General features: G+C 30.6%; 13 protein-coding genes across 14 annotated transcripts; 9 read left to right on the top strand and 4 right to left on the bottom strand.

Annotated features, from left to right (window-relative positions):
* Positions 1-1977: 1977 nt before the first annotated feature.
* Positions 1978-5892, bottom strand: LOC107629370 (cytochrome P450 71A1-like). Of its 2 annotated transcripts, none has more exons than XM_016332150.3 (3): positions 5343-5892; positions 3883-4338; positions 1978-2776 (listed from the first exon to the last, which is right to left on the bottom strand). In XM_016332150.3, the coding sequence occupies exons 1-3, from the start codon at positions 5847-5849 to the stop codon at positions 2162-2164; spliced, it is 1578 nt and encodes a 525-aa protein (XP_016187636.1). In that variant the 5' UTR covers positions 5850-5892; the 3' UTR covers positions 1978-2161. The 2 variants fall into 2 exon arrangements, with proteins under 2 accessions (XP_016187636.1, XP_088365901.1); XM_088509775.1 differs by having other exon boundaries at positions 5388-5863.
* Positions 5893-8138: 2246 nt separating this feature from the next.
* LOC110269872 (uncharacterized) lies at positions 8139-10171 on the top strand. The gene is made up of 5 exons (XM_088509502.1): positions 8139-9120; positions 9272-9373; positions 9463-9604; positions 9758-9924; positions 10014-10171. The coding sequence occupies exons 1-5, from the start codon at positions 8139-8141 to the stop codon at positions 10169-10171; spliced, it is 1551 nt and encodes a 516-aa protein (XP_088365628.1).
* A 13704-nt stretch (positions 10172-23875) lies between these two features.
* Positions 23876-28274, top strand: LOC107629371 (phenylacetaldehyde oxime monooxygenase CYP71AN24). Its single transcript, XM_088509935.1, has 3 exons — positions 23876-24390; positions 25646-26116; positions 27397-28274. The coding sequence occupies exons 1-3, from the start codon at positions 23929-23931 to the stop codon at positions 28009-28011; spliced, it is 1548 nt and encodes a 515-aa protein (XP_088366061.1). The 5' UTR covers positions 23876-23928; the 3' UTR covers positions 28012-28274.
* Positions 28275-33158: 4884 nt separating this feature from the next.
* Positions 33159-37719, top strand: LOC107629375 (cytochrome P450 71A1). The gene is made up of 3 exons (XM_016332156.3): positions 33159-33726; positions 35305-35781; positions 36921-37719. Exons 1-3 carry the CDS (start codon positions 33265-33267, stop codon positions 37572-37574), a joined length of 1593 nt encoding a protein of 530 aa, XP_016187642.1. The 5' UTR covers positions 33159-33264; the 3' UTR covers positions 37575-37719.
* Positions 37720-40981: 3262 nt separating this feature from the next.
* Positions 40982-43971, top strand: LOC148569648 (phenylacetaldehyde oxime monooxygenase CYP71AN24-like). The gene is made up of 3 exons (XM_088510016.1): positions 40982-41528; positions 42124-42558; positions 43162-43971. The coding sequence occupies exons 1-3, from the start codon at positions 41019-41021 to the stop codon at positions 43783-43785; spliced, it is 1569 nt and encodes a 522-aa protein (XP_088366142.1). The 5' UTR covers positions 40982-41018; the 3' UTR covers positions 43786-43971.
* A 5706-nt stretch (positions 43972-49677) lies between these two features.
* Positions 49678-53352, top strand: LOC107629377 (phenylacetaldehyde oxime monooxygenase CYP71AN24). Its single transcript, XM_088510015.1, has 3 exons — positions 49678-50237; positions 51164-51598; positions 52483-53352. The coding sequence occupies exons 1-3, from the start codon at positions 49698-49700 to the stop codon at positions 53125-53127; spliced, it is 1620 nt and encodes a 539-aa protein (XP_088366141.1). The 5' UTR covers positions 49678-49697; the 3' UTR covers positions 53128-53352.
* Positions 53353-63929: 10577 nt separating this feature from the next.
* On the top strand, positions 63930-67249 carry LOC107629376 (phenylacetaldehyde oxime monooxygenase CYP71AN24-like). Its single transcript, XM_016332157.3, has 2 exons — positions 63930-64898; positions 66524-67249. Exons 1-2 carry the CDS (start codon positions 63936-63938, stop codon positions 67142-67144), a joined length of 1584 nt encoding a protein of 527 aa, XP_016187643.1. The 5' UTR covers positions 63930-63935; the 3' UTR covers positions 67145-67249.
* Positions 67250-76211: 8962 nt separating this feature from the next.
* On the bottom strand, positions 76212-77932 carry LOC107629379 (spermidine hydroxycinnamoyl transferase). The gene has a single exon (XM_016332159.3). The coding sequence runs from the start codon at positions 77823-77825 to the stop codon at positions 76419-76421; it is 1407 nt and encodes a 468-aa protein (XP_016187645.1). The 5' UTR covers positions 77826-77932; the 3' UTR covers positions 76212-76418.
* A 4123-nt stretch (positions 77933-82055) lies between these two features.
* On the top strand, positions 82056-85918 carry LOC107634138 (cytochrome P450 71A1-like). Its single transcript, XM_016337715.3, has 3 exons — positions 82056-82605; positions 83190-83645; positions 85121-85918. The coding sequence occupies exons 1-3, from the start codon at positions 82099-82101 to the stop codon at positions 85733-85735; spliced, it is 1578 nt and encodes a 525-aa protein (XP_016193201.1). The 5' UTR covers positions 82056-82098; the 3' UTR covers positions 85736-85918.
* An 8186-nt stretch (positions 85919-94104) lies between these two features.
* LOC107629380 (phenylacetaldehyde oxime monooxygenase CYP71AN24) lies at positions 94105-97724 on the top strand. The gene is made up of 2 exons (XM_016332160.3): positions 94105-95116; positions 96951-97724. Exons 1-2 carry the CDS (start codon positions 94139-94141, stop codon positions 97572-97574), a joined length of 1602 nt encoding a protein of 533 aa, XP_016187646.2. The 5' UTR covers positions 94105-94138; the 3' UTR covers positions 97575-97724.
* LOC107629381 (protein POLLEN DEFECTIVE IN GUIDANCE 1) lies at positions 97689-104590 on the bottom strand. The gene is made up of 11 exons (XM_088508370.1): positions 103666-104590; positions 102896-103047; positions 102537-102640; positions 101933-102021; positions 101743-101816; positions 100995-101145; positions 100639-100806; positions 99717-99814; positions 99486-99608; positions 98696-98764; positions 97689-98598 (listed from the first exon to the last, which is right to left on the bottom strand). Exons 1-11 carry the CDS (start codon positions 104300-104302, stop codon positions 98398-98400), a joined length of 1866 nt encoding a protein of 621 aa, XP_088364496.1. The 5' UTR covers positions 104303-104590; the 3' UTR covers positions 97689-98397.
* Positions 104591-105675: 1085 nt separating this feature from the next.
* On the top strand, positions 105676-107470 carry LOC107629382 (manganese-dependent ADP-ribose/CDP-alcohol diphosphatase). Its single transcript, XM_016332162.3, is given in 3 exon segments — positions 105676-105852; positions 106152-107126; positions 107128-107470. Coding segments are annotated over 2 exon segments (978 nt in total). The 5' UTR covers positions 105676-105852; positions 106152-106172; the 3' UTR covers positions 107152-107470.
* Positions 107471-107731: 261 nt separating this feature from the next.
* Positions 107732-108960, bottom strand: LOC107629384 (high-affinity nitrate transporter 3.1). Its single transcript, XM_016332164.3, has 2 exons — positions 108827-108960; positions 107732-108246 (listed from the first exon to the last, which is right to left on the bottom strand). Exons 1-2 carry the CDS (start codon positions 108954-108956, stop codon positions 107747-107749), a joined length of 630 nt encoding a protein of 209 aa, XP_016187650.1. The 5' UTR covers positions 108957-108960; the 3' UTR covers positions 107732-107746.
* Positions 108961-121483: the final 12523 nt, after the last annotated feature.

Here is a 121483-nt window from a genome sequence, read left to right as displayed (position 1 = left end):
TGCAGTGTCTGGTACTGATGAAGGCATGATGAGGAGTGTTTAAGGATTGAAAGAGGTAGGTTGTGATGTGTTTGGAAATTGTTGTTGCTGCTGAGAGGTTCTTGGATTTGAGTCATTGTGAAATGCAAGAGAAGATGGTTGAGCTGTGTTTAGAGGTTGAAGGTGAGGATTCATGAAGTCTTGATCAAAGCGATGGTAGCATTGAACAACCGTGTGGCCAATCTTGTCACAGAATTGGCATTGTGGTCTACTGCCTTACCATCATGAGGATCGTCCGCCTCCACCCCTGAACTGTTCTCTGCCTCTGGAGCCTCGAGAGCTGCCTCTGCTATTGTAATTGTTGTAGCCTCTTCTTTGAGATCCATCTTGAATTTTATCACTCTGAGCAATATTCACCTGCATTGATCCTAGCTCACTCAACTCTCCTTGAGTCAAGAGTTGTGTTTTAAACTCGCTTTCATGGTGTGATCTATCCTTGCTATTGCGACAGTGACAAATGTATTGTATTCTTCACCAAGACTTGCCAGTGCTGCTTCAATGTATTATTCTTTTGAGAGAGGTGCTCCCAGTGCTTTTAACGAATCTGCTACTTAATTGATTTTTGACATATACTATGTTACTGTTGATCCATGCTTCTTGAGTGTTCTTAGTTGAATCTTTAACCGTGTTTGATTTTTGATATATACTCACATTTGATTACTCGATTCACAAAATTTGGCTCCATAGACGCAATTAGCCAGACAATAAGACATTGATCTTGAACCTCTCATTCTAAATACTCTTGGTTTTCAATTTTATTTCTGCAATCTGATTCTGAATACTCTTAATATTATATAATTTATACCTACTATATTATATGTTATTTTTGTTTTTAATTCTCTTTTTTATCTAAATGACTCAACCAAAACGTATGTATTTTAATATTTTATTTCTTTTATATTTGTGAATATTATTAAATGACATGAATTATGATTTATATTTGATTTGAAAACTTTAATTTTAGTTAAAATCCAAATAGTATATATAGTCCAATAATTGTAATGTTATGAATGAAATTGGAAAATGACATTTAACAAGCAAGGTGCATGCTAATTGCTATAGTGGAATGCATGTGATGAGGTTTAATCGGTGTCCCTTGTTTGTTTCTCGTGAAAATATCAAAAGGAATAAGACGTTGGAGAATGAAATATCTACCAAGTATATGAAAAGAATGAAAATATTATTTATACACTATTTAATTTCACATTCATCTCTTTATCATGTAATAAAAATAATTACAAATAACATATCCGTTATTACATACACTACAAAAGAAATTAGGTTGTGACAAATTTTTAACAATAGTAATAACATAATAATAATATATATATGGTCACTGTTTCTTTTAATTAATTTATTATTTTGTGGTATTCATATATTTGATTTTATTATTATATGTTATTATAATAACAAATTATAAGACAAACAATATTTTTAACAATAAAAAATAAGGCAAACAATATATAGTTCTCAATAAATAATATATTAACGACTATTTTTATTGTCGCTAAAAGTAATAGATATTGTCACTAAAAATATTTTTTTTAAGTATCCACTCTTATTAGAATAAAATATTATTTTTGTCCTAACATTTGGAGTTGGTCCTATTTGTGTCCCTAACATTTAAATCGTCCTATTTGTATTCCTAACATTTATAAAAGTGATTCAATGTTATCCTGCCGTCAATTATACTAATAGAGATCAGATTATATTTTTTAATTATTCTCACTTGGATGTATTCATTCTCAATTAGGTCTCACTTGAATGTGTTCGATTTTAATATTGTATCCAAAATTTGTGTTCAAGTTCAATTATGTTCTTAAAAAAGTGAATTATATATATATATTGCAGGGATTAGTTTTAACTTTTAATGAGTTATTATCCGAAGTGGATCATCGGTTTTGACCCACACATTTGTATTCTAACTTCAAAAAGAGATTTTTAGAACTCCAACTAAAGCTCATGATGTGTAATTGACAGCAGAATAACACTGAATCACTTTTACAAACATTAGGGATACAAATAGAACAATTTAAACATTAGGAACACAAATAGAACTTATCCCAAACGTTAGAAAACAAAAACGATATTTTACTCCTCTTATTGTTACAACACATTAAGCCTAAGAACTAAGAGAGTATGGTATGGGTTGAAGATGGAGTGAGACTTTCTTACTAACAGTGAGTCCACACATTTCATCCATGTCTATGTCACCTTCATCTTCACCATGCAGCTTCCAATCAAACCAATATAGAAGATTAGCAAGAACATATCCGGTAGAAACAAGCCCAAAAGAAATTCCAGGACAACCTCTTCTCCCAACACCAAATGGTATTAATTGAAAATCCAACCCTTTTATATCAACTTGGTTGTTTTCAAATCTCTCAGGAATGAACTCTTCAGCCTCCTCCCACAATTTTGGGTCTCTTTGAATCGCCCAAGCATTTATAAACACTCTAGTTTTTGGAGGAATATTGAAACTTTGTACTTTCACACTTGAAGTTGTTTGCCTAGGAATTAAGAGAGGAAGTGGAGGATGCAATCTTAGAGTTTCTTTGATCACACAATTCAAATAGTTCATTTGATTCACATCATTTTCTTCCACCTTTGATTTTCTCCCCACAACTCTCCTTACCTCTTCTTGAGCTTTCTTCATGGCTTTTGGGTTCTTGAGGAGCTCAGCAAAAGTCCATTCTAGAGTTGTTGAGAAAGTATCACTTCCTCCAACAAACATGTCCTGAAATTATTAGAAAAACTTTTAATTTGTATAATCATCAATAAAATAATTAATTTTTAATTAGTTAATATTAATTAAATTTTTATTATAATAATAAAATAACTTTTTAACTCTTATCTTTTAGAAAGCTTAGAGTTAGAAATTAGAATTTAGAATAAAAATTAAATTTAAAAAAATTACTGATATTAATAAAAAAAATTCTGTCACATGTTATTATTATGGTAGGTCACTATCGGACTATTAAAAATTGATTGAACATAAATTTGAATTATACACAGCTAGCATAAGAATGGTGCAATACCAAGAGTTATTATAGCAAATAAAATGAAAAATAAATTCTTGAGAATTTTTATTTTGGATAGATTAGTCTTTAAAAAAATATTAATAAAATTTTTTAAGATAATAAATATAGACAAGTTAGTTTAAATTACGAGTTTTTATTAATAATTATAGGAGATAATTTAAGGATATTATGCCTACATTTATTATTTTAAAGGACTTTATTGATACTTATTTTTTGAGTAAAGTATATTTTTTGTCCCTGAAGTTTGATAAAAGTTTCAAAAATATTCCTAAATTTTATTTTATTTTAATTTTGTCCCAAAAGTTTTCGATTTACATCAAATATACTCCTGACGGTTAATTTTTCAAAAAATTTAAGACCAATTCAACAACAATTTCATAAGAATAACCCTTAACACAAGCAAATCAAGCATAATTTTCATGCATTATTGTTAGATTGGTGTTAATTTTTTTAAAAAATTTAGCCGTTGAGGGTATATTTGATGCAAATAAAAAACTTTTGGAACAAAATTGAAACAAAATAAAATTTAAAGGTATTTTTGAAACTTTTGTCAAACTTCAAAGACAATAAATATACTTTAACCTCATTTTTTATACAGACTAATCTATTCGAAATATAAATTTTTAAAGATTTATTTATTACTTTACTCTATTATTCTTTTTTCTAATAAATATATTCTTTTAGAAATTGAAGTTTGTTGTACATATTAGTTTTAGAATTACTACGGTGAAACTCATATAGTAGTAAAGCTCATGTAATAATAAAATTATAAAAATAAATGGGGAGAGAGAGAAAGAGATACCACTAAGATTGCTTTGAAGTTATCTTGAGAGTCCTCAAACTCAAGCATATTATTCTCTTGAAGTTCAACAAGTATATCAACAAAATCTTTCTTCTCAAAATGATCATCACCTTTCTTCTTCTCTTTATTCCTTCTCCTGATGATGTGTTCTTCAATTACATCTTCTAAGAAAGAATCAAATGCTATAGAAGTAGCATTCATATCTGATATCAAACCTCTAACAGAATCAATCCAACCAAATGAAGGGAAGAAATCTTTCACACTGAAAGACGAAAATTGTCTCATCAATTTTCTTCCAAGCTCTCCGAAATTTTTGTCGTTACAATCTTTTGGAGTATTATACTTTTGTCCAAGAATACATCTTGATACGATGTTGTTTGATGTTGAAACTAGCAACTCACTTAGATTCACACAAGATCCTTTGTTTCTTACACATGATTCACGTATTCCACCCACCTAATATGTTGTATCCAAACATGTAAATGTATTAAATTAAATACGGTAAAATACTACACATAAAAATGTTGGATACAAGCTAACTATGGTAATATATACATATATATATATATAAACAATATTACAAGATTAATATAATTTATTATTTTTGATCAGTAATTAACTAAAAATATTTAAAAGTATTGGCTTAAAGTATAGTATTAGGTTATCGGATTAAAAGTATTGAACTATTGGCAAAAAATATTGATTAATATAAATTAAAATTGTTAGTCCTCAATTTTTTTTCTAAAAATAAATATATACATATAAAATTTAATTTTTATTTTAATTATTCAAACAACAAAAATTCACTAAAAACAACCTTTTAGAGGTATATAAATATATAAATATAATCACTGGTGACAGAAATATGTTAATTATATTATAGTTAAATTTATTAATAGTTTAATTACTCTGTTAGTTCCTATAGTTTCGCAAAATTTTTAATTAGGTTCCTATACTTTTTTTTTTAATTGAGTCATTGCACCAAATTTTTTTTTAATTGAGTTCCTACACTTTTTTTCCTTTTATTTGAGTCTCTGCACCAATATTTTTTTTAGTTGGATCCCTATACAATTAAGCCAATTACTACTAAGAGGGAGCTAATTGAAAAAAAAAATTGTTGTACGGACCCAATTAAAAGGAAAAAAAGTATAGGAACCTAATTGAAAATTTTGCGAAACTATAGGAACCAATAGAATAATTAAATATTTATTAATTTGCAAAATAAAAAATTCTACTAATGATGACCAACATGAATATGAGTATAAAATCATAAAATAATAAGCATTTATATAATTTATTTATGATATGGTGTTAAAATTTTTATAATTAAAAAAAATGATCTTTATTAATCTAAACATAAAACAAACTAAAAAGATATTTATGCAAAAATTACCTTTCATGCTAAAAAAATAATTTTACACGAGAAAATATGTTAAAAATATAATTATTTGTCTACTAACCAATTCGGCAACCTCTTGTTCGCGAACAAAGCAGAAAGAACGAACCCTTTTGACGCTTAAAAGTTCAAGAACACAAATTCTTCTTTTTTGTCTCCACTCTTCACCATATGGTACAAAACCCACGTCCTTACATCCATAAGTAAAAATATTTGCAGCCGTAGTTTGGGGCCTATCGGAAAAAATAACATCATAGTTCTTGATGATTTCTCTGGCCACGTCTGCGGACGAAACCACCAGAGTTGGGACTTGTCCCAACTCCAACAACATTAGAGGGCCATGCTTCTTTGAGAGTTCATGGAAGGAACGGTGTGGAAGTGTTCCTAGTTGATGAAGATTTCCAATGAAGGGTAGCTTTGGTGGGCACGGAGGAAGGTTTTGATTGTTTTTTGTTCTTGTGAAATTAAGAAACAAGAACATGGTGATGATAATGAGGCCAAATAATATTGACACGTAAAGAGTTGAGTTTTCCTCATTTGACAATTGCTTTAGAACTGAGACAAGTCCCATTATTTCTCAACTTCGTGTGGCAATTATTATGGTGCAACGAGGTAATATATATACATAATAAAAATACTATTTATATTCCAAAATTAGTCACATTATGTATTTATATATAAATATTTATATTATATTCCAAAATTTTTAGTGACTGATTTTAATATATGTATACATAAACATGTGTAACTTCTAGATGTCTTTGTATGATTACGACGTTTATGGTGTTTATGAATAATTTTATCTACACTTAAAAAATATACCTAAATTATAATAAATAATTTTATGAATTTATTGATAAAAAATTATAATTTTAACCAATATCAATTTTAATGATAAAATTCTTTTAAAATCAATACAAAATAATTTTGCATAAATTTTATTTAATAAATTCAAAATCCTAAGGTATTTTCTCAAAGCACTTTAGAAAATTATCATCAAGTAGTAATTTCTCACATTTTGATTATGCAGTCGGGCCACAACTAAATAATTATAGTTGGTTTTCTTGAAAAGGTATAAAAATTGATTTTAAATTTGGAATGTATCATAAAAATTTTAATAATGTATACTAAGCATAGTTATCAAACCCGGTTTGATCCGGTCGGTTCGACCAGAACTCGGTCATCCGATTACCTGATCGGGCCGAGCCACACGTTGAACCGACCATACAATGGACCCGGTAGAACTCGGTTCAATCCGACGAGTTTTGACTAAAACTGGTGACCCGGACGGGTTATTTGACCCAGTCCGGGTAGTGCATTTTTTTTTTAATATCCTAAACCTAAACGGCGTCATTCTACTATCCCCTCCCCCTTTTCGTTGAAACTGAAAGCCTAGGCTATCCCCATTTCCCCCATTGCCTCACCCTCACATCTCTGATCTCCCTAATGGCATATGAGACAAATCTCTTGAGAGTTGAGTGAGTGTCTGAGACTGAGTTCATCAATCGGCCTCATTAGTCACCGCCGAAGTCACCAGTCACCGCCGATACCCCCTCAGCCAACCTCGTCTCTCCGTCTCTCCGTCACCCTCGTCGTCACTCTCTGTGGTGTCGTTACTTCTCCCGGCCGTCACTGCTTCTCCCCTCACCTCGTCGTGTTCGTTGTTATATTGGTCGTTTGTGGGTTGTGCTTCTTCTGCCTCTACTTCACCGCTTTTGCTTCTGTCCTTTGTCGGTGCCTCACCTGGTCGTCAGAAAGCTCAGAGTCTCTGTTCCCTGAGGTCAATGCCTCTGCTATTGACCTATTAACTATTGTTATGGAATTGGAATTTGTTGAACTTGATATATTAGTTAAAATTGTTCTTGAATTGCATTGTTGCTGGTTGGTATATTAGTTAAAATCTATTCTTGAATTGGTATATTAGTTAAAATCTGGTTGATATATTAGTTAATTTGTTCTTGAATTTTAGTTAAAATTGCTGTATTTTCCCTGTTGCTGTTGCTGGTTGCTGTGTTGGTAATTTGGTATATAGTTTTTTAGTTGCTGGTTGCTGCTAATTGCTATTGTATTTTACTGGGTTTTTTAGAGCTGTTGTTGTCTATTGCTGGTTTGTTTAGACTTTAGAGTTGCTGTTAGTTGAATCAGGAAACTTTGGTGAAATGGTGGTGGTTGATGTGTTGCTTAAAAACTGATTTAAGCAAATCCTTTGTTGCTGAAAATATATATTTTTAGTTTCTTTGCTAGAATTTTAAAAATTGCTTCATCTCAAACACCATCAGAAACGCCACCATCTCAAGAACAAGCATCATCAGCAACTCCTACCCATGATCTTACCACTAAAAGAGTTTATAATAATAAAGGAAAGACTGATCCAGCTTGGGGTCATTGTAAATAAATTGTGGAAAAAACAGGAAAAATTACTATGATGTGCATATATTGTGACAAACTTGTTAGAGGAGGTGAGATTAATCAATTTAAGTATCACTTGGCTGGAAAAGAAGGAGATGTTGAGAAGTGCAAAAAGGTTCCACCTGCTGTTGCTCATCAATTTGGGCAAAATATTGAAGAATTTATGAATAAGAAAAGGAAAACTCAAGAAAATTATGCAAAAAGTTATGGAGCATGTGATGATGTTGAAAGAGAATTTGATAGAATGGAAGAGCTTGAAGCACGGTAGCAACAACTCCAACATTCAAGGACAAGGTTGCCACCACCTGCATCTAGGAAAGGAAAAAAAAAACTACTGGAATAGAAACTTTTTTTTCCATCTTCAACAACACTTGGAGCCCAACCAACGATAAAAAGTGTATTGCAAAGTAAAGAAATTGTGGAAAAATGTGACATTGCCATTGCAAAGTGGATGGTTGATGCTTCTGTGCCATTTAATGCAGTTAATTCAGCATATTACCAACCAATGATTGATGCTATTGCAAACATGGGTGCAGGATATAAAGATCCAAACTTTGGTAGAGTTCGTGGGTATTTGTTGAGTAAGTTGGTGGAGGATGTGAAAAAGATGATTGAACAGTATCGTGAAATTTGGAAGCAAACTGGATGTACTATCATGGCTGATGGATGGACTGATCCTTGTAGGCGCACTTTAATTAACTTCTTGGTTTATTGTCCTAAAGGAACTATCTTCCTAAAGTCTGTTGATGCTTCTCATGCCTCAAAGACTGCTAAATTATTGTTTAAGCTTTTTAAGGATGTTGTCAACTTTGTCGGTCCTAAAAATGTTGTTCACATAGTGACGGACAATGCTGCAAATTATGTTGCTTCTGGAAGGTTGTTGGAAGCTGAATTCCCTAAGTTGTATTGGTCTCCTTGTGCTGCGCATTATATTAATTTGATGTTGCAAGATATTAGAAAGTTGAATGAAGTCAGTGAGACATTTTCACATGCTTCAAAGATTACTAAATACATATATAATCATTGTCATCCACTGTATCTTATGAGGAAGTTTACCGGTGGACGAGAAATACTTCGTCTAGCTCCAACTCGCTTTGCTACCAATTTCATAGCTTTGCAAAGTATTCTGGCTCAAAAAGATGCATTAAGAGCTATGGTAACTGCTAAAGAATGGACAATCTCAGCCTACTCCAAAGAAGCTAAAGCTAAAACATTTGTGGATCAAGTTTTAGACTCTAAATTTTGGAATCAATGTACAGATGTTGTCAAGCTTACTGAGCCACTTGTTCGCGTGCTTTGTATTGTGGATAGTGAAGATAAAGCTGCAATGGGTTTTCTTTATCAAGCTTTTAATATGGCTAGAGAAGAGATGGTGAAGAGGTTTCGACGAAGAAAGAAGATTGTGGAGCCTTACTTGAAGATTTTGGATACTCGTTGGGATTCACAACTTAAAAAAAAATCTTCATGCTGCTGGCTATTGGTTAAATCCTGCTTTTCGATTCAATGCTGCTGAATTTGAAAAACATAAGCAAACCACTTCTGGCCTACTAGATGTAATTGAGAAATATTCATATGATGATCCAGAATTGAATACTAAGTTGACAAGTGGGAAGAGAATATATTCTAATGCTGAAGATGATTTTGGAAGACAATATGCACTGCGTGAACGAAGCACAGTGATGCCAGGTAAATATATTTATTTAGTTTTATCTTTCTTTATTTGTTTATTTATTTAAAAAGGCTAATTGTAATGCATTGCCTCTTTTGATTTTAAGACCAATGGTGGAAATCTTATGGAACTGGAGCACCAAATTTACAAAAGTTAGCCGTTCGTGTTTTAAGTCAAACTTGTAGTTCTTCTGGTTGTGAGCGAAATTGGAGTATTTTTGAACACATCCACACAAAGAAGAGGAATCGGTTAGAACATTAAAAGCTTAATGATCTTGTTTTCGTTCATTATAACTTGAGGCTACAACAAAGGTATCTTCTATAATTATTTATCTAATTTTAAAATGTATTGTTCATTAAAATTAATCTTTAGTTTAATAATTACATAACTTGATAACATAGGAATCTAATGAGAAAGCAAAGCTATGATCCAATTTGTCTTGATACATTTGATGACCATTCGGATTGGATATTGGAAGATTCACCGCCGTTTTTAACTCTGGAAGAGGTTGATGCTCTACGAAATGATTTGGCAAATATGTCCATTCAACCAACTTTGGATGATCTTGGTAAATTCTTCAATTGCTTGAATATTTTAATTGCAGTTGCTATTACGAATTATTCTTGATATTGATTTGTCAAAAATACAAAAATGTAGATCAATTAAATTTGGAAGATGACCAAGATAACGATGGACCAAGTAACAATGCTATGGAAGATATGGATACAAATCAAAATGAGGGAAATGTTGATCAATCTCCTAATTTGCCCTATGAAGATGTTGATGCTAACTTTAAGCTCACCCCTTGGACTTGATTTAATGATTATGTTATCTTTAACTTGCTCTTGTTGATTTAAATTGAGAACATATTTTATACTAGAAACTAGTTTATTAACTCTTCTTTTAGATTATTAGTTATGTTTAAGACTTGATATTTGATTATTAATGTTTTTAAGACTCACATTTTAAGTTTTAAGACATTATTTCAATTTTATTAATATAATTTTATATTTTTTTTTAGTTATGACCGGATTAACCGAATGAATTAGTGACCCACCGGTTGAACCAGTAACCCAGTGACCCGGTCATATGATCGGGTTGATAATCGATTCGGTTCTAATAACTATGATACTAAGTATGATAACCGCGATACTTTAGTCTTCATAAGTTATTTTTGCACTACGAGTCTAAAATGGCAGCTGTATATGACTGGACTCCAATAATAAATATTTTTCGATTTTATGTATATACTAAAATGAATCAGTTACTAATATAAAATATATATTAAAATATAAATATATATTAAAAATAAATTAAATTATATATATATATATTTATATATAAATGTATTAATAATTAATTTTAATATATAAATAATATTTTTTATATTAGTTTGACTACTTGTCTGTTGGAATTATTATTGATAAAGGCCTGCTTGCTTCAGAGATTCAGAAAGCCAAACTTGCTTTTACATCCCTTGAAAGGAGGAGATATATAGTGCTTTAATCAAAATCTCTAGTATGTTGTGTGGTCGAAAGGGACAGTGCTTTAATCAAAATATCTGTAGTTTATATATATATATATATATATATATATATATATATATATATATATATATATATATATATATATCTTGTTGGATTATGTATTTTCTTGTTTTGTAATCAATTTTGATGACAATGCCGAAAAAATTGTTTAATAAAACAAAAAAAAGTGAAATTACTCTTCTCCTCCTACTAAGACATAAAATTTTGTGTCTAATCATTATAATTCACACTTAATCACAACTTTAAGTAATGTCATCTGTCGTCTGTCTATTCATCGGTCAAAATTTTAACTAATTTTAGTCACCTAAAATAAAATATAATTATCAGAGATGTAACCTTATAATAATGCACAAAGAATTCAAGCATGCTTATCCGGATTAAACTATTTAAATAAATATTTTAAATTCAGATAATACTATATTTTTGTCCAAACACAATTTTCATTATGTTCTATTAGATCCAAGTTTATCCGTAATATTGCCACCTTAATTTCAATAATTGCCTTTTCATTCTAAACGAGTTAAACGCTAAAATAGTCTTTAAAATTCACAAAATATACCAATTTGGTCCTTAACTTTTCAATTACATTATTTATGTCCTCGACATTAAAAAAAATGCACTTAGTTGATCTTTTCTCCTTTTTTCATCCAAACTCCTTCCTGGTGGCAGTGATGTGGCAAATTTTTGCCATGCTGGACTATGAAAAACGGCGTCGTATTAGGTTTTGGCGCTAAAATAAGAAAACAACGCCGTTTCAAGTATCTATTTCGGTAAAAGCTATGAGAGCATGAGAGAGCAAAATCAAGAGTTTGTGAGGTGGGAAAACACAAGGGGGGATATCTACTCAGAGCAAAAATGGTAAAGATCCTAGGGTTTGGAACAAAGAAGAGTATCAACGCTTGGAGCTTGATTCTTTCTCCATTTTCGTCGACAACTTGCCGGAAGATATATCAAAAAGAGAACTTTTTCATATGTTCAAATGGACAGGCAGAATCATCGACATATACATGTCGCGGAAGAATAAAAATGGTCACGTATACTTGTTTGCTTTTGTACTGTATACGACAAAGAGAGGAGCTTTGAAGGCTGTTAAAGATATGAACAGTATGGTACTGAGAGGCAAAAGGTTATTTGTCGGAGATGCGAAGTATAGGAGGGGAACTGGGGTGCAACATACAAAGGGCCAGGAAACAAAGGTGATAACCAGTCACGATGCTAGAAGCAGCATTCCACAGACAAAGAAGGCGGGTGTAGTTGAAGCGAACGTGGGGCGGCAGACGTCAGATGTACCTGTTAGGGATCCAAAGGATAATGGATGGACAAAGAAACTAGAAGTGCCGATAGCAAATGAGAATGTCGTCTGGCTGCAGAGAAGTATTGTCGGAGGTACGAAGACGGCAATTGATTTTAATTCATTAAAGCAAAAGATCTCTAGGGAATGGCCATGCGTGACATAGGTAAGGGAGTTGGGGCATATAAAGCAATGATAACGTTTGACACTGTGCTTAGTGCTGAAGAAGCTTACACTTTTCGAATGAACGAGTTATTGAAATTGTTTTATATGGTGTGGAGATGGGACGAGGCTGAGAAAAGCGAGTCTAGAAGAGTTTGGTTGGAGTGTTCTGGAGTTCCTATACATGCATGGTCAAGGAACACCTTTCACAAAATAGGAGAGCAATAGGGTGAAGTGGTGGAATGTGATAAACTAACGGAATCATGTAATTCATTCAGTGTGGGTAGAGTCCTAATTGATACATGTGCATTTGATATGATTAACGAGTGGATTCGTGTTATAATAGGCGCAAGCAGGTTTGATGTCCTTGTCAGAGAAGTGGGCGGAGAGGTATATCGGGAGGAATACTTCCAAAAGAGGGAGGAGGAGGCACGTGACAGGCACATGATCAACGGAGAAGAGACGCAGCATGAACGAAGGGTGGTTGGTTGGGATCAAGCGGCTGTGATGATGATGGTGGACCACAGAAACGATGACCAAGGAAGGGACAGGTTGGTAAATTCATGCCTAGATTTGAATGAATGGAATTACAAAAATTCAAAATATTCTCGGGAGAATGGTTATCATGCGGCATTCAAGGATACGGAGGACTCACAGGGATTATACGAAATTAATGGGGAGATCGACTCGGAGGATACGGTTTCAAATGTTTATGAACAAGGCTATACAAGCCAAACAGAAGGTTATACAAGGAAGGCTAGTGGGTTGGGAGCTATTAGGCCCAAAAGGTTTAACATGAGACAATTCGGTGGGCTGAGGGAGAGAGACCAACGGACTAGGCTTGCTGTTGCAACTCCTGAGCGGGTTAGGTCTGACCCGGAACCAATGCTAACCCAGAAGGCACCTCCTAACCTGGATCATGTTGGTGAGAGCACGGCGCCTGCAACCTGCGGTATGACAGCTACTGGGAAGTGCCGCGGGGGGGAGGAGGCCAGTCAACTCCACGCGTCGGTGCCTCGGGAGACATGTGCAAGACCCATGAGGCAAGGGCAAAAATCATCGGTTGCGCATCACGAGCCTGGGCGCGCGGGTGATGCGAAGGGGACCGTGGAGCTGCGACACGGTAGGGAGGGGGCATTGGACCGCGATGCGAGATGGAGGCCGGAACACGGCAGGCGGTGGTTGCGGGGTCTGATGAAGGGACGAGCAGGGTTGTGGAAGCCACCGGTGAGGTGAGTGACCGAAGGTAGAACAGGGAGAGGACGGGCTTGCAAATTGAAACTAAACACACTCAATGGATTAAGGAATAGGTAACTGTTGCTGGTGTTCACCAAAACTGCAGTGCACCAGAGGCCGAACCACAGACTAGCCGTGAGCCAAGATTAGGAATGGAGGAGGGGAAATCTTGATGGACGAATTGGCTCAGGCTATTGGTAATGGACTAGATAAGGAGCGCGGGACTGGTGTAGAATCAGATGCAGGGATGGAGAATGACTTGGAGAGTGGTAGCAATCCAGACACGGAGGAACAAAGGCTGACTTGGGAGGAGGAGATGGCTAAGAACAAAGAGACTTGGAAACTAGAAGTAGAATCAGGTGCTCAGTACAGTGATGAAGATGATATTATGGCGATTTTGCAGGAGCAGAACGAAGCTATTGCTATGAAACGACGTCAGGCTAAGCATAAAGAAAAGGTTCGCAGAAGCCGGCCAAAAAACTGGAAACAGGTGTGTAATATTTTGGTTAAATGATTTTCAGTGCTTGGAACATAAGGGGGTTGGGAGGAGCTGCAAAAGTTAGTATGATAAAGAATTTTAAAAATAATTTTAAGTTGGATATGTTGGGTTTGGTAGAAACAAAGAATGAGGTACTGACAAAATTTGATGTTACTCGTATATGGGGTAGTGACAGAGCGTGTTGGGAGTTTGTAAGTTCCATCGGGTCTTCTGGAGACTTGTTGCTAATATGGAACGAAACGGCCTTTAAGATGTATAATTGCTATAAAGGGGATAGATGGTTGTGTTTAGAAGGGATCGTGACAAAAGATAACTTTCATTGTGCTATTTGTCTTGTGTATGGGCCGCATGAGAGAGCCGAGAAAATCTCCATATGGGAAGAATTGAGTTTTATTACAGGTCTGTGTCAGGTGTCGTTCTGTTTTTCAGGGGATTTTAATGAAATATTGCATTTGGAGGAAAGGAAAGGAGCGACTAATTCATCAGCATCTGCAATAGAGTTTAGAACATGGATAAATGAGATGGGGTTGATCGATCTGGCACTTAACGATCGAAGGTATACATGGTTTAGGGGACAGTCGTGCAGTCGTATTGACAGGTGCTTGGTTTCTCTAGGGTGGCTTGATGCGTACCCGGAGACACGTCTAAAGAGTGGTCCAAGAGGTTTATCGGATCACTGCCCTTTGATATGGAAGACATCAGAAGATTTGATGGCCCAAGACCTTTCCGTAGCTTGGACTCATGGTTTACACATGAAGGATTATTGAGTATGGTGAAGGAAAAATGGAGGGAATTAGGAGATACGCAATTCTTATCGAAGCTGAAAGCATTGTCAGAACCTCTACGTAATTGGCATAAGCAGCATTTTGGGGATATGGCTGGGAGGATAAAGAGGTTTGAGGAAGAAATAAGGAAGGTGGATGATATGGTGAGTAGTGGACGGTATGATGTTACAATTGAGGCAAGGAGAAGGGCATTAGTGAGGTGCTGCGAAAAGTGGTATATAAGATAGGATATGCACTGGAAGCAAATGTCAAGATCAAGGCAGGCCAATGACATGGATAGGAACACAAGGTACTTCCATAATATTGCTTCTGCAAGGAGAAGAAATAACAGAATTGAGGCTTTGGTGATCAACGGGAGGTTAGTGAGAAATCAAGCAAGAATAAAGGTAGCGGTCAGGGACTATTATAAACGTTTATACCACCAGGAGGCATCCCCAAGGGTGAGTTTTAGGGATGGTTTAGTTAATCGTTTACAAAGAGAGGAAGCGGAAAGCTTAGAGGTGCTACCATCAGTGGAGGAAGTGAAAGAGGCAGTTTGGGACTGCAAATCTTCCAAAGTGCCTGGGAGTGATGGATACAACATGAACTTTATAAAAAAGTGTTGGAATGAGATTGGACAGGAGTTCACTGCAGCTGTGATGAAGTTTTTTGAGACAGCAAGATTACCAGCAGATGCTAATGTCACTTGGGTAGCGCTGGCTCCGAAATTTGTTGGGGCGAAGGAAATGAAAGATCTTCGACCCATTAGTATGGTTGGTTGTGTCTATAAAGTTATCTCTAAATTGTTGACACGAAGAATGAAGAGTATAATGCCATGCTTAGTTGGGGAATCACAAAGTACCTTTGTGAAGGGGCAGAAGATACATGATGGAGCTTTAATTGCTTGTGAAACTGTGCAATGGTTGAGACTAAGGAAGAAGGCTTCAGCGATTATTAAACTGGACTTCCAAAAAGGTTATGATAGAGTTAAATGGTGCTTTGTTGATATTGTGCTTGAGAAGATGGGCTTCGGAAGAACTTGGAGGGCGTGGGTTAGGGAATGTGTTACATCGGCATCTATTTCTGTTCTGATAAATGGGTCACCATCGAAACCATTCAAAATGGAGAGGGGAATACGTCAAGGTGATCCCTTATTGCCGTTTATGTTCGTCTTGGTGGTGGATGTGCTGAATAGAATGATCAGTGAGGCGGTTAGAAATGGTCGAATATCTCCTCTATTAGTTGGTAGGGATAATATAGAGCTATCACACCTACAATTTGCTAATGACACTATATTATTCTGTCCACCGGAGGAGGAGACAGTGAGAAACTATAAGAGACTTCTAAGGTGCTTCGAAATGATGTCTGGGTTGAGCATCAACTTTGAGAAGTCTAACTTGATACCTGTAAACTGCAGTCAGGAGTGGGTTAACCAGATGTGTCAGTTACTCGGGTGTCAGGAGGCAGCTCTACCGGTAAGGTATCTTGGCATTAGTCTAGGAGCGAATCCGCGGTTGGTGAAAACTTGAAAGCCAATTATTGATAAGGTGGAAGAGAAACTCAGACTGTAGAAAGCAAAGGTTCTTAGCAAGGCTAACAAGGTGGTTCTCATCAAGTCAGTAATTAACAGCCTTCCGATTTACTACTTGAGTTTATACAAAATGCCAAATGCGGTTGTAAGGAAAATTATCTCTTTGCAGAGGAAGTTCTTTTGGAGAAAGAACGATGGTCGACCTGGTATGACCCTAGTGAAGTAGAAAATGGTCCAGACACCAAAGAAACTAGAAAGATTGGGGGTGGATGATATTGTTGTCTGAAATATTATTGTTTATGTATCTTATGATACAAGATATGATACACAATATAAAAAATAGGATTAAAATTTTTTAAAATAAAAAATTGATAAAATAATAGATTAATCACTCATAAATTAAAATAATAAAATATATATTTTTGGATATTATAAATTTAATATTAATTAAATTTTTATTTTATTATTTTATTATCATTTTTTTTAATTTATTTTTTTAAAATATATAACATTCACGACAAAGATATTCAGTCTCTATCAAATTATAATAAAAAATTTTAAAATAACTCATGAATGGATATGTGAGTCAGCATCCACCACCTACCATTGAGGTTTATTGTGGTTTTGACACCACGTAATATAAGAAACATTTTAAATAGAAAAATGCTATACTGTTAGTAAATATTATTAATTTTTATTAATATTTGATTAGTAATAATTTATATTTGTATTTATAAATATTTTACATACAAAAATATATAATTTATATTTATATTTATTAAAATTTTATATACATAAATTAATACAGTTTATATTTATATTTTTTTAAATTTATATATATAAATTAATAAAATTTATTTATTAAAAATAATTTAATATTTATATTAATTAAATAATTACTAAAAATACAAAAAATTGATAGTCACAAAATTTTCTTTTAGATATTCTAGTGTTTCAGATGTTGCGGTGATTTTAGCTATGTTGTTTTATGATGGAGATTAATAACAAAAATTACTGCGGAGGAGCATTGAAGTTTTGCTGTTACACATGGTATAATTTTATTTTAGAGTAAAGGACAAATTCGTCCCTAATCTTTTTTTTCGTGATATTTTCATTCTCAAGGATTTGAAAATACTTTAATATCCATGATTCCCTAAAAAAGTGGACATATTTATTCCTTTGTTAGAGTCGTTCTGTTTGACCTGACGAAAAATGGTGACGTGGTTCCCATGGCGTTGACCTGGCCGTTACGGGCTACCACGTGGGATAGACTTTTGAAAAGATGACGTATTAGTCTCCAGAAATCAAAACGTCGTCGTTTCTCCCCCACCCCAATCTATAAAATCCTTGAGCCCTAAACCATCAAACCCCATCATAGGCAAGGTTTAGGTCGAGGAAAACGATGCTATATATTGATTGTGACGGATGTTGCAGCTCGTGGCATTGATATTCCGTTGCTTGATAATGTTATCAATTGGGACTTCCCTCCAAAGCCTAAGATATTCGTTCATTGTGTTGGAAGGGCTGAAAGGGCTGGCTGTACTGGCACTGCTTATTCCTTAGCGACATCGGAGGATATGGCTTACCTATTGGATCTTCATTTGTTTTTGTCGAAGCCAATAAAAGCTGCTCCCACCGAAGAAGAGGTCTTGCAGAATATGACTGGAGTAATGTCGAAAATTGAACAGGCAATGGCAAATGGAGAAACTGTTTATGGCCGATTCCCTCAAACAGTCCTTGACCTTGTTTTAGATAGAGTTAGGAAAATTATTGATACTAATGTAGAATTGGAGTCATTGCAGAGAACATGTAACAATGCATTCCGTTTATATATGAATAAAAAACCCTTACCATCCAAGGAGTCTATTCGAAGAGCAAAGGATTTGCCACGTGAGGTTCTGCATCCGATGTTCAAGAATGTATTGGAAACTGGGGAGTTAATGGCCCTAGCATTTTCAGAGCATTTGAAAAAGTTTAGGTGAGTATAAGATTATATACAAATTGTCTAATGGCTTGATCATTTTATCATAAGTTAACTAGATCGTGTAATTTTCAGGCCAAAGCAGACTATCTTGGAAGCTGCAGGGGGAAGCAGCTAAATCAAAGCATGTACAGGTAGTTTGTGTTTCCATTGACTTAATTTTTGGTGTGTTGTTTCATGGTTGTTAGTGTCATCTCACACATATTGATATCCATGTTAATGATCATTCATATTCCATGATATATCATCATGTATGAGTTTACAATGCCTGCCCCTATAGCTAGCAAGCCACTAGGAATAATATCTTTGTGATTTTCTGGCTTTCATCATTAGCTAGTTGTCTTACCATATTACCTTGACATCGTAAATGACGCATAATTGCAGGGTCCTTCCGGTCAATGGGTTGATGTGATGAAAAGGAAGAGAGCCATTCATGAGAATATTATAAATTTGGTTCATGAACAGATGACATCGTAAATGATGCATACTTTGTTGAAGGAGGGCTCAAGGATTTCATAGATTGGGGGTGGGAGAGAAACAGCGACGTTTTGGTTCCTGAGAACTAATACTTCCTCTTTTCAAAAGTCCATCCCACGTGGTATCTCGTAACGGTCAGATCAGGAGCCACGTTACTATTTTTCGTCAGGCCAAATGGAGCGACTCTAACGGAAGGATAAATATGTCCACTTTTCTGGGGGGGGGTCATGGACATTAAAGTATTTCTCAATTCTCGCGGACGAAAATATCTGCAAAAAAAAAGGTCAGGGACGGATCTGTCCTTTACTCTTTATTTTATTTTGTTGTTTTGTGATCCAAAAATTCATAGACGACCATGGAGATAGATTTGAAAGGTTCACTCGTCCAAAAGAGATAAGAGAGCTTGAATCACAAACCATCCGTCGTCAGCCATGGATTCGTATGATGAAATCAGTTTGCCATCAAGTATCACACATTTTTTTTTGTTTTATTAAACTAAACATTTTTGTTTTATCATAATAGATTCTTCTCGATTTTTAAAACATCAACTATGTTAGTATAGACTAAAATCAGTTACTAGAATCAGTCACTAATATAAAATACACATAAAAATATGAAATATATACTAAAAGTTACGCATGTGTTTATATACAAATATATAATAACTAATTTTAATAATTAATTTTAGTTTATGCATAACATGATGCATATAAAATTATTCATGAACACTCAAATTGCATATTAAGGCAGTTTTGTTAGAAACAGGCCTAGGAACTTTGAGATTGTCAAAGGTATATATTCTGTTCTTACAGTATTCCCTCTACATACATATACTAACACTTAATCCTATTAATAGATAAAGATTCCAAAGATTAATTACACCTAACACTATGACTAAGTCACTGCAGTTACCTTAGCCTTAATAGATTTCATGACTTACATGAAAAAAAATACAATGAAAGTTATTTATTGTTTAAAATAACTTTCAAATATTTATGTTAAGACTGAAAAAGTGCTTAAATGCTTAATTGTTATTATTATTGTTAAGATAATCTACAATAAATTGATTATGCATCTTCCTTAATTGTAGGATCTGTTAGTTGCAGGAAGTGACAGTATTTCAACAACTATTGAATGGGCCTTTGCAGAACTTGCTAACAATCCAAAGGTCATGAAGAAAGTACAAGAAGAGGTAAGAAGAATTGTGGGTGGAAAATCCAAGATAGAGGAAAATGATATAAATCAAATGAAGTACATGAAGTGTGTAATCAAAGAAACTCTTAGATTACATCCACCAGGTCCATTTTTAATTCCAAGAGAGACAGCAAATAGTGTGGAAATAAAAGGGTACCACATTCCCAAATATATTAATTTAGTGTCTTAAAACACAATATTTTTATTTGTAAATATTTTTTAAAAAATTTAAACTGAGAATAAAAAATATATAAATTTATATCTCTTTTTTTTGGTTGTCCACGGTATCTCCCAGTCCGACAGGTTTAGGACTGATCCGTCGTGGATCGAAACTCCATTTAAGGATCTACCGCTAGCCAATGGGTTGCTACATGCACAAGGCAGAATTCGAACCCCCGACAAGTTTAAGCGGACGAGTGAGCTGACCACTCGACCAATCTAAGTTGGTTATATAAATTTATATCTCTAACAATGACATATATGTATGTTAAGTTTAAAGAACTAACAAAAAAATTAATTGATGATAACTAAACATTATTAGTGGATTAATAACCCGATTAAGTGTAATTTAATTTACTTAATGGTGCAGAAAATTAATACAAAGCATTAAGTCCAATTGGATTCAAACTTCAAAGTCCATTTCACTCCTTCAAAGGAATAATAGCTCATCTCCAAAGAAGAAGGAAAGAAAGAATCTTGGCTGGCCCAATAATAAACTAATAAAGTCCAAATGATAAAAAAAATTTGGATGATTAGTATGAAAAAATAAATTTGGATCAAATAAAAGCAAAGGATTTAACTGGTGATCCAAGTCCATTCACTCAACTTGGTTTTTAAGATTGACAACTCCATTTATATTTGAACTAAAAATAAGCCATCCAAACTAAATTCTCTCTTCTCTCTCTTCCTTCTTTTCTATCATCCACATGAAGTTCAGAAAGAAAACAAGAAAAAAAATCTGATTAGAGCTCAAATTAAAAGTGGATTACCATTTTTAAGTAAAAAAAATTATGACTTTAAACAAAGATCACATATTAAGACTATAACAAAAAAGAAAATTTTATTTGTGTTTCATCGGAAAAAAATTAAAGAAATCCTTCTTTTTGCATACAGCGAATGAGAAATAATCACTAAAAATAAAAGAAATTACTGAAATCATTTTAAAAACAACAATTGAATACATTAAATTTTTATTGCGACAAAAATTAGTTTTTTGTGATGATAATGAATCATACCGTTCAAATAATAAAAAAAATTTCAGAATTTCTTGACTTTTTATTTAATATTAAATAATTTAATATATTTAATTATATTATAATTTAGCAATTCTCAAACTATCAATAATATCAACTTTTGTAATCACCGTTCTTTATTAGAGATATGAGATAAGTTACTTTCTTGGCTTTTTGTTCCTTATATTATTTATTGGCTTTTGCAATCTAGTGACTTACAGGTGTATTTTTCTAACATTTTACTGTTATTACTTTATTACTAGATCATATGTTATGTTTGATAGAATTTTGTTCTCACTATGCTCCTTTCTTTTATATATATATATATACCTACTTTACTATGTTATTTTGTCTTTATTTTTATTTTTTTTTTATCTAAATGGCTCACCCAAAACTTATATGTATTTTAATCATTTTATTTCTTTTATATTTGTGAATATTATTAAATGACATGAATTATGATTTATATTTGATTTGAATATATTTAGTAAAAGTTTAATTTTATCTATTATTATTGTTTATGTGTATCTTATGATATACGATATATAAAATACAATATACGATATAAAAAATAGGATCAAGATCTTTTAAAATAAAAAAATAAAAAAATTAATAAATTAATTATTCATAAATTAAGATAATAAAATACATATTTTTAGATATTAAAAATTTAATATTAATTAAACTCTTAGACAAAGTTAGATATTCGGTCTCAATCAAATTATAATAAAAAAATTAAAATAACTCATAAATGGATATGTGATTCATCATCCACCACCCACCATTATTGAGGTTTATTGTGGTTTTGACACCATGTAATATAAGAAACATTTTAAATATAGAAATGTTAGATTGTTAATAAATATTATTATTTTTTATTAGTATTTAGTTAATAATAATTTATATTATATTTATAAATATTTTACACATAAAAAATATATAATTTGTATTTATATTTATTAAAATTTTACATATATAAATTAATATAAATTTTATTTATATTTTTTAAAATTTATATAAATAAATTAATAAAATTTATTTATTAAAAATAATTTAATATTTATATTAATTAAATAATTACTAAAAATACTAAAAATTAATGGTCTCCACAATTTCTCTTTTAGATATTCTAGTGTTTCAGATGTGGCACTTATTTTAATCAGTGACTTCAGCTATGTATATGTTTTATGATGGAGATTAAAAATAAAAATTACTCAAGAGGAGCATTGAAGTTCGCTGTAACACATGGTACAATTTTATTTTATTTTGTTGTTTTGCGATCCAAAAATTCATAGACGACCATGGAGATAGACTTGCAAGGTTCACTCGTCGAGAAGAGATAGAGAGCTTGAATAATCACAAACCATCCGTCAACCATGGATTCGTATGATGAAATCAGTTTGCCATCAAGTATCACATATTTTTTTTTTATTAAACTAAATATTTAATTTTTTATTAACGAACTATATCTCAAACGACATAGTTTTTTCATATTCACCTAAAAATCGCAAGTTCGAGCTATTTTTAACTTTGGAAAAAACAAAAAAATTAAACATTTTTGTTTTCATCATAATGGGCTCTTCTTAATTTTTAAACATCAACTATATTAAGTATATATATCAAAATCAGTTACTAAAATTAATTATTAATATAAAATATACATAAAAATATAAAATACATACTAAAAGTGAATTAAATTACTAATATATATTTATATACAAATACTTAATAACTGATTTTAGTGACTAATTTTAATATATAAATAATATTTTGTTAAAACATTAGGCATAATATAGTTTTAAATTGGTATTGTAAAAAAAAAAACACAATCAGTCAACAAAAAATTAGTTCGTTTGAAAATTCATGAGCTACATATTTAAAATTCAAAATTTACGTATCTAAAATTTGTCTTAGTTTGTTATTAATTAAGTTTTTAATTATTTACATGTATGCTAATATATATATATATAACATCTTTAAAAAGAATTAAATAATAAATTAAATTACTAACAGTCCTATTATCAAATATATGTCGAACACATGATTTCCATTTCTTTTATTTACTAGCCCACTAAAATTTTTAAAATAGTGATAATTGATCAAATCTATAGTCACCAAAAAAAAAAATTGATCAAATCTATGCTGTGTTTATTACATGTTATCAAATCGGTTATTATAGTCACCAAAAAAAAAAAATCGGTTATTATAAACAATGAAAACAAGTTATCAAATTGGTTATTATATATTTGTGTATATTTATATATTTTAATTTATATATTTTTTAATTAAATAATTTTTTACTAAAATATTTAACTTTCTCATAATAGATTATTTATTTAAATCAACAATATTTATTTAATTTATGCATAACAGGTTGTATATAAAATTATTCATAATATTTTTATCTAAAAATTTTAATAATTTAAAAAAATATTTTATAATATAATATCAAAATTTTTATATATAACACAATTCATATAATTACTCATCAGTTTAAGTTTTTAGAAAAAAAAAATCTAAGATTATTCCACACGTTTATTTCAACACCTTGAGCATTATATACTAATTAAGAGCTCTCAATCTTTTCAAAACTACACCTGATCTTCATTAATTACTATTTGCTAGGCATACACAAAAAAAAAAAAAAAAAAAATTACAATGGAACTTGTTCTATCATCAATTCTAGAGAAATTGCAACATCAACCAAATTCAACCATCTCTACCATATGTTTCATAATCATAAGCATCTTGTGTGTTCTTAGGTTCACAAGAAGAAACAACAAGTTCAATAACCTTCCACCATATCCACCAAAGCTACCATTAATTGGAAACCTTCACCAACTAGGAACACTTCCACACCAATCCTTAAAGGCACTTTCTGACAAATATGGCCCTCTTTTGTTGCTTCAGTTAGGGCAAACTCAAGCCCTAGTTGTCTCTTCATCAGATATTGTTGAAGAAATAGTGAAAACACATGATGTTGCTTTCTCCAATAGAGCAAACACTAAAGCTGCCAAGGTATTCTTCTATCAATGCAAGGAGATTGGTTTTGCACCCTATGGAGAGGAATGGAGAAACAAACGGAAGCTCTGTGTTCTTGAGCTTCTAAGCACAAACAGGGTAAGAATGATGATGCATAAAAACTTTATTCTTATTCAAAACAAAAATTCATAATTATTTCATTTTATTTGTTACAAATAAGAGAAATAAAATATTTTAGTAATAACAAGGTAAAATTATTCTTTTATAGATAGAAGAGCAAACCTCTATGAGTACGAGTAATATTTAATATCATTTTGATTATCTTGCTTAAAAACTTGCATGAATCGTAATTCTTTGATTAAAGAGTATGTAAAATGTGAAGGCTCACATCGGAGAAGAGAATACCAAACATGTCTTATACACTAATAAGTGGATTAGAGGATTGGTTGATGCTTTCATAAAGACACAGAAAACGTTTTTTTAAAGATATTTTTTGATAATTAAAATTTAATATATATAATCATTTAAATTATGTTATTTTTAAATTAATTTGATCGAAAAATAGTGAATCAAATTTTAAATTTGTCTAAATTAATATTATTTTTTATAAAAAATTACTACAATACTCTTATTATATAAAATAATTAAAATACTTTTATTATATATATTAATTTTGAGAATTCTAAATTCTAGTCCTTTTCTTCACTATTGTTATAGGGTTAGAATTTAATATATATATATATATAATAGGAATATTTTAGTTGTGTTTTATAATAGAGATATTATAGTAATTTTTTATGAAAAATATTAATTTATACTAATTCAAAATTTAATTTATTAATTTTTTTTATTAAACTGATTTGTCCAGTCTAATTTTGATAAAAATAATATAATTTAATTGATTATATATGTTAAATTTTAATTTTTAAAAAATATCTTTAAAAAAAAAGACGTTTTTGACATCTTTATCTAAGTGGCTCCTTTAGAAGATTAGACTATATTTAGAAGAGAGATTATTGAAAGACAAAAATAAAAAATTAGAAGATAGATACTAAATTAAATTTATATATTATATTTAATATAAAGTGTATATGACTGAATTATATTTTAATATTTTATTTAATTTAAGATAAATATAGAGATAAATAAAATTATTTAAATATTTTTATTAATTAAAAAATAAAAAAATAAAGAGAAAGACAGAAAAGCTGGAAAAGAAAGAAAGAAAAGAGAGGGTATAGTAGTGATAAGCTATTAGATAACAATTAATTATAAGTATTTTTTGCATACTGTATATTGTATTTTTCATATACATATCTTGATTAATTAAATATTAATTGTTATGATGATCAAAATTTATATTCGTGTTTATATTTGTATTTTTCAAACATAGGTAAAGTCCTTTCAACCCATTAGAGAAAATGAAGTATCAATAATGATTAATTCCATACATGAAGCTTGTGCAAAAGGGTCGTTAGTGAATCTATCTAAGATGATTGTTGCAACATCAATGAACATATCTAGTAGGTGCATTTTCGGGCTAAGGTTCGAAACAAGTGATGATGGTAGAAAAAGCATTGTGGAGGCTGTGAGGAAGATGATGACACAATTATCAAAACTTGGGGTTGGAGATTTGTTCCCTTCATTAGATTGGATTGATGTTCTTACAGGTTTCACGTCAAGATTAAAGGTTACTCATGCTGAATTAGATGCATTCTTAGAAGAGATTATTGAAGAACATAAGAGAAAGAAGAAAAATTGTGATGATAATAATAAAGATTTTGTTGATGTACTTCTTCAACTTCAAGAGAGGGACATGCTTGAGTTTGAGCTCAATGGAGATACCATGAAAGCACTCCTTTTGGTTTGATTTCAATTCTCTTCCTTTAATAATAATAATAATAATAATAATAATAATAATAATAATAATAATAATAAAATACAATGAAGCTCTTTTAGGCAAAGTAATAGAATTCTTACCATCTAACAATAAATAAAAAAAAATTGATTATTCATTGATATATTTTAAAAAAATATTTAATTTTTTATTACTTATTTCATTGACAATATCAACTAGATAAGATTGTAGTACCATTTGAATCGATTTAGCAAATAAAACTGGCATAATTTATAACGTTTTAGATCAAATTAATTTAATTTTTACTTTCATTTTAATTCAATTTTGTCTAAACTATTATCATTTGTATTATGTCGATCTAAATTTAGTTTAATTTTTACTTTCATTTTGATTTCAATTCTCTTCCTTAGACACAACAATAATAATAATAATGAACCTCTTTTAGCCAAAGTAATAGAATCCTTACCCTCTAATAATAAATAAAATAAATTGATTATTCATTGATATATATTTTTTTAAAAAGTATTTAAATTTTTTTTATTACTTATTTCGTTTACAATACCAACAAGATAAAATTGCAGTATCATTTAGATCGATTTAGGCATTTAACAAATAAAACTGATATATTTTATTACGATTCAAATAAAATTTATTTAATTTTTACTTTTAATTTAATTTTATTTTATTTTATTCAAATGATTGTCGTTTATATTGTATCGATTTAAATTTATTTTTTAATTCAATCCGTTTCAAATATTTATGTTAAGAGTGACAAAATAGCTTAAATGCTCAATGATATAGTTCTGTATGATTAAATTATTATTATTATTATTATTATTATTATTATTATTATTATTATTATTTACAATAACAACAATGCTAGGGAAGAGGGTACCAGCTAAAAACCAGTCAAATGCCTATGGGTGAATCTAAAACCTCTACGTAGATGGTGCTTATACTAGGCATTAGGATGTTTCTTCTACTAAGTATCAGAATGTTTCTTTTTCATACTAAATAAATGTTCTTTTATATATTTTATAAATTTTTTTATATACTAAGAATCGGGATTATTAGAAGTTCCGTGATCCCCACCCCTATTTCTCCAACGTATCATTTAGAATTTTAATTTGAGATGAGAAACAATTAATATCAAATATTATAAATTAAAAACAAATAAAATTAATTAAATATAATTATAAATTAGTTAAATTATTTATTTTTGGCTGATTACCTCTTATTTCTATATACTTTTCCTTACAATAATTATACATCTTCCATAATTGTAGGATATGTTTGTTGCGGGAAGTGACACTGTTTCATCAACTATTGAATGGGTCTTTGCAGAACTTGCTAATAATCCAAAGACCATGAAAAAAGTACAAGAAGAGGTAAGAAGAATTGTGGGTGGAAAATCCATGATAGAGGAAAATGATATAAATCAAATGAAGTACATGAAGTGTGTAATCAAAGAAACTCTTAGATTACATCCACCAGGTCCATTTTTAATTCCAAGAGAGACAGCAAATAGTGTGGAAATAAAAGGGTACCACATTCCCAAAAAAGTAGCCATATATATAAATTCATATGCAATTCATAGAGACCCTAAATTATGGGACAATGCTGAAGAGTTTATTCCTGAAAGATTTGAAGGTACCCAACAAGTTGATTATAAGGGAATAGGTTTTCAATTGATCCCATTTGGAATTGGGAGAAGGGCTTGTCCCGGAGTTTCATTTGCAGTTGCTTCTCTTGAGTATGTGATGGCTAACCTTCTCTATTTGTTTGATTGGAAGGTTCCTAATAATAATGGTGCATTGATAGATATGAGTGAGTTGAGTGGGTTAAGCATTAGCAAAAAACATCCACTTTATTTAGAGCCAATGCCTTACTTAATTTGTTGAGATTATTGCCATTTTACTTTGTTATTAGTTCCTTGTGTACTTGTTTTATTTTTCAATAATAACTATTTATGAAGTGATCAAATAAGATCTACATATAAACGGTCTTTCTGTAGACATGATATATGATAGAGTTTAATGACATCGTTTGATTCATATAGTCCATCCCACCTAATAGGACGATGCTTTTTTATTGTTGTTGTAACTATCCACTTATATAAAATGGTGTATGAAATGTGGGCATAAGTTATTGTTGTGTATGTATATATATATAGTGTGCTTAAACTCAAAGAAACATACTTTGAGCATCTTTTTATGATTGTAGTCTAAATTTTATTTGAAGTATATTTTATAAAATGAATATTTTTTTTAAGATAATTTGCAAATATAGTTGGTAAGATTTGAGAGTGAAAAGAAAATAAAAAAAAAAATTAAAAGACACATTTTACCGAGTTGGATAGAACATAAAAGTCCAATAATCCCACTACATTAGCATTCTCTTTATAGATATTATTTGACGCCAGTATTTTATTAACAATTAATACACGTTTTCTTTTTTCTTAATTAAAAAATATTTTTAATGCATAATTAATTAATAACAATTGTATTTTATATCCTTATAAAAATTATTTGAGAAAAGGACAAATAGGTCCCTGACCTTTTGTCCCGCGGATATTTTCGTTAATGACCATTGAAAAATATTTTTAAATCCATGACCTTCACAAAACTTGGACGGATCAGTCCTTCCGTCCAAGACCCAACGGAAAAGTCTGACATGGCTCCCGTAAAGCTTGTCACGCATACGCGTCGCCTGACAGACTTCCCTCTCACGCGACGCGTACCCGTGACCCACGCGTACGCGTGGCAAGCATTATGGGAACCACGTCAGACTTTTCCGTTGGGTCTGACGGAGGCATTTGGACGAAGGGACTGATCCGTCCAAGTTTTGTGAAAGTCAAGGATTTAAAAGTATTTTTCAATGGTTAGAAACGAAAATATCCACGAAACAAAAGGTCAGAGACCTATTTGTTCTTTTTTCAAATTATTTAGTCTAAAAATAGTGTTATTGAAAGTATAGTATTTTCCATACTCAAATTATGCCTTTCAAAAGGGCTCAATTCCTTCAGGCAAAAAAAAAAAAAAGTCATTACATGGAGTATGAAAAATAGCGACGATTTTTTAAAAATTTAATCGCCACAAAATGGATCAACGATGTTTTAGTAACCGTCGTCATTTAAAATGTCGAAAAACGTATTTGCGATAGTTTTTAACAACCGCTATTATATCAGAATAGTTCATCAATTTATTTTTGTAGTATATAATCTAGAATTCGTCACTTTATTGCGACGACCGCTATCTGCAAAATATAAAATATTTTATTCTTTATTTTATTTGTGGCAGCTTGTAACTGTCATTAAATTTGCCTTTGAAACTACACCACAAAACCGTTGTTATTTTGCAGCACTAGTTAGTTGTGAAAGTCTCTAATTAGTAATTACCACTAATTTTTATTTGTTATCATTTTAAAAAATATTATTATTGTCATTTTTTGTTACATTTTAAGATATATTTTTTAATTTTTAAAAAATTTGTAATTTTTTCTTCTAGTCATTTAAATTGATAGCAAAACTCATAAACATATAAATGCGAAATAAATAAATATTTCTACATATTTAAATACTAATAAGTATATATAATTAAATAAGTACATAAAAATAATTAAACATGAATAATTTTTTTTATATCTTTGTTCATAAAAATTGCTCATGAAAATTTTTTTGATTAATCAAAGGTATTGTTATATCTTTGTTTTTTTTTTTATATGAATAATTTTTCAGTTGTATTTTATAATTGTCTCTTATTATAAAAGATGCGGAGAGTAATGAGATTAGGATACAAATGATCTTCGAAATCTTGACCACAAATAATAAATAAGACTTGTTATAGCCAAGTTTTGTGATTAGTTTCATCTATCCAAGTTCAATTTATCTCCAATAGGATTAAAAAGTTACTGATGAAAAAGTTAAGTTGGTATGACCATCATTGATGGAATGGAATTAGTGACATTATTATTAGTAGAATTATTAATATAGATGTATCTTTAAAAATAGATGAGAAAGTAAATAAATACTGTTAAATATGAAAGAGTTACGGTGTTTAGCGTTAAAAAATTGACATCTAAACTTCGAAACTCTTTCATGCTTGACAAATAAATTGGAAAATTAATAATATAATATAAGAAGAAAGAGAGTGAAATCTTCAAGGGTAAAACCTTTCTAAATAAACACCATTCCCTATTTGCTTTTGAATTTTGACGGTCTCTCTCCTTTTCAAAATATGGATTAGGTGATGACATCATGCGGTTGTCTATAATGATTTTTATATTATTTTTAGCTCCCAATTATTATTCTAAAAAATAAACATTTATTGAAACATGATCTTCATTTTCTTATATTACTTTAGAAATCCTCATGTATCGCGAGTCTGTCAACCTTTTCTAATAATTTTATTAACAAAAATATTATTAAAATCTCATCTGAACCGAATTTAACTATTTTAATGCTGTTTTAATTTATCAGTCATACTGTTAATTTTGACTATTGTGTAACTATTAAAAATATAATTATTTATATATTTTTATTTATTAATTTAAACTTTAGAATAATGAATGATTTCATGATAATATTTATTTATTTTATTGGTAGTATTACTTGATGAGTAAATATTACTATCTATTTCTATAAAAAAAAAATCTTCACTCCGATCCGCATATATATATATATACTTATTATTAACTATTAATTTGAAGGGTATAAAGCTGTTTTAATTAGTAGCCATTATCTTGATCTTATTGTTTATCTTGAATAAGGAATGCCAATTTATATTGGCAATTGTTAATACACAGCAAAAAAATTGGTTATGTTAGAAAAATAATAACAATGTGTTAATAATCAATAAAATAAAAATTTGACACATCTAAAAATTAAAAATTATATATTCAAATTATAAAATTTTACATAAAAAATTATATTAGTTGATTATTGATTAATTTTTATTATTTCTCCTTATTATACCATTATTTAATATTATACCAACTGTTCAAGAGTATTAATTTTAATTTTAATTTACATACTGTAATGATGTATTATAGAATAAAAAAGCAATTATTAAGAAGCAATAATAATAATAATAATAATAATAATAATAATAATAATAATAATAATAATAATAATAAATTGTAAACAACAATGAATTAAAACTACTATAAAAAAAAAAAAAGCTATAGTGTATGTAGTGTTTAATATAATAGACCGACACTTTTGTATAGAAAGCGACATAATACACCTAATTTAGAATATCATATTTTTTTAATGAAAGTTTTATTTTTCATATATTAATGAAAAAAATTCGATATAATGTAGCGAAACTTTTGTCGTGCAAAAGTAGTAGTGTAGTTAAATGGGATTAGTTAATGTCTTAATAAATAAAACGCAGTAGGTAGCAAATAAAGCAAAGGAAGCTATAGCACTCCAGATAGCTAACTAGGAAAAAGGATAAATACATATTTACCCAATTTTTTAAGACACATAGATTGGCTAATTAAAATTAAAATTAAAAATGAAACACACAAGTAATTAATTTTGTTGAGACATAAGTTCTTCTTCTGGTAGTCAAAAGAAGAGGATTTATAAATATTTAATTTTAGTTAATAATTTATTTGTCTTTATAAAAAAATAGTTATTTGTTCTTTATTCCAGTTTAAAAAAATTAGAGAATTGAATTAACTAAGGTGCAAGCTAACTCTAACCAACTACAATGTGGATCGCAACAAAATATTCGAATAATACAAAAAAACACCCCTAAACCTATAGCTAATTCTAAAATTAAAAAAAAAAAAATAACTGCACACTCCATTCTTTTTTTTTCTTCCAGCACTCTCACTCACGTCGTTTCCCTTGATGTAAGTCTTCCTCTCCCACCACAGCGTCTTTCATCGCGATTCACAGCGCTGCCAATTACCGTAGTGTCCTCCTTCACGATTCGTCGCACCTAGCCACCGCAGCGCCCTCCCTCGCCACAGGGTCCTCCCTCACACTTCACAGTGCCACCGATCGCCGTAGCACCCTCCCCCTCGCGATTCGTCGCATCCAAGACTATTGCAGTGCCCTTCCTCGCGATTCGCAGCACTGCCGACTTGTACCGCCGCCGCAGCGCCCTCCCCCTCGTGATTCGCCGCGTCTAGGACCACCTCATCGCCCTCCTCTTTGTGATTCACACCGCCGCCGACCACCGTAGCATTCTCTTGCAGTGTTTTTTTGTTTTTGTTTTTTTGAATTTTTCTTTAATTATTTTTTCGGATGTTTCGTTTCGAGTAAATAGATGTTTCTTTTACAAAATTTTCGAATATTTCTTTTCATGATTTTTTTATGTGGGTTACTGGATATTATTTTCTTAAGTTTTGAAATATTTCATTTCAAGAGGTGTATTTTTTTTTTTTGAATTTTTTTTAGCTATTTTTTCAAAGGTTTTTTTTATTAAATAGATGTTTCTTTTTATATAAATGAATGATTTTTTTATATAAATTACTAGATATTTTTTTTTTAGGTTTTAGGATGTTTCTTTTCAAAAGAGAGCGCGACAGCATACATTTTTTAAAATTTAAAAAAACTGGCTCAAGTTAGCTAATACATTAGTTGGTTACTTAACAAAATTGTTATTATTTTTATAACCATTGCTTGATAATATTCATGACCTATTATTTTTTTTTTTGAGCAAGATATAAATAGGTTAATCTATCAGAAACGTTTCTGATTAATTTTTATGAAATTATTATATAAATATTCACTCAAAATGAATTATTTACTCAAATTCATTGTACATCGAAGAAATGAGAAATCTTTACATTTTTAGAAAAAAAAAAAAAAACTATAAGTTTTGGATTTTCTCAGTCAATAATTTTTGTCAGAGTGCATCAGAGAACCATGTGTTTCACGAAACATAATAATAATAAAAAAAAAACTTATTTTCTTCCTTTTATTTTATTTTTTTAATTCAGCAATAATAATTGATCTTTATAACTTACAAGTTACAAGTTCCCAACACGGCAACACCGCAAGTTGATCCAATCTTAGCTTGACTCTTGAGCCTTATATATTAATTCAAGAAATCCCAAGATTTTCAAGTACAACTTGCATTTCTATATTTATATATACACACACAAAAGCAAAAAAAGAAAAAAAAAAGAAAAAAAAAGAAATGTCTCTTGTTCGATCAATTCAGGAGAAATTAAAACATCAACCACATTCAATAACCCTATCTACCTTATGTTTCATAATCATAACCATTTTGTGTATTGTTAAGTTCACAAGAAGAAACAACAAGTTCAATAACCTTCCACCATCTCCACCAAAGTTACCAATAATTGGAAACCTTCATCAACTAGGAACACTTCCACACCAATCCTTAAAGGCACTTGCTAACAAATATGGCCCTCTTTTGTTGCTTCAATTAGGGCAAACTCAAGCCCTAGTTGTCTCTTCAGCGGAACTTGTTGAAGAAATAGCAAAATCACATGACATTGCTTTCTCCAATAGAGCAAACACTAAAGCTGCAAAGATTTTCTTCTATCAATGCAAGGAGGTTGGTTTTGCACCCTATGGAGAAGAGTGGAGAATGAAAAGGAAGCTATGTGTTCTTGAGCTTCTAAGCACAAATAGGGTAAGAGCTATAATGCACAAATTCTTTATTTTTAGGATAAAGTATATTTTTTGTTGCTGAAGTTTGATAAAAGTTTCAAAAATACTTCTAAGTTTTATTTTGTTTTAATTTTGTCCCAAAAATTTTCGATTTGCATCAAACATACCCCTGACGCCTAATTTTTCAAAAAATTTAAGACCAATTCAACAACAATTTCATAAGAAAAATCCTCAACACAAACAAATCAAGCATAATTTTCATGCATTATTGTTAAATTGGTCTTAAATTTTTTGAAAATTTAGCCGTCGAAGGTATATTTGATACAAATAAAAAATTTTTGGAACAAAATTGAAATAAAATAAAATTTAAGGATATTTTTAAAACTTTTGTCAAACTCGAAAAACAAAAGGTATACTTTATCTTTATTTTTACTTAAGTTTTCAAAAATATAATAATTTGTGTATGTGTGTGTGTTTTTTTTTTTTGTCGGTTTAAGTCTTTTGAGATAAATAATTATATGACATAATATCAGAATTTTTAAAATTAAAATGTCTATAATTTTAAAGTAAGATGAATAAAAAAAATATTTATATAAAATAATAATTTATATATATCTTTTTATTAGTTTAAATTTTTAGAATAAGTACTTTTATGATATAATATCAAAATTTTTAAAATAAAAAAATTTAGAATGTACAGTAATCTTTCCTTTAATTCTAAAAGAACAATTTTTTAGCATGTAGACAAATAAAAAAAATTATACAAAATTTGTTATAAACACTAACTTAAAAAAATTCTTACGTAAAGAAGTATATTAAAAATATAATTATTATTTGTATAGTTTATTTTATTCATTTAAATTCTTAAAAAAAACTTTTTGATATACATATGTGTATTTTTTTTTTATATAAAATATTTAAAGTAAAAAAAGTAAACTTGATTTTATCCGTTTAAATTTTTGAGAAAAATAATTTTTTGATATAATACGTATGTGTATCATCATTATAAAATATTTAAAAATGAAAGAAGTAAACAACATAAGAATAAAAATACGTGGTTGTAAGTATTAATTTCTTAACCTCTCATTAAATATGTCCTTCGAATATATAAGTATGGAAAAGTATAGGGTATCAATATATTATCTGCCAACTTATTATCAACAATAATTAATTATGAGAAAGTCTAGGGAGCCAGCACTTTTGTTAAAATTTGGTCAGCACTTAATCATCAAAAGGAAAATGATTAATCCTACACTATTAAATGTCATCTCACACCGTTAAAAATATTGATGATAGCTAATTGATGGCTAAACATCACAAATTCTGCTGGCCTTTTAGCACTCCTCATTAATTATTATATTTTAAACACATGTATAAGGATACACATCTAAGAAATACATCTATGAAGACACTTCCATTAAACTTAGTTATAAAAAAGACATTTTTATTAGACACATTCGCAAAGACACTTCCATTAAATATAGTCATAAATAAGAGTTGGCAGAAATTGACAGAAATACTGTTGGTAACGTAGCGGGATTGTATAAGTATTCTTGGATATACTATATTCAATCTTAGTATTTGTATTTTTTCAATATAGGTAAGGTCATTTCAGCCAATTAGAAAAGATGAAGTATCAATGATGATTAACACCATATGTGAAGCTTGTGCAAAAGGATCTATTGTGAATCTATCTAAGATGATTATTACAACTGCAAACAACATATCTTCAAGGTGCATTTTTGGAAGAAGTTTTGATGGTAGAAAAGGCATTGGAGAAGTAGTGAGAAAGATGATGTCACAATTAACAACACTTGGGATTGGAGATTTGTTTCCTTCATTGGATTGGGTTGATGTTCTTACCGGTTTCAACTCAAGATTGAAGGTTACTTTTGATGAATTAGATGCGTTTTTGGAAGAGGTTATTGAAGAGCATAAGAGAAAGAAAAAGGACAAGAATATTATTAATGATCGTTCTTATGATAATAAAGACTTTATTGATATATTTCTTCAACTTCAAGAAAAAAACATGCTTGAATTTGAGCTCACCGGAGATACCATCAGAGGAATCCTTATGGTATGATTTTCAACTCTCTCTTTATCATATCTTACTTAAAGTTTAAAGTATATTTTTTGTGTAAATAATATTTAAGTTTTCTACAAGAATTTAATTTATAAAATTATATACATATATATTAGTAAAAATAATTAATTTTTGTATAAATCATCGAAATATATGAATTTAATTGAGTAATTGTATAAAATATTTTATAGGGTAAAGTATATTTTTTGTGCCTGAAGTTTGACAAAAGTTTCAAAAATACCCTTAAGTTTTATTTTGTTTCAATTTTGTCCCAAAAATTTTTAATTTGCATCAAATGTACACCTGACGACTAATTTTTTAAAAAATTTAAGACCAATAATTCAACAACAATTTCATAAGAACAACCCTCAACACAAGCAAATCAAGCATAATTTTTATGCATTATTGTTAGATTGGTCTTAAATTCTATGAAAATTTAGCCGTCGAGAGTATATTTGATACAAATAAAAAACTTTTGGGACAAAATTGAAACAAAATAAAACTTAAGGGTATTTTTAAAACTTTTGCCAAACTTCAGGGACAAAAAATATACTTTACCCTATTTTATATTATCAATATATTAAAATTAAATTTTTATTTACACATAAAAATTTTCAAAATATCTTTTTAATTAATTTCTCTCACCTAAACCCCACTCATTGGTTCATTAGAATATTATGTTTTATGTCTTTTTCTCTTTATCATGTGCTTACATGATTGCATTTCTTTTCCACCCAAATAATAAAATTATTCATCATTCTAAACTTATTTCTTGATTTTTCCAAATTAAATTATATTAAAATTTTTGAGCATTTATAATATATACTAAGAATAAATAACCATTTGTACCCATAAAAGATGAAAACGCTGACATATATACCCACACTAAATCAAAACTAAACTTGTATGCACGCAAGATGCCTTCCGTGTGATAAAAGTACCCTGTCTTTGGAAGGTTGGAGTGCCACGTAGAGTACTTTTGTCACACGGCAGGCATCTTGCGTGGATACAAGTTTAGTTTCGATTTAGTGTGAGTATATATGTCAGTATTTTTATCTTTTATGGATACAAATGGTCATTTATTCTATATGCTAATTATTATGATGCATATAAAAGAAAATCTAAAATTGTAGGACATGTTTGTGGGAGGGAGTGACACAGTTTCAACAACTCTTGAATGGGCTTTTGCCGAACTTGCCAAGAACCCAAAATGCATGAAGAAAGCCCAAGAAGAGGTGAGAAGAATAATTGTGGATGGAAAATCCAAGATAGAAGAAAATCATCTAAACCAAATGAATTACATGAAATGTGTAATCAAAGAAACCCTAAGATTACATCCACCAGTTCCACTTTTAGTCCCTAGAGAAACATCAACAAGTGTGAAACTCAAAGGCTACAACATTCCCAACAAAACAACCGTGTATGTGAATTCATATGCAATTCATAGGGACCCTAAGTTATGGGAAAATGCTGAAGAGTTTATTCCTGAAAGATTTGAAGGTAATAATCATGATCAACAAGTTGATTATAAGGTAATAGATTTTCAATTAATCCCATTTGGTATTGGAAGAAGGGGTTGTCCTGGAGTTTCATTTGGGATTGCATCAGCTGAATATTTGATGGCTAATCTTTTATATTGGTTTGATTGGAAGGTTCCTAATAATAATAGTAATGGTGATGATGATGATTTAGAAATGGACATGAGTGAGTTGAGTGGAATGACAGTCACCAAGAAAGAACCACTTTATCTTGAGCCAATACTTCACTCATTTCATTCTAAATCTTGATATGGAGAGTGAACTAGTTAGTATTAATTCAAGAAAAAGATAAATAAGTTCTTGATTTTTTAACGGTAAAAACTCATGTGCAGTCGACTTCATGTGAGGTTGATAGTTGAGAACCGTTAGATAAAAATTTAGTCAAATCAGTCAAATCATCTAACGGTTCTCAACTATCAACTTCACGTGAAGTCGGCTGCACCTGAGTTTCCACCTTTTTTAATTTGAAGACACGTAAGTTTTTTACTAATTGAAAATACAAAAATATTCTCCACGTTTTAAAATACGAGATATTTAAGTCCAAAATATATAAGGACAAATAGGTCCTCTGACGGACTTAGATGTTTCGCTTTTTAAAAAGTGAATAACGTTTTTGTATTTTCAATTAGCCAAAAACTTATTTGACTTCGAGATAAAAGGTCAACGACTTATTTATCGTTTTTTTCTTAATTCAAATATAAGGTAAAACAAAAAGAAAATGTTAGTCACCTAATATTTTTTTCTTGATATATTGTATGGTGTTACTGTTTTTTTTTTTTCTCATATTGTCTTTGTTGTATTTTTTTATTTTAAATAATTATTTTCTTAAATAAATGTTATAATTATAAAATATTAATGTATTTAGGCTCGATCCTAGTTTGATCTTGTGATACGTACCTTGATGAACCTCTAGGAAACATAGTTTAAGTATCATTTTTGTAATTGCAACTTGAACTTTGAAGTCCATTTTCTGCCATGAATATTGATCTTAATGAATTTCAAGATAATTTGGAAGCAAATTAAAGTGCATATTGCAAATGCAAAAATGTTATTTAATAATAGTACAATAATTATAAAAGGCAATTATGTTGTTTATTATTTATACTAAATAAATTTTTTTAAATATAAAAAAAGATTTATTTATTTATTTATTTTACTAACCTAAAATTACTTTGTTTTAATAATAAAATTTTAAAATTTTATATTTTAAAAAATTAAATAAACTGATTCCATTCCATCCAAACCATTTGGATTGGATTAAATTTAAAAATAAAATTAATCTGTTCTAAGCAATAAATTATATATTTTAAATTGGATTAATATTTTTTTAAAATTGATCTAAACCCGCCGCAAATATATTGTTTATTATACACGTTTATTAAATGTAAGGATAAATTAATTAATAAACATGTATCGTTACCAAATAATGACCTCTGATCAAACAAATCTTCCCAAGATTCTCTTGCCCAATTATATTAGTAATTGTTAGTGTTGCAAGTGTGAAAAGTGTATAAAGTTAGTCCCACGTTAAAGAAAGTAAAAAAGAGTGAGGAGTTTATAAGATGAGAGACCCATTAACTTGACACCTTAAGGTTTTGAATTGGATATAGTATTTTTTCATCTTATGTTATCTCACTTGATTCCTCCCGAAATCTCTCTGATGGTCGAGAGCTTCTCACGGTTGGTCTAACAAAGTGGTATCAGAGTCGATGGTTTAATCGGTATGATTTTAAGGGGTATTTAAGGTGAAGTATCAAAAGTCTTTTCGATAAAAGTGGTCCGAATGGCGTAAAAAATTCATTAACTTAACACCTTAAAATTTTGAGTTGGATGTGGGATGGTCGAGAGCTCCCTACAGTAATAACTAGGGGTGGCAATATGTACCCGCGACCCCACCCGGTCGGGTAGGGTTGCCAACCCGATCCGCAGCGGGTAGGGTAGGGTGCGAGTAAGGTTTTTGTGCGGGTCGGGTAGGGTGCGGGTTGAGCCTCAGTCCTACCCGACAACCCGCACCCTATATATGTATATGTTATATACTTATATAAAAATATATTTTAAGTAGATGTTGAACTAAAGACTTCTCACTAAATACAAAAGATCCTTAGTCATTAAAAGAAGATCATTAATTGATAATTTAATAAACTTTTTTTACATAAAAGTCAGTTCTATTTTAAATTATCATCAAGTTATATAATAATATTGCATTTTTTTTTTTTGCAATCCGCGAGTAGAATCGGGTACCCGCGAATTAAGAGCGGATAGAGTTAGGGTTGAGATATTCTCAACCCGTGGATAGGATAGGGTTGAGTTTATATAAAAATCTCAACCCGCAGATAGGGTTAGAGTTGACTCCAAATCCTACCCTACCCTACTCTACTCATTGCCACCCCTAGTAATAACAAGTGAGGCCCGGTTATGTTCAGTGTATGACCATGCGCAACCATTACAAAAATTCATTCCCATTGTTAATATTCAATATAATAATGTGGTCTTCTCTACAATTAATAAATCTATATTGTCTCTTTCGAATATTTTATTTCATTTCTTTTAAGAGAAATTGTATTATATCCAACATAATTTAATGGTAAATTATTAAGATTTCTTTCGTGCGGGTTATTACAAACTTATTAAGAATTGACTTGTTCAGTTGAAAAATCACAACAAATATAAGAATAAAGAATTAAAAATATAATTATTTACTTGTTTCTCTTATCAATTTAAATTTTTAAAATAAATAATTTTATAACATAAAATCAGAATTTATATATTTTAATAGCCTAAAATTCAAATTTTTTTAACCTAAAAAAAGAATTTAAACATAAAAGAAACAGAAGAGCAAAACAAATAAACCTACATAAAATTTACCAAAAAAAAAAAGAGACATCCTCAGCTTAACTAAATTTTTACGATAAATAATTTCTATGCTGAACCTCATGTAACAAATTTAAAATATACCATTCTTTTTTTTATATAATATTTCTCGTAAAAATATTCATATTTTTCTGCTCTCAAAAGCAGCAAGAATTGAAATTTCTGTCCACTATTATGTTTTGATCTCCATCTCTATTCTCTCTTTTTTCTGTCCCTTTCTCGACTTTTTTTTTTTTTTATTTTTTCTTTTTTTATTAATCTTTGATTTTTTTTAATATTATTAAATTTGTTGTTGATATTATTATAATTTTTTGTTATCTGGATTATTACATTTTGGTTATGAATAGTGGTAGAAGAGAAAAGTAGGTAGTGGTAGATGAAAAGTTTGCATAATAATAAGGGTAGATGATCAGGGCATTATAGATTTTTTAGAAACTTATGTACTTTATATATTTGTTTTGTCTCATACTATACACCAATCAAACAAAAAATTATTAAAAAAATTATAAAAAATATAAAATTTAAGTTTTAATATATTTATTATATATTTATTAAAATAAAAAAATAAAAATTTATACTAATAATAATTTTATCATGTAATTTTAAGATATATATTAGCTAAATTCAATACTTATTATTACATATATATTAAAATAAAGAGGTGTTATTAAAGTTTTTTCGTTGACTTTTTTTTGCTACTGTTCTCGTTGACTTGCTTCAAGTGTTCAAGCAATATGGGTGTCTATCTATAAATAAATCCCAATAATTAATTAATTAATATATATATATATGAGAACACCAAGAAACCCAAACTAAACAGCAATGAATTTTCTACTAAAACAATCGGCTTATTATTATGAGCCAAATCCAACTCTTTACTTAACAATTTTAGGGTTCATAAGCATCTTTCTATTGCTTAAGCTCACAAGAAGAAATTACAAGCCAAATAATAATAAAAATCTTCCACCATCACCACCAAAGCTACCTTTCATTGGAAACCTTCATCAATTTGGAACACTGCCACACCGATCCTTCCATGAACTCTCAAAGAAGCATGGCCCTCTCATGTTCCTTCAATTGGGACAAACACCAGCCATTGTGGTTTCTTCGGTCGAGGTGGCCGAAGAAATCATCAAGAAACATGATGTTGCTTTCTCCAACAAGCCCCAAACAACATCTGGAAAAATCATTCTCTATGGATGCTCTGACGTTGTTTTCGCACCCTATGGTGAAGAGTGGAGACAGAAAAGAAAGATTTGTGTTCTCGAACTTTTAAGCCTCAAAAGAGTGAAGTCTTTCAAATACATTCGTGAAGAAGAGGTTATGGAATTGGTTGGTACCTATGATTTACAAATACTTTTAATATATGTTAATCATGCTTTGGATTTGCATTTATATCTTTTTTTTTAGTTATTATTTTTTTATAAGATTTTTTTAATTATATATAACTCAGTCTAGAAATTTAATTTTTCCCGAGTATCTTGTATGCTAGGACGACTAATTATATTTAAAAAATTTAAGATGAAAAACTAGAATTTAATTTTGTCCATAATAGTTAATATTCTCTACTTATTCAATAACTTTTTATATATTTATATTTATGTTTGAGATATAATAATTTATACATATTTTAATATCAATTTAAATTTTGTAAAAGTAGTTTTATAATATAGTATTAAAATTGGTGGAAACTCAGGTGGAGTGAATTTTACGTGAAGTTGATATTTGAGAGCCGTTAGATTATTTGACTGATTTGACTAAATTTTCATCTAACGATTCTCAGATATCAACTTCACGTGAAGTCGACTTTACATGAATTTTCACCATTAAAATTTCTATTACAAAAAGATTTAAAATTCGATCTTAATACCTTTGAAAGAAAATTTTTTTAGCATAAAACATATTGTATCTAATACTTGTTATATAGGTTGATATCATACGTGCAAGGAAAGGATTTTCTATAAATATTAGTGAGTTGATAATTGCAACATCAAACAACATAGTGTCAAGATGTGTTCTTGGACAAAAGTATGATAATCCAGATGGTAATAGCAGCTTTGGAGAGCTTGGAAGGAAGATGATGAGAGAATTGGCTGCTTTTAGTGTGGGAGATTTCTTCCCTTTATTGGGTTGGCTTGATTTTCTCACTGGCCAAATACAAGAATTCAAGGCCACTTTTCATGCATTAGATGCTTTCTTTGATAAGGTGATTGAAGAACATAAGAGGAAAATGATGAAGAAAGAGGATGTTAAAAAGGGTCAATTAGACAAGATGGATTTTGTTGATATACTACTCCAAGTTCAAAAAGATGGTGTGCATGACTTTCAACTCACCAATGATAATCTCAAAGCAATCTTAGTGGTTAGTTTCTCTCAATTTTTTCTTATTTATTTTTTATTTTATATATATACTACCATTTCTACTATATATATACTATAATACATAAATATTAAAATAAATTATATTTCATATATTTAAATTTTGAATATTATTATAATTTATATATTTATTTAATTATTTTTGAGCTAATGATCATACCAATGACCCATCATTAAACCAATGGTTCAATAACTCAATAATTTAATCAGGTCGCTAAGATTTAGAATTGTCATGAAATTATTTTTCTTAAAAATTTAAGCTGATAAGAGAAGATATATAAATAGTTATGTTTCTAATATACTCATTTACATAAGTGCCTCTTTTATGTTTGTGTAAATTTTTACATAATTTTTTTTTCTTTTTAATAATTTATCTTATGCTAAATTCTTTTTCTTTGGGTTCAACAAAAATTGAACTTTATACCTTTGGGTCATAAAAATTCTGATACAATATCATAAAATTACTTATCTCAATAACTAAATAAATAAATAAAAATACGTAAATAATTATATCTCTCCTAAAAATTATAAACACTAACTATCAAAACATTAATCAATTATTTTGTGTTTTTGTAATTTCATGAAGGACATGTTTGCTGGAGCGAGTGACACTACTTCAACACTTTTGGAATGGACATTAGCAGAACTGATTAAGAATCCAAACACCATGAAGAAAGTTCAAGAAGAAGTAAGAAAAGTTGTTGGGTGCAAATCAAAAATAGATGAAATTGATGTTAATCAAATGGAGTACCTAAAATGTGTAATAAAAGAGACTTTAAGGTTGCATCCACCAGCTCCTTTCATAACACCTAGAGAAACCCTAAGTGATGTGAGGCTAAAAGGGTTTGATATTCCATCAAAAACAAGAGTATTTATAAATGCATGGGCAATTCAAAGGGACCCAAAAATTTGGAAGAACCCTGAAGAGTTCATTCCTGAAAGATTTGAGGAAAACCAAGTTGATTTTCTAAGACAAGATTTTCATTATATCCCCTTTGGTTTTGGAAGAAGAGGATGTGCTGGAATTTCATTTGGACTTGCTTCTACTGAATTCATTCTTGCTAATCTCCTATATTGGTTTAATTGGAAACTACCTAATAATAGTGTAGGTGTGAATATGCAAGATATTGACATGGGTGAGACTTATGGGCTCACTGTAACTAAGAAAGTGCCACTATATCTTGAACCTACATTATATATTATACATTAAGAGATAGGGTTATGCTAGGTAACCAATTAATGTGATATGAATGTTATTTACAAATTAATGATTGAAATTAAAGATTGATGAAATATGAAGTGTGTTAGTTGGGTGTGCTAGGTTTGGTTTTCTTCTTGTACAAGCATATATATATATATATATATATATATATAATTCATGAGATCATTTTGAGTATTATTTGTGAATTTATTTTGTAGAAATAACATTTAAAAAAAAGTAAATCATATATATATTTCTTAAATTTGTCAAAAATTTTAAAAATATTTTTAAGTTTTATTTTGTCCCTGAAGTTTTCAATTCATTTTGTATTAAATATATCCTTAACAGCTAAATTTTCAAAAAGTTTAGTACCAATTCAATAATAATGTATAACAACTATGTCTAATTTAATTTGTTTATATTGAAGATTGTTCTTGTAAAATTATTATTAAATTGATTTTTTTTAATTAACCGTCAAGAGTATATTGATGCAATTCGAAAACTTTTAGAATAAAATTGTCTTTACATTTGATTTATGTTCAATTTATTTTTAATTTATCATTGTAAATGTGAAGTTGCTGATTTTAGGGAATTCAGCTTCCAATATGGGAATATGGAGATTTTTGGTGGTGCTAATTCTCATTGTTATTCATCTTCTGTTCTCCAAGTTTAGTAGTATGTTGAACTGAGCAACTAAAAATGTGTGATTCAGTAAGACTCCATGAAAAATGCTACTTATTTGAGCCTTCTAATATCGTGTAAAAGAAAAACTCAATTGTAGAAGATAAATTTTAAAATGAAATGGTGATGAGAAAATAAAAGAAAATCCATTCTAGTATACGAATTATGTTCTGTTTATAGAAAAATTTTTGTAGTTAAGTTGAAGGAGTCAACCTTAGTCCTGTAGCCCTGTTCTAGTGTTCTCATTGAATATGTAATTATGAATTGAATTGTTTGTGATTTGCTGTTGTAAAATAATTTCGTGACGATGAAGTAACCTTGCTCTTAGGAATTGGACAACATGTTAATTAAATCTCTTCAATCATAGAAGAGAGAAGCTTGATCCTCCATATCATGGAAAAAATATTCCTTGCATGAACAAAGTGAGACTTCTCCATTGAACTAAGTTCATTAGCAATGTTAACCAATGAAACCATCCATTGTGGCTGTTACAATATGATCAAGACTTTCTGTTCATTCTTATAGTGAATTAAATTGACTTTCTGTTTTGAATTGAATTTCTCTTAAATAATAATGCCACTTAAACCGTTGTGAAATCGTTATGCATTCAAAATTGGTTCAACAAGAGATAATAATACTACTACTTATTTATTGTTGAATACAAATCATATGTTTCTTTTTTCATTCTTTATTTTTTTTCAGAAGATATAAGGGAGAGAGTTGGAATAGCACCCATTGTGAAAAAGATGGTTGAATTGCGTCTCAGGTGGTTTGGACATGTGAGAAAAAGATCGATAGAACATCCAGTCAGGAGGGTGGATGAGATGGAAGATGGTCAAGGAGAAAAAGGTAGAGAAAGACCTAAGAAGACCATCCATGAAGTGGTCAAATGAGATCTACATATAAACGGTCTCTCTGTAGACATGATACATGACAGAGCACAATAGCGTCGTTTGATTTATGTAGCTGACCCCACTTAGTGGGACAAGGCTTTGTTGTTATTATTGTTTGTATTTTTTTTTTTCAATAGATGAAATCCTTAACTGATTAGAAACTCCTTTGTATTTTTGTTGTTTGTATTCTTTCAAGTGCTAACTTCAATGAAATGTTTTGATTTTGCATGCTGTTGTATGAAAATGTAAGGTTATGACAAAGTGATTATGCGATGAATCACTTCACAAAAGAGCAAATGAAGCATTATCTAGAATGAATGAATGAATGAATGATGAATATGTTGTATCTTTCAAATAACTCCACAGATCAATTTTTCATGATATATAGTCTAAGGAGTTCTAGTGTTCTATCTTTTGTTGTTATGCTATGTAGCCTTTATCAGGAAAACTATTTGATCAGAAAGATTCAACTACTTCTCATCATTGAGAATGAAGTAATTTGTTTCATTCTAAAATAATGTGTTTTTATTTTGTGTCTCAGATGTACAGAGGTCAGCTGAAGAATGGTTCGTTCATCGTCATAAGATGATGACCGTACGTTTAAAGAGTGATTATCTTATTGTAGTTGTGATATTAGTTAGTTAATAAACTTTAAATGATATAATTAATAATTTGAGAGTGTTGTTTATTTATTATTATTGTTGTCTATAATATTGAATTGATGAATTATTTTGGTTATTGTTTAAGTGTGTTATGTTATTTGAGATATATTTGTTATAGGTTGGCTGTTATGTGTTAAGGTGTAAATTTTGTGTTAATATTTTTTCAATATTTGATAGCCTAGATGCAAAAATTTAGTAAAGAATTAGGATCAGCCATAGAAATGGTCACTAAAATGCTTGGTTGCTAATTAGCAACCAATTTAGCGACTGAAATATCGGTTACTAAAATACAGATCTCCACTTAGTGACTGAATTAGAGACTGAAATGCTAGTCGTAAATTAGCGACTGATTTAGCGACCGAAATATTGGTTGCAAATTAAAGGCCGAAATACTGGTTGCAAATTAACGACCGATTTAGCGACTGAATATACTCCTAACAGCTAAATTTTTAAAAATTTTAGGACCAATCCAACAATAATACATGACAATTATGTCTGATATACTTGTGTTGAAAGTTGTTCTTGTAAAATTATTGTTGAATTGGTCATCAATTTTTTGAAAGATTAGTCGGCAAGAGAATATTTAATACAAATAGAAAATCTTTGAGACAAAATTAAAATAAAAAAAATTGGGATTATTTTTGAAACTTTTAACAAATTTTGCGCAATAGACAAAAAATATACTTTACCCTATTTAAATCAGGTCATAAAATCATTTCTCTCAAAAATATAAATTGATAAATTAAAAGGACGTGTATAAATAATTAATTATATTTCTAACACTCCTTTCATACAAATTTTTTTTTTTGTTTAGATTTGTATGAATTTTTGAGTAAGTTATCTTGTTCTCATTTTATCTTCTTTATCCTGAATTTTTTCTAGTAACAAATATTGAATTTTAAATCTTTAAATTAAAAAAATTTTAATATTACATTATGAAATTATTATTTTTTAAAAATTTAACTAATTAAAAAAAGAGTAAAGTATATTTTTCTTCTTAAAATATGACAAACATTTTAAAATTACTCTTAAATTTTATTTTATTTTAATTTTGTCTTAGAAATTTTTTTATTTGCATCAAATATATCATTGATAGCTAATTTAGGACCAATTCGACAATAATTTTACAAGAACAACCTTTAAAATAAATAAATCAAATATAATTTTCATACATTATTATTAAATTGATCTTAATTTTTAAAAAATTTAATTATCAAAAATATATTTAATACAAATAAAAAAATTTTTAAAATAAAATAAAATTTAAAAATATTTTTAAAACATTTGTTAAATTTAAAAAATATAAAATATAAAATTATATAAATAATTATATCTCTGACAAATTCACTATCCTGAAATACATCAGCTTAATGCATTAATGCAATGTTAAATTGAAATTCACGGCCTCATTTTCCACCTGCCTATACTTAATTAGTAGCTTGATTAATTTATGTGTCATTGCTTTATGGATAAGGATTTTCTCATATGATGACAGACATTCACCTCATCAAGTCTAGATATATATTTTTTCATTAGTAATAATTTTCACGTTTTTTAAAAAAAACTTTCATGTTTCTAGCTAAAGTAAATAATTTATTATCAATGGTGATATATATGCATGGGCACACCACGTCCGTCCGAAAAAAAGATAAAAAATATAGACATGACGAGGTCATTTCCATTTTAAAATTCGAAAGCATGGCCTAGACGCAACTCTTATTTTTTCTTTCTTAGCTTTCGTATGCACTTTCACCTTTCTCAGTTCAACACTAAGTAACTAATAATAATTATGATATTTTATATGAGAAAGGATGTTTGTATTATTTTTTATATAAATATTTTTTATTTTCTTAGCATATAAAAAGTAAATATTTTATTATTTTTATTAATTATTTTTAATAAAAAACAAAGAATATATATATATATATATATATATATATATGTTAGAAAGGAGAGAAGAACAATAGAGAAAATGTTTGTGAGTATTCAAGTTGTGTAGAATGATACAATATAAAAGAGGATTTATAGGTGCTAAGAGAATCGAAATTATAAAGACGCAATATCCTATAATAAATATTCAGATATGTTAAATAATGTTAATTAATCTAATTGATCCTAATTATACTCTAACATCCCTCCTCAAACTCAAGTGACAACTTGAGTTTAAAACTTATTTAAAACAACTAAATAAAAAAATGCATAAACTAATAGAACGGTTGTAAACGGAACTGCCTGAAGAAAGCGCAGACAGAACTATCGGAAGGAAGCGCAGACGAAACTGCCGGAAGGAAGCGCAAACAAAACTGCCGAAAGGAAGCACAGACGAAACTGCCGAAAGGAAGCGCAGACGGAACTGCCATAAAGAAACTCAGACAGAACTGGCATAAGGAAACGCAGACAGAACTGTCGGAAGGAAGTGCAGACGAAACTACCCGAAGAGAACGCAAACGGAACTGCTGCAAGAGTGGCCAACTACAAAAAAACTGCTGAAAAGATGGCGAACTGCCAGAAAACTGTTAAAAGGTGACAAAGTGCGAAGAGATAACAAACTATCGGAAGGTGACGAAAAACATATGGTTTTTCCATGAGAATAGATAAGTAATGGATGAGCTAATTGGTGAAAAGTATGAAAAGTATGGTGATTTCACCAGAAGAAAATCAACTTATCCTCCTTGAGGAGGATACCTTGGCTTTGATACTAAGTTAGAAAAGGAAGAGAGAGCAATAAAAAAAATGTTTGTGAGTATTCAAGTTGTGTAGAATGATACAATATAAAAAGAGATTTATAGGTGCTAAGAGAATCGAAATAATAAAAACGCAATATTCTATAATAAATATTCAGATATGTTAAATAATACTAATTAATATAATTGATTCTAATTATACTCTAACACGTATAACATTTTTCTATTTTTTTTTCCACAAAGGAAAATATTTTATTTCATTTCAACGGAATCAAAACGGAAAAAGTGCTTCTTAATATAGGACACGCAAGGATTAAAAATGGTAAAAACCAAAGATTAGACAAAACAACATATATAATAAGAAAGAAGAAAAATCTAAGTTGAACTAGTGTTGGTGATGAAGTTTCCATTATTCATACATTTATATATACAGTCAATTACTTTAATACAGATATATATAATTATTTATATATTTTTTATCAATTTAAATTTTTATAAAAGGTAATTTTATAATTTAATATCAATACTTCTATTACCTATATATCTAGAACTTAATTCTTATTATTGATGTACAAAAAATGAATATAAAACAAATAAAAAAAAGTCTATATACAAAAAAATACATAAATTCTAAAAAAAACTCTTGTATAAATAAATATATTAAAAATATAATTATTTATGTATTTTTTTATTAACTTAAATTTTTGGAAGAAGTGATTTAGTAAAATATTTAAAATACTTCTATACTCTTCGCCTCTTGTTTTACCATATGTGTCACTATTTGTACCCTAATTAAAAAAGTTATAACTAAAGTGTCATTGCAAAAACGTTTATTACATTTTTTTTATATCTTTAGCAAATAATATATATAAAAGTAAATAAATATTTTATTATTTGTTAAGAATGTGCATGATGGTGTCTATAAATACTACATTTAGATATTCTCTCCATTCATTAAATTTTACACATATTACCAAACAACCACAAAAAAACAAAGAAGAATGGCTTTTCTACAACTTCAATCAATACTAAAACAATATTCCTCTTATTATTATTATTATGAGCAAGATTACTACTCAACCCTTTACTACTTAGCCATTTTTGGCTTCATAAGCATCTTTCTTGTGCTTAATTTCACAATAACAAAAAAAGGACGAAAATCCAATAATCTTCCACCATCACCACCAAAGCTACCATTCATTGGAAACCTTCATCAACTAGGAACATTGCCACACCGTTCCTTCCATGAACTCTCAAAGAAGCATGGCCCTCTCATGTCTCTTCAACTTGGACAAACACCAGCCATTGTTGTTTCTTCGGTTGATGTGGCCAAAGAAATCATCAAAAACCATGATGTTGTTTTCTCCAACAGGCCCCAAACAACATCCGAGAGAATCATTATGTATGGATGTAAGGATGTTGCTTTTGCACCCTATGGTGATGAGTGGAGACAGAAAAGAAAGATTTGTGTTCTTGAGCTTCTAAGCCTTAAAAGGGTGCGATCCTTTCAATCCATTCGTGAAGAGGAGGTTGCCGAATTGGTTAGTAGCTATGATGAGATTGCATAACAAAATACTTTAAAATTATCTACTACTCAAGTTTTTGCATTTATATTTTTCGAATGAATATATACTATATTTATAGCTTTCGTATTTCAAGAATTTAAGATAAAATAGAAAAAAATATCTATATACCATTTTTTTTAAATATTATATTATCATTTTTTGTCACACATGGCTAATTGTCTTATCTTAAGCGGCCACATATGATTAGGTGGCCTGTCTTAATTGACCATCAAATGATATGTGACCGTTCAGAACATAATATATTTTAAGGGAGCTACTTAGATAAAGACGTTGAAAACGTCTTTTTATAAAGATATTTTTTAATAATTAAATTTTAACACATACAATCGACTAAATCGTGTTATTTTTTTTAAAATTAGGCTAGACAAATTGATTTGACCGAAAAATGGTGAATTAAATCTTGAACTGGTCTAAATTAATATTATTTTTTATAGAAAATGACTACAATACCCTATTATAGAAAATGATTAAAATATTTCTATTATATATATTAATTTTGAGAATCCTAAATTTTAATCCTTTATTTTTTTATTGTAGGGTTAGAATTTAAAATTTTTAAAATTAATATATATATAAGAGTATTTTAACTATTCTCTATAATAAGAGTATTGTAGTCATTTTTTATAAAAAAAAATAATATTAATTTAGACCAGTTCAAGATTTGATTTACCATTTTTTTCGGTTAAATCAATTTGTCTAGCCTAATTTTGACAAAAATAACATGATTTAATTAATTATATATATTAAATTTTAATTACCAAAAAATATTTTTAAAAAAGACGTTTTAGGTGTTTTTATCTGAGTCATTCCCATATTTTAAAGATTATTTTTTTTATAATTTAATAACGGTATGCATATCAATGTAACATATATATACATAGGTTGATAGCATACGTGAAACATGTGGAAGCAACAAAGAGTCATGTGTGAACCTTAGTGAGTTGATAATTGCAACATCAAACAACATAGTGTCAAGATGTGTTCTTGGACAAAAGTATGATAATCCAGATGGTAATAGCAGCTTTGGAGAGCTTGGAAGGAAGATGATGAGAGAATTGGCTGCTTTTAGTGTGGGAGATTTCTTCCCTTTCTTGGGTTGGCTTGATTTTCTCACTGGCCAAATACAAGAATTCAAGGCCACTTTTCATGCATTAGATTGTTTCTATGATAAGGTACTTGAAGAACATAGGAGAATGATTAAGAAAGGAAATGATGATGATAAGAAAGACTTTGTTGATTTACTGCTTCAAGTTCAAGAGGATGGTGTTCATCATGACTTTCACCTCTCCAATGATAATCTCAAAGCAATCCTAATGGTATGATTTTTAAAATTAATTATTCTTACCTACTTAAAAAGTATAAAGTAACAATAATATATTTATCTATTATATATAATTAAAATTGGATTAATTTTATGAACGTAAATTTTCAAATATCTTAGCCACATGATTTCTACTCATTAGGACAATAGATAGCTTGTGTAGCAAGTCAAAGAGAAAGAGATTTAATAATGAAATGAAGAGAAAAGAGATTTTATTAAATATATATATAAAAATAGAAAGGTAAAATGTATTTTTTGTTCTTGAAATTTATCAAAAATTTAAAAATATCTCTTTTGTTTTAATTTTGTCTTTAAAGTTTTTTATCTGCATCAAATATATCATTTGACAATTAAATTTTTAAAAAAATCAACAATAATGTTATAACAACTATGTTTGATTTATTTGTATTGAAAGTTATTCTTGTTAATTGTCGTTAATTTGTGTTAAATTTTTTGAAAAATTAGTCGTCCTAGATATATTTAGTGTAATTTAAAAATTTTTAAGATAAAATTAAAATAACATAAAATTCAAGAATATTTTTAAAATTTTTAAATTTGAAAGACAAAAAAATATTTTATCTAAATTTATAAATATTATATATATATTCTGCTAGTATACAACATAATTCTTTAAATTAAATATTAGTATTTATTCTCAAATTTTTATAATTTTATACTATTATAAAATTATTTACTCTCACAAATTAAACTGTTAAATAAAGTTATATTAAGTGAAGGTAAATAAATAATTATAGGTAATGCTAGGGAGACAAAAAACAGACAGAACTTATCTTATTTAGTATTCATTAATTATGGCTGTTTTTGACTGATTTTCTTTGCTTACGAAACATTTTCGATAATTATATATCTAATACACAGGACGTATTTGCGGGAGGTGGTGACACTACTTCAACACTTTTGGAGTGGACATTTGCAGAACTGATTAAGAATCCAAAGATCATGAAGAAAGTTCAAGAAGAAGTAAGAAATGTTGTTGGGTATAAACAAAAAATAGATGAAAATGATGTGAATAAAATGGAATACATGAAATGTGTCATGAAAGAAATTCTAAGATTGCATCCACCTGCTCCTTTATTAATACCCCGTGAAACCCTAAGTGATGTGAAGCTAAAAGGTTATGATATTCCATCAAAGACAAAGGTATATTTGAATGCATGGACAATTCAAAGGGACCCCGAAATTTGGAACAACCCTGAAGAGTTCATTCCTGAGAGATTTGAGAAAAGTCAAATTGATTTTATGGGTCAACATTTGGAACTTATACCCTTTGGTTTCGGAAGAAGGGGTTGTGCTGGAATTTCATTTGCAATTGCTTCCACTGAACATATTCTTGCTAATCTTCTATATTGGTTTGATTGGAAGCTGCCCAATAATAATGATGATGATGATGTTGGTGTCACTAAAATGCAACACATTGATATGTGTGAGATTTATGGGCTCACTGTTTGCAAGAAAGTACCATTGCATCTTCAGCCTAAACTATACAATCATATGGGGAAGTAATTATCTTATCTTAATTTTGACTATTATGTATGGTCAAAATTAAAAATAAAATAATATTATTCAGTTGTATTATTCTGGCGCATGTGTGCCTAATAAAGTCTAGGAAATAAACATAGACTAAGCATTACTTATTACGCGTGATTATTGCAGTTTATTTAATTTGAAACTTGATGTATGTTTTCTGTCATGAATATTGTCGTCGAGATAATTTGAAAATAAAGTGCATGTTTTAATTTGGGCTATATATATATATATATTTGAATTATTTATTCCATACTTTTTTAATTACTATTATAACTATAATTGATAGGGATATATATATAACCAAAATTATTATACCCACTTAATATAGATGATAACTAACTTGGGTTGATCGAGTGGTCAGCTCATTCTTTCAGGTCCAAATCAGAACCCGAAACCCACCCACTTCTATTCTCATTGTGCAAGAGGTGCTGCATATATAAATAAATGTAGCCTATTTTTATTGTTTAAGAAAAATAAGGCCCAAGTGGCCAAGTCCCCTTTTACTATATCACCCAACACGTGTGATTTGCCTAAAAGGTGAAGGAACCTAGCAAGGGCCCAAGAAATGTTTTGGGTCCACATCAGATCTGAACTGGTTATCAAAATCATCTACACTAATTAATCTTTCGGTTTGCAGAACCGCCTTATCTCTCTCATGGAGAACTTTTCTCTCTTCTGGAGAGTTTTCCTGAAATAAGGTTTTGTACTTACCTGCGTACTATCCTTACTTTTGTGCAAACTTTTATTTCTAGCTTCTTTCTCTTATTATCACAATACTACATATGGCCTACAAAGAGGAACAATCTGTTGAAGGCAAAGTTATTTCCATTGACCCAGAAGAAGATGTCAGCTTTGCTCCAGAGAACCTGAACATGGTGGGGAAGATTCTTTCGGACAAAGAAGTTAGCTTCAGCACCTGCAAAGCTGCTATTATGGGGATTTGGGGTCATCCGCAAGGTGTAGCTATCTCCGATGTCGGTAGGAATAAAGTGCTGATCAGCTTTAAAGATGCGCGGAAAGGGATCCACATACGTAACGGAGGCCCCTGGAGTATTCGAGGGAATCTTCTTAACCTGCAGACATGGAATGGACGTGAGTCAATCTATGAGGTGGATCATAGGTATATGGAATTATGGATACAAATACATGGACTTCCACTTAATTATATAACAAGAAAAACAGCAGAGATTATTGGCAAGAAAATAGGTGCTGTAATGGAAACAGAAAATCCTAGATTAAACGATACACTACAGAGAACGTTCTTGAGGGTGAGGGTCACAATGAATATCACTAAACCTCTGCCAACTGGCTTCTGGTTAGCAACACAAAATCATCAAACTGTTTGGGTCGACTTCAAGTATGAGAGGATCCAAGACAGTTACTGTTTGAATTGTGGAATTCTGGGTCATACTAAGAAGGAATGTAAGAATCCAATGGCAATGGCTAGCTGGGACCACACGAAACCAAGGTATGGGCTGGGTTTGGGGGTTAGTCGAGCTAGGGCCATCTTAGCCAAGGAAACGGAGCAGGATGACAAAGCAATGAACAGGGAATGGTCTGAGGCTAAGCAGGATTGTGAGGGGGAACGTGTAAGGATGCAGTGTATGAAGGATCAGTCGGAAGCAGAGAGTGGTACGGGCAGGGGATTAGAAGCAGAGCTTCAGAGGGACCTCAAAGCAAATTCTGAGCAACAGGCGGGGTTAGATAGGGAGAGCCAGGGATCTAGACAGCATGTTGAAGATGTCTTACAAAATGTACTAATCAAACTTATGTCTTCACATGGGAAAGCGTTGAGAAGGGGTGACAAATCTCCAAATATTAAAGCTGACATTACAAAAGGTAAAGATAAGCTCCAAGAGGTTGGTGAAGTAAACTCTGCTTTTATGCCCAATGCCACACTTTCTAGGGAGCAGCAGGGTTCTAGACCTTGTAAGTTTCAATCTTTTAAAGAGGGGTGTCAGGAGCATCTTCAAGTCGGGGAGAACATGAAGCACCAACCTTTTGGTACCGAAACAAGGCTGAATGAGGGGCATTTCAATGAGCTGAAGCAGATGGAGGTTTCGTTTGAGTGCCAACAAGTGCAGCAAGGTGCTTCGGAGTATCCCAAAAAGTTAACAATCAGGGAAGAATTGGAGATGCTTTTTGGCAAGAAAGAACCCCAAATTTATCAATATGGCGTTATGGATTTTAATAAGCAATCAGAGAAGGAGACACGAATTATAAAGCATGGCGGAGGTCAGTTGTGGAGCTATAGGGAAAAACTTAAAATGAAGAGGACCATTACTGCAGCTGGTAGAACCATGATTCAACGAATGGAAAATGGGGAGGAGTATTATGTTGAACTAGCTGAGGAAAAGCAAGATATGAAAGAGCAGCTTGCTGCTGTGTCGGAGCAGAGGAACGAAAATCAACATGTGTTGGAGCTGGCTTTTGACATGGGGTTGAATCTGAACGCTAAAAGGAGAAGGGATACAAGCAGCCTACCAGTCTATGTAGACAAGATGGAAGATGACGAACAACTAATAATGGAAAAATCAGGTAAGAAGTTCAAAGACGAAACTGGAACAGTTGTGGCTGAGGAGGCGGGCCTTATCATGCCCCACCAGCAGCCATGATTGTTGTCAGTTGGAACTGTCGTGGGATGGCGGCCCCTTCGACGGTGTCTGAACTAAGAAATATTTGTAAATCTCTCAGGCCGTCCATTTTGTTTCTTATGGAGACTAAAGCTAGCAATCTTAGTTGTGTTAGGATTAGGAGAATGTTGGGCTTTGTTAATATGTTTTGTGTGGAATCCCGGGGGTTGTCCGGGGGGCTGTGTCTTTTTTGGAAAAGTAATATAAATATTAATGTCTATGCTTGGTGTGATAACTTTATTAAAGCTCAGATCAGCACTACTAATGATAAAGATTGGGATGGAATTTTTGTTTATGGCCATCCTGATTACAAGAGAAGAAAGGAGTTATGGAGAGAGTTAACTTATGCAAATAATAATTTGGATGTTCCAATGGCTTTTATTGGAGACTTTAATGATGTAATTGCACAGCATGAGAAAGTAGGATTGCATCCAAAACCAAGTAGTCAGATCGATGCTTTTAGGCGCTTTGTAGATAGCAATGCTCTCATAGACTTGGAGTTGCAAGGGACTAGATACACATGGTTTAGTAACCCAAGGAATGAATTTGTTACTAAAGAGAGGATAGATAGAGTTCTTGCTAATTGGGAATGGAGAAGAGCTTTCCAACATGCCACTCTTTCAGCTTTACCAGCTATTAGCTCTGATCATACGCCTTTAGTTCTCAATGTTAAACCCAGAGGAGTAAGGTGCAGATGCTTTAAATTTGAGGCTTTTTGGGCTGACCATGCTGATTGTAGCAATGTCATAAGGAGAGGATGGAACAGTGTTTGTAATAGTACGGTTGATCATTGGACTAATTTAACTCGAAGGATGAATAATTGTAAGCAGGATTTGATCAAATGGAGTAAGGTTAACTTTAAGAGGGCAGATGTCGAAATACAGAAACTAATGCATAATCTTAAACAAGCAGAGGAAGCAGAATATTCCGAGAATCAGCAACAGGAAATTAATACAATGAAAGTGCAGATTAATAGATTATGGAAACAAGAGGAAAAGTATTGGGGTCAAAGATCTAGAGTGAAATGGCTGAAATTTGGTGACAAGAATACTGCTTTTTTCCATGCCTCTACCATTCAACGAAGGGACAGGAATAGGATTGAGAGATTGAAGGATACTAGTGGAGAATGGGTGTGTGGGGAGAATGATATTCTTAAGCTGGCAGTTCTTCATTTTCAGAATCTTTTTAAAGCTTCAGGTAACCTTGCTATGTCTGAATGCATTAACAAAATTCCTATTAGAGTGACTGATGATATGAATCGAGAGCTTATGGAAGAGGTCTCTGATCAGGAAATCAAAGAAGCTACTTTTAGCCTTGGAAGTCTTAAGGCGCCAGGTCCAGATGGTTTAAACGGTCTGTTTTTTCAAAAGCATTGGGCGATTGTTGAGAAGGAGGTTTGTGAAGTTGTCAAGACTTTTTTTCGGGAAGGGATCCTACCTAAGAGCATCGGAGATACTATTATAGTCTTGGTTCCTAAGACCAATTACCCAGAAACTCTCAATCAGCTTCGACCGATTAGTTGTTGTAATTTTATATATAAGATCATTTCTAAGCTGTTAGTTATTAGGCTTAGAAGATTAATAGATACGATTATATCTCCTATCCAGAGTGCTTTTGTGGGGGGACGCCTCATTCAGGATAACATGGTAATAGTGCAGGAAATGTTTCACGCTTTAAATCAAAAAGGGCAGCATGCTTCTAGGAACTTAGCCATTAAGATTGATATGAACAAAGCCTATGACAGGGTTGAATGGCCATTCCTAGAGGCTGCTCTGAAAGCTTTTGGGTTTAGTTCGCATTGGGTTAAAATGATTATGAGTTGTGTCTCACAGGTCTCTTATAGAATTAAGATCAATAGTATTTTGTCAAGTAGTTTTGTGCCTCAGAGGGGACTAAGGCAGGGAGACCCCCTATCGCCATACCTGTTTATCATAGCAGCTGAAGTTTTTACCATCCTTATGAATAAGGCTCAAGAAGAAGGTAGAATCTCTGGTGTCAGAATTGCCCCTACTGCTCCACCCATTTCTCATCTCCTTTTTGCGGATGATTGTATTATTTTCTCGAAGGATAGTGAGGAGGAGATTTATCAACTCATTACTATTTTAAATATGTATACGGAAGCCTCGGGGCAGCGAATAAATGTTGACAAGTCTGGGATTACGTTCGGCAACCAGATACCGATCAGAAATAGAGTAGAAATAGAGGAGATCTTAGGGTTGCCTGCCTGGGATAAACCAGGTAAGTATCTTGGTCTTCCGGCTCAGTGGGGCAGATCTAAGAATAAAGCTCTGAGCTGGATTGAAGAGCGAGTGTTTGATAAGCTTCGAGGTTGGAAAGAAAAACTCCTTAGTCAGTCTGGGCAGGAGGTTCTCATCAAATCGGTTATTCAAGCGATACCTGCCTATGCTATGAACGTTGTTCTCTTTCCTAAAGGTTTTTGTCGTCGTCTTAGTCAGAAAGTGGCTAAGTTTTGGTGGTCCTCCACTGGTAAGGATAGGGGTATCTATTGGAAGAGTTGGGATAAAATCTGTGCTAGCAAAAGGGATGGAGGAATTGGTTTTAAGGATTTCTATAGTCAAAATATAGCACACTTGGCAAAACAGGCATGGAGAATTTTTGAATGCCCTAATGCGGTGTGGGTTCAGGTGCTTAAGGCTGTGTATTTTCCGAATGAGGGTTTTAAGGGAACCAAGGCAAGAAGGGGGGCTTCTTGGATCTGGAAAAGTATTGTATATGGTAAGGATTTCCTTTTGAGGAATGGGAGATGGTCGATTGGGAATGGAGAGAAAGTGAGAATCCTGGAGGATAACTGGATTTTGAACATTCAGAGGAGTCCTCAGGTTACGAATCATGACGTCACTTTTGTAAAGGAGCTAATTACTCAGGGACAGGGGTGGAATATGAACGAGTTGAGAAAACGTTTTGATGGAGATACCATAGGGAAGATCATTAGAACCCCGGTAAGTATTATTGGTAGAGAAGACAAGTTTTGTTGGCCTTTTAAAACAGATGGGAAATATACTATAAAGACGGGATACTATGTTGCCAGGAAAGAGATGAGTATTGATAATAACAATAGCCCTTCAACTAGTGATGACTTCAGGGACTTGTGGACGGATATTTGGAAATTAAAAGTGCCTCAAAAGATAAGATCGTTTCTATGGCGGGCCTCACATAACACATTACCGGTCTTTCAAAATCTTTATAATAAAAAAATTTCTAACACTCCTATCTGTGCTATTTGTTCGCAGGAACCCGAGTCCACTGAGCATGCGTTGCTGCTTTGCCCTTGGACAAGGGCTGCGTGGTTTGGAGCTCAAATTCAGTGCTGTCCTACGCCTCATACAGTCTCATCTTTTGGAAAATGGATAATGGAGCTTTTTAAAAATATGAAGGAGTGTACAGGAACTGATTATGAACTGTGTATCAGCAGAGTTGGTTTTTTGGCTTGGGAGGTGTGGAAAGAAAGAAATCAAGCAGTACATCAGAGGTCTAAACCTAGTCCTTCATTGGTAATCTACAGGGCTAAACAGATGGAAACAGATTTTGCAGAAATGGCAGAAGAACCAGCTATTTGTTCCGTTATTGATAGAAAGACAGTTAGAAAGGTTACCTGGAGACCGCCTCCGCCAGGATGGGTTAAGTGTAATGTTGATGCAGCGTTCTTTGAAGTGCTTCATGGAGGTGCAACAGCAGCTGTTTTCAGAGACCACGTTGGTAACCTTCTCACAGCCTCTAACTCTAAAATAGCGGCTACCTCGCCTTTAGCTGCGGAAGCATTAGCAGTTAGGGAAGGTCTAATAATAGCAAAGAACTTTCAACTGGAAAGAGTTATCTTTGAATCTGACAGTTTAATTCTCATCCAAGCTCTAAAATCAAAGGCAACAATTGCAGAGTTTCAAGTTATTTTGGATGATATTTTGGATTTAGCACGAAATATTTCAAATTGTGGGTTTACCTGGGCTCCTAGAGAAGGGAATGCCTTAGCGCATGAAGTAGCCAAGCTTACAGCCAACGGTTCTCTGCATCAGAATTGGCTCAGGTGCAAGCCACAAATCATCACGTCCATTTTGCAAAAAGAGAAGTACACGTCACTGCAATTGACAAACAGATCATGAGCATGTAATTTGTTTTGAACTGGTTATGAATTAATTAATTCAGGAGAAAACTTACTTCCTTTATAGGTTGAGAGTTCGAGGGTAATTTAGAAATGGATTTTGGCACCTCCACTATGGGGAGATTGTGGAATAGCAACTTTATTGTTCTAATGCTTTCCTTGTTTGGATCTGGGTTATTTTGGTGTCCCTAGGGGAGGAGGGGCGGCACTTAAAAGAGTGTGGGAAGGCATGTTGGATCTGCAGTTGTTTAAAGAAAGGAAGGGTGAATTTCTTGTTGGGCAATAGATTGGAGTTTCTCAATGATGACTTTGAAGCCTGCTGTAGGTTTCAGGTTGGGTTGTCCAGATCTTCTAGAGGAGGCTCTTTTCAGCCCAAAGTCTGTCTGTCCTAAGGCAATGAGTCTGCATGCATCCTGAGGGTGGTTGCATTGTGTGCTGCTCAACGTTGCGGAGTGTTGATGAAGACGTCCTTCTTGCTGGCTAGCTCAAGATCTTTGATGACAAGCACAGCATCTCTCCTCGGATTGGTGCAGTTAGGAGGAAGCTCTCCTCTTGACTAACATTTGGAGCAGTTGCAAGGTTGTTTCTGCAAGGACTGCACCGTCGGAGAGGATGATAGCAACAACAACAACAATTCCTAATGCTACAGGCCTTGCTTCAACAATAGCAGATGTACCGCCCTAGCATGCTTGCCGCTGCAATGTTGTTTCAGCAGGGAGCTAATAAGAAAAGAAAAGCCCTCTTTTGCTTTTTTGGACTATCATGACCAAGCATGTGCAATGCACTTGTGATAATGACATTGCTTGGAAGGCAACTATATGACCAAGCTCTCAATGTGATTTGGCCATATTGTCTTGCAGTGATACCTCACCAATGTGAGATTGTTGACCTATGCTCTCCATGGTAGCAGCAGAGTGGGTTTGGGCGTCATTGGCAATCTTAGCAGGATCGGCGCATAAGGGAGCTGATGGATTTGTTTCCGGATCGGGTGGGTCTGGGATGGTCCACCTGGTTTTTTGTTTTTTTGGCCCTTTGTAGGCCTGACACTGTCCAAAAAAAAAAAAAAATCATCTACACTAATATATTAAAAAATATTAAGTTAGTATATTTTATATTTATTTTAATAAAAAAATATAGAAATATTAACAAAAAATATATAATTTATTTTTTTATTATTTTTATTAATTTTTTATAATTATATTTCATTTTTTTTAATTTTTAGATAAAAAAATAAAAATAAATTAAATTTTTATAATTTATTTTAATTTATTAAAAAATAAAATATAAAAATATTAATTTTATATTTTTATTTTTGTATCTTATTCTTAATGTTTTGTCTTGTCATATTCTCAAAATCAATCGCAACATAATTATAATTGTTTCTGTACGGTTATATGACTATATAATTTGTCCATAATTTAAACATTGGTACAAAATTTTGCTTTAATTTATATCTTTAAAACATAATGAACCTAAAATTTGTATTTATATATAAATTAAGGGGAAGTTTTTCCGCCATATAGTTGTTCTCAGTCTTCAATAATTTTATGGTGATGTTAGTTTTTTAAAAAAGTTTAAACTGATAAAAAAATATAATATAAATAATTATATTTTTAATATTTTGTTTAAATAATCTTTTTTTGAGTTTATTTAATTTTTATATAGATTTTTTTATTATTATTTATCTTATGTTATTTTTTTATTTTTAGTGTTCACTAGAGATTAAATTCTCAACTTTTTGGTTATAAAGTTCTTAGTGCCAATATACGTTGTCATGATAACCAAATATGATCCAAATATAAAACACATACCAAGTGTCACGAGGGAATATAAAACATAATTCTGATTCCCACCCTAATTGCTCTTGCGTTTAGGGGTGTACGCGGATCGGATCGGATGATATGGCCAAAAATTTGATTCGATTCGCACAATTTTTATCGAATCAGATCGGATATGATATCTGCATTTTTTAGTGTCGGATTCGATCCAATCCGATCCGATCCGCACATTTGCGGATCGGATCGGATATCAGATATATCTGCATAATTAAACCTTCTCTTTTTAATCATATTTTTATGTAAAAGAATTTGATAAAAATATTTCTTTCATACTTTTAAACTTATTTATTCCTAAAATATTTTTAATCAAACTCTATCTAAATAACAAAAATAAAATAATACAATATATGAATAATAATTACTAACTAAAACATACAAACAAGTAAATATAATACCAAACATATATATATTTATTTAGTTTTTAATTATTATAGTGCAGATCTGCAGATTCGTGGATCGGATACGTGGATGTAGAGCAGATATCCGCGATCCGATCCGATCAATTTGCGGATCGGATCGTATTTGTAATTTTCAGATCGGATGCGGATATTTACCGCGGATACGATCCGATCCATGGACACCCCTATTGCCTTTAGTTAGTTTATTTCATGTTGTTTTAATTTAAAGGTTTTTTTAGTATAAACTTTTAAATAGAGGTGTTCATGGATCGGATCTAATCCGCATATCCGCGGTATTTATTCGAATTCGATCTGAAAATTATGGATATGGATCCGATCCACAAGGTTATCGGATCGGATCAGATCAGATCTGTAAACTAATCGGATTAAATTATGGATTTTGTGTAGATATTCGCATATCTGATCCGCATATCTGCGTATCCGCAAAAATAAAGAAATAAATAAATTAATATTTTTTTATATTTTATTTCAACTAATAATTATCATATATGTTGTATTATTTTAATTTATTATTTAAGAAATGTATGTTTAATATTATTTTAAGAGTAAACATATTTAAAAGAATAGAAAAAATAAATTTTATTGATATTTTTTAATAAAAATAAGCTTTTAAAAATATTTTTGTATTTTACGGATATATCCGATATCCGATCCGATCCGATCCGTAAATGTGCGGATCGGATTGGATCGAATCAGATCCAAACTTAAAATTTGCGGATATTGGATCCGATGATTTTAGTGCAAATCGGATTAAAATTTTGGCCATATCTAATCCAATCCGATCCGATCCGCATTCACCTCTACTTTTAAAGACAATCCGCACTCACCTTCAATTATTCTAACTTAATTTTTATAATTTAATTATTATATTAGTCTCTATAATTTCACTAAATTTATAATTATGTCACTATATTTTTTTTTAAATTAGGTTCTTACACTTCTTTTTTAATTTTATAACTAGATCTTCGCCTGTATAAAAAAAATATTAGAATTAAAAAAAATATTTTTTCTCAAATTAAAAGTATCTATAATTAAAAATTTAATTAGATCTTTAATCATATATTTTTTGAAAAGAATATTTTATTAATTTTATTTTTTTTTATACGAAAAGGACCTAATTACAAAATTAAAAGTAGTGTAGAGATCTAATTAAAAAGAAAAAAAAATAAAAATCTAATAAAAAAATTAGTAAAATTATAGAGACAAACAAAATAATTAATTTTTTTTATTTCACATATCCGATCCAAGTAATAATTTAACTAGGAGAAATGTTAGGGGACTATCTGGATTTATTATTTTTGGCCATCACTTAACCATCAACTCATTAATTTTTTTAGTCTAATTCTTTTAGTTTAATAATTCAAGAAGATACTTTATCTCATATTTTTAAAATTAATCTCGCTACATTACCAACAGTATATTTGCCAACTTCTACCAACTATTGTTTATAATTGTATTTAATAGAAGTGTCTTTGTAGATGTGTCTAATAAAAATATCTTTTTTATAATTGTGTCTAATAAAAATGTCTTTATATATATTTCTTAGATGTATCTTCTTATACATATATTTAAAATATAATAATTAATTATTGTTAGTAATAAGTTGATAGGTATTATATTAATACCCTATATTTTTCCTTTTAAAATTGATGCTAACCAATAACTAAAAAAAAATAAATTCTAATAACCCTTTAACATTATTCTTTAACTAGTGACAAATTGGTTATTTCAATACATAGATATCCTAAAAAATTTTGGAAGAAGTAGTGAAGGAAGAATGGCACCAATTGCATATGTTCTAAAGCAATTGCCATGTGAGCTTAACTCAACCCTTTACCTTTCAATTCTAGTTGGCACCATTAGCATCCTTCTTGTGCTTAATCTCATCATCACAAGAAAAAGAAACAAATCCATTAATCTTCCACCATCACCACCAAAGCTACCTTTCATTGGAAACCTTCACCAATTAGGAACCTTGACACACCGTTCTTTCAAAGAACTCTCCAACAAGCATGGCCCTCTCATGTTCCTTCAGCTAGGGCAAATCCCAACACTAGTGGTTTCGTCGGCGAAAATAGCCAAAGAAATCGTCAAAAACCAAGATATTATTTTTTCAAACCGTCCCCAAACTACGGCCGCAAACATCTTTCTTTATGGTTGTAAAGATCTAGGGTTTATGCCCTACGGCGAAGAATGGAGACAGAAAAGAAAAGTTTGTGTTCTCGAACTTCTAAGTCTCAAAAGGGTTAAATCCTTTCTCCCAATAAGAGATCAAGAAGTTGTAGAACTGGTTGATACTATTAGTAAAGCGTGTTCAAGAGACGACGAATCGCCGTCATCTTTTGTGATTAATCTTAGTGAGTTGATGATTGCTACATCAAACAACATTGTTTCAAGATGTGTTCTTGGACAAAAGTATGATATCCCAGATGGGAGTGGACATGGAAGCTTTGGAGAGCTTGGGAGGAAGGTGATGGGGCAACTCACTGAATTTTGTGTTGGTGATTTCTTTCCTACATTGGGTTGGATTGATGTTGTTAGAGGCTTGATTTCTGAATTTAATGCTACCTTTGTAGAATTAGATTCTTTCTTGAATGGGGTAATTGAAGAGCATAAGAACAATAAAAAGAATGATGGTGAGGATGATAATAAAGACTTTGTGGATATACTTCTTCATCTTCAAGACAAGGGTTTGCTTGAATTTGAACTCACTCTAGAAGATCTCAAAGCAATGCTAATGGTTTGTTCTTCTCTTCCCTTCTCGTGAATAATTATTAATTTTTTTTAAAGATTTTCTTATGAAAAATGAAAATAAAAAACGAAAATAAATCAAGAAAAATTAGAAGGTCAGTAGATTTTGTGATTTGTAATTATTAATTAGCTATTATAAGTATTTTTAATGGTGTGAGATTATATCTAATGGTATGAGATTATTCACTTTTTCTTACAGATTAAGGGTTGGCTAATTTTTAATAAAAGTATCGACCTCTAAACTTTTTTATAAAACAATTCATAATTAGTGCAGTTTCTATCGCTTTTAAGACTTTAATTAATGCCTTAATAATACTAGTAAGCAAACGTATTAAATCATTGCATATGTATAAAAAAAACATAGTTTTGTGGTAGCTAAGTTACCCTTATTTTTTAAAGTTTTTTGGTTGAATTTTAAATAAATTTAGGTTGATCTAATAATTAGTTATTAATTTATTTAAATAAATATTAAAAATTTAAATTTTATTTTGTGTATGTAACAATTTGTTGATACAACAAACTCTTAGTTAAATAAAGTTTAGTTTTATGATAAATTAATTTTTAATTTGTCAAATTAAAAAATACATCATTGCACATGTATGTGTACACTCCTAGATGTGTAAGTACACCTAGAAATTGGAGGAAGTAACATGCAATACACTTATGTAATTATGACATATTTTATAAAAACCTATTGTCTAAATGATTTGTTGAAGCTAAATAAAAGAAAAACTCCATATTAGATTTGCTGTTAATCTATTATTTACGCGTTGGTCATGATAACTGATATTTTTTTAACAGCCAATACATTTTTTTATTTTATTAATTAAAAATAATTTAAATACATAATTAATTAATAACAATTATTTTTTTATCAGTAGTGTCAAAATCAAATATTTGGTGTATGATCAGTATATATTATTATAACACTTTTTATATTTTGTTCCATTTTTCACTTTATTCTTTATTATTAAAAATCTATTTTTATTACCTTCAATAATTTAAATTATGTGTGGTGTTTAACTAACAACTACTTTAAATGTCAAATAACATCATTTTCTTTAATGAAAATATTTGGTAATAAAAATAAATTAACCAAAAATAATAAAATTTTATTTTATTTAATATTTATTAATTCTAACAATATTTTAGGGTAAAGTATACTTTTTGTCCCTAAAGTTTAATAAAAGTTTCAAAATTATCCCTAAGTTTTATTTTGTTTCAATTTTGTCCCAAAAGTTTTCGATTTGTATCAAATATGCCCTCGATGGCTAAATTTTCAAAAAATTTAAGACCAATCTAACAATAATGCATGAAAATTATGCTTGATTTGCTTGTATTGAGGGTTGTTCTTATGAAATTGTTGTTGAATTGATCTTAAATTTTTTAAAAAAATAACCGTTAGGGGTATATTTCATGCAAATCGAAAACTTTTGGGACAAAATTAAAACAAAATAAAACTTAGGGATATTTTTGAAACTTTTATAAAATTTCAGGGACAAAAAATATACTTTACCCTAATAAATATTAAACAAGACAAATTCTGTCTGTTGTTTTTTTTTTTTCTAATATTATGGTTTCTATAATTAATTTATTTCATTTTATTAATTGTAGGACATGTTTGTTGGAGGGAGTGATACTACTTCAACAAATTTGGAATGGATTTTTACTGAGCTCCTTAGGAACCCAAATACCATGAAGAAATTTCAAGAAGAGATAAGGAGAATTGTTGGTAACAAATCAAAGGTAGATGAAAATGATATAAATGAAATGAAGTATTTGAAATGTGTGATCAAAGAAGGTCTTAGGTTACATCCACCTGTTCCTATCTTGGTTCCTAGACAAACAACATCAAATGCAAAAGTAAAAGGTTATGATATTCCTTCAAAAACAACTGTATATTATAATGTTTGGGCAATTCATAGGGACCCTGAATTATGGGAGAATCCTGAAGAGTTCATTCCTGAAAGATTTGAAAATATACAAATTGATTATAAAGGACAAGATTTCCAATTATTGCCATTTGGTACCGGAAGAAGGGGTTGTCCTGGAATTTCATTTGGAATTGCTTCCACTGAAATTATTCTTGCTAATCTTTTATATTGGTTTGATTGGAAGCTACCTACTAATGAAAATGGTGAACTAGTGCAAGACATAGACATGACTGAAATGTCTGGGATCACTGTTAGCAAGAAAGTGCCACTTCATCTTCATCCCATACCATTTTCTCTTTGATTAAAATCAAGATATGTTTGTGAGGGTCTTGATGATTTTTAAGACTTTGTTTTATCTTATTTATTGTGGAAATAACTTTGTTACATGTAATAGACTTTGTTTCTCGGTGGAAACTCAGGTACAGTCGACTTTACGTGAAGTTGATACCTGAGAGCCGTTAAATAATTTGACTGATTTGACTAAATTTTCATAACAGCTTTCAGGTATCAACTTCACATGAAGTCGACTTCAGCTGAGTTTTTACCTTGTTTCTCTTGTATGGTGGTGAAATTTATTATCGATAATGCTACAGAAAAATAAAAAAAAAACAGTTAAAACTTGTCTTATTTATATTTATTAATTGTTGTAGTAGTAATTAATGAATATTAAATAGAACAAGTTTTGGTTGATTTTGGTTAGTTAAATTTTTTTATTATCAAACATTTTCGCTTGTTATATATAAAACGAACGTGATATTTCATTTTTGTACCACTAATAAATGTTTAGTTTTGGTAACTCAAGGAAATAATAATTGCTTATTATTGGAGTAATTTATCATTTTCTTACCATGAAAGATTAATACGATGGTAATTCTAATAATGAAATATTAAAGTGTTCATGATTCTAACTAAAATATATATAAACTAATATTCTACTCATAAAAGATTAGGTTAGTTTGATAAAGCTACAAATGAATAATTACTCATATCTTTTTTTATAGATCTAGTTGGAGTTAACCAAAAGGTGTCAATTCATTTGTCTGTTAATACATTTTTGTTTTGAAGTTGTTAGATTTTCATCCATTTCAGTTATTTATGTATGTTATTATATGTGATATTAATTGCTTGAAAATAAGTGGTTCTATATGGTGAATTTTTTATGCAATAATTTGATTAAGGATAGTGGTTAACAATTTGTAATTAACTATGAACTTAGTATTGTCGATTTAGTGTACCCTTATGCAATTATCTTAACTTTAATTAATCATGTATAATTTATAGTAAAAAAAATAATACAAATTATTTTAGTTTATTATCAATTTAATTTTAATATCATGTAAAAAATTGCAGCAGTTTAAAATTGTCGTAATTTAAAAAAATAAATTGCAGCAATTTAAGATTACTGTAATTTTATTTTTTAAGACCAATAAAAAAATAGCAACAATTATACTACGAGTTGTTAGAAATCACTGCAAATTTGTTTGTCGGCATCTTGAAAGGTATCCATTTTTAAAGCACTACAAATTTATTTAGTGACGGTTTGAAACTGTTGTAAAATCTTAAAAAAATGTCATTAATGTCTTCTTTCTTGTAGTGACACTAATTAAAAAAAAATGAAGAAGGAATGAAGAAGAAGAGAAACTGAATTGTATGATTGTTCTTATTAGTTATTGTAAAAGAATGTTACAATGCAGTATATAAAGAACTAAGACGTTCGATGTTCCAATCTTCGATTAATTCATAGTTCCTGAATTTGATAGCCAAGACAACGGAGAAAAGTTACGTAAATCTGAGTTAGAATTCTCATTATGAAAACCAACAAAAGAGTTGGTAAGATATAAGAAAAAGATTTCTCAAATTGAAAGGAAGAGGATACCTATCTCTGAAGATTACTTCAACGAATTAGAATCGGATGAACAATCAATAAAGAGTTAGTTACCTTTTATTGGATGCCTTGCTGACTAAGTAACCGAATCTCTCTTATAACTAACCAAATCAGATTATGTTTTGGTAACACTCCCATCAATTATCAAAGTAGTAGTAGATACATGTTTTTTTCTGTATACATACTAATTAAGTTAATTAAACATAAAAATGGTAAAATTTTAAGGTGGAAATAAAACATATTCCCGAACATAGAATATTGTTAGCTTGAGCAATATTTAATATAATGTAATATTGTAATAAAAATTAAGGTCTTACAAGACAACGAATTATGTTAACTTAATTATCCACGTGCACACAACTAATAAAATGATCTACAAGTGAGTTGTACTAGATTATTAGCGACAATATATTGAAGAATTAATGAAGCAATTTTACGGTAAAATATCTGAGTTTTTATAATTTAAAGATCTAAAATTCAATTTTTGTTGATCTAAAAAAAATAATTTAGCATAAATAAATAAAAAAACATACATAAAAATTAAAATTCATACAAATTTAAAATAAAACTTTTATACGAAAAATTGTATTAAAAATATAAATATTTATGTACTTTTTTTTCTTTTAATTTAGACTTTTTGAAAAAATGACTTCATAACAAAGGAGAATTGAACTTGAGGGGTACTGTGTAGTTTTAGGAAGAAGATAATTAGTTATTAGGGTTTGTAGTTTTTATATTACTTTTGTTTCTTTTTTTAGTATGATTTTTATAAGAGATTTTTTAACAAAAAAAATTTTAATTCAGATGTAGAATATTTATCTAGAAATTTTCGTAACTCAATTATGTATGATAAAATCATCAAAGATTTAACCTTTTCGAATTCTGTCTGTAACTCTCTGTAGGCTCGAAAAACAAAAAAAAAATATGTGTACGAACGAGATATCCAACAACAAGAAAAAGGAAAAAAATTGAGAGTTCACCTTTTATTACTTGAAAATTTTTGTGAAACTTTATATTATTGAAGAAAATAGTATTTTGAAAGTTTTTTTTGTAATATGCATTTAGAAAATTAATCTGTTTATTTATTTATTTCGTTTTTCTCCCAAACTTTTTTTTCCAAACAAAATAATGGGTTTGGGAGGTTATTTTCTCAATTCAAATAATCTTTTTTGGTGTTTTTATGTGAGTTCTTGGGTGTTAGAAAAAATATTGCAATAAAGGTAGAAAGAATAAAAAATGTTGTGCAATTTATTTTTGAAGAAGCTATAATAATAGTAGAAGAGCTTGTCATTGTTACCATGAGTCAAATCTTGATACATTGGTCAACAAACAAAAACTTCAAGAATTGATATCTCAATTTTGAACAAAATAGATTGATAAACTTGATAAAAAGTCTTGAATCATTAAAAATTAAGTATGGAGTATTAAGAAATTTTAGCCACATAAATAAATAAGTGGAGAAGCATTGCAAGAGTATAAAAAACTATGAGAATATTAACATGGTATAATAATTTTTAATTTTATCAAAAAAAGATAGTATACATGGATGAAAATAAAAGAACGTAAACCAAGATTGTTATCTGCTATATGATATATAAAGTGAAATGTTTAACTCCTCTTAACTTGGAACTATGACTCTGGAATTAGATATACTATTTGGCAGAAGTGTATGGAATAATGGCTTATATATATAAGGAGAGGATATTGTTTGGTGTTAGCAAAGAAAATATGTCAATGAAGGATGTTAAGAGGAGATAATGCATTTGATGTGAATAACTTCTATTATTATGAGTGTTAATTTCTGCATGAAGATAAGATATGAATATTTGATTTAGTACTTATCATTGAAAGTCTATGAATTTTTTGAAAGATAAAAATCTTGCTATGTTAGTAGCTCAAAGGTAAATATTTAGTGTGTTTAAATTTAAGTGGGGATAAACTCTTTTTTATGTTTTAGTTGTTTTTTTTTTTTTGTGTTTTTGTAATTTTTTAAGTCTTGCTTTGATGTTGATGTAAGATGTTTTGTGTTTGACTTTGACTTGATTAGTTTTGATTGATTATTTATTTTTGATGATAATACTAAAAAAATTTTAATTAATTAAAGATCAGTTTCTTTTACGTTTCTTCTGTTTTTTAGTTGAAATTGTAACTTAATAGTAAAAAAAAAAATAATGAGATAAGACTAAGCCTAATCCACAACACCAACAAACGAACCTTACATATATAAGAGTAGGTGAGTTCTATGGTGTTTTTTATTATGGTGCTTAAATTATCTAATTTACTTTTAAAGATAAAAAATAAAATATTTAAAATAAAAAATAAAATATTTAAAATTTATTAAATATTATCTATTTGCTTTTTTTAATAAATTAGACATCATTTTAAAGGCATCATACCATTCACTATAAGAGAAATAGCATTATTGGAAGATACAAAATTCAAACTCTCTTCGCTTAATTGAATTAAACACAATAAAGAATAAACTACCTCTCTTTTTTTTTTTTTGGTCGTTGAAAAGGATCATGGGGATCTTTGTTCTTTCTAACACGGTTTGCAGATTTTATAAAAATTTTAAAATATACTTTTAAAACACATTGACAAAACTTAAATTTTATTAAAACCCCTTAAGATAACATTTTTTACATTCCCGATCTCAACCCTGTCTTCCAAGTGTGGGAAGATCAAGGAGACCAAGGCCCACTTCCAAAGAAAATTAAATTTAAGAGAGGGCCAACAATGGGATTAAATTAAAGGATTTATCTATGGTATTCTAGAAGTATATATTAAATTTATAAATTAAAAAAAATATTATTAAAAATATAAAAATTTAAATTTTAATATATTTATTAAATAAAAGTATTTAAAAATTTTTATTAATAATAATCTAAGTAGATATCCTTAAAATACATATTAGCTAAATTCTAAATTAAATTAAGAAAGACAGTAAGTCTAACGAAACAGTAAAACTTAGGGTGTGGTTGGCAAATGCATTAGAGAAGAGAAAAATGCGTTTGAATTTCTTAAATACTTTATTTATATGTTTGGCAATTTTTTTATCATCTAAATACAGAAGTGATTCTATTCTTCAACTCACCTTTATCAAAAGCTACAAATTCTTACTCTTGTGTTCACTTTTTCATATTGGAGTGAAAAAAATTTTTATATACCAATTGTGTTTTTCATTATTCATATATTTATTACTGATTTTATGATTTTTTTTTTCAATACTCTTCCATGCATATTATTTTTTGTTTATATAAATTTTTTAATTGTTATTGTTTTTTTTTTGTATGAAATATTTTTTTTGTTTTATATTATGATTTTATTAATTCTATTAGAGTAAAAAATACTGAGAATATTAAAAAAATATTAAAATTTATTTAAATATTTAAAATAAAATTATAAAATAATATAAAATAATTATTTAAATTTATGTCTTTTTTATAATTTTTTATCTAAAAATAATTTTAAATAATGTAATTCAAACAATAATATTTAATTTACTATAAACTATTTTAAATAAAAATTATCAAACATAAATTATATTAATATCAACTCACTTTTAATTAAAATTAATTTGACAAATTTAATTTTATACAAATTTTCATTTACAAACATAATTCAAACACACATTTATGGGGAGTTGGATTTAAATTAATGATCAGATTCGCAAGTTAATTATCTGAGCATATGGAACACGATCTAATATTCAATAAATTTAGCCGACAAACTAATTTTTAAACCAAGTTTAATTAAGTAAAGTTTGTTAAATGTAATTTTTTTTTTTCACACTACTTCTTCTTCTATGTAGTTTTTTTTAACAAAGTTGTTGACAATATTGTTGTTTTGTCTCCTTCTTCTTCTCTTATTTTTATTATAATTCATTCACATTCTTATTTTTATTATAAATAACACACCACATAAAAAAAAGTACAAGGACCTCCATGCTCCATGATCTTTTTCCATGCCAGCCCCATTAAACATTAATAATTAAACTCATTTTTATTTTTTGGTCAGTGGTAGTTAATTAATTTGATTCATCATTTGAGGCAATTTATTATGAAAGGTCCACCCTATGTGTCACTTTCATTTTAATGAATCCAACATGTCTGTCTATAGGTGTCGCCTAAAAAACGTAGCCACTAGAGACGTGGCTTTATATATATATTATAACCCAATCATTATCATTTACGTTTTTCATGAGAAAAAAAATAGTAAAATAAAATATTCAACGTTTTTCTTTTGCTATATAAAAAAATGTGCCAATATTTGAGCACAGGGTCAAAAGATGAAAAAGAGATTGTTAAGTTTACATTTTATTGTGATCCCACATACACTTTTTAATTTAGACATTGGAGGGGGAAGGTATAGAACGTAAATATGAAATGTACAGGTGTTTTACGTAATTATGGTGTTAGGAACAAAAATTGGATCGTCCGATTTTTTAGTACACAAATCGGATTCTTCAATTACCTTCATCAAAATTTAAATTTCCTCTTCTACACTAATCGGATTGTCCGATTAGTAAGTTTTTTTTTTTTTTTTACAAAAAAATCAAATGATCCGATTTCTTCATCCTGTTTTAGAAAAAATTGTTCCCACGTCCATGTCTAACACTCACATTTTCCACAATAATACACAACACACACATGTTTCTCATATTCAAAAAAATGATCCAACCAACTCAAGTAGATTATTACAAGCTTTTTAAAAAAATAAATTAATTAAATTTTATATTTATACTTATACATTTTTTAAATTGTTAATATATTTATATTATATTATTTATCTCATTATCACTGTAAATAAAATAATTATATATTATTTATTTATTTATTTATTTATTTACAGTATGTACTATATATATAAAAAATAAATAATACAGTACAAAAGTATATATAATTTTAAAAAATATATAAGTATAAATATAAATTTTAATTTATTATTTAAAGAAAAGTCCTGTAGATTACACCTAACCTCTTTCTTAAATTTATACAAACACTATATATATGCTTATTATTATATATAAAAGATGTGTTGCCTTGCTTATAATATGTACAAATTAAACAGTATAAGCCATAGACGGCACGGGCTCTTTACACTAGTAATGCCATGTGATTGTGAAGTTCCAAATATATCTATTTTAAAATATCAATTCCCAAGCACAACAACTATGAAAACAAGGAAATGATGATATTAAAAAAAGAAAAAAAAAGGGTCATGTATGTACACGCCAAGTGGCTAATTTTTTTTATGAAAGTAAAATTTGTGATATACTTTAACATTGTATTTTTTTTGTTGTTTTTTAAGATTGTGGAAAGTACACAAATTTTTAGGTCTGATTTCTGTACTTAAAATTTTTTAATTTTTTTTAACATAAATCGGACGGTCCGATTTATGTATCTCTACAAATCAGACGGTCCGATTTGTGTATCTCTAAAAATCAGACGGTTCGATTTCTGTACCTCTAATAAATCGGACGGTCCGATTTCTATTTCTCTAGTTAAATGATTCCACATTTGAGTATAACATCCCAACAATCTACATTTAAAAAAAACATCACTACCATTCCAATATTAAAAATAAAAAGTTCTCGTGTTAGTAGGGAAATTTTTTTCTTTTAACTAATAGTAAGTCTAATAAAGTAAAAATGAGTGTAGATTAAATGAAGTGAAAAATTTAAAGAAAAAAAATAGTAGTTCATTATTAGCTTAAAATATTAGTTCATAATTTTTTTTCCTTGCTCGAATTCGTAAAAATTCTTAGAAAATTGATCGAGCATGGCTTGATTTCGTACGTAACCAAATCAAGTTAAAGATACACAAAGTCATAAGTCATTAAAATAAAAAAAGGTTAACGAATTAATATGGTAATAATATGTGTTTTTAGGACACATGATAAATTTATTATTAATAAATAATTTTTAATATTTTTAATAAAAAAATTTTAATTTATAAAATTAATGTGTTATTAAAATACAAAATAAATAAATTTTAATATTTTCTATCAATAATATTAATTGATATTTTAAATTTATATTTTATTTTTATATTATTAAAATTATTTAAAATTAAGAATTTATGTTTTAAAATAATTCAACTTTGTGCGATAAATTAAGATGCATAGTTTTATTAGAAATAACATGGGATATATGCGGATACGCAAATTTTAATTTTTTATAAGATATATGAGGATATAACTTATATATAAATATAGAGTATTTTTTATATCAATTATAATAATATTTTAATATTTTTTAATTATATAAAATAAATTTTTAATTGATAATAAATAATAATATATATTATTTTTAATTTTATTTTAAAAATATAAATTAAAAATAAAATTAGATACGATTAATATATAATATTATTGAAATATGTTTAAAGGTATATGAAAAAATATATGTATCAAATAAATATTAAATAAATATTATATCTAAAATATGGTGAATTATATGGTAAAGATGTAAGTTTATAGATTTTTTTTTGTATGAAATGAAAGAGAAATTAAAAAAAGTTAGGATCTATATTTTGAATAATAATAAAATAATAAAAAATAATTATAAAAAAATTATATTTTCTCTATACAACTTTAATCTATATAATAGAGTGTCTTCTAAAATATTCTTAATATACAAACACATTAATTCAAGGAAGCATCCTGCTGCATAAGTTGTTAGGTTTCGTATGGAATAAAGCAAGGTATATACGCATCGAAAAGTGCGAAAACTTATATCAGTGCCCCACCTCTGTGATCATACTGGAAAACGATTATTAGTCTATTAATTACACGACATAGACATAAGTGATCTGCATAGCGTCACAGTCATTAAATTCATATCTTACGCCCATACCAAACTGCGTACTGAATACTCTAGGGTAAGTTTGTGTTTATGTGCATTTAATCGAGAATGGAGTGGGTAACATAATTGGAGCTTCACACAAAACAACGATCACTGCTAGGCAAGACAGGGAAAGAAATTAAGAATAATTATGTGTGGGCCACATTTTTTTTTTTGTTTTATTATAATTAATTATGTGACACTACCCTAGCTAGGAAATATTATTTTATTTTTTCTGCTTCCTAAGCCGTACACGTTCTTTTTCTTCCATTCCATTTTATTTTATTTTATTTATTATGGCCTTTATGTATCATTGTATCAGAACAAACTATACAAAGTTGAACTACATTATTTGCTTTACCCATAATATCCTCAAATTAAATATAAGGCATGGAAATAGACCATTTATTCTTTAATATGCTTGCAAGTGTCATAAATACAGATCCATCTCAATTTATTTAATCTAAAACATCTATCAACTCTAGCAGACAACTATCAATGAGATGACAACCTGGCAAAATCAAATAAGAAAAAAGAAAAGGTCACTTTTTTACATCTTTATTTGGAAAAGAAAAAGTTCCCTAGCACAAGTCAAATAGAAGAAGGAAGAGGGAGAGGCACATATACTATAACAATTAATTTCAACCACAAATATAATATGAAATGCATTAATAATAAACTTTATTTTGTTAAATTTGAATATCGAATATTTGTTTCCGTTGGAAATACAAAAGTGCATGAAAATAATAACATAACTCAATTCTAGAAAACTGAATTTTATCACACTAGCTAGTGAATCAATAGGTAGATTAAATTATTTTGAAAGAGCTAGCTATCTCTTAATTTTCAAATATCTTCCCAAAAGTACTTGATGAAATCTTTCATGTGTTCCACCTGAAAATGCATGTACACCACCACAGCATATCCATTATCACCATCTTCATCTGGCATTAGAGCAATAACAGCTCTATCATAAGGGCACACACCACCAGGACCAAAATAAAACGGTTTCCCCAACCCAAAATCAGCTTCATAAAACGGCATACTCATCCAACTTCCAAGTATAATATTAGGATTCCCAAAGAAAGGCACATCAGCTCTATACTCACCTTTCTCCAAGTACGGTGTCCTAATCAGATCCCAACGGTTTTCAAACCCTGCCACGTAATCCATTTGTGATTTAACAAACTCGTGATTCGACACTTTCTTAACGGCTTCTCTTATTTTCTGCGCCGCGTAACTAATCGGTTGAGTGGTGATTTCTTTGAGGTAGCAAGTTGGCGTAACCGTCGGACCCAACGCGTTTCCGAAGTAGTTTTGAGGAAGTGGCGGATTCATTCTGTTTCGTATATCGACGTTGAATTTAACCACCGTTGGTTGATTCTCTTTAAGATTACGAGCTTTGCAAGCGCATCTCCATATATGCGCGCTGATAACTTCGAATCTGCTGTACGGTCTCTGAGATTCGTTATGAGGACCGTTACCGTTACCGTTTCCGTTTGCGGTTACGATTGCATTCTTTTTGAGCTTCTGGACGTGTTCTGATGTGAGTTTTAACAACGCGAAGGTCGTCTTCTTCTTTTGCTCTTCGATATTGTCGGTTCTTCCGAGGATGAGCGGGAGAGGCTTGAACTCCCGGTGGTCGAACCGGGGTGGAGTTAATAGCTCAGTTGATTTGAGCGCCGTTCGGTCGAGAAACGGAAGCTCACTTGGATCTAACTTGGCTCCTCGAGTGAGCTTCGCCCATGAGTTGATGAAGCGAATGGCGGCCAGGCCGTCGCCTAACGGATGAGACCAGAGGATTCCGACTGCGAAACCGCCATTGCCGCCGTGGAACTTCGTCACCTGTGCCAAGAACAAAGGAAGCTCGTTCATTTGACGAGAGTAATCAACGGCTGGGATGAGTTCTTTGATGCCGGGTTCGTTTGGTGTGAAGTCTCCGTATTCCGCCATTGATTTCGTGGATTCGGCCTCGAGAAGCAAGGCTCCCTTTGCGTTGCAATCGAGTTCCAAACGACCGCCGGCCGTCCAGTTGAGCCTCCCGGCCAACGGATAGTAATGAACGAGAATCTCGCTGAGAGAATCTCGCATTCTCTCAACGAGGACAGTGTTGTTGTTCTGTTTTGACTTGTAAACGTAGATTGAAGGTGTATGACTCCATCGCCAGAGTTGGTCGTTGTCTGATAGCCATAGAAGACCCTTTGGAGTTTCTTCTTTTGGGATCACTGTATGAGTACCTAAGATTGTTACCATGGTTTCAGTCTCTCTGTGCCTAAAACCTTGGTTGATTGCTATATCACACTATGATAGCCCTGAATATATACACACAATATTTTTAAGAGAACAACTAGGGAACCAAAAGCATATCAGCCAAAAACCAGCCAAAATGTGTCTGGGCTCTATAAAAATTAGGTTTTGGTTTGTGATCCGTAATCCTAGGAGCAGTTTTCAAACATATTATTCAAAAAGTGATTATAATTAAACGGTTTTATTTACTTTTTGGCTGATCACCTTTTGGTTCCATATACTTTTCCTATTTTTAATATATACATCATAATATGATGTATATTTTTATATAAAAAATATTTTATTATTACTTTTTTATTCATGATTAATTTTTAATATAATTTATATATTTAGGAAAAAGAGAAAATTATTCAACTTTTTTTATCCGGCGAGAACAACAAAATAAATGAATATGGAGATAATAATAAAAAATTATTTAATCTTTTAATATATTTAAATAAATTATTTAATATTTTATGTATTGTCATGCATGGTGTGTTACTTTGATATATGTCCACGTGATAGTCACCTTTTTCATTAAAAAATATAAACATTCTCACTTTCTTTTCATTATTAACCTACCTACCCCAGTTGTAACCATGTGCAATTGTGCCTTTGAGTCAATGACTAAAACGCCCCCTTAAAATAAGGGTTTCTGCCATGCAGTATATAAATATGTAATGATGCCCCTCAGATCTCTGAAAGAGAAATAATATTTATACCCCTTTTTTTTTGCGTATACTATTTATATATTATTTTCATATTTTGTGATAATAAAAAAATATTTTTTTATTTTTTATTAATTACATTCAATGTAAAAAGTAAAAAGTTAAAAAAAAAATTTATATGCCATGATGTTTATATGTTGTGTGGCGGTGATAATTTTAATATTTTTAAATTTTAAAAATAAAAAAAAATTGTTATTCAAATATAAAAAAATATAATTTTAATTTTAATAATATTTATATAATTATTTTAGCTATTATTATCATAGATACTATAGATTTCACTTATATGACACATTCCTCTAGAAGAACTAGAATTTTAAACATATTATTATAAATGGTCGCTTTTGTTAATTAAGTTTTTTAATGACGTTCCTTATTTCCTTGATAGCAATTTTTTCATAATTTAATATTGAACGTGTAACACATTGTATGTTGACTAGGAAATTTCCTCTTTGATTTTGGTGGCTTTCACAAGATGATACACTTAATCATATATAAGACAATATAATGTACGAGAAATAATCAAAATCAATTTATTACAATGTCGTCTTCTTCTGTTTTCCATAATCAATGGCCTAACCAAGGAATCATACTGATAGTGATGGAAACTTAGAATATATTCTGCAGCGTGGATTCGTTAGCTAGTGGGTTCTAGCGAGATCCATCCCCTTTCTCTCATTTTTGGATTTTATAGTCCTTTTTTTTTTCTGATAATTCATAATTTGTTAGGTTCTCGATCTCTAGAGAAAAAGTTCAATTCGCACATAATGCAAAAAGCAACAAATAATACAGTTAAATTACAGTTTATACACCTCATCTAAACACTAATTCAAAACAATTGATAGTGTATCTAGATTATTATTTTATTCTAAACAATCAAGTAAAGTTTTTGCACTACTTGTAAAATAGGAATACCATTCTGAAATAAAATAAAAAAGTTTTCCGAAACAATTAAAACTTTTGTTTTTGGACGGGCAATTAAAACTTAAAAGCGCATTATCTATAAATATCCAACCTCGTTTTTGGATGGAATAAAAACCAGCCCAAGAAAAGCCCATTTATGAAAAGTTGGATAGAATCGGAATCAGCCCAATAAGATCCCATTGTCAATTTGTCATGAAAGATCAATATTTTACTTGACCCTTTGGACTATTCTAGCTTTGTTGTGTAATTTTGGACTCTCGTAATATTTTGTGTCCCAAAACAGAAGAATTTTTGAGACTTTGACCTAACATAACAGAACAAGAAATAAAACACTGAAAACAAGGTATAAATGATAGAAATATAAAATTTAATATTTTTATATTTTATTTAATAATAAAATAGAATAAATTATAAAAATTTAATTTATTATTAATTTTTTTTATTTAAAAGTTTAAAAAAATATAATACTAAAAAATATAATTACAAAAAATATAATTATAAAAATATAACATTCAATATTTTTTTATCAACTAACACAAAATTTCTAATTCAAATTCACAACAATGGATACCTTAACACTAAAAAATAAATAAAAAATATTTTATTCACTGCATGTTTAGGGGACTTCACGAGGAAGCTTTGCTCCTTCTTTTACCGATTTTGAGCCAACGATGAGCAGGTTTCGATAGTCTCCAATTTGCGTCACCACAAAATCCCTCATCAGGACTAGCGAATCCCAGTGTATGGGACTTTCAGTTCGAACGAGATGAAGAAGATGAAGTAACAAAGTGATCTCTTTAAATATGGGTTTTTTTTTTGTGACAAATATGGGGGTTTTAATTAACTTTTGGTAACTCCTTCCTACTTGAAACGGCGTTGTTTTCTTATTTTAACGCTAAAACTTAATACGACGTCGTTTTTCATTGTCTAGCGTGGCAAAAATTTGTCACATTACTGCTGCTGGAAAGGAGTTTGGACGGAAAAAGGAAAAAGGATCAACTAAGTGTATTTTTTTCAATGTCAAGAATATAAATAATGCAATTGAAAAATCAAAGATTAAATTAATGTATTTTTTAAATTTCAAACACTACTTTAAGGTTTAACTCAGTTGAAATGGAAAAGTAATTATCGAAATTAAGGTGACAATATTACGGATAAAATTGGGTCTAATAGAAAATAATGAAAATTGTGTTTAGACAAAAATATAGTATTATTTGAATTTAAAATATTTATTTAAATAATTTAATCCGGATAAGCATGCTTGAATTCTTTGTGCATTATTATTATAAGGCTACATCTATGATAATTATATTTTATTTTAGGTGACTAAAAATAGTTAAATTTTGACCGATGAATAGACAGACAACACATGACATTACTTAAAGTTGTGACTAAGTGTGAATTATAATGATTAGACAGAAGATTTTATGTCTTAGTAGGGAAGAGAAGAGTAATTTCACTTTCCTTTGTTTTATTAAACAATTTTTTCGACATTGTCATCAAAATTGATTACAAAACAAGTAAATACATAATCCAACAAACAAGAGCTATTTTTTTTTTTGTTGAGTAAAGATTTAAAAAAAAACTACAGATATTTTGATTAAAACACTGTCTCTTTCGACCACACAACATACTAGAGATTTCGATTAAAGCACCATATATCTCCTGCTCCTTTCAAGGGATGTAAAAGCAAGTTTGGCTTTCTGAATCTCTGCCTTTATCAATAATAATTCCAACAGACAAGTAGTCAAACTAATATAAAAAATATTATTTATATATTAAAATTAATTATTAATATATATATATATATATATAATTTAATTTATTTTTAATATATATTTATATTTTAATATATATTTTATATTAGTAACCGATTCATTTTAGTATATACATAACGTAATCGAAAAATATCTATTATTGAAATCCAGTCATATACACCTGCCATTTTAGACTCGTAATACGAAAATAACTTATGAAGACTAAAGCATCGGGGTTATCATACTTAGTATACATTATTAAAAATTTTATGATACATTCCAAATTTAAAATCAATTTTTATACCTTTTTAAGAAAACCAACTATAATTATTTAGTTGTGGCGAGACTGCATAATCAAAATGTGATAAATTACTACTCGATGACAATTTTCTAAAGTGCTTTGAGAAAATACTTTAGGATTTTGAATTTATTAAATAAAATTTTATGCAAAATTATTTTGTATTGATTTTAAAAAAATTTTATCATTAGAATTGATATTGGTTAAAATTATAATTTTTTATCAATAAATTCATAAAATTATTTATTATAATTTAGCTATACTTTTTAAGTGCAGGTAAAATTATTCATAAACACCATAAACGCCGTAATTATATAAAGACATCTAGAAATTACACATGTTTATGTGTACATTTATTAAAATTAGTTATTAAAATTAGTTATTAATATAAAATATATATTAAAAATAAATAAACAATATATATTTATATACAAATATATAATGTACTAATTTTGGAATATAAATAATATTTTTATTATGTATATATATTACCTCGTTGCACCATAATACTTGCCACATGAAGTTGAGAAATAATGGAACTTGTCTCAGTTCTAAAGCAATTGTCAAATGAGGAAAACTCAACTCTTTACGTATCAATATTATTTGGCATCGTTATCATCACTATCTTCTTGTTTCTTAATTTCACAAGGAAAAAAAACAATCAAAACCTTCCTCCATGCCCACCAAAGCTACCTTTCATTGGAAATCTTCATCAACTAGGAACACTTCCACACCGTTCCTTCCATGAGCTCTCCAAAAAGCATGGCCCTCTAATGTTGTTGGAGTTGGGACAAGTCCCAACTCTAGTGGTTTCGTCTGCAGACGTGGCCAAAGAAATCATCAAGAATCATGATGTTGTTTTCTCCGATAGGCCCCAAACTACGGCTGCAAATATTTTTACCTATGGATGTAAGGATGTGGGTTTTGCACCGTATGGTGAAGAGTGGAGACAAAAAAGAAAAATTTGTGTTCTTGAACTTTTAAGCGTCAAAAGAGTTTGTTCTTTTTGCTTTGTTCGTGAACAAGAGGTTGCCGAACTGGTTAGTAGACAAATAATTATATTTTTAACATATTTCCTCGTGTAAAATTATTTTTTTAGCATAAAATGTAATTTATGTTTAGATTAATAAAGATCATTTTAAATTTTTATACACATATTCATGTTAGTCATCATTAGTAGAATTTTTTATTTTGCAAATTAATAAATTCAACTATAATTAACATATTTCTGTCACCAGTGATTATATTTATATATTTATATACCTCTAAAAGGTTGTTTTTAGTGAATTTTCGTTGTTTGAATAATTAAAATAAAAATTATATTTTATATGTATATATTTATTTTTAGAAAAAAAAATGAAAACTAGCAATTTTGATTTATATTGGTCAATATTTTCCAGTAGTCCAATACTTTTAATCCGACAGCCTAATACTATACTTTAAGTCAATATTTTTAAATATTATTAATTAATTACTGATAAAAAATAATAAATTATGTTAATTTTATTATATTATTTTTAAATATATATATATTACCATAGTTAGCTTGTATCCAACATTTTTATGTATATTATTTGACCGTATTTAATTTAATACATTTACATGTTTCGATACAACATATTAGGTGGGTGGAATACGTGAATCATATGTAAGAAACAAGGGATCTTGTGTGAATCTAAGTGAGTTGCTAATTTCAACATCAAACAACATAGTATCAAGATGTATTCTTGGACAAAAGTATAATCCTCCAAAAGATTGTAACGACAAAAATTTCGGAGAGCTTGGAAGAAAATTGATGAGACAATTTTCGTGTTTCAGTGTGAAAGATTTCTTCCCTTCATTTGGTTGGATTGATTCTGTTAGAGGTTTGATATCAGAAATGAATGCTACTTCTATAGCATTTGATTCTTTCTTAGAAGATGTAATTGAAGAACACATCATCAGGAGAAGGAATAAAGAGAAGAAGAAAGGTGATGATCATTTTGAGAAGAAAGACTTTGTTGATATACTTCTTGAACTTCAAGAGAATAATATGCTTCAGTTTGAGGACTCTCAAGATAACTTGAAAGCAATCTTAGTGGTATCTCTTTCTCTCTCTCCCCCATTTATTTTTATAATTTTATTATTACATGAGCTTTACTACTAGGGAAAGTCTCGAGGGCTAGCAATTTTTTAAAAAATTGGTCAGTACTTAACCATCAAAAGAAAATTGAATGATTTTCCACCATTGGATTTAATCTCCCACCATTAAAAACACTATTGATAACTAATTGATAGTTACAAAACACAAAAATTATTGACCCCTAGCACTCCTCTTACTACTACATGAGTTTTATCGTAGTAATTCTAGAACTAATATGTACAACAAACTTTAATTTCTAAAAGAATATATTTATTAGAAAAAAGATTAATGCAGGTTTTTCTTATTATTTTGATAGTTTATAATAGAGTAAAGTAATAAATAAACCTTTGAGAATTTATATTTTGAATATATTAGTCTGTAAAAAAAATAAGGTTAAAGTATATTTATTATCCCTGAAGTTTGACAAAAGTTTTAAAAATACTCCTAAGTTTTATTTTGTTTCAATTTTGTCCCAAAAATTTTTTATTTGCATTAAATATACCCTTAACAGCTAAATTTTCAAAAATATTAAGTCCAATCTAACAATAATGCATAAAAATTATGCTTGATTTGCTTGTGTTGAGGGTTGTTCTTATGAAATTGTTATTGAATTGGTATTAAATTTTTTGAAAAATTAGCCGTCAGGGGTATATTTGATGCAAATCGAAAATTTTTGGGACAAAATTGAAACAAAATAAAATTTAGGAATATTTTTAAAACTTTTGTCAAACTTTAAGAGCAAAAAATATACTTTACCCAAAAAATAAGTATCAATAAAGTCCTTTAAAATAATAAATGTAGGCATAATATCCTTAAATTATCTCCTATAATTAGAGTGAAAAGTTATAATTTAAACTAACTTATCTACATTTATTATCTTAAAAAATTTTATTAATATTTTTTTTTAAAGACTAATCTATTCAAAATAAAAATTCTCAAGAATTTATTTTTCATTTTATTTGTTATAATAACTCGTTGTATTGCACTATTTTTATGCTAGCTGTGTATAATTCAATTTGAGAGTGCTAGAGGCAGCACTTTTGTTAAATTCTGGCCAACACTTAAAGAAAATTGAATGATTCTACATCATTAGATGCAATCTCACACCATTAAAAACATTATTGATAGCTAATTGATAGCTAAAAATCACAAAATCTACTGCCCCTAGACTTTCTCATTCAAATTTATGTTCAATCAATTTTTAATAGTACGATAGTGACCTACCATAATAATAACATGTGACAGAATTTTTTTTATTAATATCAGTAATTTTTTTAAATTTAATTTTTATTCTAAATTCTAAACTTTCTAAAAGATAAGAGTTAAAAAAGTTATTTTATTATTATAATACAAATTTAATTAATACTAACTAATTAAAAATTAATTATTTTATTGATGATTATACAAATTAAAAGTTTTTCTAATAATTTCAGGACATGTTTGTTGGAGGAAGTGATACTACCTCAACAACTCTAGAATGGACTTTTGCTGAGCTCCTCAAGAATCCAAAAGCCATGAAGAAAGCTCAAGAAGAGGTAAGGAGAATTGTGGGGAGAAAATCAAAAGTGGAAGAAAATGATGTGAATCAAATGAACTATTTGAATTGTGTGATCAAAGAAACTCTAAGATTGCATCCTCCAGTTCCTCTCTTAGTTCCTAGGCAAACAACTTCAAGTGTGAAAGTACAAAGTTTCAATATTCCTCCAAAAACTAGAGTGTTTATAAATGCTTGGGCGATTCAAAGAGACCCAAAATTGTGGGAGGAGGCTGAAGAGTTCATTCCTGAGAGATTTGAAAACAACCAAGTTGATATAAAAGGGTTGGATTTTCAATTAATACCATTTGGTGTTGGGAGAAGAGGTTGTCCTGGAATTTCATTTGGGCTTGTTTCTACCGGATATGTTCTTGCTAATCTTCTATATTGGTTTGATTGGAAGCTGCATGGTGAAGATGAAGGTGACATAGACATGGATGAAATGTGTGGACTCACTGTTAGTAAGAAAGTCTCACTCCATCTTCAACCCATACCATACTCTCTTAGTTCTTAGACTTAATGTGTTGTAACGATAAGAGGCGTAAAATATCGTTTTTGTCCCTAATATTTGGGGTAAGTTTTATTTGTGTCCTTAATGTCTAAATCGTTCTATTTGTATCCCTAACGTTTGTAAGAGTGATTCAGTGTTATTTTGCTATCAATTACACATCATGAGGTTTAGTTGGAGTTCTAAAAATCTCTTCTTGAAGTTAGAATACAAATGTGTAGGTCAAAACCGATGATCCACTTCAAATAATAACTCATTAAAAGTTGAATCTAATTCCTGCAACATTTACATAATTTACTTTTTAAGGGACATAATTGAACCTGAACATAAATTTTGGGTACAATATTAAAATCGAACACATTCAAGTGAGACTTAATTGAAAATGAATACATCCAAGTAAGAATAATTGAAAAATACAATCTAATTTATTAGTATACTTGACGGCAGGATAACAATGAATTATTTTTATAAACGTTATATAAGGATACAAATAAGACGATTTAAACGTTAGGGATATAAATAGAACTTATCCCAAACATTGAAGACAAAAACAATACTTAAGAGTAGATACTTAAAAAAAATATTTTTAGTGACAATATCTATTACTTTTAGCGACAATAAAAATAATCGTTAATATATTATTTATTGACAACTATATATTGTTTGCCTTATTTTTTATTGTTAAAAATATTGTTTGTCTTATAATTTGTTATTATGATAACATATAATAATAAAATCAAATATATATGAATACCACAAAATAATAAATTAATTAAAAGAAACAGTGACCATATATATATGTTATTATAATGTCATTACTATTGTTAAAAATTTGTCACAACCTAATTTCTTTTGTAGTGTATGTAATAATGGATATGTTATTTGTAATTATTTTTATTACATGATAAAGAGATGAATGTGAAATTAATTAGTGTATAAATAATATTTTCATTCTTTTCATATACTTGGTAGATATTTCATTCTCCAACGTCTTATTCCTTTTGATATTTTCACGAGAAACAAACAAGGGACACCGATTAAACCTCATCACATGCATTCCACTATAGCAATTAGCATGCACCTTGCTTGTCAAATGTCATTTTCCAATTTCATTCATAACATTACAATTATTGGACTATATATACTATTTGGATTTTTTATTATATACAACAACTTGTTTATTAGAGAGACCTAGGAATTTTGATGTCAATTACTAAACGATTATGACTATATATATCGGGTAAGCCAGTCGTATATTTAATGCTATTCAGATAGGTTTCTAAGTGCGATAACTGTTTTCCATTTTAAATAAAGTAGGTTTTTCATAAAGAAGATTTAGCTCAGCATGTTCTATTCGATACGGATAGGAGAAGAACCCAATTCGATATTCTTTTCTTAAAAAAAAAACTCAATTTTATTTTTTATCAGTTTTATTTATCTTTATTTTCACTTCTTACACTACAAGAAAAAAGGCTTATGGCCACGCTTTTTTCTTGCCACGCTTCAAAAGCGTGGCCAAAAATGGTCAATGACCACGCTTTTATGAGGGTGGCGATTAAATAGAGATTTGGCCACGTTTTTTCTTGCTACGCTTTAAAAGCGTGGTGAAAGAGGTCAACGGCTACGCTTTTATGAGGGTGGCAACTGATTCGAAATTTGGCCACGTTTTTTTTGTCACGCTTGAAAAGCGTAGCCAAAGAAAGAAACAGGCACGCTTTCAAAGCCTGGCAATAGGGTTTTGTTATAGGAGCGTTTTAAAAGCGTGGCCGTTTCCTGTAAATCTTTTGGCACGCTTCAAAAGCGTGGCCAAAAGGTTAAAAAAAAAGCTTTCCTTCGTATATGAACAAAAAAGCTTTCGTTCTCTTAATCATTTATGACATCCCTAATCCCTAGTCCCTAATCCCTAATACTCCTAATAACAAACCCCTAACCCTAAGTGACTCACGCAGCGCCTCCTTCAGTCTCTAACCCCTGTTCTGAAATCTCCATCCTCCTCAATAGCGCCCCCTCCATCCGTAGAATCGTAGACCGTAGCGCGTCTCTACCTCCTCCTCCATCCGCGGCGCCCTTCTCCTTCCCCGCCATCCTACTCACGCAATCTGCGGCGGTGGTGCGTTCCTCGTCGCCAAGTCACGAGTCCCTACCGCGGCGCTCTTCTCCGTCGTAGAGAGCGCCATTGTCCAAGAATCCCTCACCGTCACCAAGCACCTCTCCGCGGCCAAGAGGACCGCCGTCACCAAGCACCTCCTTTGTCTCTGTCACCAAGCAGCCCTCTCCGTCACCAAGAAAGACTGTAAGCACTTTATATTCAGTTGCCATTTTGCAATTGTTGTGGTTGAGTTTGTTATCTAAAGATTGTAAGCACTTTATTTTCTAAAGTTCTCTAGTATTCTCTTGGTTGCTATTCTTGATTCTTGATTTTCGTTATGATTTTTTACTGCTTCTATCTTTTCTTGTTTTGTACTTGATTTTTAGTTCTTGATTTTTCCCTGCATCTATTTTTCATTGCTCGTTTCTGTTCTTGATTTTTGTTCTTGTATTTTGTCTACATCTATTTTTCACTGCCAGTTTCTGTTCTGTTCTTGATTCTTGATTTTTGTTGATTTTGAATTTGTTCTCTAACTTTTGTGGTTGCAGTTTTTTAATTATTTGATTTTAATTTGTTGTTTGGTGTTCTCATGTCAATTTTGGTTTAGTGCTCTCTGTTCTTATTTTATTTTATTTTATTTTGATCACTCAGACTCAGGTTTTGATCCCAGAATTGTAGAATGGAATAGGTGATAAGCTTCCTAAATTTTATTATTCTGTAGGTGGTCGTACTGCTGAGATGCTTAATCTATTGGCAGCGTTACAGAAAGATAAGTTCAATCCCAGATTCTATGTTGCTGCTGCTACTGATAATATGAGTCTTCAAAAGGCTCAGTTGCTGGAGAATTCCTTGGTAGATCAGGTGAATTTTTGTTTGACTCTAGAACCTCTGTTTATTTTATTTTATTTTTTGTGAACTTTGTTTCAGTTGTGCCATGTGTGTGTTCCGAGTTTTGGTTAACTTTTTCTTTTTTTGATGGGTGAGGGTTTTGGAATTGTTCAATGTATATTATGTGTTTAGTCAAATTGAATTGCTGATATATGCAGAAAGTGTGCTATCCTGCAATACTAGATGGCCAATCTTTGGTGCCTTTAGATTTTAGTGCTAAATTTGTCGAACTTACAAAAGATAAATATTAAATATTTAAAAATATTTTTTTATATTTCTTAAATTAAATATTAATTTTTTTTAACCTTTTTTGCAAATTAGGCACTAAACTTTAGACAGCATAGTGATCAGCTTCCACAATTTGTGACTTTGTGCACCTTTGTTGTTGTTTTCTAATTGTATGTTTTAAATATTAATGGACCAAAAGAGAAGATTCCAAAAGACTAAGAACTGAGAGAGTTTTATCCCAAGTTAGTTTTTATACTTTTATACATGTTAAAAGTTTTTTCTTCTTTTCTAAACAAAAAATTCTCTCTTAATTCATGTGATGGTAATGTGTCTTTGTAAGGAAATTCTAGCTCACATATGCTTTTTCTTTCTTTGGATGCATGTAGTATTTTTACTTCTATGTTAAAATGTGATATATATGTTGAAATGCAGTATTCTTTTTTTGGAGGCAATATTGGAAGAGATGGGTCGTGCTACCCGACTGTTAGGGGTTGAGCTGCCAATAGTGCAAGCAAATATTCTCAGTCCCAGTGCTACCCGACTGTTAAGGGATAGATTACTTCATTGAACTTGAGATTTATTTTGTATTTGAGTATTAATTTTTTAATGTATAAAACAATTATAGTAAAAATTATATATGTCACTAATTACTGTTTAAGTTGTCTTGTAATCAAAATTGCATACTATATTTATCGGTTTGGTAATAAAAAAGGACTAAATTTATATTGTGCAGTGATGAAGGTAAAATAAAAAAAAATGAATTTTTTTTTTAAATTTAATAAGGCCATCGCCACGCTTTAAAAGCGTGGCCATATCTCTCTCCATTGCCACACTTCAAAAGCGTGGCCATATCTCTCATATACGGCCATGCTTTTAAGCGTGGAAATATGTAAAAAGCATGGCGATAGGTCACAAAAAACGTGGCGATAGAGCAACTGCCACGCTAGCAGTTGTGACCCTTTCAAAAATGTGGTGTAGCTCAAAAAGCGTGGCAAAAAGTTATCGCCACGCTTTTTTCAGCTTTTCGCCACGCTTTAAAAGCGTGACAATAGAAGTATTTTCTTGTAGTGTTAAAAGCTTTTTTTTGGGTCAAATTTATTAATTTTATATTAAAGTTACAAATTATTAATTAAAAATCATCTCATGTTTCATTTTGATATATGCATTTGTGTAAATTTTATGAAAATTAGTTCTGGATATTATTGCAAGTAATTATTACTACTAATTTATATATTAATTTTGTTTTAAAATTTAGTTTTATTTATTTATTATTATTGTTTTTGTTAAACAATTTCAACAAAAAGTAATTGTTTTATATTTGGTTACATTATTGGTCTACTAAAGACATATAACTATATACATATCCTTTCAATAAATTAAAAATAAGTAAGCAGTCAAAGATATTGAAAATAAAAATTGCTTTTCAAATCAGACCACGTCATTATAATGTTCTAATTGAGAGTGACAAATGAATACGACCTTCATAGAGTTGGATAGATCGATAGATCTAGGTATGTGTGTACCACGCATAATAGAACATGATTACAAATATTCAATAAGAAAATTGATATCCCAAACTAATAATATCCACTTAAGAGAAAAAGTTTTTCGTTGCAAATTAATTAATAGTATCGTATATCTTATTATAACATCTTTTTATGTGTTTTCTATTATGTTTTTTTCTCTCAAAGTATTTGCAGGTTGTAGATTCTATTTAATTGATCTATTTTTTCGTTTATTCTTAAATTTTAGTTGTTTTTACATTTCTAATTCTAATATATTATGTTTTATTTAAAAAAAAAAGTTATTTAACACGTCAATATATGATCTACTGTCAATCAATTATACAAATTGAATTGAACAAATACAAAAATTATAATATTTATGTAATAAATAATTAGAAATTGAAAAAGACTTTTACTCTTAAATAAATTAGTGCTTATTAATGCAACTCTAGCTAGTTCAACATAATATGAATGACGCTTTCAATGTGACTCTTAAATTGTATTTGATATTTATAATCACCAAAAAAAATCTGTATAAAAATATCATTATTCTTTTTATAGTTATCATAAGCGGCATGGCACTACTCTTGAATTCTCTTTCTTAATTCCAATAAGGTACGTATCAATGCAAGTTTTTCTAATTTTCTCTTTAAGCTGCCGAATTCTATAATATTTAATCATTAACGGAGAAAGAGATGCAGATGAAGATAGTGATCCCTAATTTTGTCTTTTTATTTTCTTGGATAAAATAATATATATATATATATATATATATATATATATATATATATGATCCCGAAAGAAAGGGGGTGTATTGGACGTCATCCACACGACTCTTGAAACATATGTAATTAATAATTCAACAAGGTGAATTCTACCCAACCCCTCTAAAATAATATGTAAGTTACCTTTTATGATATGTCACATTTTAATTGGTCATTATTTAACTATAGTTGGGTTATTTTGTAATTTATTATTTGAGATGAGTAATTGTATAATTTCTTAAAATATTAAAATTTTTCCCCGTTAATTAAAGCACGTTCTCACGCAATCTCTTTCTACATTGCATCATTTCTTAAAGTTGAATTTCCATGGCTCGTAACTTCCCTGTTCTTCCCAGTATAGCCAGCGCCGACTTCATTGCTATCTCTTGTCCTCTCACTCAATCTCTTTTTTTTTTTTTTTTTTTTTTTTTGCCATGAATCACTCCTTACCAACATCAACATTATTAATGGTTAGTTCAGTTATTAAATTTTTTCATTAAAAAAATATATCTTTATTTAATTACAAGATGGAATATATATTCATATTTAAAATATAATATAATAAAATAAATCTATTTAAAATACTTAAAAGTATAATTAAAATCATGAATATATAAATATAATAATAAAATTTATACTCTAAACAAGTAAACATATTTTTTATCATACATAAATTATTTAAAAAATAAATATATTATTAAAATTAATAATACAAATTTAAAATAATAAAATTCAACTTTTTTAACGTATTTTTTATAATATTTTTATTCTTTTAATTTACAAATTATTAGTACTTTATTATTTAATTAATGATTAAATAAATTATTTTTATAAAAAATTATTTTTTGTATTATCTTATAGAAGAGATTAATATAGTAGTTTAAAAAATAAAGTAAAAATAAAATTTTAAATAAAAAATATTTAATATTAAAATTTTTAAATACAAAAATAATTTGTATAAATATTTAAAAGATAAATATAAAATATATGCTTAAAATAAATAAAACAAATAAAATGGGAATACTCATAAAAAATAAATAATTATTTTTGTCTCCTTTATTTATTTTAAACATGTATTTCATATTTATATCCTGAATATCTATATAATTTATTTTTGTATTTAAAAATTTTAATATTAACTATTTTTTATTTAAAATATCATTTTTACATTAATTTTTAAATTGGTATATTGGTCTCTTCTTTAAGATTATACAAAAAATATTTCTCATGAAAATAATTTGTTTAATCATTAATTAAATAATAAAATATTAATAAATTAAAAATTAAAAGAATAAAAATACTATAAAAATTACTTGTAAGAAAGTTGAATTTTATCATTTTAAATTTGTGTTATTAATTTTAACAATTTATATTTTTTTTAAATAATTTATGTATGATAAAAGATATGTTTACTTGTTTAGAGTACAAATTTTATTATTATATTTGTATATTTCTGATTTTAATTATACTTTTAAGTACTCTGAATAAATTTATTATATTATATTATATTATATTTTACATATGAATATATATTCCATATATTATTTTTAATGAAAAAAATTTAATGACCAAACTAACCATTAATTATATTGGTAAGGAGTGATCCATGGCAAAAAAAAAAAAAAAAAAAAAAAAGATTGAGTGACTATACTGGGGAAGAACGAAGAAGTTACAAGCCATGGGAATTCAACGACTCGTTAAGGAATGATGCACTGTAGAAAGAGATTGCGTGAAAGGCGGGTAGAATTTTAATATTTTAAGAAATTATACAATTACCCATCTCAAATAATAAATTGCAAAATAACCCAACTATAGTTAAGATAATAACCAATTAAAGTGTGATACATCATGAAGGGTAACTTACATGTTATTTTAGAGGGGGTAAGATAGAATTCACCATGCTAGAAATCGAGAGGGTATCAGCAAAAAACCAGCTAAATATTTTTGGGTAAATCCAAAATTTCTACGTGGATGATGTTTATGTTAGATATTAGGATGTTTTTTTTACTAAGTATCAAAATGTTTTTTTTTTCATGTTAAATGGATTTTTTTATATATTTTATAAATTTTTTTATATACTAAGAATCGGAATTGTTGGAAGTTCCGTGATTCCCACTCCTATTTCTCCAACGTATCATTCAGAATTTTAATTTGGGGTGAGAAATAATTAATATCAAATATTATAAATTAAAAATAAATAAAATTAATTAAATATAATTATAAATTAATTAAATTATTTACTTTTTGGCTGATCACCTCTTGATTCCATATACTTTTCCTTAATAATTTATGAACCTCAACAGAAAAATCATCAGATACACAAGAATAAGTAAACACATACATCAAAGCAAAATAATTAATTAACCTAATCAATCATGTTTAAAAATATGAAATCAATATTCGTATGCATCTATGTATATTTGGCGGATCTTAAATGACAGATAATTTAATATTTTTAAATTAAATTCTTGTTGTGACGAAATAGTTTAAGCAAATGTCTACTTCCATTTCTCTACATTAAATAGATAACATATTTTATAAATATTTATAAAAAATATTTTCATCAATACTAAAAATTAAATACACAATCATTTTGTATTTATTTATATATATTTATTAGAGATATAACTATTTATATTATCATCTTCTATTAATTTAAATTTTTAAAAGAGTGATGTCATAACATGATATTAAAATTTTATATCTAAAAAAATTAGAATTCAATCGTATCATCTAAAATTAAAAGAAAAATGATATCATAACGAGAGTATATATTTTACATAATTTTTAACAAAGTGGCAACTATTAAAATAATTAAATTTTTATCAAAATATAAATATATAATTACTTATTTTATATTCATGTGTAGTTATATAAATAATTAATTTTTTATTTACACCTAAAATAACTCTTTATATATATATAGCAACAAATTATGAAAAGCTTTGAAGGAAGAATGGCATCTTCATTCTCAGTTCTAAAGCAATTGCCATATGAAAAGTCCTCAACTCTTTACCTTTTATCAACAATTGGCGTCATTAGCATCTTTCTTTTGCTTAAACTCACAAGAACAAGAAGAAACAAATCCAATAATCTTCCACCATCTCCACCAAAGCTTCCCTTAATTGGAAACCTTCATCAACTAGGAAGATTGCCACACCGCTCCTTCCATGAGCTCTCAAAGAAGTATGGCTCTCTCATGTTCCTTCAATTAGGGCAAATTCCAACCTTAGTTATTTCTTCGGCCGACACGGCCAAAGAAATAACCAAAAATCATGATATTATTTTCTCAAGCAGACCTCAGGTAACAGCGGCGAAAATCTTTGTATATAGATGCAAAGATGTGGCGTTTTCGCCCTACAGCGAAGAATGGAGACAGAAAAGAAAAATTTGTGTTCTTGAACTTTTAAGTCTCAAGAGAGTAAAATCGTTTCAATCCATTAGACAAGAAGAGGTAGTCGAATTGGTTAACTCGATTCGCGAATCTTGCGCTACAAGTAAAGTAGGGAGTGTGATCAATCTTAGTGAGATGATGATTGCAGCATCGAACAATATAGTATCAAGATGTGTTCTTGGACAAAAATATGATGCCCCAAAAGATGGAAGAAGCAACAACTTTGGAGATCTTGGAAGGAAATTGATGAAACATTTTGCTGATTTTTGTGTTGGTGATTTTTACCCTAATTTGGGTTGGGTTGATGTTCTTAGAGGGCTTATTCCTGAATTCAAGACCACCTTTGCTGGATTAGAGGCATGTTTTGATGAGTTGATTGAAGAACATAAGAGGATGAAGAAAAATAATGAAGAACCATTATCTATTAAAAAAGATTTTGTTGAGATATTGCTTCAAGTTCAAGAAGATAGTGTTCTTGATTTTCAGCTCACTGGAGAAGCCATCAAAGCAATCCTAGCGGTTTGTGTTTCTCTCTCTCATATCCTTTTTTCCTTAGTTAAATTATTTATCTTTTTTAATTAAATGCCTTTAGAATATTTAGTTAAGGATATTGTTATTTGCATATAGTGATTAGCGTCTTATTATAATCCTTTAACGTTATGTTTTACTTCATAAGAGTTTTCTTAAGTTTCTAAATATTCAATACATTTGAAATTTAAAATATTTCAGTGTAAAGTCTTTTTTACTCTGAAATTAAGGAGTATATATATTTCAGCATTTTTATGGCTGGGTCTATGTCTTTTTTTTTTTTTTTTTCCCTAAATCGTAATGTTACATGATTACATGAATATACCATTTAATCATATTTTTAGTGAACATATTTTTCATTTTCTTAAATACTTTTATATATATATATATATATATATATATCAATTTAATGGTTAAAAAAATTGTAGCTTATAGTCACCGATATGTTCAAATGAAGCTTTCCCTTTTCTCAAATTATTAAAATTATATAAGTGAAAAATACTTTTTGATGAAGAATATCCAAAAACAAATATTTTGATCAAACAAGACAAACTATTTTCAAGGAAGGATCTCGACGATACCTCTCTAGTTGGCTCCATGTGAATTTTATCTCCATCCACCCAATATACAGCGCATGCATTTAAGTATATTGTCAGAACTACATGTGTTCATATATAAATGAGAGCTAGGAAGTAACATCATAAAGCATTTAATGACATAGTTTAAATAAATTTTTTGGAAAAAAAAAATCTTTTAGAAGGAAGGGATTAATAAAATAAAAATGAACATTTAGTCCCAATTAATTTTATAATTTTTATTAGGGTAAAATATAGTTTTTATTTTTGAAGTTTGTTAAAAATTTAAAAATATGTCTAAGTTTTATTTTGTTTTAATTTTGTTCTAAATTTTTTTTATTGCATCAAATGTACTCCTAACGACTAATTTCTCAAAAAAATTAAGACCAATTCAATAACAATTTTTAATATAAGCAAACCAGAGATAATTGTCATGTATTATTGCTGGATTAGTCCTAAATTTTTGAAAATTCAGCTATCAGAAATATATTTGATATAAATAAAAAATTTTAGAATAAAATTAAAACAAAATAAAATTAAAAATATTTTAAAGATTTTTGACAAACTTTAAAGATAAAAAAATATACTTTATCTATTTTATTATGTGAATTTTACTAAATTGATTTGAGTGGGACTAAATCCTATTTTTTCACTTTAGTAATTTTTTATTTTAGAAGCGTTTGATCCAATCATTTATTTTGATAAATAATTTTGGTTAAAAAGTTATAATTATGTATATAAACTAATAGTAGCTTAAGTTTAGATACATCGAAATGAGTATATAAAATTACTCTTATTTAAATATTTTATTGTTTTTACTTATTCTCTTTATCATTTATCTCTTTTATGAATAAGGTTACTAGCAGACAAAAATTAATCAACATTGTTTAGTTTTCCAAATTGAATTTTCAAAATGAACAATTAATTTGAACACAAAAGAGTCATGCTATTTAAACATCTCTAAAAATAAATATTTGTGGAGGAATGCTTAACAAAGTCTAATCATTTTTCCAATAAATATTTATAGATGAGTTAAGATTTCTAATAATTTTTCTTGCATGATTAATGGTAGAGCATATTATACTAGGTTTTGCATTAAGACATTTGTTAAAAAATAAATAATTCATTTTATTAAAAATTAAGAATTTCAAAATTATAATGGACTTTTTATTGATAACCTATTCACAAATATTCATTTTTATATTCTTAACTAAATGCCTGTTATTATTAACTCATTTTTATGATTCCAGGACATGTTTGTTGGAGGAAGTGATACTACTTCAACAACTCTAGAATGGACTTTTGCTGAGCTCCTCAAGAACCCAAATGTCATGAAGAAAGCCCAAGAAGAAGTAAGAAGAGTTGTGGGGAGAAAGTCAAAAGTGGAAGAAAATGATGTGAATCAAATGAACTATTTGCATTGTGTGATCAAAGAAAGTCTTAGATTACATCCACCTCTCCCTCTTTTAGTTCCTCGAGAAACATTATCAGGTGTGGAAGTAAAAGGGTACGATATTCCTCCAAAAACAAGGGTATTTTTTAATGTATGGGGAATTCAAAGGGACCCTGAGTTATGGGAAAATCCTGAAGATTTTCTTCCTGAGAGATTTGAAAATAACCAAGTTGATTTCAAAGGACAAGATTTCCAGTTCCTCCCATTTGGTACTGGAAGAAGGGGATGTCCTGGAATTTCATTTGGACTTACTTCTACTGAATATATTCTTGCTAATCTTCTATATTGGTTTGATTGGAAGCTATGTGATAAGAATGGTCAACTATTACATGACGTAGACATGAGTGAACTTTGTGGGCTCACTGTCACTAAAAAAGTACCACTTCATGTTCAACCCATACCATACTACTCTGTTATTTAGGATTACTTGATGTGTAAGATTCTTGGTTTCTCTCTTATTTGTGATAAGTTTCAAATTTGCATGTAATAAACTTTCTCCACTAAGGTTATCCTATTGCCTCCTAGTACCTTAAGCTTTGTTTAATGAAATTCAGTACTTCACTTTCAAAAACTAAAAGGACACCATGATCACTATCAGTTAAATGCATCTTCCACGCCAACTTCCATGGTAAACATTACTATCACCAATTCACCACACTAGATGCAGGAAGTACAAAAACTCTGACTTCTTATGAACCCACCTGGGGATTTTGACATTGCGCCTATAGTAAGCATAATTAAAGTAGAAATTTTTACATTTTATAAGAACGAATAGCACTGCATGTATGTTGCTTCTGTGAATTTGTGTATATCTGGCATATGGAAAGAGGCCAAAATAAGAAGTGTGAAACTAAATTTTCTTTGAAGGCAATTGGTATGGTCCAATATGGCAATGTATGAATTGGAGGGGTATAGAACTATAGAAACTCTGCTGCAGGTTAAAGGGATGGGATCATGCAGCCTATACTACAACCTTGTATCGTTATTCTGTATTCATCAAACTATGCCTCATCCTGGTATCAAAATTGCAAGGTGAAACCATTCATAGGCTCGTCTTAAGTTCGAAAAACCAAGAGATTGAACAAGAATTTTCTCCTGTATGTGCTAGTTATCAATGATGATTTGAGAATTGACTTCTCAAATCATCTCCCTGTGGTCATCTCATAGATGATCGGCGGGCACATGCATGGAGGCCTTCATGGCGAAGCACCTTGACTTGAGACACAAACTTTTTCCCTTTTAACCTAATCTGCATGAAGATGGTGCTTCCTCCTCCGGTTAACATACCAAGTGGCGTGTTTCTGCAGGCCCAAGCCAACAAGGACCTTAAGGCTTGTAAGCATAACATAAGTTATTGCTGTAAAAAGCAGAATCCAGAAAAGCCTCCATGGAAGGGGATTGGGAGGAATGTTTACAGAAAAAACTGGAGTCAGCACTCGAATAACCTGAGAACAAGCAATAAAGAAGTACATAGACATTAAATTAGCAACAAATAGCAAATTAGCAGATAAGAAATGCAGCATTTAAAACATTTATGATTACCACAGATGCTGGAGCAAGGGGGACAAAAGTAAGGTTTTTCTTCACACCCTCAGTTTGCATATTTAAAGTCTACAGATAAGAAAAAGAGTCAAGTGTCAGGCTTGTATTCTTAGGGAAAGTTCCATCATAGAATCAGCTAAAGCAATGTCATTGTCAAACAAAGTGTAAACCGACTTAAAGTTGCAGAATTATACATCATTCTTTATGCAGTAATAGTTGGCTTTCTCAAGTCTCAACTAAATAGCATATTCTTGCTTTCCAACAGGAAACACCATATGCAAATGCCTATTTATATAAAAAAAACCTTCCACATGGTAAAAGTATTCTCATTTTCTTTTTCTTTTATTACTTTTGGTAAAATATGGTAAACGTGTCCACTTATAAACTGAACTCACCGGAATTAAATTATAAATCAAAGAAACAATAATAAAAGAAATCAAAGTGACAAAATCAATTGAGAAGAAAAATGACCAAGTTATTTAGAGAGATTAAACCATATTGCTAGAAAGGATACAAAGGCATATAAAACCATATTGGATTCAATATCACAGTAAAGGAAAACATATTACAACAGAAAATCACAAAAGGAATTTGGAAATTGAATTATGGAAGGCTGTGGTACTTTCAGTGTATTATTGCTCATAAAGCCACTCAAATTCTCCACCCAATGAGGGATTTGAAACATATGCAAATTAACTATGCACAGCCAGCTGTTTAATACCTTTTTAATCAGAATAAACAACCAATAAGAGTACATGGATGATATGCACATAAAATCAGATGAAAATACCTGTTTACAGAGGTCTTCAAGGAACTCAGAGTATGTAGTGGGTTTGATGTCATTGAATTTAGCAATGAATGAATGCTTGATGATATCAATGATCATTTCACATACATAAACCAATAGAACATTCTGCACCATCCAAAATGTGTTAGGAGCAAGTCTCTGTCAAGAAAGAAAACTGATTCCCATATGACGAACTTAATAAATATCATGAGCTAAAATACTTTGAAAGCTTACACTAAGAAAACTCTCAAACCAGGGACCCTCTGCCTCCAGAATATTTTGAGCCAAAACAAATAAGATAAATGCCGAAATATGGAATCTCTCTATAGAATCTGCTCATCACCACAAGTAAAAGGGAAAAGAGAAGATCAGCAAAATAAATATGAAATCTAAAGAGAAAAAATGGTCATAGTGTGAATTTCAAATCCAGAACGAATCCTAGTCAAATATAAACAGTTAATATTTGAAATGCTTTCAGTCTATTACTATACACAACGTTTTTGTTATTGCCATTCTTGCAAAAATTATTTTGATACGAATGTGATAAGGGTATTATGGGGAATTAGGAGGTAGTTATTTAGTGAGTGGGAGTTATAGGACTATGGGTATAAATAAGGGACTATCACTATTTTAATACACAAGTGAAGAATAGAATTCAGTGAATGAACCTTGGTTTATTGTGGAGTCTATCTCCTAGGACTCAAGTCTCGAAGGATAAGGAATTTCAGATTCTGACAATCAACACAATACATCATACACCATTTCTAGATTTCTATTGTTAAAATATTCGTAGTCCCTTATTTATACTCATATTCCCATAATTCTCACTCACTAACTAATTACCTCCTAATTCCCCATAATACCCTTATCACATTCATATCATATTTCATTAAAGGTTCAAAACCCATACATAAAATATTCATTAGTGTTTGACCAACTTGACCCATTAAGTCCTAACAAAATTAGAATTTAAATCAAAGGGTAATCATGGACTTCAACACCAGAACTAACTTTTATTTTGCTTAAAAAGTGAGTTTTATTCATCATATTGTAAAACTGTTTGCATAATTTTCTACTTAGCATAGGAACTAATCATCAATATACCAAATAAGCAGAAATCAAGGGAAAAGAAACTCTAGTAGGCACAATAACTTACCAAAGTAAACCAAACTGTGTACATTATCCCTGCTGTACCGCTTAAACACATTGCTTTTTATCTCAGCAAAATTATTTGATACCAGCAAAGCGAACAATGCATTATTGTGAGCAACTATACAGGTTGATAGAGTGATTGCCTGAGCTAATAAGATAAAAGAATGAACAAGTAAGACTAGTCAAGGAACCAACAACCTCTGTTTCTTACTTTTGCTTACAAAGAATAAGATAGTTAACAAAACATCTGTGACTTTTCTCTTTTTTTTTTTTTTTTTTTTTCTTTTTGTCTTGGGGGGGGGGGGGTGGAGACCAAAGAATATGAGAAACCATAAAAGTAATTCCAAAGAGGAAGGATATTTGAAGCAGCAATAGCTAAAGATTCATCGGCAATAAATCTCCATATCCAGAATCTCATACTTTCTGGTGGACAACTTGCAAGTCCTTCAGCTGAATGAAAGAACGTTTGCAGTACATCCCCATTAAAACTTTGACATAATTTATCAAAAATCTGCAAGATCAGTCACAAACTTCCAGTGTAAGTTTCAAAGTGAATCACATTGATTTACAGCATTTAATCAATCAACACAAAGAAAAAGCAGTAGCAGATTTGATTATAATTCCAGTAGCTTTTGACTGGATGGTTAAATGACCAAAGGCCACCGATCCATGTTATATAACTATTACTCGTGTATTCCATTATAGAACATACATCCTGCTCTTTTTAGTTACATTTTCAATTTGCATAGCCCAAATTGGACCTAAGCCGAGGCAACACTATTATTTTTCCACATCCCTTCTTGCATATAAATTTTGAGCTTCCTGCCAATTGTCACTAATTCAGGTTTGCTACAAACAATGGTGTATGTACTTCTTTGGAAAGAGCAGGAATACTGCCACTCAAATTTGTGTTTATGAAAAATAAAAACATAGAGATAGCATAGCATATTGTCACTGATTTCTGACTTGAATTAGTTCCCTTCCATTGTCAAGCCAAGATCTTTCTCACATGAACATTCATCTTGATTGAAAATTGACAATATGGATCGACATATGGAGAACTACCTATTCCCTATAACTGAGATTTATGTATTACGAAAATGCTCACCTCTAAAACATTGTAGACCACATATAATTTGATTGTTCCTTGACCACGGATCATATGATATATTAAGCTGATATCTGAGGCAGCATGATTTTAAGGATGAATAGAACAAATTCAGTATATAGCATTATAGCTGATCAACACAAAAATTAATGATATAACATATGATCATAGGAGCAGAGAATCAGAAGACCTGTCTGCTGCAGAAGAATGACTCCACAACTCATAATAAGAAAGCAGCCAAAATCTGATAATTCCACAGCAGACAACCTCTTGAACTGCCTGCCACAAGCATGATAAGGTCAAATTATAATACTAAAATTGATGGACTATAACATGTTTTAAACTGAACACAAGAATTGGGATGAACAAGAGGATACTAATCAAAGTACAAGAACAAGTTGATTTTGTAGTAACAGAGATTGGTCTTATATTCAGCTGAAAGAGTCAGCGACTAAGACAGTCTAGATAAAGTTCAAAAATTCAGGGCCAATACCATATCCACTGTCTAACTGGATTTGGACCAACTGCTTAATCTAGGATGACACGGTTCACACATTCATTTCGTACTCATCATTCAAAGATCTACAGATATTTAAAGGCATTAGTAAGATTGTAATAGGATGGATTCTATCCAAAAAAAGATGATTGTAACAGATGGACACTGCCTAAATCACTAACTCAAATTGAAGAAATAAATGCTGCAGAATTTTGAATTTTCTATAACCTAAAATCCCACATGCATGCCCAACTAACATTTAATTTTGAGGGAAGAAAATTTTGTAAAGGTGACAAACCTTGTCTTTAGAAGCTTCCAAACGGTCAGCATGATTCTTGTTGGCATGATAGTTAATAATGAAAGAAATGAATCGAAGCAGACAAAGCAGCCAACATCAATAAGCTGCAATTACATTCTGTGTTTGAGTTGCCACAACAGAAAATGCACTAGTAGAATATGCTACTATATGTTAGCAAGGGTAAGGGAAGGTTTAATGTTTTTCATTTTTCCCTGAAACTTCTGAGTTTATTCCAACTATTGTGAAGGTAATATAGGCAGCTAAACCAGGAACACATATCCATAAACGACAACACAAAACTATAACTAGAGTCATTTCAAATTATCTTCCCATTTTCAATCGAGAAAAAGGAAGTGTACCAATTCGCATCTCCATGGCAAGCGAAAGATAGTGTCATAGACTCTCTCTCGTTCTTTTTCATTTCCAAGTGTTGTTGTACTCCGTAAAGAATTTCCGTTGTGCATTTCTTCCAAGAAGTACGATAGAGGAGATTTATCCACCAAAAATACATCTGACTTAACAAAATAAAACAGTTTTAAACAAAATATCACCACATGTTATTAATTAAGCCAAAGAGAAGACACAGTATTCAGCAAAGGAAAGCAAATATTGCTTCACATTAAGAACTGTCACACGGACTGCCAGATTAGTTTCAATACATAAATAACCAGCTAAAGTATAATAATAGAACAGACATAAAAATATTTATCAATGTCAAAATAATTTACTCTCATATACAGATATCAGTCAACGCTCAAATGGCACTGCATTAGCCATTCCATCGATCAACTGTATGTACCCTTTGGAAGCCAATGCAAAGTTTAGTTGTATTGTAACAAAAATCACAAACGAAATTGATTCAGACATGTAATATTATACATTGGTTTGGATTCAGTTTGAGCTCCACCATAATTGAAACTGCATGAAATTTGTCATCTAGTATTTTCCATTTTTTGTCTGCTTAACACCTCATATTATAATCATGCATGCAAAAGTTTTTTAAACCCTGTTTCATTGAAAATACAATTTTCATGGTCCTCATTTCCTTCAAATTGAAAATTCAATCCATATCATGAAATATAACAGATGCGACAATGCATGCAGAAGATCAAGCAACAATCTCACTCACAATTCGGATCTTCTACCATGACATGCCTCCAATCCAACGATTCCACAGTCTCCAACTTAGCAACACCACCGTTCCGATCATTCTCATTCGTCAGCTTTGGCTTCTCAGTCGGACTCGCCTTCGCACCACCATCATCCTTCCCTCCGCCGTCAACCGCCACAGCAGCTGAATTCGCTAAATCCTCAGAGCTACCACTGTTCACAGCTCTCTGCCTCAGTTCACCAAAATTAAACCCCGTCGCCGGACCAGTACAAACGCTCGCCGCACTCTCCTCTTCCTCCACCAACGTTACGCTACCGGTGGAGTAAAACTTCCGAGCCACGAGCTCGAGCTCGAATCCGTTGCAAGCGCTTCCATTCTGAAGCGGAAAATGCGGATCGGATGTAACGGAATCCGAATTAAGAGTTCTGGAATCCTCAACGAAGGAACACGGATCAGCACCCTTTACAAAAGAAGATTCTAGAAGCTTCTGGTCCTTCTTCTTCTTATTCCTTCTCTGCTTGCGGCTCTTCTGCGTCGTCGTCGTTTGCATCGGGTCTGATTCTGCTCTGTTGATCGGAACAGCAGCGTCGTCGTCGTCGTCACGGTGGCGGAGAACATCGAAGGAGAGTTTTCTGCCAGCGGTTCTCAACGCCATCGGAATCTACGAGAAGCGTTGGTGAATGAATGGGGGTAAATTAGGAATTTTGTAATTTGCATGTGAATTGAATTTTGAAGTCTTTATTATGGTTTGGGAAGAAGAATCGCGTTGGTAGCGTGTGTGATAGTTTATGAATTATGATATGATGAATTGATTGGTGTGTGAAGGAAACAGAGACGCTCTGTTTTTCGTTTGTTCACTTGTTTTGTTCCTTTGCTCCAAAGCAGAGTCCAGCAGGACTCGTTTCATTCGCGCTTTCCCATTCCTCTGCTTTTGTGTGTGAGCGTTTTCTTTTTGGGTAAGTATGAGGAGCCAATGGAATATTTATACAATACAATGGAAGTTTAGAGAGTATTAGAAATATAATTATTAATGTTACCTTTTCTCATCAGTTGAAGCTTTTGGGATGAATGATATCATGCATGGTATTAGAGCGCTAAATTCGAAAGATCAAGAGTTCGAGCCTTGGTGAATCCCAAAATCAGTTTAAGCTTTTATTATTGCTAGTACTCGGATGGTTATTCTAGATAGTATGAGAGATGTTCATTTTGAACTCAATAGCCCATTGTACAAATAATCCATTGTCTCCCTAGCAAGATCCTTTCTTTTTTAAATTTTGATTTACTCTTATTGTTTTATAAGAAATGAAAATTAAACATTCATGAATTCGTATTATAAATTATTTTGATTTTTTATGTACCGATAATATACATTATTTAAAAATAAAAAATATTATGTATATACTAAACAATTTTACATTCATATAAAAATATAATTATTATAGAATAATTATATATTTAAATTATTATTATTAATTAACAAAATAAAAAATAAATATTTAATTTTTAGAAAAATATTAATATCAAAATAGTATTTATTAAAAAATATATAATATTATTAGAATTGTTTAAAAATTATGCTACGTATTATATAAAAAATAAATTATTATTTAAAATATAAAATATACATTAAAAACATTTAAATACATAGTAATTAATTTGTATTTAATGAGTCAAACATGAGTTAATTTTTATTAGTTATTTAATATTATTTTTTTGTTATACATTTAATTCGTATTGTGAAGTTAATTGAATCACACTTATTTTATATTGGATTTATTTTGACCCTATAGAATGCCCAAAAACTAAAAAAATTTATAAACATAAAAATAGAGATTAAATTGAATATTATTTTATTTATTCCATAATATCTATATATTTCTTAAATTTTATAATATTTATTTTATTATAATATTTAATTAATATTAATTCCTTATAAAATTTATTTATAAAGTTATGTAATTTTGGAAAGAAAATAAATATATATTTTTAAAGCATTTTTCTTCTATGAACAAATGTGAACCAAAACTAAACTAAAACAAGTGGCGCTCAATAATTGATGCAAAGTGAGTCGAGAGAAAGAGAAAGAACTAGTCACAACTCGCAACTCAGAACTCAGTAACAAAAGAAGAATCACGTGATTCTCCCGAATTCCAAAATCCAAACCCTGACGAAACGAAATCCAATTCATGCGTTCATCTTCTTCGTGTAAGTTCCAATTCTTCATTCCTCTCTTTCTAATTTCTATATTTAAAATCTTATTTGCAATATTCTTCTGTAGCTGCCTCATTTCAGTAGAAAAAAACGGAACCCTGTTCTAGTTTTACGATAATTTAGGGACAATTGAGCTAAAATCGTTAATTAGAACTGTATTCTGTGTTAGTTTATGTTCTATTTTTAGCTCGGGAAGCTTCATCTTGAATTTGGAGGGTAAATTTTAAGCATTAGTAATGAAGACCATGGTTCTGAAAATTGGAATGGCTTTGTTCTTGTTGTATGCATAATAGGAGCTTGCAGAGAGGTCTACCATGGGATCTCCTAGTGGACTAGCCACAGTGCAAGGGAGACAACCTCTATTTTCTTTTGGATTGATTTCCGATGTCCAGTATGCTGACATCCCCGATGGTCGCTCGTTCCATGGGGTTCCGCGGTATTATAGGCATAGTATTCTTGTTTTGCAGAGAGCAGTTAAAGAATGGAATGCTCTTCAGAAGCATAAGTTTGTGATGAACTTTGGAGATATAGTTGATGGGAATTGTCCAAAAGATCAGTCTCTAAATGCTGTAAAGAAGGTTGTCGATGAATTTGCGAGGTTCAGGGGACCCGTATATCATATGATTGGCAATCACTGCCTGTACAATCTTCCTCGCAGCAAGTTACTTCCAATATTGGAGATCCAAAGTATTGATGATGGATGTGCTTACTATGATTTCTCGCCAGTACCAGAATATAGATTTGTAGTTCTGGATGCCTTTGACATCAGTGCCGTTGGTTGGCCTAAAGACCATCCAAGAACATTGGAGGCCTTGAAGTTTCTGAGGGAGAGGAATCCGAATAAAGATAAGAACAGTCCAAGAGGGTTGGTGGGCCTTGAAAGAAGGTTCCTTATGTTCAATGGAGGCATTGGAAAGGAACAAATGGAATGGTTGGACAGGGTTCTTCAGGATGCAATGAAATTGAAACAGAAGGTGGTGATATGTTGCCATGTGCCTCTGGATCCTGGTGCGACGGAGTATGAGGCATTGTTGTGGAATTACGATGAAGTGATGGATGTGATACACAGGTACAATTGTGTGAAGGTTTGTCTTGGAGGACATAATCACAGAGATGGGTATTCCATTGACTCTCACGGGGTCCATCATCGAGTTTTTGAAGCTGCTCTAGAATGTCCTCCTGGCAGGAACGCATATGGAAATGTCGATGTCTATGATGACCAAATATCACTTGTTGGAATCGACAGAATTGAAAGTATAGACATGCAATTTTAATCCTGATGGGGATTTGTAAAGACAATGTATTGATGTTAAGAAGAATAATAGTAGTTTAGTGCTGATTTATAGAGTGATCTTGTTTGAGTCCTTCCCACAGGGAATTTTCTATTGAAAGAAGGTGACCCCGCCATGGTTTGTTTTTTCAGAGGCAAGGATGCAACCTGCACAAGCAGTAAGCATGATTGAAGGTTACCTTAGACATTATTTACCTTTGAAATGTAATTGCTGTTGTAAAACTATTGCACACTTTTGCTTGAGATACATTGCATTCACATTTTGCATGGAATAGTGACCAAATGACCCGGCTTTTATTATAGATTCTGAATTACCTCAAATTGTAGACCTTGTTTAGATTTGCATGGTTCTTCCCTATCTTCCTCTGTTTAATATGTTAACAAATATTCATCCTCTTAAAAGTGCCTCAGATGTTTAAGAGGATAAAAACAGGGCCACTTGTGATTATTTATAACTTATCATATGTTGTCCCTGTAAGCTAAGACAATGAATTAAGCTATGCACTCTCTTCTGCGAAGCATTTCTCTAACTGCAGACCAAATACGTAGCATCTATAAGTATAACAGCATGCTTTGGATTACTTGCATATCACGTAATCACTTTTGCTCTATAGAAGAAGCAACCTTTCCTTTTCTCTTCTCAATATAGAAGAACACAGAAAGTGCCACCACAGAGAAAACACTAAAGCAAACAGAGGATATGTCAAGTGAGGTATGTTTTCCAGTGACTCCATTTATCTCAAACAAATTGGTACTCTTCTCGTTCGTGGTTTGACCATATGCCACTTCCATGTTGTTTTGATCATACGCGTAGGCGCGTATGAAGTAAGTGGCCGTGGGGACGTCACGCCCAATGGTCCACTCAAAGCTTTGCGTTGTCTTGTTGGAGGCATCGTAGGGCTTCCAAACAATCTTATGCTGGCATGTCTTGTCCCTGGAGAGATTATCCTCCGTCTTTCTCCACGGGCGGTCATGTTGGCTAACCAGCGCATAGCATAGCTTCACCTTGATGGTCTTGTAGGTGGAGTCTATTCCATATGGTTCGGTCTTGTTAAGAGCCCATGTTACAGTGATTTTGTCCACTCCGGCATTAAGAACTGCATTATTTTGGTACAACCAATTCAAGTAGAATTTAGCATTTTTGAACAAGAAAAAAAAAATTGCTGAATTTAAGTTCCATTATGGTTTTCATTATATTTACTTTGTTCCAAGGTGTTCTTAGTATAGCTAGAAAGAAAAGGAAAGTGGTAAACATGTTATCAGGACTAAACCCCTTAACTAAACAACAAATGTCTGGTTAAATGAAGTGATTCATTCAACACATAGTTCTCTTAAATAACATCTTGATTTTGAGTCTTGAAAAGAAAAAAAAGGTAAGAACTGAATAGAAAAATTCAGTATTCAACTGCAAAATGGTATAGAAATTAGTACATGAACAAAAAAAAATATGACTACTCATGTGAAGATGTCTTCGGACAGCGATGATAGCTAAGGTGTTGATATGTATTATATTAAACAGTTTAACCAAATCATCTAACCATTTCTAACTATTATCTTTACATGAAGATATCTTCATGTGAGTAGTCACCGTGAAAAAACTATGTGACCAATACTAGGAGCAAAACTTTTTTTTGACGGAGAAATTTGGAAGTAAGATAAAGGTTTTCATTTCATTACCTTGTACCTCCTTGGGGGAAGCGGTGACAACAATGGTTCTTTGTAAGGATGAGAATAGAACACCACCATAACAAGTTTGTGCTAAGCAACAAAGAAGGAATGATGCTACCACAACCCATTGTGATGCCATAGCCGTGAATGAAAGTGAGTGAAATTGGTGATCTCAATGGAATGCACTTTAGAAGAGTTCAATTGCTTGTATATATACATTAAGGCCATACCTATCTTATCCAAGTTAAAATATTAGATTGAAACTTGATATTCGAGTAACGCCATACATTACAAGTCAAGGAATGAATTTACTATTCAAGTTGTTAATTTTAGTGTCCCTTAAGCATGTTAAAGGGTCATCTTAGCAATATCTAGCACAAGTTTATTATAATTCCCGAGTTTGATTAGGATTTAGGAGGATATACTTAGACATTTGCAGAATTTGGTACATTTTTAAAAACATAATTTATTTGTTGACTTCGTCATTCATTTATTGTTTAGATCATTGCCTTTATGCTAAATTGGTTTGGAAATTTCTGATTTTTAATGATGCTGATAGAGACTTCTTCATGTTAGATCATAAACAAAAACATTATTTTAACATTGCCGGGTTTTTTTCACTTTACTGGGTTGTAGAGAACCTAATTTAGAAAGAAATTGTAAGGACCTAAAAGAATTTTGGACTCATGTCAATAAGTTTTATTTTGGATTGTATGGGCCCAAAATAAAATTTAAGACGTACTAAAGTCATATATGATAGTTTCAATATTAGGTCCAAAAAAGGAAGAAAGAGTAGCTGGTGACATCATAGCTGCACAAAACATCTTAGTCGTTCATAACATATTAACATAGTGGATTCATACCCAAAAAGTGGCATGACAAGCTCTCAAATCGACTTCTTCTTGTTGAGAAGAGTCGACCGAAAATTTTGTATTAACTGTAAAATTATCCCGGGAGAGAGTTTGACAACACAACATAGGGTGCTCGTCATGGATTTTCGCGTTGAGAAAAAGTTGAGGAAAAGACATCATACGAAGAACCCAAGGACGAGGTGGTGGCGGATGAAAGGTGAGGAACAATGAAGCTTCCTAAGACGGGTAGGAGAAGAGGCAAAGTGGGATGGGAATGGAAGCGCGGAAGAGATGTGGAGGGAGATGGCAGAAGTTATTAGAAGAACAGCAAAAGAAAGTTTTGGTGAATCTAAAGGAATAGGACCAAGAGACAAGGAGTCCTGGTGGTAGAATGTGAGTATACAAGAAAAGATAAAGATAAAAAGGGAATGCTTTAAAGAGTGGTCTTTATGCCGCAATGCAGATAACTGGAAAAAATATAAGGCGGCTAAGAAAGAGACAAAAGTTACTGTAAGTGAAGCAAGAACAAGAGCATATGAGGGTCTCTACCAGTCTTTGAGCACGAAAGAAGGAGAAAAATGTATATATAGAATCGCAAAGAGCCGAGAAAGAAGAACGAGAGATTTGAATCAGGTTAAGTGCATAAAGGATAAGGATGGAGAGGTGTTGGCTCAAGAGGAGAAGATTAATGAAAGGTGGAAGAGCTACTTCTACGAGTTATTTAATGAGGGACAGAAGACTCTTCCGAGCCTTGGTCGATTATGCACAAGGGAAGAAGATCAAAACTTTGACTACTATCGAAGGATTCGAGACTTCGAGGTAAAAGAGGCTCTAAAGCAGATGAAAAATGGCAGTGCAGTAGGACTTGATAATATCCCGATTGAGGTTTGGAAGGGTCTTGGAGAAAAAGGCATCAACTGGTTAACCAAGCTTTTTAATGAGATTTTAAGGTCAAAGAAGATGCCTGATGAGTGGAGAAAGAGCACATTGGTACCTATCTACAAGAATAAGGGGGATATACAAAGTTGCGAAAACTATAGAGGGATTAAGCTTATGAGTCATACTATGAAGTTATGGGAAAGGGTAATAGAACGGAGGTTGAGAAAAGAGACACAAGTAACAGAGAACCAATTTGGATTTATGCCGGGCAGATCTACCACTGAAGCGATATACCTATTAAGAAGGATGATGGAGAGGTATCGTAGTAATAAAAGGGATCTACATATGGTGTTTATTGATTTGGAAAAAGCGTATGATAGGGTACCAAGGGAGGTTTTATGGAAGGTTTTAGAAAAGAGGAGAGTAAGGATCGTATATATTCGGGCAATTAAAGACATGTATGATGGGGCCACAACTAGTGTGAAGACTCAAGGTGGTGTGACAGAGGAATTTCCTATTGGTATAGGTTTACACCAGGGATCATCCTTAAGTCCATACCTTTTCACATTAGTCGTGGAAGTACTCACAGAGCACATCCAAGAGCCTGTGCCATGGTGCATGCTTTTTGCCGATGATATCGTCCTTATGGGAGAGTCAAGGGAAGATTTAAATAAGAAGTTGGAGTTATGGAGAGAAGCTCTAGAAGTGTATGGTCTGCGCATAAGCCGTAGCAAGACGGAATATATGGAATGTAAGTTCAGTCTGAGAAGGGAAAACCCCAATATAGAGGTGAAGATTGGAGAAAACATCCTACGAAAAGTTAAAAGTTTTAAGTATCTTGGGTGCATCATACAGGATAATGGAGAGATTGAACAGGATGTAAATCATAGGATCCAAGCAGGTTGGTTAAAATGGCAGAGTGCATCTGGTTTTATATGCGACAAAAAAGTGCATTTAAAACTTAAAGGTAAATTCTATCGCACCGTTATAAGACCGACTATGCTGTATGGTACGGAGTGTTGGGCGGCTAAAGGGGAGCACGAACATAAGCTGAGTGTGGCAGAGATGAAGATGTTGAGATGGATGAGTGGTCATACGCGATTGGATAAAATAAGGAATGAAGATATAAGGGAGAGAGTTGGAGTAGCACCCATTGTGGAAAAGATTGTTGAATCGCGTCTCAGGTGGTTTGGACATGTGAGAAGAAGACCGATAGAACATCCAGTCAGGAGGGTGGATGAGATGGAAGATGGATAAAGGGCGAAAGGCAGAGGAAGACCTAAGAAGACCATCCATGAGGTGGTCAAACGAGATCTACATGTAAACGGTCTCTCTGTAGACATGATACATGACAGAGCACAATGGCGTCGTTTGATTCATGTAGCCAACCCCACTTAGTGGGACAAGGCTTTGTTGTTGTTGTATTCATACCAAAAAAAAAAACATTAACATTGTGGATGCCGTCTAGTGGGGATTAGAACCTCCCCTTGAATAGAGAGCACATTCTATGATAGTCATGTTAAATACATATTAATATTAGAAAAAAGGACAAATAAGTTTCTGACTCTTTTTTCTGTGGATATTTTCGTTTTTGACCATTAAAAAATACTTTTAAGTCTCTGATGTCCTTAAAAGTTGGACGGATCAGTCCCTCCGTCCAAATGCCTCCGTCAGACCCAACGAAAAAGTCTGACGTGGCTCCCGTAATGTTTGTCACGCAAACACGTGGGTCACGCGTACGCGTTGCCTGACAGACTTCCCTCTCACACGTACGCGTCGCTATGAATTCAGCAAATCCTCATTTCTTCTTGAATTCTCCACTTTGCATGTTTTTTTTTTCATTTCTTTCAAGTCATTCTTACTTTCAAAATTTTAAATAACTCAAACAAACATATCAATACATCGAATGGAAAAAAAATAAATTAAATTTAGCAATTTAATAGCCTAGAAAGCATGTTTTCAATCATTAAGCACACTTAGGAGAAATTCACAAAAGTTTATTTTTCTCCCATTCGATGCTTTGGTATATTTGTTTGAGTGATTTAAAGTTTTGAAGGCAAAAATGGCTTGATAGCAAGTGTGCTTAAAGATTGAAAACATGCTTTTTAAGCTATTAAATTGCTAAATTTAATTTACTTTTCTCTCATTCGATGCCTTGATATGTTTGTTTGAGTGATTTAAAGTTTTGAAGGCAAGAATGGCTTGAAAGAAATGAAAAAAAACATGCAAAGTAGAGAATTCATGAAGAAATGAAAATTTGCTGAATTCATGGCGACACGCGTGACAAGCATTACGGGACGTCAGACTTTTCTGTTGGGTTTGACGGAGGCATTTGGACGGAAGGACTGATCCGTCCAACTTTTAAGGACATTAGAGACTTAAAAATATTTTTCAATAATTAAGAACAAAAATGTTTACGAAAAAAAAGGTCAAGACCTATTTGTCATTTTCTCCTAATATTATGGATCCAACAACAATACTAAGATACAAATATATAGATTTTTATTTATTCTTTCTTAGATTTTATTATCCAATATGTTTTGTATGTTGGCGTGATATATATGTTCTATAACTAGAACCCCATCTATAAATTGTCCATATTTGATGATATTTGTTCCACAAAATTTGTATCATATTCTCATATGAAAACATCAGCGCACAATAATATATTTGAAACAATCGTAAGCACCAATATAAGGTTGCAAGTTGCATCCCCTAGAATTTTAATTGTATTTGTAAGTTTTTTTTTGTATATTTATTCTTCTTAAATTATTTTATTGTAGTTAAATACGTACATCCATACATACGTGCATACATGGGTTAATTATTATTGGGTAAAAATTTAGGTGCAGGTAATTTTATATGATGTTGATAATTAAGAGTCATTATATAATAATTTAGTCAAATTTATTAAATTATTTAATAACTTTCAACTATCAACTTCATATAAAATTAACTTAAGTTTTCACCTTATTATTAATACAGTAAACTTTTATGAAGACTTATCAATATATGAATTACTGAAAGACTTATCAATATATTAATTATTGAAACACTATATAATAATAATAATAATAATAGTTTTTTACAATTAAAAAAATAATGTTTTAATATTTTATAAGTTAAAACAATTTTTTTAAAGTTTTATTTTTTATTTTTCTGTCGTTGGTTAATAGACTACTGCATACACAAAGTAAAATTCAAACTAAACTGACCACTTGATTAACCTAAGTTTATTATATTTTTTTTAACTTAACTCGTTCGTACATACATACATATATATATGTTGAGAATTACATGTAGAGAAGAAGTTGAAAGCAGAGACAAACACACCTAAGTATAGAAGACATAACTAGCGGCCACATCCAATCATCTCATCAACAATCAATATTAACCAACTCTTTATTTTTTTCACAAAAAATGTTGGCCCCTAAAATTATCTTGGGTTTTGCTAGGAAAGCAACATACTCACATTTGATTGGATTGAAATTTTGTGAGCTAGAGCAGGTGTTGTTGGTGTAATAGACTCAAATGAGAACAAAGAGAAACTGCAATGAAAGTGGTAGTAATTGATTATAGAACAATTAGTATATTACATTATGTGTGTAGAGACTATATCTTTTATACTCTCACAAGGCATGCAAGTCATGCACTCTCACTAACAAACTCCCGTAAAAACTCCAAATATATCCGTTATAGAACTCTCTCTCTCTCTCTCTCTCTCTCTCTCTCTCTCTCTCTCTCTCTCTCTCTCTCTCTCTCTCTCTCTCTCAACGACTAGGAGATATTCCTATAGCCCCCCGCAAACTAAGTGGGTTCTTGAAGACACATGCAGTTTGTCTCGGAAGTGTTCAAAGCTAATTAAGGACAGGGGCTTCGTCAAGATGTCTGCTACCTGAGACGAAGTTGGGATATGAACCACATATAGCTGCTTACTCGTGACTCTGTCCCGAACTAGATGAAAATCAACCTCGAAGTGCTTCGACCGATTGTGAAGAACCGGATTTGCGTCAGTATAACAGCACCTAAATTATCGCAAAATATCGTAAGAGGCGCTGCAGAAGTGACACGAAGTTGTTGGAGCAACTTTTGCAGCCACATTATTTCTGAGTGGGTGTGTGCGAGCGACCGAAACTCCGCCTCAATGGATGACCGACTCACAGTGGATTGTTTCTGGCTTGACCATGACACCAATTCGAACCAACATAGACACAAAATCCACTGGTGGAGCGCCAATAGTCAAGGTCATTCGCCCAATCGCTATCTGAAAAAACCAGTATACGAAAATAAGTATTTGGTGTGAATAATAGGCCATGAGTGGCACACCCAAAAAGATATCTTAGTATGTGCTTTGTGGCAACCCAATGACTTTGGAGAGGTTTTTGCATAAACTGGCTAACACGGTTCACAGAGAAAGTTATCTCTGGATGTGTGAGAGTGGCGTATTGGAGACTCCCTATTATAGAACGGTAAAGGGTGGATTCTCAAAGAGGTCATTCCCTTTAGAAGTCAACTTTTTAGAACTGAGCATGGATGTAGGGACAGATTTAGCTTTATTCAACCCCGCTCTTTGCAAGAGATTAGTTATATATTTGGCCTGTGACACATGAAGAGTGTTTTTAGAGGGATACGTGACTTCCAACCCCAAGAAGTAGTGTAAAAGGCCAAAGTCTTTGAGGAAAAATATAGAGTTTAGTTGTTGCACCAAATCTGCAATCTCATCATCATTAGATCCTGTAATAATAATATCATCCACATAAACTAATATAAAAATGCTTGATATAGGAGTAAAGCGGGTAAAGAGAGAAACATATGATCTAATGTTAGTAAAACCATATTTGAAAAGGGTAGAGCTCAGGGTAAAGAACCAAGCGTGTGGCGCTTGTTTGAGATCATATAATGCCTTGTGAAGCCTGCAAACGGAGTTGGAATTAGTGTTATTAAAACCTGGAGGTTAGTTCATAAAGACAAGCTTGTGTAATTCTCCATTGAGAAATGCATTGTTGAAATCATACTGTCGAAGTAACTATCTTTTTGAAAGAGCAATGCTTAAAACCACCCATATTGTAGAGGGTTTGATTATGGGACTAAAAATTTGATCATAATCCACGCCTTCAGCTTGACAGAACCCCTTTACCACTAATCGTGCTTTATATTTGATGATGGAATTATCAGGGGCTGCTTAATGGTAAATACCCACTTATAGCCGATAATAGTTGCTTGTGGTGGTGGTTCCACAAGTATCCAGGTATTATTTTTTACCAACGCATCATACTCATTCTGCATGGCTCTAGCCCAATGAGGACTTGACAAGGCTTGTTTTATTTTCTTTGGGATCTCTTATGTAAGGTCTAAAAAGGTGTTGTGATAATGTTTTTGTGGTAAGGTATCTGTTTTTGACCGTGTGGTCATCGGGTGAGTATTGAGTGATGAGGGGTGAGTGGGGAGTGTGGTGGTGAAAAGGGAAGAGCAATCTCTATAGCTCCAACAGGAATAGTACCAGGGGTTGAAGGATGTAGTGAGGAGGATATAGGATTAATATGCACGGGAGTGACGGGTCCAGGGGAAAGTGTAGATGTAAGTGTGAAAGCGTGATAACATGTATAGGCAGAGGGTTAACAGAGGGTGATGAATTAGAATATAATGGAAAAAAAGAAAGAGGGTGTTAAATAATAGTTGACGGTGGAGAAGGAGAACCAAGTTTTTGTAGAAAAAGAGTAGGATAAGGGAAAGAACCTTTATCAAAGAGGACATTCCTTGCAATATATATCTTGCCACTAGGAGATAGGCACTTGAATCCTTTGTGTTGGGGTGCATACCCAATAAAAACATATTTCTCAGACCAGTAGTCAAGTTTGTGTTTATTATATGGTCTAAGATTCGGATAGCAAGCACAACCAAGGATTCGAAGCATAGAGTAATTTGGTTTGATCCCATGAAGAAGTTCATATGGAGACTTGTGGTGAAGAGTAGGAGAGGGTAGGCAGTTGATAAGAAAGGTTGTTTTGAGGAAGGAGTCTTCCCAATATTCAAGAGGTAGTGAAGCAATGGCTAAGAGAGCAAGACCAATTTCAGTGATATGTCGATGCTTGCGCTCAACAACTCTATTTTGTTGATGTGTGTATGGACAAGCAAAATGGTGAATGATGCCATTAGTTTGTAGATGTTATTTGAACTGGTGTGAGATAAGTTCTCGTCCATGATCCGATTGAATGGCTTTTAGTTTGAGTCCAATTTGGCGTTCCATGAGTGTTTGGTATTGAACAAAACAATTATAAACTTGTGCTTTAGAGGAAAAGAGATATAAACACGTATAGCGTGTAAAGAAATCAACAAAGCTCACATAATATTTGAAACCCAAGCGGGACAAATAAGGGATTGGTCCCCAGACATCTATATGAACTAATTCCAAAAAAAATTATACAATATATCAAAAGATGGAAAAGGTAAGGAATGCATTTTTGCTAACATACAAGCATCACATAAACCATTGTTAGGTATGGAATTATTAGAGGTAGGCAAATTACAATGTTGAAGCACAATTTTTATAATATTAGAAGACGGATACCCAAGTCTACGATACCACAATGAGTAGGTGTTGGCGAGGGAAGCTAACAAAGAGTTAGGAACTACAGGGGAGGGTAAAGAGCCAGGGATCCGTATATCTTGAAAAACATAAATGCCATGCCTAAGAAGTCCTTGGAGTAGTATTTCCTTGGATCCCTGTGATTTGACAATGCAATAAAATGGGTGAAATAAAAAAAGACATTATTATCAAGACAAAACTTAGAGACACTAATAAGATTCTTAGCAATTTTAGGTGCATGCAATATATCCTTTAATTGAAAAGTTCTTTTAGAGGGAAGATGTTCAAGAATGGAATTACCAATCGATTTAATGGGAACACCATTACCATTGGCAATAAACAATTGGTCATGGCATGTATATTCTGAAGAAGAGATTAGGCTCCTAGCATCAGATGTGAGATGATGGGACGCGCCTGTGTCATGGTGCCATCTTGAATCAACGGCGATGGATGGCGTTGCAAGGTATGATTGAGGTTTATGGAATGAGGATGGTGGTGGTGGTGGGTAAGTGGTTGATCGATTCTAAGTTTGAGATGAAGATGCACCATGAAAATTTTGATTGAATCAATAGTAGCAAGAAAGCACAGTATGTCCAAAATGGTTGCATAATTGGCATTGCATGTGAGAACCTTGTTGCCAATTTGATCTTCCGCCTCACCAAGAATAGCTACCACGGCCTCGGTAAGTTTGATATCCTTGAGAATATGATGGTTGAGTGGGTAAGGTAGATTGAACAAGGCTTGCTTGAGCATCTCCGAAATGTAGGTTCTTGTATTTTTCAAGAAGACTCTCATGAGTAATTATAGATGCTTCGGCCTCCCCTACGGTGAAGGCATCGGGTTTCGATGTAACCAGGATGATGTATGAAGTGTATTCCTCAGGAAGGCCAGCACACAAAGCATCAATGTGTTCTTCATTAGTGAGATTGCAGCCAATGGCACAAAGAGAGTCTACCAAATTTTTTTATCTTGGCAATGTAGTCAGAGACAGAGAGATTGTTTTTTTTTTTTTTGAGTCTATAGTTGAGCCTTGTATTGCTTGATCTTTGTGCGTGTTGAGGCAGCAAAATATTCTTGAAGCTTGCTCCAAACTTCATGAGCGAATTGGCAATCCACCATGCGACTTTTGAAGGACTCGTCAATGGAAGAAAGAAACCAAGAAACTAGAGAGTAATCAATAGTATGTCATTTGGTGTATGCAGCGGAGATAGTGCCTCAGCGGAATCAAATTGTGCAGGGACTTTTTCAGCAAAGAGGTGATCTTGGAACTTTTGCCCATGAATTGTAAACAAAGCTAATTGTTGCCATGTGATGAAATTCTTTTCATTAAGTTTATCTTGTAAGGGTACAAGAGCACCTTTTGTGGTTGAGAATGTGACAAGAGCCATGAGAAAAAGAAGAATGAATGAAAGAAAGAAAGATCTCCTGAATCAGTGACCTAGCTCGATGATACCATGTTGGTGTAATGGACTCAAATGAGAACAAAGAGAAACTGCAATGAGAGTGATAGCAATTGATTATAGAACAATTAGTATATTACATGATGTGTGCAGAGACTATATCTTTTATACTCTCCCAAGGTATGCAAGTCATGCACTCTCACTAACAAACTCACGTAACAAACTCCAAATATACCGTTATAGAACTCTCTCTCTCTCTCTCTCTCAACGACTAGTAGATATTCCTATAAACGTCAATGGTGACGGCGATATGCTATGCATATAGTTATTGAGTTACAAGCATAGGGAAGAAGGCACAGCGGAGATGGCAACAATGGTGCCTGTAATGAACATGAGGCCCGGTGGCAAATATCTTGGCTCTTTCACCATACGAGTCTTGATGTTATTGCCTTGGTTTTCTGCGATGACGTAATGTTAAGGAGACAATAAAAAATTAATCCAAACAGTCTTAGTTTGTCTTATTTAGTATTTATTATAATTCTAGCAATAATTAATGAATACTAAATAAAGTAAATTTGGACTTTTTTTAGCTAATTTTTTTATTATCAAAATACATACAATATACATACTTGATGTTTCTTTTCAACTTGCTTTACCATTGCATGTCTATTAATTGTCGAATAAAAAATACTATTTATATACATAAAATCGATCGTCAAATTAATCAATGTATATTTGTTTTGTAGACATTTCTAAGGGTTTTAAATTTTACAAACATAATATTAGTATATATGGTCTCTTTATGAGGAATTATATAATTTATAATTTTTGGTTAGGTTGGATCTCAATGCACCATTTTTACTGATCTTTTTTACATGAACTACTTCAAAATTCTCTACTGAAGAAACTATTGGTAATTAAGTTGAAATTTTGCAATAATAATTCTTCTCCTAAGTTCTAGACTAGCTAGCTAAGGTGGATGCTACGATACTAAATTAAATTGCATTATTTTTCCTTATTTGCACCACTAGAATATTTCATATTATCGACAGATTTTAGCGACAGTTTTTATTTTTAACAACGGTTATTAATATTAGTGACGGTAAAAATTTGTCACTAACAATTTTAAAATCTGTCACTAATTAATTAATTAATTTCAAGAGACTTTGTTTTGTGGAATTTATTGGGTTACTCCAATAATTGCTTCTTTAATTAATTATTTTTCCAGCTTAGTGCTATTCTACTAGACACTCAAAATCTAAAGGCATCTACAACGGTAAAAGATGAAGAGGCAGTGCAGTTGCTATTGGTTGGGTCAGCCAAAAATTACAGATATACCCTTTATTATCAATGTGAGGTTCATGTCTCTCTTTCAGGTGAAAATTCCAAATTACAGATATTATTATCAAGTTTATGCAATTAAATTTTTTTTTTCTTTTGTTGGTTGCATATATAAAGTGATGCAAGACCATAAGGCTGGTTCTTTTGTTGAAGTTCTAACACATAACAACGGAAAGCCTCCTAAGGAAGGTAAAAATATCATTATCATACACCACAAATCAAACACCACATCCTATTTTATCTTAAGCAATATTTTTATGAAATTTTTTTTGGAAAAGTCTAGGGCCAGTAATTTTGTTAAATTTTGGCCAACATGTAATCAGTAAAGAAAAGTGAGCTATTGGATGAAATCTCACACCATTAAAACCATCATTGATGGCTATTTAATGGCTACAAATCACAAAAGTTGCTGGCCCGTAGCATTCCTCATTTTTTTTATGGATTAATGATAAAAAAAATAGTCCTTAAAATTATACATAAATCGATATAGTCTTCAAAAAAGATTCAATACCTTTATTTTGAAAGAGTCTAGCAGTGAAAACAATACAAATATCCAACACAAGAATAATATGGAAGCATTCACAACACAATATGGCAGCAACTATAACAAGCAAATATAGCAAGTAAAGCAATAACAATAACACATCGAGATTTTAACGTGGAAAACCCTCTCAATGTGAGAGGTAAAAACTACGAGTCGTCCAGACCAATGAAATAGCTCCACTATAATCAAATGAGGTACAAGAATGAAGAATAAAATGAGAGGAACACGCAGTTCAAATTTCAAACCGATCCAACGGTGAACAAATGAGAAACTATCATTTGAAATTTACTGCTTTATATAAAAACAAAAATTTTATTTTTTCTCTTTTCTCTCACTTGGTAGCTACACTCTCTCTCTCAAATTAATCCCAAAATTTAAATAGAATTGTGACACTAAAGTGTAAAAATACACCCAAAAAATTAAATTTGGACCTCGCAAAAGAAAAAAAGAAAAACAACATATTTTTGGGTCTAAGAGATGCTAATATGAGTCAAATTATTTTTATTAATTTTTTTTTACGTGTGACTATTAGCTCCTACCGTGTAAAGTAAAATCTGTGACATATAATATTCTTAACATGTCATATGATACTTAATTGACTCATATTTAGGTATATAATTTTGGGAGACCGGAAGTAGTAATTAGCAGCAGTAGTGAGTGGCCGATGATAAAGAATAAAGGATAAAATATATATTTTATCTCTAAAATTTAGTAAAAATTTTAAAAATATTCTAAGTTTTATTTTATTTTAATTTTGTCTTAAAAGTTTTCGATTTGCATTAAATATATTCTCGACGGCTAAATTTTTAAAATAAATTAAGACCAATCTAATAATAATACATTAAAATTATGTTTGATTTGCTTGTATTGAAGGTTGTTCTTATGAAATTGTTGTTGAACCGGTTTTAAATTTTTTGAAAAATTAGCCGTCAAGATATATTTGATGCAAATAAAAAACTTTTGAAACAAAATTAAAATAAAATAAAATTTAAAAATATTTTTAAAATTTTTGTCAAATTTTGGGGATAAAAAACATATTTTATCCAAGAATAAAATTGTGATGTT

Source organism: Arachis ipaensis, chromosome B3 (genome assembly GCF_059453495.1).
Source record: "Arachis ipaensis isolate K30076 ecotype BB chromosome B3, ASM5945349v1, whole genome shotgun sequence".
Taxonomy (NCBI): Eukaryota; Viridiplantae; Streptophyta; class Magnoliopsida; order Fabales; family Fabaceae; genus Arachis; species Arachis ipaensis.
Note: the sequence above shows the minus strand (reverse complement) of the source record. Positions and strands in the feature narration are given on the sequence as shown.

Coding starts and splice junctions, on each gene's coding strand:
- LOC107629370 (XM_016332150.3), bottom strand. CDS start 5,849: ATGGGACTTGTCTCAGTTCTAAAGCAATTGTCAAATGAGGAAAACTCA. Junction 4,339..5,342: donor AACAAGAGGTTGCCGAATTG/GTTAGTAGACAA, acceptor ACAACATATTAG/GTGGGTGGAATACGTGAATC. Junction 2,777..3,882: donor ACTTCAAAGCAATCTTAGTG/GTATCTCTTTCT, acceptor TAATAATTTCAG/GACATGTTTGTTGGAGGAAG.
- LOC110269872 (XM_088509502.1), top strand. CDS start 8,139: ATGGTTGATGCTTCTGTGCCATTTAATGCAGTTAATTCAGCATATTAC. Junction 9,374..9,462: donor ACGAAGCACAGTGATGCCAG/GTAAATATATTT, acceptor TTTGATTTTAAG/ACCAATGGTGGAAATCTTAT. Junction 9,605..9,757: donor CACACAAAGAAGAGGAATCG/GTTAGAACATTA, acceptor TTGATAACATAG/GAATCTAATGAGAAAGCAAA.
- LOC107629371 (XM_088509935.1), top strand. CDS start 23,929: ATGGAACTTGTTCTATCATCAATTCTAGAGAAATTGCAACATCAACCA. Junction 24,391..25,645: donor AGCTTCTAAGCACAAACAGG/GTAAGAATGATG, acceptor TTTCAAACATAG/GTAAAGTCCTTTCAACCCAT. Junction 26,117..27,396: donor CCATGAAAGCACTCCTTTTG/GTTTGATTTCAA, acceptor CCATAATTGTAG/GATATGTTTGTTGCGGGAAG.
- LOC107629375 (XM_016332156.3), top strand. CDS start 33,265: ATGTCTCTTGTTCGATCAATTCAGGAGAAATTAAAACATCAACCACAT. Junction 33,727..35,304: donor AGCTTCTAAGCACAAATAGG/GTAAGAGCTATA, acceptor TTTTCAATATAG/GTAAGGTCATTTCAGCCAAT. Junction 35,782..36,920: donor CCATCAGAGGAATCCTTATG/GTATGATTTTCA, acceptor CTAAAATTGTAG/GACATGTTTGTGGGAGGGAG.
- LOC148569648 (XM_088510016.1), top strand. CDS start 41,019: ATGAATTTTCTACTAAAACAATCGGCTTATTATTATGAGCCAAATCCA. Junction 41,529..42,123: donor AAGAAGAGGTTATGGAATTG/GTTGGTACCTAT, acceptor CTTGTTATATAG/GTTGATATCATACGTGCAAG. Junction 42,559..43,161: donor ATCTCAAAGCAATCTTAGTG/GTTAGTTTCTCT, acceptor AATTTCATGAAG/GACATGTTTGCTGGAGCGAG.
- LOC107629377 (XM_088510015.1), top strand. CDS start 49,698: ATGGCTTTTCTACAACTTCAATCAATACTAAAACAATATTCCTCTTAT. Junction 50,238..51,163: donor AAGAGGAGGTTGCCGAATTG/GTTAGTAGCTAT, acceptor ATATATACATAG/GTTGATAGCATACGTGAAAC. Junction 51,599..52,482: donor ATCTCAAAGCAATCCTAATG/GTATGATTTTTA, acceptor TCTAATACACAG/GACGTATTTGCGGGAGGTGG.
- LOC107629376 (XM_016332157.3), top strand. CDS start 63,936: ATGGCACCAATTGCATATGTTCTAAAGCAATTGCCATGTGAGCTTAAC. Junction 64,899..66,523: donor ATCTCAAAGCAATGCTAATG/GTTTGTTCTTCT, acceptor TATTAATTGTAG/GACATGTTTGTTGGAGGGAG.
- LOC107629379 (XM_016332159.3), bottom strand. CDS start 77,825: ATGGTAACAATCTTAGGTACTCATACAGTGATCCCAAAAGAAGAAACT.
- LOC107634138 (XM_016337715.3), top strand. CDS start 82,099: ATGGAACTTGTCTCAGTTCTAAAGCAATTGTCAAATGAGGAAAACTCA. Junction 82,606..83,189: donor AACAAGAGGTTGCCGAACTG/GTTAGTAGACAA, acceptor ACAACATATTAG/GTGGGTGGAATACGTGAATC. Junction 83,646..85,120: donor ACTTGAAAGCAATCTTAGTG/GTATCTCTTTCT, acceptor TAATAATTTCAG/GACATGTTTGTTGGAGGAAG.
- LOC107629380 (XM_016332160.3), top strand. CDS start 94,139: ATGAAAAGCTTTGAAGGAAGAATGGCATCTTCATTCTCAGTTCTAAAG. Junction 95,117..96,950: donor CCATCAAAGCAATCCTAGCG/GTTTGTGTTTCT, acceptor TTATGATTCCAG/GACATGTTTGTTGGAGGAAG.
- LOC107629381 (XM_088508370.1), bottom strand. CDS start 104,302: ATGGCGTTGAGAACCGCTGGCAGAAAACTCTCCTTCGATGTTCTCCGC. Junction 99,815..100,638: donor ACACAGTTTGGTTTACTTTG/GTAAGTTATTGT, acceptor GGTGATGAGCAG/ATTCTATAGAGAGATTCCAT. Junction 98,599..98,695: donor CCCTTGCTCCAGCATCTGTG/GTAATCATAAAT, acceptor GCTTGTTCTCAG/GTTATTCGAGTGCTGACTCC.
- LOC107629384 (XM_016332164.3), bottom strand. CDS start 108,956: ATGGCATCACAATGGGTTGTGGTAGCATCATTCCTTCTTTGTTGCTTA. Junction 108,247..108,826: donor TTCCCCCAAGGAGGTACAAG/GTAATGAAATGA, acceptor AAAATAATGCAG/TTCTTAATGCCGGAGTGGAC.